Raw genomic sequence first — 144,179 nt, forward strand, 5'->3', positions numbered from 1 at the left:
TCAAAGTTCCTTCCTATTTTTTTTATTAAAAAATAGAAGAAAAGGAAATAAAACCTACCTAGTGTTTTCCTGTAAGATAAGCTCTTTCATGTTAGAAGAAATGGACACTAAAATTATAGTAAGAGAGGTTCATTTTAATGATTGACGTAAAAACATAAAATAATGGCCACAGTTCAAAGAGCATAGCTTCAATGAGAGCAGAGTCAAGGTTCCTATTTATCTGTAAGAAGAGAAAATAGATTTTTCTCTGGCTCCTGAGTTAGGCTATTTTCTTGGCCTAGGCATGCCTGCTTCCTTCTTTAATACTCTGCTGTTGTTAGTGGCTTGACTGTTTTCTATTTCTGTTTCTTAGTCTCCTGCTGCTGTTGACTCATTCTAGTTTGAACTCCCCACAAGACGGTGTGGTTGACTGTACTGGTGTTCTAAATATTCATTATCACAGGGGCGCCTGGGTGGCTCAGTGGGTTAAAGCCTCTGCCTTCTGCTCATGTCATGATCCCAGGGTCCTGGGATCAAGCCCCACATTGGGCTCCTTGCTTACTGGGGAGCCTGCTCTCCCTCTACCTGCCACTCATCCTGCTTGTGCTCTCTGTCAAAGAACTGAATAAAATCTTTAAAAATAATATTCATTGTCACAACCTACCATGTCCCTTCTGTGGGTTTCTCAGTAGGAAAATTGCACATACCAGCTCTCTTGACCACACTATGCCATACCACTTGTTTGGCCAACATAATGTTGGAAGTGCAGTGTATCAGTTCCTTCCAATCACTTTGAAGCAGATGCTGGTTTAAGTCAGAAAATTGCTCAATATATCTTTTCCCCCTCTACCAAGAGACTGGCATTGTTTGAATAGAGGCTTTATTCTATCAAGCTATCTCCCAAACTGAAGAAGAAATGGAGCAAATGAGTAGTCAACCACAATGGACATGTACTACAAGCAAAAAATTCCTCATTGTTATTTTATGACACTGAGATGTTGCAGTGATTAGGTATTATGGAATAGTACAATCTAGCATAATAAAGAAATCATGAGATCAGTTGCTTAGTCATTAATGTAAGGAATTTATCTTGGATGGAACTATTTTGCCATATGAATCCATAAGTTGATAGCTTATTTATAGATTGATTACATTTTAGTATCTTAGCTAACCTTAGTTAGTTACCTATGGCCATCAGAGAAGATTCAGGAAGCAACACACATGATGTAGTCATAGATAATATCTCAGAGGTGAGTTGTGGGCATGGCACACATGACTTTAAAAGTAAGTCGCTTAAATGGGAGGCCAACTTGCCTGTTCAAGTTAGATTCAGAAATACACGCAATGTTTTGAAACCATAGATTATCTTCTAGAGAAAAGTGAATTCAGATATTTAGATGTAGACACATTTCCAGAAAAAGATTTTTTAAAGTTTAGAATATAAATCCCTATTTAATTCCAACATGTCAATGTATTAAATATCATTATGACATAATTTTAAAAATCTGTGCAATAAATTTTAATCTACAGAGATTACATTTATAATGAAATCTTCTCTGTTCTCTTTTGTGAAATAAAATGTCATTGGAAATAGTTTCAATGTGACCTTTATTCAAAGTTGCTACTATTACATTACACTACAATATCTTTTAAAATGTACTACATTAAATAGAACTGTAGGAAAGAAAAATCACTAATTATACTTGAAAATATCCACTTAACATGCTTATAAATTTTCATTCACTTAGTCATTTGCTCATGCCTTTATTTGTTCAGTGAATGTTTACTGAGTGTTCATTATGCACCAAGGATCTATGCTAATTCTATGAAAAGTATCGGTAAAAAACACGCCTGTCCATATACAGCTCTCTCAGCATAGATGCCATTAAACTAAAAACATAAATATCAGTATTCCATAAGTCCTGAGTGAATTCCATCAGTCATCTTCATTTTAACTAAAATTTTCATAGGCCAAAATTAAAAAGCCGGAAACTAGATTTGGAACTATCCCAACCACAAAATGAAATGATAATTATGTGATGTGGTATAGCTATTAGCTATCACTACTACAAAAGCAATCATATTACATAAAATGTATTAAACAGCATGTTATACACCTAAAATTCCACAATGTTACACATCAAATACATTTTAACACAGAAAAGTCAAATCAAAAGAAAACAACCAGAAAGTGTGATAAACACAGATTTTGCACTAGAATGAATAACATTAGAATACTGAATAATATAAATTAAGGTCATGGAGGATCTTTAAGATTTAAAAGAGATAAAAAAAGGATATTAAATATAATGATGAACAAGTACAATAGATTAAGACAGTGTAAAGTCTGAGGGTCAGATTTTTGTCAGAAAAGGGTAACTCAAAGTACTAGATTTTATATATGGAACAGTTTTTTATTTTTTTTTCAATTTTTATTATGTTATGTTAGTCACCATACAGTACTTCATTAGTTTTTGATGTATGTTCTATGATTCATTGTTTGCATATAACAGGTATTTTTTTTTTTTTTAATGAGGAGTTCAAGAGGTAACTATACCTGAACCAGAATCAAAATAAGTCTTGACTTTGTGGGATAAAATTAATTATGCTAATTCCAAGTTTGATTTTTATAAATTAATTTTCTTTGATAATAGAACCTGGTTGGTGAATACCTGGAATGAAGAGAAAAGCTCAGCATTTTGTTCTATTAAAGCTATATCACAGGCTTTCCCAATATAAAACTAACAATGTATCAGATTTAACACTATAACTTGTCTATATTTGGCAGGCATATATGCACTCTATTATATTGTTTCCTCTCTGAACACTTAACTCTTGTTCTGAAGGAACAACTCAGCATATCTTTCCAGCCAACCTAATACAATTGGATTTTGATGAATATTTGAGTGGAAAAGATAACTTGGGACAACATTCTTATCTGACAAACCTTGTCATCAACTGTTTATAAGTGGCAAGGTTAAAAGTCCACTATTCCTACAGAGAGATGACACCAGTGCTATTTCATTAGTTCCCATTTTATTTTTTCTCCCACCTGATTGAGTATGGCGAATATATTTTGCAATAAACCCATAGTCTTGGGTCACCTTTATTATGAAAACTTGAGTATTTTGTCTAGAAAATGCACTCTAGTACAAAATAATGTGAAAAAATAATCTATGTAAATAATATTTTAAAGAAATATTTCTTTAGAAAAAAATGAAGTGTGAGTATCTGGATCATATTTAAAATAGCTAACATGGTAAAAAATTGAAGTGTTTGCTTAAAACTTTTTTTTTTAAAGATTTTATTTATTCATTTGACAGAGAGAGATCACAAGCAGGCAGAGAGGCAGGCAGAGAGAGAGAGGAGGAAGCAGGCTCCCCGCTGAGCAGAGAGCCCGATGCGGGACTCGATCCCAGGACCCCGAGACTATGACCTGAGCCGAAGGCAGTGGCTCAACCCTCTGAGCCACCCAGGGGCCCTAAAACTTTTTACATAATGATATGATTTTATTTTAGTCAGTTTGAATATAAAAATAAAAGTTCACATTGGATTTGATGTAAACTTAATTTAATTTAATTTTATATATCCAGTTATTTAAGAAAGCCTAAATTTAGCTAATGCTGCCAATAGTTAGGTACACTGTTTAAATACTTTTTTAAATGATTCTTTTATTTATGAGATTCAGGGAAATTATTTCTCCTTTGGAGGATATATTACAGTTATTATTTTCCTTATTTTATATTCGAATTAAAGTCAGTGGTTTAGAATATAAATATCTTTACTTTTTTATTTGTTTATTGTTTTTAAAGAGAGAGTTCAAGTGCGGGGAGGAGTGCCAGAGGGAGAAGGAGAGTGCCACCTGAAATGGGCAGATCTTATGACCCTGAGATCATGACCTGAGCCAAAATCAAGTGTAGGAAGCTTAACTGACTGCGCCACTCAGGGACCCCAGTCCTTTTTAATTATAGAAGTCTACATTTTAAGGGAGGTAAACTCTTGCCTGATTAACCTGAGATATTCCAAGTCTACCAACAGGGGTGCATAAACTTCAGGCTCCTGGCTACCCTTCCAACTTGGGAAATTGGTTTTTGCCTTCCTTAGTTCTCTTTGACATCTCAATTAACACTCCCTTTAAAGATTCTATTCTGCAGTGTTGTATAGCCTTTAGCATTGTCCTATAATGTTCCTTTGTTTCATCTTTAAAAATGTTTCATCTTTAAAACCTCAACAAATCATGTTAGAGGGAATATACTTCAACAATAATAAAGGCCATATATGAAAAATCCACAGGGAACATTATCCCAAGTGGGGAAAAACTGTCCACTCTCATCACTTTACTTAACACAGGACTGGAAGTCCTAGCCATAGCATTCAGACAGCTAAAAGAAATAAAAGACATCTAAATCAGCAAGGAAGAAGTCAAATTTTCAATATTTGCAGATGACATGATACTATACATAGAAAACCCAAAAAGACAATACCAAAAAAAAGAACTGATTAAAAAGAATTCAGTAAAGTCGTGCTCGCTTCGGCAGCACATATACTAAAAAAAAAAAAAAAAAAAGAATTCAGTAAAGTCACAGGATACAAAATTAGTGTACAGAAATCTGTTGCATTTCTATGCACCAATAATTTACCAGCAGAAAAAGAAATTGAGGAACCAATTCCATTTACAATTGCACCAAAAACAGTAAGACACTTAGGAATTAAACAAAGAAGTGAAAGATGTGTGCTCTAAAAATTAAAAAATACTGACAAAAGAAACTGAAGTGCCACAAAGAAGTTAGAAGACAGGAGTGCCTGGCTGGCTCAGTCAGTTAAGTGTCTGCTTTCGGCTCATGTCGTGATGTCAGGGTTCTAGGATCTGCATCAGTTTCCCTGCTTAGTGGGAAGTCTGCTTCTCCCTCTCCCATTCCGCCTGCTTGTGCTCTTTCTCTCTGTTATAATCTTAAAAAGATAGGAAGGAAGGAAGGATGAAGGAAGGAAGGAAGGAAGGAAGGAAGGAAGAAGAAAAAAGAAGGAAGGAAGGAAAGAAAGGAAGGAAGGAAGGGAGAGGAAGACATTTCATGCTCATGGATTGGAAGAATAAATGTTGTTCAAATTTCTGTATTACCCAAAGCACTCTACATATTTAATGCAGTCCCTATCAAAACATAAACAGCATTTCTCATAGAGCTAGAACAAACAACCCTAAAATTTGTACAGAAATGTAAAAGTCCCCAAGTACCCAAAGAAATCTTGAAAAAGAAAAACAATGCTGGAAGCATCACAATTCTGGACTTCAAATTATATTACAAAGTTGAAGTAGTCAATGCTGTACGGTACACAAAGGCATATAGATCAATGGAACAGAACAGACAACCCAGAAATAAAGTCACCATGACATGGTCAATTAATCTTGAACAAAGCAGAAAAGAATGTCCAGTGAAAAAAGTCTCTTCAACAAACGGTGTTGGGAAAACTAGACAGCAACATGCAAAACAATGAAACCGGGCCATTTTCTTACACCATACACACAAAAAAAATTCAAAATGGATGAAAGACCTAAATGTGATACCTGAAACCATAAAATCCTAGGGAACATAAGCAGCAACCTCTTTGACATCAGTCATAGCAGCTTCTTTCCAGATGTGTCTCTGGAGGCAAGGGAAACAAAAGCAAAACTAAACTATTGGGACCACACCAAAATAAAAAGCTTCTGTACAACAAAGGAAATAATCAACAAAAGTTAAAGGCAACGTACAGAATGGGAGAAGATGTTTGCAAGACGGCTACATATCCAATAAAGGGTTAGTATCCAAAATACATAAAGGACTTATAAAACTCAACACCCAAAAACAAATGGGCAGAAGACATGAATAGACATTTTTACAAAGATGACATATGGATAGCCAACAGCTATGGAAAGATGCTCAATATAACTTCTCATCAGGGAAATACAAATCGAAACTACAATGAGAAAACACCTCAAACCTGTCACAATGGCTAAACTAACAACACAAGAAACAACAAGTGTTGGCGAGGATGTGGAGAAAGGGGAACCCTCCCCCTGGTGGGAATGCAAACTGACATTGCCACTCTGGAAAGCAGTATGGAGGTTCCTTAAAAAGTTAAAAATAGAATTACCCTACAATCTAGCAATTGCACTACCAGGTATTTACCCGAAGTATACAAAAATAGCAATTCAAAGGAATATATGCACCCAGATGTTTGTTGTAGCATTATTTACCTGAGCTAAATTATAGAAATAGCCCAAGTGTCCACTAATAGATGAATGGAGAGAAAAGAATGATATCTATCTGTCTATCTGTATCTATATCTCCAATGGAATATTATTCAGCCATAAAAATGAAATACTGCCATTTATAATGACATGTACGAAGCTAGAGAGTATTATGCTAAGCAAAATAAGTCACTCAGAAAGAAAAATACCATATGATTTCACTAATATGTGGAATTTAAGAAACAAAACAAACTAGCAAGGAGAAAAAAAGAGAGAGGCAAACCAAGAGACAGACTCTTAACTGTGGAGGATAAACTGATGGTCACCAGGAGACAGTGGGTAGGGGATGGGTACAATAGGTGATGAGAATGAAAGAAGGCACTTGTTGTGATGAGCAGTGAGTGTTGTATGGAAGTGTTGAATCACTATATTGTGCACCTAAAACCAATATTACACTGTATGGTAACTAACTTGAATTTAAATAAAAATTTAATTCACCAGTTAATTTTTGTTTCCAGTCTTAAGGTATAAAGACATATTTTAAAGGTTTTCATTGCTGTGTATTTTAATATGATTTTGGAAACAGACTGTGCTAAACGACCTTGTGTCCCACTTCTAGCCTATCAATAAATGGAAGAGTACAAAGCCCATTTTAGAGACAATTCTGAATTAAATTTTTAATTTTCCTTTTCTATAACTAAATATTTCATGCTTTTATTAAATAAAAACATCTCTAAATAGGTCATTTCTCTGTAGATACTTTCAGAAACAAAAGTAATAAGATGCACTTGTGATAGTCATGCTGGAAATAGAAAAAAAAATGCCTAAATTATGAATACTTTTACAAAGAGGAATGGACAATTAAGGTGAAATTATTAGGGAGAACAGATGTCTGACATAATAAAAATCTGAATTATAAGGCTCTGAAAACCCTGTTCAATTACTTTGAAACACATATAATAATCTGAGTCAAAGACTGATTAAATGAATCCTGATTGGTTATACCAAAGCACTGAGGATCATTTACAATTTGGATAGGCAACGTTTCATAGTTAAAAACAGTAGGTAAATCTGTCTTCTTTATTTTGTTTATATTATGAATGCACAATACGCTTTGAAAGCTGTGTTGTTAAGGCAAATAATTCATTTGTGAATTAAGCTAGCAGAATAAATAACATGAGAGTCTAATATATGTATTTTAAGACACTGAGGTATTTGGGGGCAATTTTGTTTTTAAAGTAACTCAAAGAAAAGGCAAAGATACATTTAGGGATAATGTATCATTTTGCTTGCCTTCAGCTGTGTGAAACAATAAGCCTTTTAAAAAAGACTTGGAGGAGAAGGTGGAATTTGAAACAACTTAACCTGACTCCATTCTGCATGTGTGTCCTCTCCCTGCCAGTCCATACCATAGGCCACCAGAAACACTTTACAGGGAAACTGATAATAAATATATGAGTAAACAATGTAATTCAGAATGATAAGTGATGTGAAGGAAAATGGGAGAGGGGAGGGTGAGAGAGGGTAATAGGGTGGTCAGAGATATGTTCTTGGAAGAGTGTTCCTGGTGAAAGAAATGGCCAGTGGCAAAACCCTGTGACACAGGAATGGCTTAAGGAACTGCACAAAGGACTGCAGAAAGGAGAGGACAGGGGAGCAAGTTTGTTGATGAGTTTGGCAGGGTTCTCAGAGGCCAGATCATCGACAGTCCTGGATGACTGGTAAAGACTTATTCCAAATGTAATGAAAAGCCACTGAAAGGCTTTCAGTAGAAGAATGGCATGATCTGAGTCATGATCATGAATGATGTAGATGAATGGCATGATTCCGTAGATGAATGGCATGATTCTGAGACAGAAGTTCTGACTCCTTTACCAGGAATGAATTAGAAGGGGGCGTGGGGTGGTGGGTAACACTAGAAGCAGAGAAAACATTCTAGGGCTTATCCCTACAGTCCAGGGGAGAAATCAGGGTGGTATGGTGGTGGTCAAGATATCTGGCCAATTTCTGGCCAGCTGTCCTGGGATGTCTTCCCACCATCACTGATACTGGTTATACTCACTAGGTCTCTATGCCTTCACGTTACACTGAGTCTCTTAGAGCCTCACTATATACTTACACAGGGAGAGTACTGAATTTCCACCCTGTAGTTTTTTTTCCTAATCCAGATCATTTAATTAATTTTTTTCCTAATCCAGATCATTTAATTAACTTGTGAGTGTATCTAGGACAGATGATTATGCTCACAGCTGGGAATACCTGCTTAATTTATAGGTCCAGGGGAAAGGCACAGTTGGTGTGGGAATGAGTGTGCATGTATGTGTGTATAAGACCTATCTCAAACTGGCTTCCAAAGACTCAATTTCCTTTATTCCTTGATTGGGACATTAAACACGGGTAATGAGTGTGATGGAGACATTCAAATATTCTGGGAAAGTCTTTTTACACACTCCGCCTCAATTTCCTTATCTGTAAAATGACCTGTTACATCTAAAATACGCTTTCTAGGTTGAATGTGACCAAAGAACTCTGTTTCTGGACTTGAACACAGTATCTAATGATTCCGTTTGACCCAAAGAATTAGGACATTACTGGTGTGTATGTGAGTGCCTATTGCTTAATATTTAAATCAGCTTGGCTCTCCCACTATAGTATAATTCAAACAAACAAACAAAGACTTGGAGGAAAATGGAAACATTATCATGTATAGCAGGATATTCAAAAGAAAGGCAAGTACCAGATATGATAAAACTGGGTCCTGGCTCTGTTTCTTGGTGATTCTCTGGTTCACCTTGTTTATGATGCCTGTCTTGCCTCAAACTCAATGTTTTCGTGTTTATAAGATGACTACTATCAGAACCTAGGGCTATTGGCTCTCTTTTTCCTATCTAGCGTGAAAGAGAGGAGGCTTCTTTAATAACCATGAGAGGAAAATTTTTCCATTTGGATCAGAACAATACAGGATATGGACTTACCTATACCTAGTAACATTTATGTTGAAAACACTCTGTTCTATATCCTCATTCAACTTTGCCTATTTCTACATTATTTACAGACTAATGTGATTATTTATACTGATCAGGACCCACTGCTGGACTGGAAAATGCATTTGGTTTCCTCTGATTTATGAGATCTCTGTAGGGGAAGAATGGTTAACTGTCAACATTGGGTTTCTTTCAGAATGAAGGAGAAGAAATTAATTGCCAGGCTAGCAACCAATGCCATCTACTACAGAGGAAATTATATATATTTATATTAAAGAAAATACTGAATAAAGCAGCTCAGGTGGAAGTAAGCAGATTTCATAAGTTTCTGACATTTGCAATAATTACAATGTGTTGTCAGGGATATGTAAAATTTTATTATTTTTTCAATAAATGTATTTTTACTATTTAATATGTGTTGGATGATCATAGATAATAGCAATATAAAGATAAATAAGATGGGGTACCTGGGTATCTCAATTGGTTAAGTATCTGCCTTCTGCTCAGGTCACGATCTCCAAGTCTTCGGATTGCATCAGGGTCCCTGCTCAGCCTCTCTATTCATGTTCTGTCTCTCATTTTCTATCTCTCTCAAATTAATTAATTAATTAAAAAATAAAGACAAAGATAATTTAGCCCAAGTAGGTTAGAAGTATAAGTATTCACAACAGAGTAATATAGTATTTTCTATACCAACCTATGACACAAATTTCTTCTATAAACCACTGATTACCAATGTGAGTGTACTCATATTATTTTGTGACTCTGTTCCACTTGATCATCATTGGTGATGTACTTCTCTTGGATGTGTGCCTGGCCTGGATAAGCACATAAATTTACCTCATTTCTTCTCAGATTTGCCTGATAGCTTACACCTAGGAATCTACTTCAGGACATTAACTTAAGATAACTGGATTTGAAAGTATATTTGTGTGCTTAAACTTAAAAGAAAAAAAAAATGTGTCCAATCATGTTGACCAGAAAAGAAAAATAAGACTTTATGCAATTAGAGAGAAAAGAAGAATGAATTTGGAAAGGATATGCAAGGATGAACCACAAACCTAAGACCATAAGAACTTTGATGCCATCTGCTTTCTTAGCTCTAGCTTTTCCTGAACCCCAGCCTCATGGTGATCCTTAAGCCACACTAATATCATTTTAATACACCTTTTTGCTTAAACTATCTTCAGTCCCACTTCTCTAAATTGTGATGAATTGATTCCCAAATATTGTAGGCCATATGGACAAATAACTATTGTTATATTTGTGATGAATTTCAGGCATTGCACATAGACAATGAGAGACTATGTGGGCAAGTTTATTTAAGCTATATCTCAAGGACAACTGGTGTCCTAGTTGGATAGTCCCAATCCATATCTATTAATTAATCACAAAGGCTACACTTAGGTAAGAAACCACTACAAGTTCTTCAATTATATGTCCCACATAACTTTGCTAAAATCTAAAAGAAAATAATATAAATTTTAAAATACACCTAGCTCTAATAATGGTCAGGATAAATAAAAGTGAATCTATACTTAAATATGGTATGCATATTTGCATTTGACATGGCACTATACAACCTAAAGACTCCACTAAAAAAAATAAAAATGGGACATAATAAATGAATTCACTGAAGTTGCTGAATATAAAATTAATACCCACAAATCAGTGGCATTTCTATACATTAATAATGAAGTAGCTATAAGAGAAGTTAAGAAAACAATTCCATTTACAATTGCATCAAAAAGAATAAAATACCGTGGAACAAAGTTAACCAAAAAGAGGTGAAGCATCTGTACTCTGAAAACTATGAAACCTTGATGAAAGAAATTGACGATGACACAAATGAATGGAAAGATATTCCATGCTCATGAATTGGAAGAATTAATATTGTTAAAATATTCACACCATCTAAAGAAATCTACAGATTCAATATAGTCTCTACTTTCACAGAACTAGAACAAATAATACTAAGATTGTATAAAACTATAAAACACCCTGAATAGCCAAAGCAATCTTGAGAAAGAAGATCAAAGCTAAAGACATCAATCCCAGATTTCAAGATATACTATGAAACTATCAAAAATCAAAACAGTTTGGTACCCATGCAGAAACAGACATAGATATAACAGGATAGAGGGCCCAGAAATAAATCCACACTTACATGGTCAATTAATGTATGACAAAGTAAGGTTATACAATGGGGAAAAGGCAGTCTCTTGATAAATGAAGGGGAAAACAGGACAGCTACATATGAAACTGGACCACTTCCTAACACCAAACACAAAAATAAACTCAAAATGGATTAAAGATCTAATGGGAGACCCAAAACCATAAAAATCCTAGAAGGGAACACACGCAGTAATTTCTCTGGCATTGGCCATAGCAACATATTTCTGGGTGGATCTGAAAAGGCAGGGAAGCAAAAACAAAAACAAACTATTGGGCTTGCATCAAAATAAAATCTTTCTCACAGTGAAGGAAATCATCAACAAAACAAAGAGAAAGACTTCTGAATGGGAAAAGATATTTGTGAATGATATATGGGGTGATGTGCTAATATCCAAAATGTACCTAAAAACCTTATACAACTCCACACCAGAAAAACAAACAATCCAATTTAAAAAGGGGCTGAGGGACTGAATAGATATTTTTTCAAAGCAGACACAGACGGCCAACAGACATAAGAGAAGATGCTCAATATCACTAATCATCAGAGAAATGCAAACCAAAACCACAGAGAGATATCTCACCTTACACCCACTGGAATGGCTAGAATCAAAAAGACAAGATACAAGTATTGTAAAGTATGTACAGAAAAATGAACACTTGAGCACTGTTGATGAGAATGTAAATTGGTATAGCGGTATGAAAACAGTGTGGAGGGTCCTTAAAAAATTTAAAAAAAAGAAGAAATACCATATTATCCAATAATTCCACCACTGGGTATTTAACCAAAGTTAAGTAAATGAATCTTTCAGAACTTTATTGTGAACATTAGGGAATCTTTTTAATAACCAATAAGTCACAAATTCTACTACATGTTGCCGTAGTTTGAAAAGACAGAGTTTTCATTTTTATGTGACGACTTGCAACACAGGTGGACACATTAGTTTATACCTGTATAATGCTTAAAATCACTCTACTGGAAACATTCAGCCAAAAATCCCTACGTGTGTTTTGAAAAAGTTCCATCTCGGATTGATGTGTACAATTGATTTTTGTTTAAGTGCATTTAACATTTGAGAAACTATTCATCAATGAAACAAACAGCACAATGAAAGATCAGTCCTCTGAGTCTCCTGTAGCAAGGGGGAAAATAAACCCAATTGTGAAAATCTTCAGTGAAGCAGAATAAACTAAGTAAAGTTCATCTTCCATCTGGATCTATTATTCAATATTTTAAGCTATCTTCTGGATAGAAATAAGAGAAGGAAATTCACACTATTACACAGGTGTTATTTGTTAAATATTATCTGCACTAACACAATAAAGGTTTCCTACTCAAGAGGATTTGATACATTGTTAATTCAAAGAAAAACAGAATTAATTATATTAAATTTGCTGTAAGAATATGCTTACTGGCTTTTCAGATGTAGTCCAAAAATAATTTTAAAATTGGGGCAAACAAAACGGAGTTTGTCATTGGCTTTGACTAATTATTTGTGAAAAACACACATAAAATCACATTTCCTCATTTTTCAAACATTATCTTTTTTTCCCTATCTCTTATGTTCTGTGAAATTAAAGGCATCCTACTATGACCTTTTTAGTATTCCGTAATTTGATTCGCTTGCCATGCCCAACTTTCCCTGTTTACCACCCTAGGAACCTGTGATTAGAAGAGACAACCAGTCAAAATGGAGAATATTGAAAAGGTCAAAACAGTCGTATTCACTGTACAACTTTTCCAGGACAAAAAGGAATATTTACATTTTGAAATATGCTGCAGATGACAAAGTGTCAAAAGAAATAAAAGTGGGCAAGACTGCATTCAGCTTATGATAGCAAACATAAAAGTCAAAGAGACCCAGGAAGGTGTTAAAATTAGTAGTAATCCTTGTGTTTATTATTTTGGATTTTTTTTTTTTTTTTTTTTTAGGCCTTCAGTGGATGCCTGGATGGCTCAGACGGTGGAGCTCTGCCTTCAGTTCAGGTCATGATCCCAGGATCCCGGGATTGAGTCCCATATCAGCCTTCTTGCTTAGCAGGGAGCCTACTTCTCCTTCTGCCTGCCACTCCCCCTACTTGTGCACACTCTCTCTCCCTCTCTCTGACAATTAATTAATTAATTAAGCCTTTGTATTGATATACCCAAAGTTACTGACACTTGAAAGCAAGGCAAAAAACTGCCTTAATTTCATAATTTTCTGACAATTCATGGAGTAACTCATTTTTAAGTTTTACTAGAGTTAAAATGAGTATTCTCCAATTCAATTTAAAAAATAAATGAATAAGGGATGCCTGGGTGGCTCAGTGGGTTAAAGCCTCTGCCTTCGGCTCAGGTCATGATCCCAGGGTCCTGGGATCGAGCCCCGCATCGGGCTCTCTGCTCAGCAGGGAGCCTGCTTCCTCATCTCTCTCTGCCTGCCTCTCTGCCTCCTTGTGATTTCTGTCTGTCAAATAAATAAATAAAATCTTTAAAAAAATGAATAAGAGTGATGTGAGCAGTGCATTAATGCATGATATTTCCAGAGTGGGAAAGTCATTGGACAATTAATATATGTAGCCAGTTTTCTGATAAGGATTTACAACATTTTGGATTTCTGCTTGTTAAGTGAAGCTAACATGCTTTGTATGAATATCTTTTAAGAATATATTTAATTTCCCTGAGTGTACTTTATATGCTTTCAAATCATAGAAATCTAGAAACTCAAATCATAGAAACTCCGTATAGGCTATCACAGACTAATATTTAATGGAGGAAGTGCTTTCATCCTCTTAGTAAGTATGGTTTTAGTGTTTAATATGTTCCTATCACTATTTGACTGTTTTGCAAAATTGTGGTAACAACCAAGATGATGACTTTGGTCTTGATTAGATATAAGACAAGTTAAAGAGGTAAAATAGAGACATAAACTGATAAAAAGTAGCACAAAAAGAGATAAAAATAATAGATATCTTATCAGAGCATCAGTTTGCCTTTTGAAGGCTATGGAATTTTAGTTAGAACCTGAATAGAAGAAATAGCATTAAAAAGAGTTACAATAAAAAGAGTTACAATAAAAATATGTCAGGAGTTTCAAATTTGAATGGAAAGGAAAATTGAATGCAAGGACAACAATAATTGGAAATAGTGGAAATTAACTTCAGAAAGTAGCTTGGACTTGAACATAGACTGTTTTCAGTAATAATCTCTAAATTTAGAAAAATAGTCACTGGGGATGATTGTTAAAAATAAAATCCCATAATAGAGCATTATCAGGGAAGAAGATAGGATAGTTCATTACCTGAAACACATGAGTAGGATTAAATGTAGGTTATACTCTTGTGGTCCAAACTCAAGGGGGAAACCTAAATGCAAACCACAATCTGAGTTCTACTACTGAGACAAAACAGGATGACAAGAAGTTCATTGGAGGAATGTTGTCCTATAAATAGACAGTTGTGAGAAAATGACACATTTTATTCATTTTTACAAAATCTTTAAGAAAGCAATTGTCTATATTAAACATAAGGCTACTACATAAAGGCAAAGATTAGAGATGAGAATAAAATGCAACTGAACCAAAATTGCTATAGGCATAAAAATCTTCATTGTTTGTATAAAATAGGGACAAACAGTGAAGGTAATTGAATTTAATGCACAAGAAACAAATTAAGGAAAAGCCTCCAGAATGCATGGGAAATGCACAGATAAAAAAAAATAGAGACACAGTAACAAACAGAAGGTAATTCACCAGAAACCATCAGTAAATGATCAGTGTTCCAATAAAGAAAAGATGATAAGAATAAAGCAGTGATCAAAAGCAAAATAAACATATTTTAGAAAAAAGGGAAAAAGCAACACATATCAAACCAAACAACAGTGAAAAGCAAATCTGAAATTTCAGAATGCATTAGACAGCCAAAATAATTAATATAAAACTATTACTATGCTTTTGAAAAATATGTTAAAGGGTATCAAAGCAAGAAGAAGAGATATTCATATAAGACAAAAATGATTGACAGTTGAGAAATCTAAAGAGAAAATTTTCAAAATACTATTCCCACTTAAGTTTTTATAAATTATAAGGGTAATAAAGAAATACTGGCAGTAAATATATAACCAAGAACTTACTTCTTATTAAATATGAGTTTCTACAAATCACCAATAAGCTATTTAAATTAAAGGTATTGATATAGAAAAAGTTGGTAATTAAAGAAAAAAAACACCCTGCAGAAATAAAGCAACTACAATTGTTAATTGCAATTATGTTTTTGCATGGGGGGCTCCCATTACTGGAGTGCAAAGTTTTTATTATAGTAACTAAACTTTGCTTTTTATAATAGCAAATTTTAACAGAGTTTCCCTCAAAATATTTATAGATGCTTAAAAATGTATAGATAAGTGAAATGCAACAGAAAAATAAATGCTGATATTATACCCAAATAATTCTTAAACTATTTTGATTAAATGAATGAAAAGGACAAATGGGGAATAGGAAGAGCTCAGAAAATGTGGTTATGCCTCCCACCACAGACTAAAGGCAGAAGATTGAAAGTGCTGAATTCACATCTTCAAAGGGATACAAGGAACTACTTTTTATAGTTTGGTTCCAAATAATTTAAAATATTTTGTTAAAAACAACGAACTGAAAAAATTTGGCAAAGGTTACCAATACAGAGGTGCCTGGGTGGCTCTGTCCATTGAGTGGCCTTGCTTTTGGTTTTGACTAGGGTCATGATCTCTGGGACTCCAGCTCCTTACTCAGCATGGTGTCTCTTGTCAGCTTGTCACCTTACTCAGCTTGTCCCTCTCTGTCAGCTCCTCCCCCTGCTTGCACTCTCTCTCTCTCTCAATCAAATAAATAAATAAATAAAATCTAAAAAACAAAAAGCTTACCAATACATAGTTTATATAAGAGGAAGTACAAATGCTTAGTAAGGATATGGTATATTTAAACTTACTGGAAGATAAACAATTGCAGATTTTAAAAAGATACATAAAAACAATAACTCAAGTATGATGAGGTGTATGTCCTAGAAGCAATGGTGGAAAACAAAAATTGAGAAAAACAAACATCACAATAATTTCTAGGGAATCTTAGAAAATTACAAATTGGACCTCTTACACAGTTTAAATCTCTTGATTCAAAATCTGATTGTATCCTAAAGCATTTTAATTTTCTTAATTTTTAGTCCTACGATTAAAATTCATGCCAACCTGTAACCTTGTAATGCAACCTTCATAAACTAAGGAAACTCTAATTGGTTCTCAACTGTTTACAAACAAACTAAAAGACTTAAATAATGACCCATGCACTTGGGAAATTACCAGCTGCATTGATGTTAGTAATGCATACCAACCATTTTTGGGCATTAATCTTCTACTCTTTAATGCAAATATTTTCAGCCTTGAGATCATGCTGTTAACAGCAGGAAAGCACAGACACTTTGCCTCTGTGAAGATTCATGAAAAAGATAAGGTGAAAATGTGCCTGCCTTTGGGGAAGCAATTGTCCACCCTTACTCAGGCTAGCAATACCTTTTAAGGAAAACCTGCATCCAGTGCTGCTCTTCCCCTAGGTGCCGAAGCAGATGTCCCCAACTTGTGGAATTGCCCAATAAAATTTGAAGAAACACACATGCACAACAAAAATTAAAAAAATAAGGGTGCCTGGGTGCCTCAGTGAGTTAAGCCTCAGCCTTCAGCTCAGGTCATGGTCTCAGGGTCCTGGGATCAAGCCCCGCATCAAGCTCTCTGCTCAGCAGGGAGCCTGCTTCCCCCCCACCTTCTGCCTGTCTCTCTGCCTACTTGTGATTTTTCTCTCTCTCTCTCTCTCTCTGTGTCAAATAAATAAATAAATAACCTTTTTAAAAAGTAAAAAAACAAAAAACAAAAAAACAAAAAAACCAAACCTGTCTTTCTAGTTCCTGAAAATTTTTCCCCCTTAGAGGGAATCTCTACACTAATTGAAGTCATCTGGTCTGAGATAGACAAGAGTAGAGTTTAGCCATTTCTCTACACTGTTGTGAGAGTCAATACCTGCGAGGAGTGTGATTTCTCAGACTCAAAATAAGAACACCTCTGAGGAGTAAAAGATAATTCTTCAAAAGATAACAAGGAAATATTAAATTCAGATGTATCTAGGTCTACTTTACAATGAGAAAAATAATTTTTATTTCATGTTTTACAAAGACAAAAATGGAAATAAATTGCAAAAACATTAAAGAAGATCCAAATAAATGGACATATATGCCATGCTCATGAAAAGGAGAAATAATTGATTGCAACTACCTCCAAACTATCTGAAACTATCTGAAAATAATTTTAAAGTGTATATAAACTTAGGGTCAAAAATAGGGATAATCCCTCTGAATGAGAATAATAAAAGGTAAGAATTTTATCTCCAGGATGTCAGGTTCCATAATAACTGATACAGTATTTTTCCAAAATGATATAGACTAACTGATCAATGAAACAGTGAGCTCAGAAACAGGTACATGTATAGAAGAAATGTTGATACATAATAGACCTTGCAAGCCAGACCAGAGAGAAAAGGAACAGAATCACAGTAAGTAAAGGTGAAATATAATTATCCATATAAAAGAATGAAATGGATCCACTACTTTACATCATAAATAAAACAAATACATTCTAGATAAGTTAGGGAATTAAATTTTAATCACAAAAATTTTAAAAAATTGGTGAATGACTTTCTGACAGTACAAATAAGTTTTTAAAACAATATAGAAACACCATTTACTCTAAAAATTGGTAAATGTATTTACATAGAAAAGTTATCAAAGATACTTTAAAATAAGTAAAATGAAAATTTTTGACCTAAGAGAAAAATATAATTGAAATTAAAAATTCCGTGAATGGATTTAATAATGTATAAGACAATTGAAACAATAATTCATAATCTACAAGGTAAGTCTGATAAAATAAAATATTGACTTACGTCTGAACATAGGCAAAGAGTGTGAGACCAAAGTAATGTTTGAAGAGAAAAAAATGCTTACTATTATCCCATGAACTCATATAAGATAAATGCAAAGAGGGGCGCCTGGGTGGCTCTAGGGGTTCAGCTCAGGTTAGGACCTCAGGGTCCTCGGATGGCGCCCAGCTACGGAACCAATTTGTCCTTCTCTCTATGCCCCTCCCCCTGCTCATGCTCTCATTCTCTCTCACAAATAAATAAATAAATAAATTCTTAAAAAAAAAAGATAAGTGCAAAGAGAGCATATGAAAGAAAACATATCATAGTAAAATTACTTAAAACCAAAACTAAAGAGAAAACATATAAAGAAAAGTAGAAAGTTATTACTGGCAAAGGAAGTAAAATTTTTAACAGAATAAAAAAAAGGAGGCCAAAAGAAAATGAAAGAATATATCTTCAAATGCTAAAAGCAAATAATTGTCAACCATGAATTCTGTAGCTGTCATAAATATCTTTCAAGAATAAAAGTGAAGTCAAGACATTTGCAGAGGGGAAAAAAGGAGAGAGAATTCACAAATATTGACTGCATAAATCAAGAACAATAACAAGAACAATAACAATAACATCTTGTCAGACTTAGAAGCATATAGAATCAAAATGCATAGCAAAATACCAAATAATTTAAGAAAGTATTAATGGGAGCTAACAATGAATTATGATCCCTTTATTATCTGGAAAGAGATAAGAACTCCTATTCTATTAGATTTGATAGTTAAGAAAGGATTCATGTTGTTATCAGTAATCATTGATTGAATAATAATCTCATATGTGACAAATTATTCCCAAGCTTAACAAACATACAGTATCATACTCAGTTCCCGAGAGTTCATTATCCAGAAGTGGTCCATCTGGTCAGTTCTGGATCTGGATTTCTCGTGATGCTTTAGTCAAGGTAGGTGACTGGGCTGCACCACCTAGAAGATAACCAGGACTGGAATTTTCAGTTTCCAAGATGGCTTATTTATAAAGTTGTGCTGCAGACCACAGGACCTGTCATAGGTCTGCTTGGATGTCCTCAAGACCCATAAGCTATCTACCATAGGTAAAGAAATGCAATAGGAAGAGTAAGAAGGAAATGTGAAGCCTTTTATATCTGAATTTTAGGTATCAGTTACAATTAGTTCTACTACATTCTATTGGTTATATGCAACTAATGAACTGTTGAACACTATACCAAAAACTAATGCTGTACTATATGTTGGCTAACTGAACATAATTAAAAAAGTTCTACCCACACTGAAGGGGAGCAGTATGGCATTTCACCTTTTGAAGGGGAAGAATCATCAAAGAACTTGTGGACATATTTTAAAATATGTCCATCCTGATAGAAAGTCCAACTAAGGTTATCTACAGACATAGCTAACGTATTTTAAGCCCAAGAATGTCATTCAGTAAGCCATAGTGCACTCTGAATCATTGAGATGGTTCAAAACTTGCAATAAGATCAAGACACAAATAACTTGTCAATATCTGACATACATTACCCTTCCATGGAGCACACACAACCACTATCAAGACAAACGAAAATCATATCTTTCACCCATATAAGAAATTGTCTGGATTTTTTTTTAAACAAGGACAGATTGGATTGATTATTGATGAAAACAAGACCCATGTGAACAATACGGGTACCCATTCTCCATTCAAAGTTTCCTATAAGTCTTTCATCAGCTCTCTTTGTAAAACAAAGAATATCCATTTTAAAATTACATGTTCTTGGGAGCACCTCAATTGGGTAATCAGCTGACTCTTGATCTCAGCTCAGGTCTTGATCTCAGGTTCGTGAGTTCAAGACCTGCACTTGGCTCCATGTCCAGTGTGGAGCCTACTTTAAAAAAAAAAAAAAAAAGGAAAATTTAATGTTCTTCTATAGCAAAATGGTATTTTTATCACCATTACTACTGCAGATATGTAAATTTATAATGACATTCATAGTACATACTTTGTGCACTTATTCATGAACATTACATTGGACAAGAGAAGAAAAATGCAATGACTTTGTTAGGATTGTATTTTAATAACTTGAGCTAAAAGATTTTCTGTTTTGTGCACAGAACAGAATTGATTTATGAGTAAGGATGAAAGCATGTTCATCTTTTATTCCCCAAATACTCCTGTTCTAACAAAATGTCAATTTAAATTGATTGGTGAGCTAGAGCAGCACACTTGCATACAACTCAGGAATTGGCATGCTCAGCCTAAAGCTTAAAAAACTAACATTTTTGTAATTTCAAATACATGTGTTCAAGGTTTAAATGAGAAGGTTTTTTTTTTATATTTGACATGTATTTTTATTATACTGTTAGTTTAAATGACAATGTACGCTTCCTTGATTAAGCTACTAATAATCATTTTGTCTGAGATTGTTTTATAAGCAATTTTTATTTACAGATTGATGTTCATTGTTAGTTACAAAAGATCAAATGTTACTAAAATGGATTAGGTAAGTGTGTAATTAGAAATGCTTAGCGTTATTTTTAACACATTGTTAGGTTTCACAAAACACGTAAACTACATTTTTTCAATATTAAAATTCAAAATATTGGTTGAGTTTCAAAAAGAATGTATCAATATAATTTGTATGCACATGAATTTTAGTTTTTTAAAGTATAAATATAATTTAAAATACAGTTGCGTTTACATGAAAGAATCTGTAATCAAGTAAAAACAACAAACATGCTGACAGGTCCTAAAATTTTAGTAAAATAATGCTCATTTTAAGTTCCATAGACTCAAACAAGACTTCAGTTGCATACCCACGATGATCAATCATTCTTGCATCTCAGGAATGAGCAGCAATGATGACATCTATTTTTAATGCCATCATTTTCTTAATGTATCAAATTACTCATGAAGTTAAATGTACTTGTTTATATCATGTTACTGATTGAAAACTAGTAGCCCATGTTTGAATTGAATTTTTTAATTGCTATAAAAAGAGAATGTCAGTTACTTTATTAGTTATGGATGTTTTTCTACTTCTTTTACTGTTTTGCTCACCACTGATGTGTTAGTATCTGAACACTAGGCATCTGAATGACTTGTTTTCATTGAAGTTACCAACAGTAGAAAATGACCAACATATATCTTTCAAGGCTATGCACAGTACATATAATTCATATTCATATTAATGAATGTTATTCTGTCATAGCCAAGTTCAAGCCTAGCCTGCAGTGAAATAGGGACACTTGTTAAAAAAGCTAGTAAATAAGCACCCTATTGCTCATATAATATTGGGTAAAAACGTCTTTCTCTTCACAATGATAAAAATTAATACAAAATTGTATTAATCTAAGATAGTGTTGACCTTCAGTACTGAGAGGTCACAATTGGCCAAAAGACTTTAGTTTCTAAAAGGACCATTTCTGAGTTCTATTTCATCTAAAAAAATATCTTCAGACCCCTCTGTATTTCACTTCTGTCATTACTCAGTAGTCTGAAAGTAATGGGAGTTTTATGTCATTTTTTACAAATCATTCAATTATCAAATTACCCATGAGTCTACCAACTTCCCTAAACCATTTTAAATATTCTTAAATCTTGTACTGAAGTTTCGATGATTCTATTTAGTGTGTTGAAAGACTAACAGTTTCATTTGGAAGTATGCTACTCAGTTTTTCAGACATCTGACCACTGGATACTTTTCAGACTAGCTGAGATTTTTCCATTTTAAACTCCGAATGCTCTTGGAATTGAAAGGTAATCTTTTTTTGTGTATTAAACATACTATAATTTAGTATTTACTCTTCTTTATAAACAGGGTTTAATTTTATTTTGAAAGTCATAGTTTAGACTATATCAAGCTTGAAAACTAGAAAATCAGAATTCAAGTTGGGGTGTTCGGAGCATAATTGTTCAAAAGGCACACAAAGGAAGTCTTATCCGGTACCCAAATATCTTCTCTGGAGTCATACAGATTTAAATTATAACATAGTGTAGAAAATCCTTCTATTATTAAAATTTTGTTGTTACATAGTAAAATAGGAACAAATGCACTATTTGCTAAGGTTCATTATTTACCATTAAAATATACATAGGTGGTGCTGAAATGAAATGGTTTTGCTACCCACAACAGTTCATCTTGTTGGAGTGAATGACTTATGTAGTATTTAACATTGCCTCACTTAACTCTAACTGCTCAGTTCTGTCCAGGAGCTTGCTCTGTTCCTCTGTTCCACTCCTTAGGCATTTACTCTTTAGAACAAATTGTGTCTGCATTTTATCCATGATTTTTGTATTTGTTTGTTTGTATTTGGGGGGAGGGCATTCTTGTTTGTTTGTTGTTTAACTTGTATTTTCAGTTCCACTTTCTTCCTTTTCATGATCTGTTGAAGATACTGATATGGAAATTTGTAGTATTTGATAAGCTATGTATTGATAAGCTATCTATTTGATAAGCTATGTATTGTAATATTTGATAAGCTGAACCTCACCATACTAACACATTGAATGGAATTTCTTCCTATCTCTATTTTTATATTGCTCTTTTCTCCCTTTTATGGACAGATTTAAGAAAGCTAATCACTATTCATAAACTGTATGTTCACAAGATGATTTCACATTGCATTTTGGGTATAATTTATGTCATGATCTATTATAGATCTTTTTGTTACGCAAAGTAAAACTGAAGATGAAATATACAGGTAAGTATTAGCTGTCTTGCTTGAGATAGATGAAACAAAACTTTGTCTGAGGGAGGAAGACATTTTTATTATTTTGTAATTATTTTATTCTATCACTTTGGAACATGAACCTCTGCCAAAATTTTTCAAATGCTTGTTAGTGTCTGAAAACTACTGCCATGTCTACAGTCCCTAGATCTCTCAAACTCTTATTTTTACCTCTTATTTATTTATTTATTTATTTAAAAAAGATTATTCATTTATTTATTTGGCAGAGGTCACAAGTAGGCAGAGAGGCAGGTAGAGAGAGGGGGGAAGCAGGCTCCCCGCCGAGCAGAGAGCCCATTGCGAGGCTGGATGGCAGGACCCTGAGATCATGACCTGAGCTGAAAGCAGAGGCTTTAACCCACTGAGCCACCCAGGTGCTCCTTTACCTTTTATTCAATTTAAAGTTGTTTTGTCGTCAGATGCTCCTCCCCTTATTAACAGTTTAAGTTCTTACTACAGCCCTAACTTTTTGGGAACCTAAGTCCAAAGTGATACTCAGAGGAAAACACTGTCACCATCTGTTTTTAAGGGGAAATACTCTCTGCATGGTTTGTTCTTATCTACAAACATATAAAATGAAAAAAATTAAGCTCAGGAACTTTATATTTGTGGATATGACTTGTTACTGTGTCTTGCCTGTCTTTAAAGACCCATGTAGACACGAAAACATACAGGAAATTAGTATTTGTAAGAATTCACCTGTTTGCATTTTTGCTGCTGAAGCTGCTGAGGTTACCTTCCTAACAAGGATGTTTAAATTGATATACCCATGACCGATGTTTCTTAAATGAATATTAATCCCTTCGTAATAATTTTTTCCTATGTTCTTTTCATACCACTCAGTTGCCAAATTAAAATCTTAAATTTTCCCTTTATTGAATAATTGAATCAAATCACTATTTAAAAATTAATTCCACAAGCTTCCCTTAAACTACCACTTTATTATGTATGGTGTTCTGACAAACTGTCTTACTGATCTTTGTTTATTTCTTCGAAAGGTTACATACATTGCAGAAAATATTCTGACATAAACCTTTAAAAACATGTATTAAATTTTCTGTTGATGTCTACATGAATTACTGCCATCTATCTTAGAATGCTTAATCATCTTTGTTTCCATAACCCCATTTCCAAGTATAAGTTAACTCTTTCTCTTCACCTTTCCATCGGTATTTCCATCACCTATTTTCTTCTCTCAAATCTACAGCTGCTTTTTAACTCAAATGCTACTTATATATTTTTTAATTTTCTTTTTTTCCAAAGACACATGCAGAAAAAGGATTAAATACATTGTTTCTGAAATGTTTCTTCATATTTCTATGTAATTTCCTCAAATACTGTTTTTGTTTTAGATATTACAGATTGTGAGAATATGAAGAATCCGTGGGATCTTACATGCCCACATCGATTTTGCCTTCAGAGGAAATATATTCTCTAATATTCTTCTAATATTGACATTTCACAACTTTTATTTCAATCCATATATAATATCGTGGGAAGCAGAAACCTACATTGGTTCCCATAATCTTTAGCCACTGGTAATATGCCCTGTATAATCCCCTTCCTCTATGGGTGGGACCGGTGACTTGCTTCTAGTCCATGCAATATGGGAAAGGTGATGGGTTGCTCCTCTCCTGAATGGCTGCTCCGTTCTTATTATCTCGTTAGAGTCTATATTAGTAGAGTAGAGAGAGAAACCCTCGTGCTTGCCTCGAGGAAGCCAACGGCCGTCAGATGAACTCCTGTGGGGAGGGCCACATGGCAGAGAACTGCAGATGACTGCTAGAAGCTGAAGGTGTCCTCCAGCCAATGATCATTACGAAGTAAGTGTTGTGAGTCATATAACCACAAGGAACTGAATCCTGCCAACAACTGCATAAATTTGGAAAAGGACCCTGAGTTCCAGAAAGAAACATGGCCCAGCCCACATAATATTCGGAAACCTTGGGAGACCAAAAGCAGAAAACCCAGCTATACTTTCTTGTACTCCTGACCTACTAAACCGTGAAATAACTGTGTGTGCTTTTAAGCTGCTGAATTTGGTGATAATTTGTTATGTGGGAATAGGAAACTAATACAAATATTTACACTATTGTGACTGAACATAGCTAAGCATTGCATTATACTAAGTTTATATTTCCTTTTATATGTAACGTTTTGTTTCCTTGAAATTAACGAGTAAGGTTTTTTATTTTTTGCTTAGTTACACATGTGCCTATGACTAATTATCATAAAATTCTCTCTAGTTGCATAACCCTTCTCTCAGAATACTGACACAACTTTACCTTGCAGACACTGCCCTGTATGCTCCAAGGGGACTGGATTCTTCTCTTTATGCTCTGGATTCCCTCTAGACTGACCTAATGAACAAACGTGATTCTAACATCTCCCTTTCACATCAACCTGAAATGTCCTTTTCTTCTCTTTAGGGTGGCTTTTCTGTTTCTTGTATCTTAGGTTTTCCATTTCTTTGTTTTCTTTTTTGCTTGGAGGAACGAGATCCCCCAGTAGTTTCCCAAGGAAGCATACAAGGTGAATACATTTTGTAGTAGAACCCCAATCTCTTCAGATAATGCCTGTGAAATTCAGTTAGAATTGCTCTGATTCACTTTCTTCAGAATTCATCCTCTCTTTTCTTTAAAAAGATACAAGATTCAGTAATATGACATGATTGAAAAAAGAAATCTGGATCTTCCTATCTTCAGTGTACATTCACCTCCATTTTCAAAATTTCCTAAATGGCTACCAATTTCTGAGTCTTTCAAGAATTTGGTCTCAGTCAGGTTGTTTATGGCATTTTTATTGCTTTAGACTTGATCCTCCTTCAACATCAAGTTCTCTAAGTTGGTTACTCTAAGTTGGTTACTCTAAGTTATGATTTTCTTGGATATACTCTCCTTTGGTTTTCAAAGCCAGGTATTTTGGAAGGTTACCTCTACTGTGCAGGATCTAGGGGTTGGTGTGACTCATGTGAAGCACAGACCACTCCCTTTTCAAGAAAAAGTTCTGTATTTTTGAGACCCCTCCTGATTGTGGAGTGAGTTTGTTTTCTTGTGTTGTTGTTGTTGTTTGTTTTGTTTTGTTTGTTTGTGTTTCTGCTTCTCCTACCTATTTTCTTGCTGCCTTTAATCCTTTGATGGGAAGGCAGTGTTCATTCACTTTTCACACATTTTTCAGAGGCAATTACTCCACTTGTAATCATAAGTTTACTGTGTCCATGGGAGGAAGTAAGTTCAGGTTCTTATTATCTTGCCATCTCGAACTCATCCCTCCTATGTGGTGTGTTCTTATTTTGTTTTGTTATTAAAACAAGACTTTCAAGCTGCCCACGTCATATATTAGGCCGAATCGTGTGTGATATACATGTTTCTATTTTCTAGAAATATGTGTATACCAACAATGCCATTCATCAGGGAATTAATGGGAAGAAATAGCACAGTGCTTCATTTTGTTGTATTCATGTAGTGGTGATGGTATTGTCTTTGATGCAGTTCCTTATTTTAATGGAATTGTAGTTATTTATTCTCCAGGTTGAGGTTCCAAAACTCTCTTCATATTCACAATAACTCACTAGTTGATGATGCCAGCTACCTTTATTATACGATTCAGAATAAAATATTGCTACAAGAGCTGTTCTATTAATACAGAACACATTACCTAAAGCTTGGGTAATTTGGGCTCGGGAGTTCTTTGTCATCTTTACAGTGGAGTGTTGCATTCACTGAAATAACACATTAAATGTGTGTGTTCTTAAGCACCTGGCTTAATTGAAACTCATAGTGATGATAGCACAATAACTGGCCCGAATAATAAACTATAGACAATCACTGTGCAGTGAAAGGTGTCAAAGACGTGCTGTTATGGAGTCAAAGGCAGTAACAGGGCCTTTTATTTGATTCAAAGGTGGGGGCAGAAGTGGAACTTATTTCCCAATATACAGCTGCTGATTGATAGTGTGGTAGTCTGATGTTTAAACTTTCAATTAACATTGATGTGCTTTAATTACACATCAAAGAAAGCATGAAGAAGCTATTATCTTTTTGTTTCTTCATATGACACATCAACTTTGATTTAAAAAAACAAATAAACAAACAAAAAAACAAGGGGCCACAGAGACATATTTAAAATGGAAGAACTTGTAGAGATAGAACAAGTACAAATAACCCAAAGCACAAAGATGATTTGAATCTCTTAATGATGAGTTTATAACTGAAATTGGAAGCAAGAAGCAAATGATTTGGAGACCCTAATAAGAATCTAGGAACTGTAAGTCTTTTATTAAAAGGAAGATCTGCTCTTGGCAAAGATTCCCTGGATAGCTCTGAATTTACATTGAAAATAATTCCAAACACGGTGGTCACCCAGAATAATTGGTATTCGTGTGATTCTAGAAGTTTTCACCAAGCTCTAACTGGGGTCTAGTTTCAAATAGATGGCATTCCAGTGTAACTGAAATACAGACATGTGCTTTTCTTTTCTCACCAAACTGCAGTGTTTTTTTAAGGTAAGATTACACAATACCAGAATTATTGTCTATGCTGATGTGTCCATAATTTGTCTGACATGCTCAGATGGATGGCTGTTTTCATAGGAAGGAAATAATTTCAGCATTATGACAGAGTCTGCTATTAGGGATTATAAAAGAAAACGACACTTTGATACCATAAAGCATTGTATCACAAATTCTTATTAACAAAATTAAAATTTTAGATAAACAGAAAATATGTAATTGCATCTGAAAAATTTAGGCTTCTTATTACCTTTGCACTTTCAGCTAAAAATCTTTATTTTAAAATGTTACATTCTGTATTAGTCAGTATTCACCAAAGAAACAGAACCAATAGGGTATGCAGAGAGAGAGCTTTAGGGATAAGATGAGATTAAGAATTGGCTCACTTGGTTACGAAGACCAAGAATTCCCATGACCTGTCATCTGCAAGCTGAAAAACCAGGAAAGCTGGTAAAGTAATTCAGTCCAAGTTCTGAAGACCTAAGACTCTAGGGGCTGATGGTGTATGCCCCGGTTTGAGTCTGAAAGCCCAAGAACCAGGAGTGCCAATATCTGAATGCAAGAAAAGATCAATGTTTCAGCTAAGGCGAAGATCAAATTCACCCTACCTCTGCCTTTTTGTTCTAGTCTTTCAATGAATTGAATAGTGCCCACCTGCATTGGTAGGGTGACCTTCTTAGTCCACTTCAAATGCTAATCTCTTCCTGTGACATCTTTACAGACACACTCAAAAGTAATGTTTTACCAGTCATCCTGGAACCCCTTAGCCAGGCTAAACTGACACATAAAATTAACCATTATATACCTGATATTATAATCCTATAAAAAAAGATATTATAAATTTTGATACTATTGTTTTCGTGTTTTATTTTATTTAAATTCAATTAATTAACATTTAATATTTTGGTTTTAGAGGTATAGGTTTGTGATTCATCAGTCTTTTTTTTTTTTTTTTTGTGATTCATCAGTCTTATATAAAACTCATTATATCACATGCCCTCCTTAATATCCATCACCCTGTTACCCGATCTCTCCACTCTTCCTCCCCTCTAGCAACCCTCAGTTTGTTTCCCATCATTAAGAATCCCTTATGGTTTGTCTCCCTCTCTGATTTCATCTTGTTTTATGTCTTTGTTTTTGAAAGGTATCAAACAAAATACATTAAGGTGGTTTAAACATCTGCAGGGACAAGTGAGTAGATCTATAACAGTTAAATAGATAATAGAGAATGGAACAGAGAATAAGAAATTTGGAAATATGGGGGCACCTGGGTGGCTCAGTGGGTTAAAGCCTCTGCCTTCAACTCAGGTCATGATCCCAGGGTCCTGGGATCGAGTCCCGCATTGGGCTCTCTGCTCAGCAGGGAGCCTGCTTCCCGTTCTCGCTCTCTGCCTGCCTCTCTGCCTACTTGTGATCTCTGTCTGTCAAATAAATAAATAACATCTTTAAAAAAAAAAAGAAATTTGGAAAGATGAGTCTTACATCAGGTATTAGAATTTCAGATGCAAATAAAAGAAACCCAAATACAATTGGATTAAACTCCAATAAAATTATGGGTTCAGTAATAGTCAAGAGAAGTACAGTGAGTTTTTCTTTCCCTGTTTGTAAGATGAAAGATTAAAACTAATGATATCTAAGTTTTATTCTGACATTTAAATTTCATTTTATGAGCTGCTTTGGGGGACCAAAATATATAACTACTTCGAAATTTATTTATTTATTTTTTAAGATTTTATTTATTTATTTGAGAAAGAGAGAGAGAGATCACAAGTAGGCAGAGAGTTAGGCAGAGAGAGGGGGAGGCAGGGTACCTGCCGAGCAGAGAGCCCTGTGTGGGGCTTGATCCCAGGTCTCTGGGATCACGACCTGAGCTGAAGGCAGAGGCTTAACCCACTGAGACATCCAGGTGCCCCTGAAATTTATTTTTTAACTCTATTTTATTTTTAGAAAATAAACCACAAAGTTTAAAAGCAAATACTTAAATAATTTCAAGTAAACAAATCAAACAGAAAATTTAATTATAAGAAATCACATGTATTAAACACATATTCTACCATGAATTTGTTTGCTTATGAACGTTTCCAACTTTTACAAATTGAGAGACAATTAGGAAATCGGAAGGGCATACTTTAAAACTTATGATTCAATAGGTAAAATAAGGTAAAAATCATTGATTTTAGAATTAGATAAATAAAGGCATAAATCCCAATTCTGTCAGATTTTAGTTGAATTATTTAGGATTAATATGTTTATAATTGACAGAAATCCAATTAATCTATTTTAAGCAAGAATGCAAAATTAAAGAAAATCTGGAGTACATCTGGCTCTGAACACAGCCAGATCCCAGAAACACAAACAAAATATTTAGGAGAGTGAACATATAATCCATTATTAAGACCTGTTCCAGGGTGCAAAGAGGTTCCCAAAATTAATTTAAAAAGCATTAATTGATTTGCAACAAATGAAAAAGTCCCAGGCCAAATCAGGATATTAGGTCAATCCATTCTGAGGCACATGCGCTCTCTCTCTTTTTTCCTATCTGAGCAACTTGAGTGGTTGTGCTTTAATGTTTAAAGACACTTTTGGAATATTAGGTAAGATTGCTTCCAGCAGTCATGGATAGCTTCATAGTTTTTTTAATTTAGCAGTCCCTGAGGGAAGAAGGCTTTTCTCTTCTATTGTCTGCATATCAGTTCCAGAGAATACTTTATTCTTCTTAGTTTATATGCCCATGAAACCAATCTATGTTATCAGGTGGTAACGTAACATAACTACTTCATTTGAGGCATCTGATAATACCAGTGAAATGGGTAAACCCTATTAACAACCCTTTTAGGAATCACATGTAATAAGGAAAAGTAACTCCCTCTAAAAAAAGGTTGATGGCAGAAAAAGAAACAGATATGCTACAATAATTTCAGGCCTTACACTTATTAATTAACTCTCATAAGTCATGACGTTTAATTGGAAACTGAAAAATAACATATTACCAAATAATTGTTGTTAAGGTTGAAGTTGCCTCATATACTGCCTGGGAAATAGTGAATAGTTATTACATTTTAATTAATTTAACCCTTTCTGTATAGAATATAAATAACCACAAAGTGAAATAACCTGAAATGTCAGAAGAAAGCCACAAATTATTGGTATAATTAATGCCAAAGAAAAAAATGTCTAGAGAAAGACATGTAAATGAGTAGAGAAAACAAACATTTGTGTTGTATTTTGAAAGTTAATGAAGATTTACAAGTACAAAATGCACTCATGATTTTATTAGTGAATTCTATGAAACACAGAAGGAAGAAAAGAACACTACTAAATTCTAATTATTTGAGCGAATAAAGGAGTAAGAAGCACTTCCAAACTTATTCTATGAGGAAACCATAACCTGATACCCAAAACTTGACAAAGATATTATGAGAAAAGAAATTATAGACTAGTTTCAATAGAAGAAATTGAGGGAGGGCTAAAGAAGCTATTTTAGAATGGCCTAAAGCCCATGGCAATCAAGATTTATGCCTGTTGTCCTAGAATATGTATTAGTGGACCTCCTTTTACTGTAAAAAATGCTCCAATTTGGATAATAAATTACGTGTTCACACTAGTTATTCTCCACAACACTAATGATGTAGATAATTTCACAGTGGAATTATAGTGAAATTTTGATGAGGAGGCAATTCTAATGGCTTTGTAAATAATCAACGGCAGTACAGGATGTGATTAAATATTACATATATTTTACCTTAATGGTGTAAGGATGAAAATTTTAATAAAATTTGCTCATCCAGAAAAAAAAAAGTGTAGTTTGAGCCATATTTGACATTATAAACCAGGATCAAATCCTTGCATATAAAAAAAAATCCATAATAATACAAAAAAGGAGTACATTCTTTGATATAAGAATAAGAGCTCTCTTCAAATTGTTTCAAAATTCACAAAAACTATTGATAAACTTAATTTTATAAAAATAAATATATGTTAATATTTCAACATGTAAAGTAAAAACACAAATGGAAAAATTTAAAAAATATATATTACTTATCACAAAGTCTATCATCATTTGTATATTAAGAACTTGTAGAAATTTGTAAGAAAAAGACCAGAAACCAAAGAGTAGGTGAAATGGATGATTTCGCAGCAAAATAATTACAAATGAATCCAACTATTTCCAAAGATCCCTCAACCTCACTCACAGCAAATGTAATAAAACTAGACTGAAATGTGAATTTCAACTCATCTGACTTGCATAAAACTTGATTTAAAACAACTTTATTAACAAGATATAAGAGGAAAAAGGTATTCAGAGATTCTAGGTAGAAGCCTGAAAATTCCCTCTGCAATACCATTCTCCCCCCAACTCCACCCCTTTCATGGGGGATCCCAAGAGCAATCCCAATAAAAACCTGCTTTAAAAAAACATGATTTAAAAAATCCTACTTTTAACTCCATCTTGGTGTCTGCTTCCCAGGGAAGCCAACCTGAAATATCAAATTACTTATGGAATAATGTATGCATGTGGCTATTCAAGACCACTTTTTTTCCGCTTAGTAATAAATATTTGAAAACAGGTCAAATGTAATTATTGAGGATTTGGTTTAATTGAGTATAACACATCCATACAATTTTAATGTATACATCTTAAAAATAGGAAGTTTTCTACATACTGATGTGAAAATATTCCCATAATATAGATGTAAATGTATTTATGTATATATCAAAGTACAGTGTATACAGAACACTGTCTTTTGTGTGGAAAGGACTGTTTCTCTCTCCATAAAGAAGTATTACTAAAATATGCAAGAAACTACAAATAGTGGCTAATTTTGAAAAGTATTAGCAGAAATCTTTAAAATTAGAGACAGAGAAGGAAGAAAGAAATTCCAGTGTTTATGGTTTACATATACTAAGTTTTCAGACACAGTTATTCAAAGAAATTATCTATCTATCTACCTATCTTTATCATCTATAATTTGTGTATCTCTTTGCCTGATGACTCTTCTCAGAATTTACCTCTAAAAATTATGTTTAATGAAGTATTTTTTAACTTGGGTTCCTTAATTCTTTCTTAAAGCTTTCTGGAATAAAAGCCTTCAAGATGGTCTGTTATTTCTCATGTGTCAATTTTATCCATAAAAAATGAGCCCTTTATCTGTTGTAGTGGAAGTGCAGACAGCATATGACTACTCTGATTTCCCCATATACTGTCTTGAATCAGCCTCCTTACTTGCTTCAGATAAGTATCATGCACCAGTATCCATACTGAAGAATCATAAGTTAAACCTCCCCCAAGAAATCCCTTATTGAACTCTACATATCACACATGAGCCAGCAATTGCCCCATTTAATACACATCCAACCAAGGAATATGATGTAAGCCTTCCCTCCTGGCAAGAAGGAAACATGCACATTCTCCAAATATGGTTCTCTTAAAAAGTGCTCCCTGCTGAGTGGGGAGCCCGATGCAGGGCTCTATCCCTGACCCCTGAAATCACGACATGAACCAACATCAAGAATTGGGACACTCATCCAGCTGAGCCACCCAGGCACCTCAAGCATTGCTATTTTGAATTTGGTTCCTGATAAATCTATTTTCTGGATATCCTATGACTATTCTTACTGCCTATTTTCTGAGTTTGTTTTGTTTTAGTTCAGTTTGGTTTTGGTCAGTTTTTTTATTTCAAAAATTGCAGCAATATTTTGAGGCTCTCTGTAGGTTATATTTCCCTGGAGAAGATTTAATTTCACCTTTATTAAAAAACACTAATAATCCCAGATCATTTTTCCTGCACAGTGATGGAGGTTATTTGAAGCTGGCTTCAGTCCTGTAAGGCCCAGTGTGCCTGGTGCATCCAACCTTCAACTCCTACATGAAAGTGTGGCATTTTTACCAAGCCTTCTTTTTATTAGGATTTTAAAGGTTTTGTTGCTGTTCTGGTTTGTTTTGCTCCTTCCTTCCTCAAGTCTTAGATTATTTTGGATTGTCTTGATTTGTCTGTATCTGCCTCACAGTTTTGGAATGGGCATATTATTTGAAAAATGTAATAAAATATCAAATACTAGGCTTGCCCCTCTAGAATTTCTGTTTGATCTTCAATTCCAATCCTAAAATTATCACTGTCTTGGTAGTACTGATACCTTTAGAAATATTTTTAATTGATTCCTCAGATTCTCAAGTTGTTTTCCATCGAGGAATTGGCCCCAAACACCCTATTCTTACTTTATGAAGGGTGATTGCCCCACAGTGCTTACTCTTACACATCTTATCTAAACGATTTTCCTTTTGCTTTAAATACTCCTTAAAGTACTATTAAAATGTTAGAGCCAGAAGATGTGAAAGGTTGCATTTTTTCTCCACTCTTTAGCAAGAAGACATCTTTTTTCCTTTTTTTAAAAAGATTTATTTATTTTTACAGAGTGAGTGAGCGAGAATGCATGCATGCAAGCCAGGGGGAGGAGTGAGGAAGACAGAGAATCTCAAGCAGATTCCCCACTGAGCACAGGGTGGGCGTGAAGGGCTGGGGGGGGGGGGGCAGATGGTTGTGGGGGATGGGCCCTCCATCTCCAGACCCTGAGTTCATGACTTGAGCCAAAACCAAGAGTCAGACCCTCAACGGATTCAACCACCCAGGCACCCCAAGAAGAAATCTTTTGTTAAAAAGTGTATTTGCAACTTGCACTTTTCCCTCACATGTGTGGTCTCAAGCAAAACTTAAAATTAAGAAAAAAAATTATCATTCATGATTCTATTAAAATTCTAACAAAAAGTAGTTCCTATTTAGTGCTTGTTTCCACATAATTTTCCTCTCCATTTCTTTGATTACCCATTAATAATCTAAAGGATCTCAGGTTTGATGTAACGCATTGCATAAGAAATTATTTTCATCACAATAGACAGCATAACACTATTAAAAATACAAATGCATGTACGTTGTGTAACTACCTCTACACTCTTTTCCCTTAAGCAAGTATTAAAAATGATAAAAGAGAGCTTGCATCTCAGAAAATCAGAAATACTTAGTAACATTAGTAACATTTTGTAACATTTTTGTTCATAATTATTAAATAATTATAAATATTTTAAAGCACAGACTATTCTCAAGAGTAATGATTCTTTAATACACAATAAACAAACCAAAATTAAACAATCAAGAAAATTAATGCATAAATATAATGTTATCGAGTTTTTACTTGTGCTAGCCAAATGTTAAGCTCCTTGCATCCATTATCTGATATAACTCTCAGAACCATGAGTTTGGAGCAAAGATGAGGAAGCAGGTTCAGAGAGGTTAAGAGAGTTGGTTCTGGTTACAGAAATAGTTAAGTAACAGGGAAAATACTGGAATTCAAATATGACTAAGAAAGTTTCTTTTAAGCACTTTCTTTATTAACTCTCAATTGAACATCGTAACCTGAAAGTAAATGACCTAATAGGGAAGGGAAAATGGTTGCATCTGAATGAAGACTAAAAGGACCCAGTGTTGAGTGAGAGAGAGTAGTAGGAAGGGCTAAGGGGAAAAAATGAAAGTGTTTGGGTCCTGGGAGAAGTTCATATGCAGAATGGCTATAGTTTCTAATGAGTCACTGCTCCTATCCTGAAGCTTGCTTTTTTTTAAAGGATATACAGGCTTACAGGACTCTGAATACATTGTAGATCATACTCCCTCTTAAAATTGATGGACTGATACAGTGTAGTAAGGGCACTGTTTACATTGTTTGTGACATGCAGTGGCCTGGAGAATGAGAGGCAGTCATTTTACCTCAGATCGAAGATTACTTTTAAATAAAAATTAAAGACTCAGAATTATGTTGAATGACAACAACCATTAAAATAAATCACATGTGTGAAATGCTATCAGTGTCTGAAATTGCAAAAAATTAAATAGAGACAAAAGAAATCATTTAACATGGTAAGAATTCAGCAAAATTGCAAATGCATTTGCAATTCAAAAGTGCAATGAAACAAATATATTTGATTATGATGGAATATGTGATGAAATGTCTCATAATTTATATATATTGTTTCTTTTTGAATAGTCCAGAAATTCAGTAACATAAATTATAAACTTAATTATAAAAAAACTATTAGAAATTATAAGGGCTAGTTAACAGAGTAAAATATTGTATATAAATGTACATATATACATATAGTCATAAATACATGAATGTTTATAAAATGTGCACTTATGTACATACTTACACAATGTGTGATAATGAAGCATTATTTTTACACATAGATAATTTAGTTTAATGTACTTGATAATTCATTAAGTTTTGGTCTTCTATTTGATTCTCTTTGCCATTTCTATTGCTCTCAGATTATCCCTGATGTGATACAAATTAAATACATTATGCTTTACAATATATATTACGCTTTGCTTTCTGCTTTGTTATTTATATTCTCAAAGTCGGAAAATTTCAAATTAAGGCACAACAGAAAGTAAACCAATGCATTCGTGTTCAATGTTTTCCCACACTGATTCCTCAAGGAATAGTTACCAAAGCATGTTATAAAAACAATCTGCTAAGTAATGAACACTGTGTTCTTTGCCTATGATTTGGAATTACTACTTGTTTAAAATTATAATTAAGATCTTTTCATAATGCCAAAAAAGAAAAAAGAAGGAAAAGAGTCAGACACAGAAAGAAAAAGTAGGTGATTCAGGGATTTCTTGGATGTTATTTGATGCCTCTAATGACTAATAATGAGATTCTTTTCATATATTCACTTGTATTTTATATGCCATCTTTGATAAAATACCCATTCACATTCTTTTTTTTAATTAATTTATTTTTTTCAGTGTAACAGTATTCATTGTTTTTGCACCGTACCCAGTGCTCCATGCAATCCGTGCCCTCTCTAATACCCACCACCTGGTTCCCCCAAACTCCCATCTCCCGCCCCTTCAAAACCCTCAGATTGTTTTTCAGAGTCCATAGTCTCTCATGGTTCACATCCCCTTCCAATTTCCCTCAACTCCCTTCTCCTCTCCATCTCCCCTTTCACATTCTTGCCCAGTTTTTTCTCTTATAAATGAGCCTTGAAAATTCTTTATATTTTTTGGTATAAGTCCTTTACCAGATATGTGATTTACAAATACATCTTTTAGTCTATGGCTTGCCTCTTCATTCTATAAGGCGTGTCTTTGGCAAAACACACTTTTTTTATTTTGTTGAAGTGAATTTATTGATTCTTTTTCATTTAGGATTTCTATGTTTGGTGTCATGCTTAAAAACTCTTTGCCTAACCCAAAGTCACGCACAATTTCTTCTATATTTTCTCCTGTGCCTCTTGCAGTTCTATATTTTAGTCTATGATGTGTTGTGATTCATATACTTTTATGTAAGATCATCCATTTATTCCAGCACCATTACCTGAAAAAGGCTATTTATTCCACATTGAACTGCCTTTGTAACTTTATCTAAAGTCAATTGGCCATATTTGTCTGGGTCTATTTCTGGGCACCTAGTTTGCTATATTGTTTATGAGTCTAACTTTTCACCAACAGGACATGCTATACTTACTACTATAGCTTTTTACAAAAATTGTTTTGTGTCTTGCATATCCTTTTTATCTCCACATGTTTTAGAATAAGCTGTTGAAATCTCCAAGAAATTGACATTTTAACATATTGATTGTTCTAATCCACATATATATATAGACTATCTCTTCATTCACTTAGCTCCTCTTTGATTTCATTCATCAGGCTTTTTTTTTTTTTTTTTCTTTTTCTCGGTGTACCTTATCAAATCTAAGTGAATGCAATTTTTACTTAGATAAGATGCTAATTTTTACTGCAATAATTGTTAAGTTACACACATCTTCAAGAAGTAACACAGAGAGACCTCCATGTACACAATTTCTCCAACAGTAATATTTTGTTGAGTTATAATACAAAGTCACAATCAAGATATTGACAGTGTAAAAATCTACAGGTCTTATCCATATTTTCCCTGTTTTACTAGAACTCGTGTGTGTGTGTGTGTGTGTGTGTGTGTGTGTTGTTCTGTAATCACTCATGGATGTTTGTACAAGAACCAATGTGATCAAGATTCTCAGCTGTTCTCACCAAAGTCTTTGTGTTGCTCTTTTATAACCACATCTACCTCTCATTTGTTCTTCCTTTTAAATAAATGCTTTAAAATGTTGTGATTTCAAAATATTATAAAAATGGAATCACAGGGGCATCTGGGTGGCTCAGTCAGTTAAGCATCTGCCTTTGGCTCAGGTCATGATCCCAGGGTTCTGAGATCAAGCTCCATGACAGGCTCTCTGCTCAGTGTTGAGTCTGCTTGACCCTCTCCTTCTGCTCCTCTCCTCTGCTTTTGCTCCTCTCTACCGCACTCGATTTTTCTCTCTCTCAAATAATAAACAAAGTATTTTAAAAATGGACTCACAGAGTCTGTAAACTATTGGGATTTGTTCTTATTACCATGTATAATTTTTTGCAGATTTGTGCAAGTCTTGTAATAATCATTCATTCCTTTTCATTGCTGAAAAGTATTCAGCATTATATATGCACCACAGTTTGCTTATCCATTTACTCATTGACGGACATCTGGTCTATCTTTGCTGGGAGTGACCAGCAATCGCTGTGCTCACAGATGAAAGATGACTTCACACTTTACTGGAAGACCAGGGAGTCAGTGCTCAGAGACGAAGACCCTTTGTTCTTTGCTCCTGCTTTTATTGTCCTTCAGGATAATCACACATTCTTATCACTGTTTCTCAAGCACCTGATGTGTGACAGGGGATCTTACCGGAACTAGGAGGATCTGTTTATGGGAAAGATATGATATGCTAATCAGCACATTCCATGTCTTCTGCTAAACATAGCCTAAAGGGCAATACATACAGCTCTTAGATCACAGGGCAGCTGTTGGGGCTAAAACAGATTTGGGGAAGACAACTCCCCTGGGCATTCCAACAACAGAGTAGTCACAAAGACCTAGGCTTTCCAAAGGCCTACACCCTTCTCCCAAACCTTCCCTCTCCCCCAGCCACCTTTGTGTTACATTTTAACAAGTCAGGTATTATGGCTGATTTCATGCTCTACGTTAACCCCAACATGTCTTTAGTTTTTGGCTATCACAAAAGATTGCTATGAACATTCATTTACAAGTTTTTTATTTGAACACAAATTTTAATGTTTTTGGGAAAAAATGTCCAGGAGTGTAATTTCTGGGTAACAGGAAAGTTGCTTATTTATTTTTTAAGGCACTGCTACATGAAAATGGAGATTCTTTCTAGAATACTCTTATTAAAATTCCTTTACTGATTATAGAACCATTTTGATTCTCTAAATGTACTTAATTCTGGTAGTTTGACTTTTTTTTTTTTTAAAGATTTTCTTTATTTATACAGACAGAGATCACCAGTAGGCAGAGAGGCAGGCAGAGAGAGAGGTGGAAGTAGGCTCCCTGCTGAGCAGAGAGCCCGATGTGGGGCTCTATCTCAGGACCCTGAGATCATGACCTGAGCTGAAGGCAGAGTCCTAACCCACTGAGTCACCCAGGGGCTCAAAGTTTGAGCTTTTGAGTAATTGCATTACTTCTTATAAGCTGTCACATAAGCGTAAACTGTTTGTAGTATCTCTTATCATTTTAATGGCTGGAGGATCTGCAGTAATATCTTATTTCATTTGTGTTCTCTTTTTGTTTGTGAGTTTTGTTAGAGATTTATCTATCTCACAGATTATTTTTGAAGAATCAATTTTTTGTTTGCTTTTCTTCACTTTTCTGATTTCAATTTTATTTCTTCTTTTATTATTTTCTTCCTTCTATTTATTTTGGCTTTATATTACTCTTCTGGTCTAGAGGTAGGAGCTTAGATTATTGATTTGAAACCTTCCTCACTTCTAAGGTAAGCATTTTGTGCTACACCTTTTCTTTTCAGCACTATATTAACTGTATCCCACATTTTAAAATAGAACATATTTTCATTTTTGTTCATTACTTGTTAATTTATTTCAAGACTTCTTTGACCTGTCAGCTACATAGAACTGTGTTTTATTTCCAAGTGTTTAGAGATTTTCCTTTTATGTCTTTTGATTTTTACTTTGATTGCATTATTGTAAGAGAACACACTGTGATTTCAATTATCTTAAATTTGTTGAAGTTTGTTTTATGGCCTGGGATATGGCCTATCTTGGTGAATACAAACAATTGCTTGGAAAAAATAAAATGAGATTCTGCTACTTTCTCTGGATTATTATAAAACAATTAATCCTGTTGATTGAGTTGCCCAGATCTTCTGTATTTGTGTTGATTTTCAACGTAGTGATTCTGTGTTTTCCTGAGAGGAGATGTTGAAGTCTCTGAATATAATTGTAGATTCAGGTATTTCTTTGGCCAAATGAGGAAAAAATTCAGCCATCGTTTATTTGAATAAGTTTTTATTCCCAATATCTTTCCCTTCTTCTTTATGGAGCCCAACTATGTAAAGGTTAGATCATTTGTCAGAGTCCCAAAAGTCCTTTAAACTCTGTTCACATATGTTGTTCATTCAGTCTTGTCTTTGCCTTTCAGATCTGGTATATTTTATTCATCTGTCATTAAATTCATTAATTATATATTCTCTATCATCTCCACTGAATTCCTGGGATTTTATAGAAGTTTATTTTCCTTGTTCAGGATTTTTCAGTTCTATAATTTGTTTGGTTCTTCTATGTAAGTCTTAATTTCTTTGATGAGATTTAATTTTTTATATCTCAAAGAAAATTTGCTGCTGATTATTAAAGCATCTTTATGATGACTGCCTTAAAATCTTTGTCAGCTTATTCAACAGCTGATTTTTCTTAGTGTTATCAGTTGCTTATCTTTTCTCATTCAAGTTGTGGGTATCTTAGTTCTTCACATGGCGGGCTATTTTCAGTTATATTCTTGACACTATTTCTATTACTTTGGAGTCCAGGGTTCTATTTATGTCTTATTTTAGCAGATCATGACCCTGTTTACATTCAGTATGCAGGCCCAGAGCTGTTTTTATGGGCTGCTGTTTTGAAGGCAGTTTAATTTTGGAGCCTTTTCTGTATGATGTTAGTCTGCTTGGGTTGTCTAGTACTACTGAGGCTCCTACTGGTTCCTGCTTGTGCTACCTAAGAGGGCAAAAGAAGTACCTGCAAGATGAACTGGACTTCCAAGTGTTTCTTGGTGGTTCTTATTTTGGCAGCTGTCCACCTAGTAGTGGCCCCTGACCACCCAGATATCTTTGGGGAGGAGAATGACCACTATCTCTGTGGCACCCTTTCTCTTGGATGGGGAATGTAAGACATCCTGCCATTGTGTGGTTCCTCTATTTCCAGGAATCCAAATAAATTTATCTGCTCTTACTATCCTTTAGAGTTTTCTTTTGCTGTTTCTTTTTTTTTTTTTTTTAAAGATTTTATTTATTTATTTGACAGACAGAGATCACAAGCAGACAGAGAGGCAGGCAGAGAGAGGGAGAGGAGGAAGCAGGCTCCCTGCAGAGCAGAGAGCCCGATGCGGGACTCGATCCCAGGACCCTGAGATCATGACCTGAGCCGAAGGCAGCGGCTTAACCCACTGAGCCACCCAGGCGCCCTCTTTTGCTGTTTCTTATATTATTTCCAGGTTTTATACCAGGAATTAGGTCTCCATCATCTTATCCAGATGGTAATTATAGCATATATCTATTTATATTTATGCATAAAGAGTTCACTTTTTGTTGCTAATACAAATTATAAATTTTTACTTTGAAATTTAATTGCTAAACTCTAATATATATATATAAATTTGACAGACTTTTGTATCTTGCACTGGTATACTGAGACCTTGCAAAACACACTCACCAGTTCAGGGAGTTTTTAAAAATTTTTTTGCAATTTCTTCATAGGCTTTTTAGTCACCTATGAATAGAGGTTTTAATTTTCACATGTATATTAATTGTTTTTCTTGCCATATTTTCCTGTCTACAACTTTCAGAATTTTGTTGAACAGCAGTGGTGAGAGGAGTAGTCCTTTCCTTATTCCGTATTTTAGGGAAAAAACATTAAATATATCACAATTCATTGTGATGTTAGTTGTAGAGTTTTAAATGTTCTTTATCAATAAAGGTAGTTCCTTTCTGTTTCCAGTTTTCTGGGAATTTTTTTTTTTTAATTTTAAACAGAGCTGAAAATTTGGTAATTATTTTTTCAGTAAATGTTGAGTAGACCATAAAGTTTATCTTCTTTAGTTTATTATGGTGAAAAATATTAATTGACTGAGAACTTGGACATGCTCAGCATAAAAATGAATTCTATCTCCTAATATTTTAATAAGAATTTTTGCATCTATGTGCATGAGACATATTAGTCTGTAGTTTTCTGTTCCAGTCATGTCTTTTTCTGGTTTTGGAAATAGGGAAATTCTGGTCTCAGTGAATTGGAATCAGGGAAATTCTGGTCTCAGTGAATTGGGAAGTGGCTCCACCTCTCCTGTTTTCTGGAAGACATCTGTAGAAGTAATATTTCATTCCAAAATATTTGTTAGACATTTAAATCCAGATATTTCACCTGATTGGTTTTTTTTCCTGTTACAAGTTTTTAAACTTTAAATGAATTTACTTGAGAGATTGTTGTTACTTTCTGATAGGCTTATTATTATTATTACAAAGAAACAACTTCTGGCATTATTGATTCCTTCTATTTTGTTTTTCTGTTTTCAATGTTATTAATTTTTAGTCTATTTTTTTTAAATTAATAGACTTCATTTTAGAGTACAGTATTAAATTTACAAAATACAGTAGATTGCACAGAGTTTCCATATATCCTCCATGCACACAGTTATTCTACTATTATTAGCATCTTATATGTGGTAAACTTGTTACAGTTGATGGATCAATATTTATGCATTAATAACTAAAACCCATAGTTTACATTAGCTTACCTTTGTGTTATGAAATTCTGAAAAATGGATAATATCAAGTATCCATCATTAAAGTATCATACAGAATGTGTTCACCACCCTAAAAATTTCATGTGCTTCTCCTATGTTATGTTTCTTCCATTCCCTTCCCACACAACCCTGGCAACCACTGATATTTTTATGATTTCTGTGTTTTTTTGCCATTTTGGGAATGTCTTATAATTGGAATAATATAGTATATATAGCCCTTTCAGACTGGCTTCTTCCATTTAACAATAACCATTTAAGGTTTTTCCATGTCTTTTCATGGCTCATTTCTTTTTACTGCTGAAAATATTCTATTGTACGGACTTACTTCAGTTTGTTTATCCATTCACTTAATAAAGAACACTTTGATTGCTTTTAATTTTTAGCAATTATGAATAAAACTGCTACAAATATTAATGTGCAGTTTTTGTGTGGATATAAGTTTTCAACTGATCTGGGTAAATAATAGGAGTATAATCCGTGTAATCCATGAATGTACAGTAAGACTGTGGTTAGCTTTGTGAGAATATCAAACCATTTTCTGAAGTGGCTCTATCATTTTGAATTCTAACCAGAAATAAATGAAAATACCTGTTGCTTCATATCCTCACTGGTATTTGTTATTTTTAGCTCTTCTGAATTTTAGACATTTTACTGGTGTAGTGACTATCTCATTACTTTAATTTACAATTTCCTAATGACATATGATGTTTAGTATCATTTCAAATGCTTATTCTCTAGCTGCTGATCTTACTGAGTGACTTGTGATCTTTGGCCCTTTTTTAAATTAGACTGTTTTCTTCTTATTTATTTTTTATTTATTTTTTTTTACTATGTTCAGTTTGCCAACATATATATGATGCCAACATTAATTTTTGATGTAGTGTTCAATGACTCATTACTTGTGTATAACACCCAGTGTTCATCACAACACATGCCCTCCTTAATACTCTTTACCCAGCTACCCCATTCCCCTCCCCACTCCCTTCTGTAACCCTCAGTTTATTTGCCAGAGTCCAGAGTCTCTCATGGTTTGTCTCCCTCTCTAATTTCTTCCCATTTAGTTTTCCCTCCTTAAACCTATGGTCCTCTGTGCTATTCTTTATGTTCCAAATATGAGTGAAACCATATGATAATTGTCTTTTGATTGATTTATTTCACTTATTATTTATTTTTAGATGTTCCTTATATATTTTGGACATAGTCCTTTATCATATATGTGCATTACCCCAATCATTTTCTCCCAGTCTGTGGTTTGGCTTTTCATTCTCCTAATACATCTTTCATAGAACAGAGGTTTTAATGTTAATAAAGGACAAAATCATTTTTTTTCTTTTATGGATCATACTTGTGATATGTATCCAAAAACTTATCACCAACGTATTACTTAGATTTTCTCTTATGGTATCTTCTAGAAAGTTTTGTAGTTTTGTGTTTTACATTTAGGCCTATTATACATTTTGAGTTAATTTTTTGCGAAAGGTGTAAGGTCTACATTTACATGTATTTATTTATTTTTCATGTGGATATTCACTTTTGTTGAAATGATAACCATTTGCCCTTTGGAGTACTTTTGCTTTGTGAAAAATGAAATGAGTGTATTTCTGTCATCTATGTCTGGGCTCTGTATTCTGTACCACTGTTCTAATTTGTTTTATATGTCTTTTCTTTCACCATGAAGCCCACATTTATTGCTCTCTCCTTTTGCTTGTTTTGTTTGTAATCTTTTCTTCTTTCTCACAATTCTTAAGGTGAAATTTTATATTATGGACTTCATAACTGTTCACTTTAATACAAGTATTTTAAAGCTATAAATTTCATTTAAAATTGCTTTAGATACATCCCACCAGTTCTGATATGAGGTATTTTCACTTTTATTCAGATAAAAATCTTCTTAAATCTCACTTGAGATACCCTCAATGGCTCATGAGATTTTCAGATGTATGTATTTTAGTTTCCAAATATTTGGGGATTTTCCAGACATCTTTCTCTTGTTTATTTCTCATTCTATTATTCATGTGATTTATGTTGTACTTTTAAATATACTTGTCAAGGTTTATTTTATGGCAAGAACATAGTCTATCTTGGTGAATCTTTCATGGGTACTTGAGAAAAATGTGTATCCCTTTTTTTTGATACAGGTCCTATAAATATCAGTTGGATCAATGTTTATCAGATATTCTATATCTTTACTGATTTTCAAATATTTATTATGCTAATTACTGAGGGGGATAGTGAATATTCTGTTTGTTCATTGGTGTATGCATTTTATCTCTTCATCTATGTTGTTCTACTTTTTAGGGGAGAATTTACTTCTTGTTCATCTTTTTTCTTTGAAGCCTCAGCCATGTCTTCTACATTGGCACCAAGCACACCTTCCTTCAGTGGCTCAGCTTTGTATGAAAAATTCTACAATGCATTTATAGCTTACTCTGGAAAGCTCTTTGACAGCAAGATCCATGTTGGCGACGCTTCACTTTTTTCTAAGGACTTTACGGTTTTTGCACATTCATGTGAAATGGGTTAGAAAAAGCGGTAGAACAAAAATTTTAAATCAAAGATTATTTTTCAGAAATATGATAACATTCAGGAGACAAAATATTTTGTGCCTCACAGTAATTATGTATGTATGTGTGTGTGTGTTTGTATAGATATAGATATAGATATAGATATAGATATAGATATAGATATAAAATTACCTAAGACTGTCCAGAAAACTCAGGGGATTGGGTTTTCATTGAGGAGCAAAGGAGAATATTTTCACTAAATACATTTAAAGGGTGTAATGAAATGCAAATTTTTCTCCAACTCACCTACCTGAATTTTGCTTATTCAAAATAAGATAAATATGTATTTATTTTCATCCACTAAACCACTGGATATACTGAATTAGGAAGCATATATTTAAAAATATATATAGACTAATAGTTCTGGTTGGAAGCTAGTCATCATTTTGTCCAACCTCTTCTATGTGGCTGTATGGAAATACTTTGTAACTACAAAAACCGAAGTTTTAGTGGTATAAAGTAACCTAAAGACTATGGAGTCTGTATCTGGATTTTAGTTTTTCAAGTGCCCTAAGAATTCACATTGTGGTAACACCTGAATCAGCAGTGAGCTTTAACAGACTTACACATAAAATTGCTTTAATTTGCCACCTTACATATTAATAGAGGTCAAGTCACTGGTGTTATTTCATAGAGTTAAATATTTTGCAGTCAATTCATTATTAAGGATGTCTAATTTAAAATTCTTACAGTAGCCTGACTTTGTTCTAGACTGTTACTCCTTGCTCTTCCACTGTCTTTAATTATTCCTCCCCCTGCATGTATTGAAATGGAATGCCTCAAGGATACTGTGATGGCAACACAGAGCAGTATTGTTTTCCCTTATAATAGAACTTGGGAAGGATATTGTTAGACCACTAGGCAAAATAGAAAGGTGGATTTAATTTGCATCAAATAAATATATTAAAGTTAAATGAATCAAAAAAGATGCAAATGAATCAAAGATGCAAATTCATTATTAACATCTAGTTAAGAATGTTTAGAAACTTGTTTTACTTCTAAGTATTCAAACCCATCACTCCTACAGAAGGAAATGTGGCAGTCTCTTCTCCAGCAGGGCATGTGTCCTGTCAAAACATTGTTAGTTTGCATATAAGGTCAGAATGTAAAACACATGTCAAGGCCGTTGCCTCTTGATCCTCAGTGTAGTATAACAAACTTGTAAGCATTTCATTTTCCTACCTCATCTTTCCTAGGCGAAATAACAAAAGTATTCCTTGGTTTCTGTGATGTAAGTAAAGGGGAAGAATAAGAAAGATTATTGTTTTGAGGAAAAGTTCTTTAAAGAAACTAAGTAAAATATTCCCTTATAAATTTCAATGTGAGTTACTCATTTTTGTATTAGATATCAATGAGAAATCATTCATGTGTTGAATATTTACTACATTTGGAATCTTCTGAAGCATTTCTGCAAACATCATATCCATAGGCTAAAGATTCTGTCGTTTTCCAACAAAATGTGTTAGGTAATTTAAATTTCCAATTCTGCAACAATCAAAAACCATGGAATTAGCAATAGCACTACTTTGACTTATAGAATGTATGAGCTGAAACTAAATGATCTAGTACTGAATTTACAGATCTTAAAATTAACAACACAGGAAACAACAGATGTTGGTGAGGATGTGGAAAAAGGGGAACCCTCATACATTGCTGGTGGGAGTGTAAAGTGATGTAGCCACTCTTGAGAAGGGTATGCAGGTTCCTCAGAATTGTACTTTCATTTACCTCCAGTGTTAATTTATAGTTTGTTTGTGATATCACTTTGTAATAAAAATATATAAATTTACTTTCATGCATTTTTACTAAATAGATATATCAAACAAACAGATACCACTTTCTTTGTCATACTGAAAGAACCAGAAGTCAATTCTAAAGGATTATTTCTATTCTTAACTATGCTTGCAGCTGTCACTAGCATTAGTTTTCTTTTTTCTTTTTAAATCCTTTATTTATTTGAAAGAGAGAAAATGCATGTATGTACGTGCATGACTTGGGGGAGGGGAGGAGGGAGAGAATCTTCAGGCAGACGCCCCATTAGTGCAGAGTCCACTGTGGAGCTTGATCCCATGAGATCATGACCTGAGCTGAAACCAACAGTTGGATGTTTAACTGACTGAGCCATCCAGGCATCCCCCTAGCATTAGTTTTCTAAAATACATATTGAATTATCACTGTCCTGCTTAAAACAATAGAGAACAGAAACATATATTACTGACTTTGGCTTACTGCATCCTGATGATCCAGTTATTTGATTTTTTTAGTCATGATATGGGGTATAATATATACACACATATGTATGTACACATATGATCATTTACACATGTGGCCTTTATAATCTTTTATTATAAGTCATATCCCAAACTTTTTGTTTGATGCTCAGTGTGTTAAACACAGCTACTGGTCATATAATATTTATTTTCCTTTCCTTTTATAATAATAGAATGTTGACATTTATGTGGACCCAGAGACATCCTGAATAAAAATTTAATTTCCTTCATGATCTTGCACTTAAAGGTTTCAGATCTGATTTAGAGTCTACCAACTATGCACTGCCATGAATTTTGGAACACAGAAGGGAAGAAGCCCTTTACCTCTTCCTTTGGTATGCCTTTTTTGAGGTTTAACTTTTTTCTGTGGCAACACAAACAGAGGTCTTATTAGCTAGTCAGTGGTTTTATAAGCTTCATAGGAGTAAAATATACATGTAATTCCATCTCCCTCTTTTTTTTTTTAATTTAAATCCAGCAGGCTCAGAGAGCCAATATTCTTGGTTCTAGTGAGGCTTCCTGATTCCCCACCTTTATAGCTAACCATTATTTTAAATGTGTTCTTACCAAAAATAGTTAGACTGTTGTCTTACCTTCCATTGAAATCTGCCTGATTACATTCAGCTTTCTAAGTGCCTTGGGTTAATGGCAATCAATCTTCGTAACAAATCTTTTTAACATTCTTTTTATTACCTTCAGATGAATTTAATAGGTAATGTAACTTACATATACAATTCCAATAGGAATCAACATAATGGAATAAATATAATCTAAAGTAGATAAAATTAATTCACAATAGATACGTAATTGTCAGTATGTAAATACTCAGTACAACAAAACTGAAAGAGAAATTATAGGCATGGTAATAGAGAGTCATCCTGAATACCACAGCCATAAATTTAAACTGATATAAATTTGTTGTATTGGCTATTCAAATACTATGTGCTACCCTGACACCAGTGATGCAGTTTTCTAAAATACTAAAATGCTGAACATTTTTTGATCAAATTAGAAATTTAGACATTACAATTTCCCTTTGGTTTACATGTTACTTGCATTCCTGGAAAATTCAAACCATATAAAAAATTAAATCACATAAGAATTATTTGTATGGACATGTGGAAGACTAAACATATAGTCTTAGATAAACATAAATACATTTTCGTTTACCTGAATGTATAGCAAAATTTTCACAAATCACATGGGAACTGCCACAATTCTTTATGTGCAGAATATCTGTCACCTTAAGCTTCCAGTCAATAAACATCAATAATATCTCACAAGTTTTAATAAAATGGTACCAGCACACTTCTTAAATGCTGCATAGGAGGCGATTCTATACATATAAACAGAAACATGCACATGCACACACACTCCCTGCCTTTAAGAACCACTTCCCAAGATTCTTTCTTCTGCTCTTTCTTCACTCTAAATACTGTTTATCCACTTCTCTAAGAATAAACTACAGCATAGACTTCAAGGTCCAAGTGAAATATCCCCCTCTTACTGAAGACATAATTCAAGTTCTGAAAGTAAAATGGATCCCTCCTCTGATGTTCTACAAGTTTGTAACATATTGCATTACATTATTGTTATTTATCCACTGGTTTTCTCTCATTTCTTGCTGTATCTTCAGCTCTCCCAAAGATACAGCTTTGTCAAATGATTCATCTTCCTGATCTCTGCATCTTGAGCAACCTCATATGGAGAAAATGTTCCTTGCTGAATGAATGAATCTGAATCTCCTACATTTTTGCCCTTGTTTTCATTCTGCTCCTTTCTTTCCCATAGAGTCTAGTAAAATAACTGCAATTTCATAGAAGATAAATGTATCCCTTAAAGTTCATTATTTTATTTTATTTTTTTAAAGATTTTATTTATTCACTTGACCGAGAGAAAGATCACAAGCAGGCAGAGAGGCAGCAGAGAAAGAGGGAGAAGTAGGCTCCCCACCGAACAGAGAGCCTGATGTGGGGCTCGATCCCAGGACCCTGGGATCATGACCCGAGCTGAAGGCAGAGGCTCAACCCACTGAGCCACCCAGGTGCCCCTAAAGTTCATTATTTTAAATTTCTAAGTTAAACCACTTTGGAAAGGAAATTATTATTATTAGTTTACTAGAATAATAATCTAAATCTACTAATTTGTCTTCCTTGGGTAGGAAAAGTCAGTTATTGGACTTTTCTGTATTAGTTTCAATTATCAGAGCTTTCTTGTAAAAAAAAAAATCACTGTAGTATATTCTAAAATTTTAATTAGGAAAATTTATATGATTGTCCAAATACAGGAAAGAATGAATTTAATTCACATTAACATAATTGCTTTTTTATTATATGTTAATGACTTAAAAATCCTAACATATATAATAGCTGGCATTTACACTGAAAGAAATACTCTTTCAGTATTATTCCCAATTAAATATGTTAATTAATAAAAAATTGGTGACTAGAAGAACGTGAAATACTAGCTTAAGTTTTATTTGAATTATATTTCATCTGAGAGCCCCCAGACTTTATAAATCACAATTTTCTCATCTAGAAAGAAGAGTTCTATTGATACTACTATAATTTTTTATAATTAATTTCTCTACTTTAGTCTTTATGATCACTTTTGTTAAGTACTTAAAAATGAATCAGGCAGAAATACAGAGAAAGCATGTCCTTTTTTTGTATATTTACCAGGGGCAAGAGGGTAACTTGAGTTTCCCTAGAAATTTAGACAACATAATGGCCCACAACCATTTAGAATTTTGTCTGAGTGCTTTAGAAAATGGGAATCTCTGCAGCTTGCCTTGAGTTAGTGTTGTAAAGTATAAGGGACACTGTGTTGAGTTAGAGTTATCTTATTTTAAATTCTGGCTTGGCCATTTATTAAGTGTATAGCTTTAGACGGACAATTTAAATTCTTGGAAAGTTGGTTTTGTCATTTGTTAAAAAAAAAAAGGAAGGAAGAAGGGAAGGAAGGAAGGAAGAAGAAGAAAAGAAAAAAGAGAGATGATATAATTAAATTTTCCAAATTTAATTTGGAAAAGTGCTGGACTTGGCACTATATCCTATTTGGATTAGGCCTCCAGTTGAAAAGGGTTACTAATCTGATGTCAGAAACTCCTAAGTTTTAACTTGACATCTGCAGCTAGGATCCATGCTTTCCTTCGGAGCTGTGTGTTGTAATGGGACAACAGTGGTCTAGGCCTCAGCACGCCTCAGCATGCCTTGAGAAAGCATGTTCTGCTGCTTTCTCATCCTGGGGCCATCCATGGACCAGTCATTCATGCTGTATGGAATGCAATACCATTTTATGTATAATGTAATAAAAATTTCTCTTGGTCTCAAATTTTATAAACCATACCTGGAATTGGAATTATGAATATGAAGTACCAAAGAGAGAGACAATATTACTCATTTTAGAAAATATTTTGACAATTATGCTTCCATTGGTAAAATGAAAAAAACAAAACACTAAACAACAAAAGCCCTAAAATTCTACACATTTACTGAAACTGAATCAACTCTTATTCACTTACAGCTCTTGAAAACTTTCAAAAAGAAAATTAAATCATAATCATCTCATGAAAACGAATAGAGGTACACCTTGGAAATACTGGGGGTTTTGGTTCCAGACTGAAATAAAGTGAATATTGCAATAAAGCAAGTCAAATAAAGTTTTTGGTTTCCTGGACATATGAAAGCTATCTTAGTACTGTACTATAGTCTATTAAATATGCAATAGCATTATGTCTAAAAAATGTACATGCCTTAATTAAAAATACTTTATTGCTAAAAAAAATGCTAACCGTCATCTGAACTTTTAGCGAGTTATAATCAATGATCATGGATCACCATAACAAACATAATAAAATGAAAAAGTTCAAAATATTTTGAGAATTACCAAAATGTGACACAGAGACCCAAAGTTAGCAAATGTTGTTGGAAAAATAGTGCTGATAGACTTGTTTCATGCAAGGTTACCATAAACCTTCAATTTGTAAAAAAAACAAAAACAAAAGCAAACACAGTTATCTGCAAAGTGCAATAAAGTGAAGCACAATAAAATGAGATATGCTTGTACACTATATCTTTAACTCAATCATTCTTAATGGAAAGATTCCCTTCAGGTAACTGTCACGGTTTCATTTTCTTCTTTAGTCTGGTATTTCCTGATGTATACTTATAAAATACCTCCAAAATTTTCTTATGCAGACAAATATCATTTTGAAGTTAGGATACTATTAATTGCTAATTCTTCTTTAGTTTCCCTACCTTTCAATTGTATTTATAAATTGTTTACTGAGTACCTATTATGGGTTAAAAGGAGAGGTATCATATAGGAAAAAAAAAAAAAGGAATCTGGGGCACCTGGGTGGCTCAGTGGGTTAAGTTGCTCCCTTCGGCTCAGGTCATGATCTCAGGGTCCTAGGATCAAGCTCAGTGGGGAATCTGCTTCTCCCCTCTCTCTCTGCCTACTTGTGATTTCTTTCTCTCTCTCCGTCAGATAAATAAATAAATAAAATTTTGGGAAAAAAAATCTAATTTGGCTATGGCCCCAACACCATTTTAGTAGAATGGACTGAATGCTCACATATATTTAGAATACTGGCCTTTAATTGCTTCAATTAACACATTCATGAGCATATCGTATAATATTGTGTATCTTATGACCAATCTAGTGTTCACAATTACCCATTATTTATTCTTTGCTTTGTCTTGACCGGACTTTGGTCAAGCTTCTTCCCTCATCAGGTCCTTGGACTTTGTCTTGCCCAAAGCCTGAGCAATCTCTAATATGCAGACCTTAGCAGCTTATCGTGAGAATAAGCCGACGACAGCAAGAAACACTGCCTATCAAACTGCACTCATCTTTCTACTTACTCACTCTCTCGATTCCCCAACTTTTCTTGAAAACTTTTTGTTGAGCTTTGTTTATTCCACTTTATAAAATAACTATACCATCACAGATTCGTGATTTACAAGCAAATTTATTAATGCTGAATAAACTTTAGTTTTTAGAACTATCTAGACGTGGTGATTCCAAATTTAAAATATCTATTTGATAACAACATTTTAAGGTATGCATTAGGGGATGAGACTCTCAGTGACACAAGTTGTTCTTTATAGAAAATTTCACATTTAAAAAAATACTGTTGCTTGACACTTGCATATATTTACAGTCCTTCCTCAGCAATTGACTTTCAGAAAATTCTCTTGTAAAACAATTTAAATGTCACAAATTCTTGTTATAGACATTGTCAGGAGAAAATGTATGACAATGCAGTGTGGTCTGGAAAAATTTAAAGAAACAAAATCAATAGTAAATAAGGGGAGTGGGTACTTCCCTTGTATTTTTCACAAGCAAATCTGAACTTAAGGACATTTAGATCTACTGAACTTATTATCTGAGTCCTATCTCATTGCATTAGGTAATGAAAAGGCCAGCTGTAGAATAAAGAATCAGTAAATATGTCACAGAGCACAAAGCTTGACCTGAAAGGAGTGCTTTCTCTATTCAGCAAGTCTCAGTTTGAGAAAAAAACGTTTCAATCAAGTTTCCTATGGACAGGGTATAATTAGGAGAAAATGACCTTGAGGGTTATACTGCTTTTAAAAACAGCAACTTGGCAAATCATTGTGGGCATGAATGTCAGTTTAAGATTGATGTTTAGAAGAAAACTCTGAAATGCAATATATAAATGAGAATTTTGTCTTCTGGCATATATGGCAAATCTTAACCCTGAAATTCACTTTTTATCCCCTAATGCTGAGAAAGTACATAACAGATTTCACAAGAATGAGTATATGAGTCTACTGAAAGAACTAATATAAAAATCTCCATTTTGGGGCACCTGGGTGGCTCAGTGGGTTAAGGCCTCTGCCTTCGGCTCTGGTCATGATCCCCGGGTCCTGGGATTGAGTCTCGTGTTGTGCTCTCTGCTCAGCAGGGAGCCTGCTTCCCCCTCTCTCTCTGCCTGCCTCTCTGCCTACCTGTGATCTGTCAAATAAATAAATAAAATCGTTTAAAAAATCTCCATTTCAGAAGAGATCCTGCTTTTTTTTTAGAAAAGTGAATCTCCTTGATTATAAATTTTTTATCACAGAGATTAGTACTCTGAAAATTAATATGTATTTCACTTTTTACATTCATTGATATTTTGTAATGTGACTAAAACTTCACCCTTTCTAAACAGCATATCTTTTTCAAATGCCAACAATTTCAAAAACACATTTTCATTTTTAAACCACTATTTTTGAAGACTAAAAGTGGAGATTCCTGTCTAAAACTATAATGTTCTTTAAATATCATAGATTTCATCTTACATTATTGGTGTAACATATGCATCATAGGGAACCATGTTGAAAGTATTTCTCATGTCACATTTAACTTTCCCATTCAGTTAATGTCCAGAAATAATTTCTACTGACACTAAAATCTTCAAGCTCTGGTAATTAGATCAGGATCTCTATTATCCATAGAGAGAGTAACATAAATCTAAATAGGAATAATTTCACCTACATGAGAGTTTTTATTTGTGATTTAAAACAAATTTGATCCTGGAACATGGCAGATTTAATATATGCATTTGTATTATGAAGAAGTATGAGACACCTGTGATGGGTACATCCCAGAATATGATTAAGGAAATGGTCTGACAGTGTGGTAAAGTGGAAGTAAAGGAAAAAAAAAAACAACAAAAAAAAACTAATCTGGAAGTCAAAAAACATGAATTTTAATCTAACAAACCAATGACTAGTTGTATGACTGAGGAAGTTACCTACTTTCCATAGAAATGCTGTGAGGATCATTGAAAGCAATGAATGTGGACGTTATTTAAAAACAAAGATTTAAAAATAAATAAATAAATAAATAAATAAAACCAAAGATTTTAGAAAGGTAAAGCATTATGAATGTTTGACATTCTATAAAAATATGAATTATTCATTGATAAAATTTGTAAAGAAATTTATTTACATCATTCTGATAATTTTACTTCCATTACAAAGCTTGAAGTAGTCATTATGAAGGTAAAGAGGATTCTACGTATAATTTTCCATTGAATCTGATGTCAGAAGCTTTAGTCATGTCCGGATTTAGGAGTGAGAGATGGATAATTCATTTGCATTGGAAAATAGATCACAGACTTGAGATAAAATTTTATCTTATGAAATGGAGTCATAATATTAAATGACAAACAATACTTTTTAATGAAGTAATGAATAATGAACCAATAGTACCAAAATAAAAGTGAAGAATCATGTGTTTAGCTTGGTGAATATGAATAAAATGAACACAACAATGTAATCGCTGCCTACATCCAGAAACAAAACATTACCATCAAATCTAAAGGACCCTTTGTGACCTCTCACAGTCACTCCTGACTCCACTGCCTGAAGTTATTCACTATTTTTTGATTACTAAATTCGTGGATTAGCATCATGGATAATGTATTCTTTGAACTCTTTCACTCAACATTATACCTATGAGGTACATTCATGTGGAGAGTTTATTTATTTTAACTAATGAATAGTGGTCCACAATTATAGTATCATATAGTTCAACCACTTTTATTGGTGGATGCTTGAATGCAACACAATTTGTCTATCAGATAACCTGTTTGTGTCCAATTTGGAGTTATTATGAATAATGCTGCTATGAACATCCTTGTACCTACCTATATATTGGTATATAGGTATCTTTCAGAAAAATAACTAAAAGTACTAGAATATGCATAAATTAGGCTTTAACAGATAGATCCAGACATTTTTTCCAAATGACTCTACCGACTTACATTCTTACCATCATTTTTTTTATTATGTTATGTTAGTCACCATACAGTACATTATTAGTTTTTGATGTAGTGTTCCATGATTCATTGTTTGCATATAACACAGAGCTCCACGCAATCTGTGCCTTCCTTAATACCCATCACTGGACTAATCCACCCCCCCAACACCCTCCTCTCTAAAACCCTCAGTTAGTTTCTTGGAGCCCATAGTCTCTCCTGGTTCATCTCCCCCTCTGATTTCCACCCCTTCATTTTTCCTTCCTTCTCCTAATGTTCTCCATGGTATTCTTTATGATCCACAAATAAGTGAAACCATATGATAATTGAATTTCTCTGCTTATTTCACTTAGCATAATCTCCTCCAGTCCCATCCATGTTAATGCAAAAGTTGCATATTCATCCTTTCTGATGGCTGAGCAATATTCCATTGTATATATGGACCACATCTTTATCCATTCATCTGCTAAAGGACATCTCCACTCTTTACACAGTTTGGCTATTGTGGACATTTGCTGCTATGAACATTGGGGTGCATATGGCCCTTCTTTTCACTACATCTGTATCTTTGGGGTAAATACCAGTAGTGCAATTGCAGGGTCATAGGAAATTTTTTAATGAACCTTCACACTGTTTTCCAAAGTGGCTCTAGCAACTTGTATTATTAGCAAGCGTGTAAGAGGGTTGCCCTTTCTCCACAACCCCTCCAACATACTTGTTTCTTGCCTTGTTAATTTTTGCCATCTTAACTGGTGTGAGGTGATATCTCAGTGTGGTTTTGATTTGAATTTCCCTGATGGCTAATGATGATGAACATCTTTTCATGTGTCTGCTATGTCTGTTAGCCATTTATATGTCTTCTTTGGAGAAGTGTCTTTTCATGTCTTCTGCCCATTTTTTGACTTGATTATGTGTTTTTTGAGAAGTTCTTTATAGATCTTGGATATCAGTCCTTTGTCTGTAGTGTCATTTGCAAGTATCTTCTCCCATTCTGAGGGTTGTTTCTTCGTTTTATTGATGGTTTCCTTTGCTGTGCAGAAGGTTTTTATCTTAATGAAGTCCCAAAAGTTCATTTTCACTTTTGTTTTCCTTGCCTTTGAAGATGTATCTTGAAAGAAGTTGCTGTGGCTGATGTCGAATAGGTTACTGCTTATGTTCTCCTGTAGGATTTTGATGGATTTCTCTCTCACATTGAGGTCTTTCATGCATTTTGAGTTTTCTTTGTGTATGGTGTAAGAGAATGGCCAAGTTTCATTCTTCTATATAGAGCTGTCCAATTTTCCCAGCACCATTTATTGAAGAGACTTTCTTTTCTGCTGGATATTTTTTCCTGCATTGTCAAAGATTATTTGACCATAGATTTGAGGATCCCTACCTGGGCTCTTTATTCAAGTTCCATTGGTCTATGTGTCTGTTTTTGTGCCAGTACTATGCTGTCTTGGTGATTCCAGCTTTGTAATATAGCTTGAATTCAGGCAGCATGATGCCTCCAGCTTTATTTTCCTTTTTCAACATTTCATTGGCAATTCGGGTTTTTTTCTGATTCCATAAAAAGTTCAGGATTGTTTATTCCGGCATTTTGAAAAATGTTGGTATTCTGATCAGGATGGTGTTGAAAGTATAGACTGCTCTGGGTGCATACACATTTTAACAATGTTTATTCTTTCGATCCATGAGCATGGAATGTTTTTCCATTTTTGTGTGTCTTTTGTGATCTACTGCTGAGAGTGGAGTGTTGAGGTCTCTTATTGTTAATGTATTAATATCAATATGTCTCTATTTTGGTTAACAGTTGGCTTATGTATTTGGCTGCTCCCACATTGGCAGCATAGATATTTACAATTGTTAGATTTTTTTGTTGTTGTTGCATAGACTCTTTAGGATGATATAGTGTCCTTCTGTATCTCTAACTATAGTCTTTCTCTTAAAATCTAATTTTTCTGATGTTAGAATTTCTACCCCAGCTTTCTTTTGAGGACTGTTGGCATGAAAGATGATTCTCCATCCCTTCACTTTCAGTCTGGATGTACCTTTATGTTCAAAATGAATCTATTGTAGATAGCATACAGATGGGTCCTGTCTTTTTATCCAACCTGCAACCCTGCGCCATTTTATGGGAGAATTTAGGTCTTTCACGTTGAGAATGATTATTGAAAGATACAATTTTATTGTCATCACGTTGCCTGTGAAGTCCTTGTTTCTATAGGTTACTTCTGTAAATTTCTGTTCTATATCACTCCTGGGGTCTTTCTCCTTATATAGAACCCTTCTTAATATTTTTTGCAGGGCCAGCTTAGTGGCTCTTTCAGTTTCTGGAGGTCCTGGATGCTCTTTATCTCTCCATCTATTCTAAATGACAGCCTTGCTGGATAAAGTATTCTTGGTTACATGTTCTTCTCATTAAGTACCCTGAATATGTAATGATAGCACTTTTTTGCTTGCCTGGTCTCTGTGAACAGGTCTGACATTATTCTGCTGTTCCTCCCTCTGTAGGAAAAGAATCTCTTCCCCCTTACTGTCCTTAAGATGGTTTCTTTGGTTATACAACTTGCAAGTTTTCCCATTATATTCTGGGGCATTGGTCTGTTTTCCTTGATCTTGGCAGGGGTCCTCTCTGCCTCTAGGACATGAATGCTTGTATCATTCCCCAGATTAGGGAAGTTCTCAGCTATGATTTGCTCAAATATATCTCCTAGTCCTCTCTCTCTCTCTCTCTCTCTCCTCCCTCAGGGATCCCAAGAATTCTGACATTGGAACATTTCATGGCATCGTTTCTTTAGTTCTGTTTTCATGGATTTTTAAGCTGTTTGTTCCAGGCCTTCTCCTTTTCCTTCTTTTCTATCAGTTTGTCTTCTAGGTCACTAATTCGTTCTTCTGTCTCATTTACTCTAGCTATATCTAGATTAGATTGGATCTCACTGATAGCATTTTTAAGTTCTGTCAGATCGGCTCATTTCTGCCCTTAGAGAATCTATGTTGCCATTAGTGGTTTTCTCCATCCTAGTTATTGTCTTCATAACTTTACCCTGAAATCTATTTCTGACATCTTGCTTATATTCATATCCATTACTTCTGTGACAGAGGTCACAGTCTGAATCCCATGGTGGGGGCTCCTCCTCTTAGTTGTTTTGTTGAGGGTGGTTGAGGAAATGTATAGAGTTCAAATTATTGACCACAACCCAAGCAAGATGCACCTATGTTATAGGGACTTTAGGGTTGTTGACCTCTTGTTCTTCCAGCCTGTCTTCTGGGGGAGGGGCCTCCCCCCCTGTTACTCAGGCAACCCTCTTTGGGTAGGTTGCCTCGCCCCATGTGGGGTGGGGAATGGGCTCAGTAAAAATGGTTTTTTTTTGGGGGGGGTTGTTCTCTGGCAGCTTTTCCTGGTGGCTTTCTGCATCTCTTCTGAGAGTCAGAGCAGAAGTGACTGTATCCATATATACAATGGAATATTACACCTCCATCAGAAAGGATGAATACCCATATTTTCTATCAACTTGGATAGGACTAGGGGAGATTATGCTAAGTGAAATAAGCCAAGCAGAGAAAGTCAATTATCATATGGTTTCACTTACTTGTAGAGCATAAGGAATAACATGGAGGACATTAAGAGAAGCAAAGGAAAAGTGAATTGGGAGAAACTGGAGGAGGGGGGGTGATGAACCATGAGAGACTGTGGACTCTGAGAAACCAACTGAGGGTTGTGGAGGGGAGAGAGTGGGGAATTGGGTGAACCTGGTGGTAGTTATTAAGGAGGGCATGTATTGCATGGAGCTCTGGGTGTGGTACATAAAAAATGAATCCTGGAACATTTTAAAAATAAAGTTAAATTAAAAAAAAAAAGTGACTGCATCCAAACCTCTGTCTCAGAATAGAGAGATCAGTCTGTTCTTCAGTGAGCTCTCCAAGTCACAATGTCTTTGTTTCTGTCTGTGCTGCTAAAAGCCACAGCATCCTGGGTTGTGCACCCCACAGCAGAATTCCCAGTTCTCCCTTCCAGGTACAGTCATGTTGCTGCCCTTTGTGTTTCTAAAACCTCCAGCTGCCCCAGTTTGCACAGGTGCCCCTGCAGCTCCAGGTTTCAGTCTGGGGGGTTGCTATAAAGTCTTTTCCCTGCTGCTACCAGTCTGTGAGTCTGTGCCCATCCTAGAGTGGGAAGTTTTTGTGGTCTGGTGGTGTAGGATCCTGGAGGCTCCCTCCTCCTTCCATTTATCTTCCAATATCTGGCTGTAGAATCAAAGGTCCACACTTCACAACTTGAGACCAACCACCAGAGATATCCTTTTTCTAGAGATCAAGATATATATAGTCTTACACCTCAGGCTGATTTCATGGGTATTCATAGTGGTCTGGTAGATATCCAGCTCAATTCAGGAGACCAGTTGAAAAAGGGTCCCCTACTCCTTCACTCCATCTTTTCTGAATCTCTGTTGCCATGATTGTTATAATTATAGTTACTTTATGAAGACTAAAAAAAAGAAGAAAAAAATTGGAAGGAAGGAGATAGTAAAACTAAAAAATGAACTAGGAAAAATGACAAAATAATTATAAGCACAGCTGAGATAAAAAAAAAATTAAAAACCATGTAGAACAATTATATGCAAATAAGGTTGAAAACTTAGATGAAATAAACTCACTCAAATTGATAACTTCTGTGATTATATAAACAGATGTCTTTATTTTTAGGACATATACATTGATGTATTTAGAGGAATTGGAAAAGTATCTATTTAACTTAAGTTTCAAATACTTAATGATTAAGTAGTTTGGAAAAAAATATTAGCCACAGTGATGTGGGCAATGGCTAGATGAGTTTTTGTTTGTTTGTTTGTTTGTTTGTTTGCAGTATTCTTACAGGTTCACTATTTGCATCTAGAAATTTAGAAAAGTCTTCATATAATCTGTCACATTGGTAGATTAAACAGTTTCTAAGACAGCCAGAATAAAAGAATTTTATAAAATCCATTCATGGATTTTAAGACCCATCCATTAAATCATTCATGATTTAAAACCCTTAGCAAAATTAGAGTAAAAGGGAAGAACTTCAGCCTGAAAGAGAGCATCTTACAAAGAACCTTATTGTTTTAAATATTTATTTATTTATTTTAGAGAGAGGGAAAGAAAGAGAGCATGAGTAGGAGGAGCAGAGGAAGAGGGAACAAGAATCATAAGCAGATTCTGCACTGAGTGTGAAGCTTGCACAGGGCTTGATCTCAGGACCCTGAGAGATCACAACCTGAGCCAACACCAAGTTAGACACTTAACTGACTGAACCACATCTGGCACAAAAAATCTTCAATAGAGATTCTAAGTTTACATCAATTTTACTGTTTTAATTTACATAAAATGAAATGTTTTCTTTTAAAGAGAGTTTTTAATAGGTCTTAACAGGTGATTTTGTTCATGTAACCACAGCCACCATCAAGGTATAAAACATTTTCAGTACCTCAAATGATCCCCTTGACTGTTCCCAGTCAATTCCAATATTATCATCCAATTTCACATTATCACCAGCAGAGTTTAAGGTCTCCACACCCTAGCCAATACTTGAGAGGTGTTTATTAAAGAACTGCTGGAACTTAGGTAAGAATAGCTGAATCTGAGGCCTTCTTACCAGGGATATTCTTTAATCCTCTTCATGGTCAGCACAGTCATTTAACCAGGATATAACTGGTTTGATTAAAATAAGCACCCTTCCTGCCAGAATGAATGGAAGTGATTTGGAATGGAGGAGGCAAGCTCATGCCTGGTGGTGGTAGCCGCATAATTACTAAGTTCATAAAGAAATTAACAGAGAAAATCTGGGTCCCTTGACATAAATTAAGTTGGCATATATGCAGATCAGCCAGAAATCTGATGATGAGAATCTGTATATGAGAGAGATAAATGCTCCCAATCTCCCTGGATTACTAACAACCACACACATTCATAGGAGAAACAAAGAGGGCCCAGAAAAAAAGTAAAAGCTCAAGCTGACTTGAAGAATGGCTGCACTTTGCAATCCTGTCCCCAACACAGATCCACCTGTAGACAGTAAAGCCATACTAGGGTCAGATCTTGAAGCATTACCCATATGCAAATTATGGCTGACCACTAAGCCACATGGGTATGGGGGCGGTCCCTATGAAATTAGGGTAAAAAACAAGAACATGAACAAGAAAAACAAATCTGAACAGACACATCAGCTACTGCACATCCCAAAGGATAGAGAGATCCCAGAGAGTAAGTCTAGAATAGTCAAGAAAAATAAAAAAAATTAGGATCTGGAAAAATATTCCTATTGAATAAGAGATTACAAATTACCACACACACACACACACACACACACACACACACCCAGAAAAGTGAGACCCATGATTAGGACAAAAGAATTCATTACTAATTAATTCTGAGTGTGCCCCATGTTGTTTTTAGCCAACAATGACATCAAAGAAGACAGAGAAAAATAAATTTACATGGAAAAAAGAAGTACTAACACATGCCAACAATTAAAGAATTTCAATAAAGATACAGAAATTTTAAAAGGTGTATATTAGATGTGGAATTTAAGAAACACAACAGAAGAACATCGGAAAGGAAAGGAAAAATAAAATATGATGAAAACAGAGAGAGAGGAGAACCATAAGAGACTCTTAATTCTAGGAAACAAGCAGGGTGGCTGGAGGGCAATTGAGTGGGTGGATGGGATAACTGGGTGACGGACATTAAGAGGGGCACCTGAAGTAATGAGCACTAGGTGTTACATGTAACTGATGAATCACTAAATTCTACCTCTGAAACTAATAATACAGCATATGTCAAATAAAAAGAACTTTAAAAATTATCTCAAAAAATTCATAAATAGAAAATATTACACTGGGTAGTATAACAGATACCTATGCCCTACTAACCAAATAAACAAATATTAACATTTTGACACCATCTGCTCATGTCTGGTCTTTTAAATAAATAACACATCACAGTTTTAATTTTTAAAAAAATATACTTGGAAATTCTGTACTTGAAAATAATAATAAAATAAAAAATTTACTACTTAGGGTCAACTGCAGATATGATATGGCAAAAGAAGGAATTAGTGAATTTGAAGACAGGTCAATAGAAACCACCTGAACTAAGGAGTGTAAAGAAAAAAACAATAAAGAAAAGTAAAGGAAAATGTACCAACAGAAAAACCAGTCAATGAAGACTTTTATAAAAAGCAGCATAATGTTTTAAAATGATGACAGAATAGAAATCTCCTCAGGAAAAAAATAAAGAATTCATTGCAAGAAGACCTACTTAATGAGAAATACTAAATGCAGTCTTATAGACAGAAAGGTAAATAGGGAAGGTGCTAAATGATAAGCACTAAAAGAAATGAAAAACATCCGAAATAACATCTATTTGTGTAAATGTGAAAGACTGTATTTTTTTCTCCTTCTTGCTTCCCTTAAAAGCATAAGATTTTGTGAATTTCTAACTATAATACTGCATTTATATATACATGTATTTATATGCTTATATTTTACATGTAATTTATGATATATATATTGTCCAGGGGGTGGGGCAATATTGTAGTAAAGTTGTTTTGTTTTACTGGAATTAAACTAATACTACCTTGAACTTAATAATGATAAGATAAATATTTTAAGGTCTATAGTAACTACTAAAAATAAATTAACAGAAGAATTGAAATGGTGCTCTAAAATGTACTTTTAATACAAAAGAAGTCAGTGTCACAAGCATATTTAATTGACATGGCTGGGGGTTTGCTATTGGCTTATACTTGGAAGAGGCCAAGTATAATATTGCTAAACATCCTCCAACACATCCCAGCGTCCCACTTGGACAACAGTCTCACCCAAGATGGCAGTAATGCTGAGGTTGAGAAACCCTACCATGACTAAGTAATATTTATCCTAAGAAGTAATTTTAGTTTAACATCTTAAAACTAAACTCTAGTGTTGGCTAAGAGTGTTAGAGGTTTCACTTCCTCAAAATTAAAACTATTTATTGTGTCCATACACAGGAGTTTGAGTAACACAGATTAATGAGAGCTCAATGCAACTAGATCATTCCATGTCACATAGTTTATATGCAGATGAGAGTTTATCTTTGCCAAGTCCTTTTAATTAGATGTTTTTGCTTCCTAAAATGGGGCAGATCATTAAATTGGCTTTTGAAAAATGCAGAGGTTCTGGTACTTCAAAGAAATGAGCACTGTGACACCCAACATTATTTTTAATAATTTGTGACCTTTTGTCATTTCTGTTCTGTCTCCTTACAATGCTGGGAGATGGGCCTAGTTTTCATGGGTGCCAAGTACCTCATTTACCATGACAGAAAACTAGTAGGAAAGGAGTAAAAGTTCAAGCTAAAATGACTCATCTATGAACCCAAGTTTCTAAGGGAGACTCATCCACATGGCAACAAGAGAGATCACAGTACCCCATGTGTCTAGAAAGGAATGAGGTGTGTGAGAGCAAGCAAACTGAGAACAGAGTCCCAGAGTAGTGATCTTGCAGGAGAAAACAAGCTGCTCTACTCTCACCATAGCCCAGCCTCATCTGTTTACCTTATACCTGAAGAGAACTTCAGATATCAACTGTTATGACCATCAATGACTGGCTTCAACTTAGTCTTCAGCAGATTTTCTCAAACTCTTTATACATAGTGGTATTTCATACCAAATGCTATGGACTAAATGTTTAAGCTCCCTGCCCCATCTCCCCCAAATTCATATGTCTAAATCCTCATACATGCCTCCCCCCATGATGGTATTAAGATACAGTGCCCTGGGAGGTGATTAGTTCATGAAGGATAAAGCTCTCAGGAATAGGATTAGTGCCCTTATAAAAGAGACCCCACAGAACCCTCTTGCCCTTCCACTATGTGAAGACACATCCAGAAGATGGCCATCTGCAAACGAATGTTGGTCTTCACCAAGAACCTAGCTATGTTGGCACCCTGATCTTGCATTTCCAACCTCAGAACATAGGAAAATAACTTTTTGTTGTATAGAAGCTTCCTGGTCTTGGTATTCTGTTACAGCAGCCCAAACTGACTTAGACACTAGGTCAAAGGTGTCTAGCAGTTTTCAGAAAATATGAGAACCTCTCTTCACCATTAAGCATTTTCTCAGACCTCCACACAACAAGAGACATACTTCATTACCTGACAGTTGAGAAAACATGACAAATGGTAACTGAAACCCAGTTTCAGGGGTAGAGCTACCTATTGAGATGATGGTATGTTTGTTCTTTATTCTGCTAAAAGGAATATTAAGAGGATTACTCCTATTAATACTCACATATTTGATTTTCAATATTATACTATCCTTACAGTCCTATGATAAAGCTAACTTGGACCAATGGTAATTACTACTTAGTAAAAACAACAAAAAAATAGAAACACAAATGAAATATAAAATGGATTAAATGCTCTTAAAAATAAACTTAAAGGTACTAAAATTCAGTCAGAATGTTTCGTATGTTTTATATAGTGCTTGATTCTATTTGCTGAAGTTTTATGGAAATTTTTTGCATCTATGTTCATGAAGATAATTGGTCTGTAGTTTCATTTTCTTATAATATATTTGTCTGTTATTCGCATCAGGGTAATTCTGGCATCATAAAATGAACCACAGGGAATCATTTCAGATTTCTCAAAATGGCTTCCAACTCTCTGGTAATTTGTCCTGCAAATTACCTCTGGCGCCTGGGTGGCTCAGTGGGTTAAGCCGCTGCCTTCGGCTGAGGTCATAATCTCAGGGTCCTGGGATCCAGTCCCGCATCGGGCTCTCTGCTCAGCAGGGAGCCTGCTTCCCTCTCTCTCTCTCTCTCTCTGCCTGCCTCTCCGTCTACTTGTGATCTCGCTCTGTCAAATAAATAAATAAAATCTTAAAAAAAAAAAAAATTCAAGCCTCCTCAATCTCCCTACACTCCAATTTATTCAACTTCCTAAGACCATGGTAATACCTAGAATTTACCTTTCTGCACTGGGTCCTGCATTGTTTTGGGCCCATTTCTATTGATTCCCTTCTTTCAGAGATCATAGTTCAGGGTCTGGTGTGCAATGTCTTAAAACAACGGTTTCATATATTTTGTCCAGGGTCATAGTTGTTTAGAGAAGGAAAGTAAACCCAGTCACAGATATGGTATGGCCTGAAGTGAAAGTCTGGTAAAATAGTTGATACTGTTACAGTGTGAGATGTCTAGAAATGTATTTTTGTGCTTGTTTTTATTGTCTGGAAGTTTCGTATGATGACTGTAGCAAATGTCGATTCCCCTTGTTTTTTACATCATAGTGTATGTTAATCTGATCTCCAGCTTTCAACACCCACATTTCTTTATTTCAAGGTGTTCTCTCTCTACCTCTCAGGTGGCAATAAGTACTGACTCTATCCTCTTCAGACCTAAAGGAAAATTTCATGGGAGTTGGTATAAAAGTCTCTCAGCTCAATGGGCGCCTGGGTGGCTCAGTGGTTAAGCTGCTGCCTTCGGCTCAGGTCATGATCTCAGGGTCCTGGGATCGAGCCCCGCATCAGGCTTTCTGCTCGGCAGGGAGCCTGCTTCCTCCTCTCTCTCTCTGCCTGCCTCTCTGCCTGCTTGTGATCTCTCTCTGGCAAATAAATAAATAAAATCTTTAAAAAAAAAAAAAAAGTCTCTCAGCTCTATTGCCTCTCTGGTGGAAGACCTCTGAGTTAATGTGTTAATTTTCTCTTCTTTTCCTGCTTCACTTCTTCACTTCCTTACCACAGTTAACTAAAATCAGCTCCTAAATAGACTACTTATACAAATAAACATTCTACCCATCTCAGGGCCTGATTCTGAGTAATTCCAGATAAATCAATGAGAAATTAGAAAATGTTACTTGTTTTCCCAGAATGAAAACAAATCCAAGTTCAGAAAAAAAAAAAAAAAAACCACACACACACAAAACCAAAAACACCTGACATGACCTTTTGTCGTTTGTTATACTCATACTCAAAACTGGACTAATGGTAATTTGTTACTTACTAAAAATAAAAAAAAATAGAAAATCAATGATAGATAAAATGGATTAAATGCTCTTATAAACTTAAAGCTATTTAAAAGCAATCATATATCATCACTGAAAGTAAAAGATGAACAGACATATACAAATTTGTTAATTTTTTTTTCCTTTGTTGAAATTTAAGTGTGTGATGAGCTGATTTTTAAAGACTGAATTATCTGGCAAAACTTCATTCATGATGATACAAGGAAAAATTTGTATTAAGGAATAAATTATTTTAAAATTAGGAAACAAACAGTTGGGCATTTTTAATTTTTTAAAATTTTATTTATTTGAGACAGAGAAAGAGATAGACAAAGAAAGCACAAGTAGGTGGTGGGGCAGAGGGAGAAGGAGACGTAGACTCCCCACTGAGCATGGAGCCCAAGGCAGGGCTCAATCCCAGAAGCCAAGATCATGATCCAAGTGGAAGTTGGAAGCTCAACCAACTGAGCCGACCAAGCACCTCGGGCATGTGTAATTTTTAAATGGATCATAGAAAAGTGTTGACTATTTAGAATATGAATTTTCAATTTTCATATTATACCTTGATTTTGCAGGATGGCCCCCGACATTCATTCATTCATTCATTCATTCAGTTGCTTATATATTTATTTCATAACTACTTTTTGAAAGATTCCTATTATTCTTGTCCTGGAATAGACTTTGGTGATATAACCAGAAAGTAAGAAAGATATACGTTCCAACGTTCCACAGTTTAATTCAGGTAGGTTGAGATGGTTATAAGAGACACCATATGATCAGTGTGACAAATGATATTTTTAAAAAAAGGACAGGGGCACCTGGGACTCAGTCCTTAAGTGGTGCTTTGGCTCAGGTCACGATCCCAGTGTCCTGGGATTGAGCCCCAACATCAGGCTCCCTGCTTGGCAGGAAGCCTGCTTTCCCTCTCCCACTCCCCTTGCTTGTGTTCCCTCTTTTGCTGTGTCTCTCTCTCAAGTAAATCAATAAAACCTTTAAAAATTAAAAAAAATAATAATAAAGGACATATAGAAGCACATGGAGAGCATCTAATTCAGGTAGACAAAGCTTGATCAAGAAATAGCATTTTTTTCCTGAGATATGGGAGATTTCTCAAAGTAGCCTCATTTTTGAAGTTTGTACACATTGGAAGGAAGATTCAGACAGGGAAAACAGCAAGTTCAAAGTGAAACAGAGATTTGTGGAAATGGAAAAAAAAAGTTTCTGTGGCTGTAACATGGACTCCAAGTATATTCTTAGAGGAGTGTTGGAGGAAAGGGCTACAGAGTAAAGTAGTAGGAACTGGGATGGTAATATATGATAGATATTTTCAGAAAGTATGTTCAATTGCATAGGAGAGCATAAGGAAGGGTATCCTCAAGGATGACATCACTGTTCTAGCTTGGAAATTGTGTGAATTAGAGATATCACTGAAATTGAACTGTAAACTGAATTTATAAGAACAAAGTTTTATTTATAACACAGTGTCTTTCAGGAGCTTATCTTTAATTGATGGCAGGTAGTTGGACATATATAACTCTAAATGGAATAGGAGATACCTGAGTAAGACATTAAAAAAAAAAAAAACAAAAAACAAAAACAAAAACAAAAAAACTTGGGATCACAAATCATTTAGATAGGAAATACAACCATGTTCACTAGAAGAAAGGAAGAAGAAAAAGCCTTGAATATCTGCATTTTAGGGCAATATAAGTTGGTTATTGTTCCAAGGTATCATAATTATTAGCTGTGAGATATAAATCATGTGATTTGTTAGAGCCTCAAATTAATCATCTGTAAAATGTAATTTACATAACAGAACACATAGTTCCAAAATTCAGTGAAACCAAGACTCTTTCTTCTTGTTCGTTTTTAGTCATTGTCTCAGTTGACCAACACAAATGTTACACCTATATTCTTAATTGCTTGTCTTCATCTGAACTAGGAATTTTATATACCTAATGCCACATATATAAAATAATACTACAGTTATGCTGAGGGATACTGATATAAATTCATTACCATTCTTAATAACTGGTATTCAAATTTGTCTGATAATTTTTTTTTTCTTTTTAAATTTTATTTATTTATTTGACAGAGAGACAGTGAGAGAGGGAACACAAGCAGGGGGAGTGGAAGAGGGAGAAGCAGTCCTCCCACTGAGTGGGGAGCCCAATGAATCCCTGGGATCCCCTGGGATCATGACCCTAGCCGAAGGCAGATGCTTAATGACTGAGCCACCCAGGTGCCCCAGTCTGATAGTTTTCAAAAGTGTTAAAGGGAATGTGCATTTATCAATCACCTGCTTTATGCTGGACACTGTTAATGGAGCTTTGAAAACAATATTTTCTTACTGGAAGGATTGATCAGTTTTAGAGAGCTTCAAAGCTTTTCAATTTTTATCTTGATTTATTATTTGTCTTTTCTTAGCACTTGAAGTTTATAAAAATATTTACTTAAGTGATAAGCACATATAATACATTCCCCCAATGTATGCCAGATTATTCTCTCTAGAAATAATTCTTCTTGACTTCAGTTAGTTAGTTAGCAGTAGCAAGGGTTAAATTTTTGATCTGGTTCCATAGGGGTGAAGGCCCAGTAATCAACTTTCAGACCCACTGCTTTCTCGAGTGTTATGCTCTCTGAAGAGAACCAAAGAAAAACTCTGTACTATTCACAAAGTTTAGTTGCTTTTGTAAATGCCATCTGCTTCATCTGTTCAGAAAAATCACTTTCATTATATTTCAAGTCCAAAGTCTCTTTTCTTTGTCTGTGACACTTTTTTTTCCCACCCAGTGAAAGAATCCACGCCAATTTTATGGCATTTTCCCCCTCTCCTCCTTTATAGAATTTTTCATTTTGCCCTGTGGAAAGCAGCACAAGAATTACTGGTCAATTGACAATTCATTCAATTTTACAAGGCACATTTCATTTCTACTTTTACAATTTCAAAGAGTTTTTTGGGGGAGGGGGAACCTACTTCTATTCACAATCAGGATGGCTTTGTTTGAGTTAAAAATTCCACTCCATGAAATATCTTTACTGAGAGGTAATGAATAGTGTTAGCAATGTAGAAGAAGCTCGACAGGCTAGGAAATTATTAAAATTTCTAGTAATCAAGAGGCAAATTGTGCTGTAGCCGGAATGACTATTACTAAATTGGTGATTCACCATTTTTATTTCTGTTAGCATATTACAGATTTCGTAGGAAATTTAATTGCAAAAATCGATTTCTTTCATCTCAAACATCACAGTTGCCGATCTGTTTAATGGATGATTATGAATAATATTAAGGTGATAGAGACCACTGATATGTATATCAGTATAAATCAACATTTATATCTATATGGTATTTCGACAAAGGTAAGCATATTATAACTTCTGTAATTTCTATTTTAAGTAAAGTAATTCTAAAAACAAACACACACACACACAAATAAAATGATAGGGCATGACTTCCAAAGCAGTTAATTATCATTTATTTTGGTTTCCTCTTCCTACTTTGACCCGCCATTGTGAAGACATTAACTAGATGTGTAGTAAATATGTAATATTGACATAATGAAAAAAAAATTAGGGCTCTATAAATTGATCTACCACAAAAAAAGAAGGGACAAAAAACAAATTACTAAGAGAGCTAGCTGTTGCATGCCTATTAACAATTTATGCTTTGTGTGAATTCATAGATACATGTGTATATTGTTACTATAAATACTTAAAATATTGTCATTTTCAAATAGTCTCTGGACTAGAATTATAAACATGATTTTATAATTTATACAATACTTTTTTACTTTTTAAAAGATTTTAATTATTTATTTACTTATTGAGAGAGAGAGAGAGCATGGGGTGGGGGAGAGACAAGGGGAAAGGGAGAAAGAGAATCCAAGCCAGAGTCCCCCCACAAACCACAGAACCCAATGCGAGGCTCAATCCCATGACCCTGAGATTACCATCAGAGCTGAAATCGAAAGTCTGATGTCCATCCAACTAAGCCACCCAAATGCCCCAATTTACAAAATTTACAGATCATAAACAAAAGAAATATAAACTTAAACTTCAGACTAGGATGATCATAAGTAAGGCTGTATAAGTAATATTTTTATTTTGGCAGATAAAAAAGAATATTGGATTATACATTATCCAAATTACTAGGTATGAAATTTGCATATTACATACTCATTTGCATATTTTACTGTTTCAGAAATATTAATGGAGCTAAGCTTGGGAAAGGAGATTTAGTGTTGTTTTATGCTAAAACAGTCTGCATGCCACAGTCTTTTGATATAATAGTGATAAGAGCTATGTTGGTACACTGAAAGATACAGCAAAATGGGAAGGTCTTTAAAAACAAAGAAAAAAAAAGAACACTACATTTTGCAAGAGTTCTCATATCTCTTTAGGCAACTACTGTCACTTGACTTATTTTATTCTTACTGAATTTTTCTATTCTGGTGGTATCTTTTAAAAAAGGAAATTTATAAAACAAATTAAAAGAACCTTCCAGTCGAGAGATTCAACAAGTAAAAATAATTACTATAATAACCTTTTAAAGAATGTATTTCCTCAGAGAAGTCTTCCCCATCATAAAAATTTCAATATAAAGGAAATACAGATACAGAGCAGGAAAAAGTATACATTTGGAAAATTAGAGAAACAAATACTATTCAGGGAGAAGAGCTACATTGAAAAGAAAACTCATAAAATGCATGAAATGCAATCAAATATAAGGCGATGATCTGGATAGCAGAAATGTTTTGACAAGTTAGAGATGAACTATGAAAATCATTTTTCTCGCAACATTTTTTTTTTTCCATTTTACAGCACTGATAGACCCAGATTGGTATTTTTCCATCTACATTTGCTCTCTCCTGCTTAGACATTCTACTTTTTGACACTAATTACAAATGGAATTAAAAACCCCAAAGTGAAGACACCTAGGTGTCTCAGTCCTTAAGTGTTTGACTCTTGGTTTCAGCTCAGGTCATGATCTTAGGACCCTGGGATGGAGCCCTGCTTGCATGATGAATTCTCACCTTCTCCCTCTTTCTTTGCCCTAGCCCTCTCTCTCCTTCTCTTGCTCTCTAAAATAAATAAATGAATCATAAAAAAACAAAAACAAAACAAAACAACAACAACAACAGGGCACCAGGGTGGCTCAGTCAGTTAAGCATCTATCTTCAGCTCAGGTCATGATCCCAGGGTGCTGGAATGGAGCCCCACATTGGGCTCCCTGCTCAGTGGGGAGCCCTGCTTCTCGTTCTTCCTCTACCTGTTGCTCCCCCTGCTTGTACTCTCTCTTTCTGTCAAATAAATAAATAAAATCTTTAAAAAGAATAATAAAGAAAAAAAATTCTGAAACTGAAGAAGAAAAATCTATTGAATTAAAAACATATGCATTAATTATTTGCCATATGCAGAGAACTTTGACAATAACTCAACAAATACATATTAAATTTCAATGATCAACAAATCTGTTGATAGACACAAATTTAGGTAGAACCAGGATTAGGTGAGAGAAAGAGAAACAATGGCAGAATATACAGAGACTTCCTCTTACCTCCTCCTAAATTATGTTAACTCTCTTAAGGCTCTTGCACAGAAAGTCAGAAACTACTTTTGAGTAACTTGAATTCTTTCCTGACAATGCTTTTACTACCTTATGATTCTTTTACTTCAAATAAAATTTCTTATTTTAATGCAGTCTAATATTTTGGAAATAACTTAGGCATATATAAGAAATACCAGAAGAAGTCTATGAAGAAGAATATAAGAAATACTGCAGAATCACAGAATGGAAATGTTAAGCATCAAAAGAAAAACAGACTATAACTCACAAAAGGAAAAAGCTTAATTTACACAATTCATCCATCTAGCTTCAAAAGTGAATTTTAAGTTAAATGGAAATCTAATCTTAAGATACAATCAATATTCTACTTTGTAATCAAAAGATGCTGGTTTGAAGGCTCTATCCAATTTTATTGTGTAAAATTTTGCATAGTAGCAAGAGGAGTAATTCACTTTACAAGTTGGAAGTAGAATGTCAATATTGCTTTTCCCACATATAGTAGCTCTATTAATAATTGTACAGTGTAAATAGACTCCAAATGATCTTTTAGGCTAAACAAAGAGGCACTGTTCAACAAAATTTTTTCTCTCTTGGTTCTGAGATTGTTATTCGCTTTTAATTAACTCTTAGTTACTCTCTTGGTAACTGAGACTGGATGATTCATAAATTAAAGGAAAAATTATGAAGTTTCTCCAAATTTAACTTTCAACCTGAATATTTTGCAATTAGAAAAGAAAATTCTAATGTTGTAAGCCAAAAAATAATTGAACTTGTTCTCTGTGGTAGGCTAAATTAAGATCCTGGTTCTATTTGTGCATAGCCTATGTTATACCCTCCCTTTGAGTACAGCTGGGACTCATTACTATGACGAAATATCACCCCTATATTAAACTCCTCATCAGTTGAGTTTGAGTCAATCAAAAGGGAGATTACCACAGATGGGCCTGACCTAATTAGGTGAGCACTTCAAAAGCAGGTGAAGCAGTAGAGAGATACTGTCCTGATGGCCTGTAAGAAAGGAAAGGACTGTGTTTTGAACTTCCTATAGATGGGGTTGGCCTCTAAAAGTTGGGCTCTTTAGTCCTAAAACTACATGGAACAGAATTCTGCCAACAATCTGAATGAGCTTCAGATGAAACCCTAGCCTTCCTGACACCCTGAATGTAGACCTATGACAGTCTGAACAGAGGATCCAGTTAAGCCATGTCCATACTCTTAACCCGAAGACATTGTTAAATAATAAGTGCATGTTGTTATATGGTGCTAAGTTTGTAGTGACTTTTTATGTAGCAATAGAAAACGAAAACGGCCTCTTCCCTGCACCTGTATGAATTAAACCATGATTTGTTCTATAATACTGATAACCAGGGGTGACTGGGTGACTCAGTCTGTTAAAAGTGTCTGACTCTAGATTTTGGCTCTGGTCATGGTCTTTGGGTTGTCAGATCGCATCCCATGTCAGACTCTCTGCTCAGTTCAGACTGTGCTTGAGATCCTTTTCCTCTGCCCCTTCCCCAACCCGCATGTGTGTGTGTGCTCTCTCTCTCTTTCTCAAAATAAATAAATAAAATAAATCTTTAAATGGCTAAATAAAATACTGATAACCATATTTGAAAAATACCAAGCAACTGTCTAAATTTTTTTTAAAGATTTTATTTACTTGACAGGGATAGAAACAGAGATATAGCACAAGCAAGAAGAGCAGCAGAGGGAGAAGAAGCAAACATCCTGCTTAGCAGGGATCCCAGAGCCCTGGGATCATGACTTGAGTCAAAGGCAGACGCTTAACCCACTGAGCCACCCAGGTTCTCCACAACTATCTACATTTTAATTTTAGGTTCTCAACTAGTATTCGTTTCCTCTCACCTTGATTTCTTCTTTCCCAAGCTTAGAATTTTTGTAAGATGACTACTGCGGGTGAGAAGCCAGCAAGTCATAAACCTTTATGCAGGGTTCTTTAACCACTGGTTACAAAATGTTGCTGAAAGTTCTTTTCCAGAAGGCATAGAGAGAATCATCCAAATGTTAATATAGAGGTCATCTGGGATTATTATGGAATGAATTAAGTCTCACCAAAATTCATAATCCCCAGTATAGAATGTAACTGGTTTGAAGATAGACCTACAAAGAGGTAATTAAGATAACATGAGGTCATGGATGGCTCTAATTCATATGACAGTTGTAACTGTAAGAGGAGATCAGAAAACAATACACAGATAAAGGGACAACCATATAAGGACACAGTGAGGAGTGACCATCTGTAAGCCCAAGAGAGAGGTCTCAGAAGAAACTAAACCTGCTGACACTTTGATCTTGGACTTGTAGCTTCCAGAATTATGAGAAAATAGACTTCTGTTCTAGGGCCACATAGTCTGTGGTATTTTGTTATGGCCACCCTAGCAAACTAATATATGGTGTAATAAAATCGTACTTGACAAATGAATTGTCATTTGGAAATGGATTAAGTAATTATATCAATAAGTGTTGTCCCTTAGGGGAAAACCAAACACCCCTGACATACCAACACATGAGAAATATGCCTTGTCCCTGGCTCAGGTGCTTTAAACTGCACAATAAGCAAATTACAGAGGAAATCACCTGGCTTGCCAAAGGTCTTGATTCTCTTGCCTTAGATAAGGCTGTTAAAATCCTGATCTAGTAATGGAAATTTATACTAAAAACCTCTTATTGAAGATGTAAGAGAAATATCTCATTAGCAGTGTGGTGTACATCAAAGGGATCACAGGAAAATGCATTTACACATCTTTAGGGGGAAACATTAAAACTGGAATAGAGCTCTTTTTTTTTTTTTGAAGAATTCTAACACTCAAGAAAATTTGTGTGATATTTAATGTCCTAAACATTGAATAAGTTCAATTTTGAAAGAATGTCCCCAATTTTAAATTTTTAGGTATGTGTATTTAAATTATTTTTTATTTTAGTGGTACCTGGGTGGCTCAGATGGTTAAGTGTCTGCCTTTGGCTCAGGTCATGATCCCAGGGTCCTGGGATAGAGCCCTGCATCAGGCTCCCTGCTCAGTGGGGAGCCTGCTTCTCTCTCTCTACCTCTGCTTCTCCCCCTGCTCGTGCTCTCTCTCACTATCTCTCTCTCCCTGTCAAATAAATAAATAAAATCTTCTAAAAATTATTTTTATTTTATTTGGACTGGTTAATTTTTATTTTTTGTTAATGCCTGCTTTTAAAGGCATATATCTTTATCAGGCCTCTCATTTTAATAATTTCTATAGATTTCTATTCTTATTTAAGTTTTAATATTCCTGCTTTTTCTTAGGTGACTATTGATATTGTATTTATTTTTCTAACATTTTCACTGTACACAATTTATTTAACCAGTTTCTTATGAGTAGATATTGCTAATAGAGATTATGACTTAAGTAAATTAATCTGACCCTAACCTTATGATTAATGGAGGCAATATCAACTAATACATTTATGTATGTGGGGCTTTTTCCTTCTAGTTATTATGTATACTTTGGACATTTATGAATGAAAAGATACAGCTTTTGTAAATATCATGTAGGTATATTTACTCATATTTTCACGGCATGTTTAAAAATCCCCAATTTTAATTTACCTGCATTTTCTTCATATTATCTTCATGATTTTATACTTTACATCTTTGCAGCATTTTTCACAAACATTTTATTTTAATAATTTTGCAAAATTATTGCAAAAATAGAATAAAGAGTTCTCATATATCCCACTTAGTTTCCCTTTCCATTAATAACATTTTTCATTACGTTGGTGCATTTGTTAAAAGTAATGAAAAAATATTTATACTTAAGTCAATATTTTATTCAGATTACTTTATTTTTCCCCATATCATTTTATTTGTTCCAGAACTCCATCAAGTGTATCACAGTATATTTTATTATCATCTATCCTTGGGCTCCTCTTGGCTGTTTTAGTTTCTCACATTTTCCTCATTTTTGATATGACAGTTTTGAAGACTATTAGCCAGGTATTTTGTAGAATGACCCTGAATTTGCATTATAGCATTATCTATTACATATAGATGGATGGATAGACAGGTTATATATATATATATATATATATATATACACACACACACACACACACACATACACACATATATAGAGAGAGAGGGAGACAATTATAATAATAATATAATAATAAAATAATAATTATAAAATATAAATGTAATATACATTATATACAAATTAAATTTCTTTTTTTTCTACAAGGTATATTCTGAGCCAAGTTTATCCTTTTTTAAAAAGATTTTATTTATTTTTTGACAGAGAGAGACACAGTGAGAAAGGGAACACAAGCAGGGGGAATGGGAGAGGGAGAAGCAGGCTTTCCGCTGAGCAAGGAGCCCGTTGTGAGGCTCCATCCCAGGACCCTGGGGTCATAACCTGAACTGAAGGCAGATGCCTAATGACTGACCACACAGGCATCCTAAGTCTATCAATTTATGTTGGATAATTTTTGCATTATGGGTTTAATAGAGAAGGGAGAAGTCTAAATCATGTTATTAGAGAAAATGTTCTAATAAGGACACCATCAAATCTTTAAGAATGTTCATTCAACTGGATTAGATTTAATATTTCACATTTAGTGTTTTTAAGATGTTAACTGAGTCTTTAAAAGTTCTTAAGTCAGACCAATCTTCACTTCCTTACATTTTTCTATAGGCCCAGAACTTTGGTCTCTTTTAGGAGTCTATTTTAGGGAAATTAGCATTCATAAGGATTCAGCAAAGTTCTTGTAATGTATTGTTTATTTTTATTATTATTATTTTGTGTTACAATTGTTAAGTGACTCATAATTTCCCTCAAAATTTCCCAGTGTCTATGACTGATCACAAAGACTAATAGTGATTTTATTTGTGCTTAACTACTTTGCATGTTGCAGCCAAACCACACCCCTTGAAAACCTACACAAACATAGATTAAAATAGAGTATGAATAATAACTTCTATAACCTCTTTTTACCGATTGTGCATGAAACTCAATGTGTATGCTGATATTATAGTTCATTCTTTGTGGCTGAATATTAGTTTGAGCCTTCCTTAGAAAATGCATATAGAGTGGTCTTATCTTTTCAATAATTTCATAAATTCACACAGTAAGGGCCAATGTTTATTTTAAAAATTTTCAGCTTTCAAAAATTCCTTACACAGACCTCAGTGAAAAATAGTTCTTTAAGGATGTTTTCAATCTAAGGTTCTCAACATCACTAATCCATAGGGAAAGGTAAATTAAAACACACACACACACACACACACACACACACACAAGGAGATATCACCTCATACTTGTTAGTATGACACTTATTATCACAAAAGCAATGATACATGTTAGTGAGGATGTAGGAAAAAAAGGAACCCTTATGCACTATTGGTAGAAATGTAAGTTGGTACAGCAACTATGAAAAACAGTATGAAGTGTACTCAAAACTTAAAAATGACACTACTACATGATCCGGCAATCCCATTTCTGGGTATATATCCAAAGGAAGTGAAATTTGTACCTCAAAGAGATATCTATGCTCATTGCAGCATTATTTACAATAACCAAGATATGGTAACAGCGTAAATGTCCATCAGTGGATGAACAACTAAAAAATTTGTAGTATATAAATGCAACGGAATGTTATTCAGCCTTAAATAAGAATGTGATCCTACTACTTGTGACAACATGGAAGAAACTGGAGGCCATTATGCTAAGTGAAATCAGGAAGATACAGACAGCAAAATACTGAATGATCTCACATATATTGAGAAACAGTACTCAGAGAAACAGGGAGTAGAATGGCAGTTACAAGGGGCAAGGAGGTGGGGAACATTGGAGATGTTGGTCAAAGGCTACAAAGTTTCAGATGTGCAGAATGAATAGGTTCTAGAAATCTAATGTACAGCCTTGTGACTATAGTTAGTGATATTGTATTCTATACTGGAAAATTTCTGAGAGTTCCAGTGGTCTAACTATACAGAAAATAATGGTAACTTTGGATAATTACTTTGCAGTAATCATTTCACTTTGTGTATATGTTATATGATAGACCATACACACACACACACACACACGCGCGCGTGTGTGTGTGTGTGTGTGTATGGTTTAGTTAGCAGCCAGATGAGAAGAAAGATGTGATTACCATTAAGAATGTTTGTAATGGATGCTACCAGTAGGAGAAAGAAGTGTTGATCACCATTTGGATCACACATATTTCTTAGCTTTCTAAGGCATCTGGCCCAATATTTGGCTCTTGTATATCTTTATTCCAAGGCTGAAAAGCAAACTGAGAAGAAAAAATTTTTTTTAACATTGTACAACATTTCATAGGATTAGATATATAGAATTCAAACCTTTAAATATTAACATTAAACATTTAAAACACCATCTTTAGACGCTAAACAGAAAACTTTTTGAAAATTATTTTTGACTTCAAGCCGGAGTATAGGAAGTTTCCACTAAGGCACCACCAACCAGATGGTAGTATAAAGAATAACTAAGTTTTTGCATCAGGGAACTTCCACATAAAGAATAATGCACACCTAAAATAAACATTGAATGGTTATTATATAACACTCTGTTCTTTTGCAACACTAACAAATGAGTTGTGAAACTAAAAATGGAAACAGTTCTACATTTGCTTTGGTGTCCTGATTAAAGTGTTGTCAGATGTGTGAAGCCATAGTTTCTGTGAGGACCAAAATAATCTTGCACCTTTTCTCTCTGCATTTGATAGGGAAACTCACACATTGACATTTTAGCATTGTAGCTCAACAGTGAGATTTGCAGGCATTGTGAGATATCAGAAAACTTAACAATTATTTAGATGATTGTTTCCTGGTGTACTTTCCTTTACCCTGAACTTCATCTTCTCGTTGCAATCATATTAGCTATTTATACCCACAATACATTCAAAATGAATGTTTGAAATAACCTTCTTTATGATGGCATTAAAACAAATACAACAACAAATGTTTCCTCTTCATATTTTCTTTTCTTATTTTTTCAAGTTTTCTCTCAAATCTCAGTGTCGGCATTGGTTAATATAGGACACATTAATCGGGACAGATGAATGTTTATCTCAAGTCATAGTTGCATTTTATTTTATACAAATATATGGTATTTTCAGAGCCAAATTATAAATAGTATTAACAGTTTGGAGAATAATTGTACTTAAGGATGACTTACTTTTTTTCATCCATACCATTCAATTTACTCTGCCTCATGCTCTGATTTATTTGTTGTCCAAAAAAGCTCATCAACTATTTCCACAAAATGAATTACAGTATAGATGGAATTAAATAAAACTTTATACCTTGATATTTTTCTTATCTTGATTTAAGAAGGGCTTGTCATTGGCCCTTATAAGTCTAGTTTTGACTTTCTATAAAAAGTGTAAGAACTTTTATTAAAAACTTGAAACCTCTCTCTGTCTGCCTCTCTGCCTACTTGTGATCTCTTTCAAATATAAAAAAGAAAGAAAGAAAGAAAGAAAGAAAGAAAGAAAGAAAGAAAGAAAGAAAGAAAGAAAGAAAATCATCTTTAAAAACTCGAAACCTCAGGCCTCTGGGTGACTCAGTCAGTTAAGCACCTGACTCAATTTTGGCTCAGGTAATAATCTCAGGATCAAGAGATAAAGCTCTGAGTAGGGCTGGCCATGGAGCCTGCTTAAGATTCTCTCTCCCTCTCCCTCTACCCCTCCTCCCTACATGCAAGCTCTCTCTCCCTCTCTCTAAAAACAAACAAACAAAACCCCAAAACCTATATTTCTGACATACTAATATGTGACAATAGATTGGATGCAAATTTCTTTATTGAATGGTGACTGTGAAACAACTGTGCTGAATCCTCAACACATTTAACCCTGTGTGCTATTTTGGGAGTCCTGAATGTGTCTTCAATAACATCCAAAGAAAGTCAATTTAGAAAATGACTTCTGTGTAGGAAACCATCTCTTGATCTTAGGCCTCTCTTTCTCAATTGTAGCACAGGGTAAAACACCTGTAAACACTCCTTTCCTATAAGGATACTGATACCCCATCACAGAGACTTTACCTATGAATTAAAGTGTTCACATTTCTATGCACTTTTTTTTTTTTAAATATGTGGGAAGAGTGAGATCAGCTTTTTTTTTTTTTAAGATTATTTATTTATTTGACAGACATATCACAAGTAGGCAGAGAGGCAGGCAGAGAGAGAGGAGGAAGCAGGCTCCCCACTGAGCAGAGAGCCTGATGCGGGGCTTGATCCCAGGACCCTGGGATCATGACCTGAGCCGAAGGCAGAGGCTTTAACCCACTGAGCCACCCAGGTGCCCCTACATTTCTATGCACTTTAATGGAAGATGATATAAAAAAAGAGAGAAAAAAACTGCTACCTGGATGAAGGGAGGTAATATGATATAACTATTTGTGGTCAGATACATGGACTTAGATTTTTAACTTTGCAATCTCCTAGCCAGGTGGCATTAATATAGCCTTTATTTTAAAATGTGGGAATCACTACTTCCTGACACAAGGTTGTATGAGCATGATAAGAAATGACGATACACCATCCTAGTCAAGGGTCCAGAACTACAGATGTTAATTAGTTGAAACTATGAGAGTAGATGTAATTTCACAAGGAATTATCTTATAGTTTCACTTGAAACTATGAAAGTAGATGAAATTTTACAAGAAAAATACATAAAAGGGGTAAAATGGGCTCAGGTGAGATCTTGGGGGAGCACATGACTAACAATTAGGAGGATGGGAGTCAATGAGGATGCTGAGAAAGAACAATACAAGAGGTAGAAGAGGGATCAGAATAGAAATATATTTTATAGGTCAAGTATTTAAAAATCAAAAAGAAAAAAAGAACAAATTGTATAATTTTTCATGCAGAGTCAAAATGGCAGGGAACATGTGAAGAGGTTACTAGATTTGGAGATTAGGTAATTGATCATTTCTTAAACATTTTAGCAGAATGAAGGGAACAAGAAGAGGGTGATAACATGATACTGGAAAAGAGAAGAATGAGGAAAAGTTGAGACTGTATAGAGTACAAAAACTGAAAATTTCTATACTACAAAAGGAGAAGAGGAAAAGGGAAATATTTATAGAGCTAGTATTTATATATGTACCAATTAAGATATAGGCTCTGGGGAAGCAGCAGAGTAATCAAACAAAAAACAATGAGACACAAATCCTGATTTACTGTGAATTTTAAAAGAATTCAAGGAGAAATAAAGGAGTAGGGATAACAAAAAGAGATATTATCCTTGGACCAAGGACAGACTCTTCTGAATTTAAAGCAATGTAACAAAGGTAAGGGTGAATAAAAGCAGAGTTGAAGGTTGGAAGAGATAAACCTGAGGGAAATCATATTTTTCTTATTTCCTCCAGATGTGGACACCAAATTTTTGCTGATGTGTATGGGCTAGCTTTGAGAAAGGAATAAAGCTTGAAACTTCCATGACTAAAATACTCAAAAGAATAGAAAAAGATGTCTTCTAAATTAGCTTTTCTGCAATGCTATTCCTGTTAGGCAAGCTACTGAATCAGTGCAACTTTAGGACTCTCGGCAAAGGCTTCAGTTGGATTTTTCCCCACCTCTCCTACTCTCTGAAAGCTGTTAATTTGGAAAGAGATGAGAAATAGAAAACATATTTGGCGATAAAATGGCATAAGCCATGAGTTGGGGTTCATTTGAGAGAGAAGATGAGAAACTAATGATATATACTTTTAAATGCTTTATTTGACTGGTGCTTGCTTTAGATATTTTAAGTAATTGAACGTTGTTCCTCAAAATCAGGAGGTATCCAAAGAATGCAATCTTAAAAACTAAAAATGTAGAAGTGCTTCCATAGTTTATCTGCCTTTGAAAATGTTGTTTATCCAACTGAAATACAAGGTTCTGATTCATAGGAGTATGTATTATCTGAATTAAATGCTTTGGCAACGGAGCAGTTCTCTGAATCGATCTACACCTTTTCAAGAGCCTGCCTTTTCCACAGGTGAGATGGGTTGTATGCATCCCAGAGTACCATCACTATTTACCTGAAAGGTGTAGCATTTTAATAAAATTAAATCTTGTGCTGTGAAGCTCAATCTCTGTCTTCAACATGAAATTCTGCTTTATTCAAAATGGTTTCAGAAACTATAACATAATATCTAGGGGTTTATTTAAGCCTTTATTACAAATATAATTTTTCTTGTACTATAATCTTTATACAATTAATCATAACTGAAATTTCTGCATTGTATAATGCTCTTGAGGCCAATATTGTTTGTTGCTTTCTTATAATCCCTCTAGAAAAATCTGTATAATAAAAATCCACTTGTCCTCACAATAAAAAGTATTTTAAGATAGAGAAAATAATTAGAATTTGTGCAATAATTCAACACAGTAGTGTAAAAAAATGTATTGCTCTATTTCAGTAGCAGTTGGGTTATATTATTCTGAAACATCTGATGAGGAAGGGAAATGTATTTAAGTCAACATTTAAATGCAATAAATAAAACTAACTACAAAATCTTCTAAATATGCACGATGTGAGTGTACTTAATGCCATTGAACTGTATTATTAAAATGATTAAAATGGTAAATATGTACATATACATATTTGCATAATAAAAGTATTCTAAACACAGGAGCAATCCAAATGTACATTTAATTTATATTGATTTGTAGAGATGTAGCAGATGTTGTTGACAAGGTAAACTGGGCACTATTATAGTATCTAAGATCTTTTAAATGTAGTGCTGTTAATTATTCATTACTATTTGGCCTCTACTTTTCTAATGAAATATTATGCCCTTGCCATAAGAGTAGTTTTGTTACCTACATTGAATTAAAATATCACATTCAAGCTACATGTGACCAGAAATTATGATGAGTATAAATGCTGATGTCATAAACGGTCCAACAAATTTATTCAGAAATGTTTTGACAAATATAATGATACCAATCTTTTAACATCATGTGATCATCACTTAAGAAACATAAAACACTCAGAGTAAGAAAAATAAGAGAAATTAATTTAAATTGATACATAAATCTATGCACATTTGTGCTTAATTAAAATAAATGATTTAATGCCTATAATATCCAATAAATACATAAGAAATTAAAAATATGAGGTCGTAACTATGAAATTATCTGAGCATGACAAAATATAGATCTGGGGTAATCCTTTTCTGAATAAGCATTTTTTTATATATGTTATATACAGAAATAATGACATTCTTAACATATATGTTTTCTTAATTTTAACAGTACATATATGAATTTTACAAATATATAATACGTTTTAAATTTTTGGCTGAGATGGGAAATTAAATTTGGTGATTGGTTTATCTAAAATTTTCAAACACAGTATATACATAATATACTGAATGAATGAATAAAGAATAGAACTACTCAGGTTGATTTTTAAGTATAAGAATATTAAAATATTACCTTCTAATCTAAATTCTTCATACTAATTTTAAAAGCAGGAGGCTTTATTTTATCTTTGTATTGCAGATTTTTAAAAAATTGGATACATTTTACTTTTCCATTAAAGTGCATATTTAAGGCAAAATTTAACTTTGTAAAATAACTTTTCATTCAAACTTTTTAAAAAACCGAATATTTATAAACAGACAAACGAAAACTCTGATAAGAGTAGTAGTGGAATCATACCAAAAAAGAGAGTTTCCCCTGTATTTGTGAAGTGTGATTTAAGGGCAGGGATATATTAACACACATGTCTGTGGACATATGTGTGTGTATGTGTGTGTGGAGTTGACAGATTAAAGGATTACAGAGTACCAGAATCACAAATCACTCTCCCCATCCAGTGTGTCTGAGAATGCGGTGTGCTCCAGGCACTGGACATTCTCTTGCTGTGGGATTGGGTTTGTGCAGGCACAGCTTAATGTGGCCTCTTTGCCAGGATGTATGGGTTATGAGAAGGTAGGACTCGGGAGGTGGAGACATGCTCAGCAGTATCCTGCCTCTCCTCTAGTCCTAAATTTAAGGAAGGATTGTAAAATTTGTACTTTTGAACCAGGACTTGTCTGATTGGGGTAAAGTCGAGCTTTTAAATACAAAAGACTTTGCAATTATTATTTTTAAAATTATTTGCAACCTGTAGGCTTCTATGGAGCTTAATAAACATATTGGCATAGCCAGTCACCTGCTGGCCTTCAGACAGTCATGCTAAATATTTATATTATCTCTCTTTAGGTCTCATCAGAAAGTGGATAACCTAACCACACACACATACACACACCCATACACACAGAACAAATCCATTCATCCATTATATAAACATTTATTTTCTTCTTAATTTTTATATTTTTCATGTCTCCTACATTAAATTTCCTACATCTTTTTTTAAATATCAGAATGTTTGTAAGCTGAGGAAATAAGGGAAAGACTACAAAAGCAGTAGCACTGAATAAGAATCCTTTAAAAGGATTTACATGGCTTCTATATTTCCAATGCAAATCATATATTTTATATTACTTGTTGAATTAAATGCATTGTTCCATAAAATAGTAATTTCTTCCTCATTTTTCATTCAACTTGCTTTTATGTTTATTTTTTTCATTTTTAAAAAGGTTGTGGCAAGAACAAATTAATATGAGATTTACCCAATTAACAATGGTTAAGTATACAATGCAGCATTATTAAGTATTGGCACAATGTACAGCAGATCCTTGGAACTTACTCATCTTGTATAATTGAAACCTGAGACCTGTTCAGGAGCAACTCATATTTCACCCTCCCCCCAGCCTCTGGCAACTACTATTCTACTTTTTCCTCTATCAGTTTAGTTATTTTAGACTCCTCTTAAATAAAAGTGGAATCATGGGGCACCTGGGTGGCTCAGTGGATTAAAGCCTCTGCCTTCAGCTCAGGTCATGATCTCAGGGTCCTGGGATTGAGCCCCACATCGGATTCTCTGCTCAGCAGGGATCCTGCTTCCTCCTTTCTCTCTGCTTGTTTCTCTGTCTACTTGTGATCTCTGCCTCTCAAATAAATAAAATCTTAAAATAAAATTTAAAAAAATTAAAAAAAAAGTGGAATCACGAAGTATTTGTCCTTCTGTGACTGGCTCATTTCACTAAGCATAATAATCCCAGGTTCTTCTATTTTGTCACATATGGTAATACTTACTTCATTTTTAAGGATACATAGTCTTTCACTGTTTATATATTTTGCATTTTCTTTATCCACCCATTTGCTGATGGGCATTTAGTTGTTTCCATGTCTTGGTTATTGTGAATAATGCCTCAATGAAAATGGGAGTGCAAAGTTCTCTTTGAGATCCTAATTTCAACTCTTTAGGATAAATACCCAGAACTGGAGTGAGATTGCAGATCACATGGTAACTCTACTTTTAATTTTTTGAGGATCCCCCATACCATTTTATATACCTACTGACAGTAAAGGAGGGTTCCAATTTCTCCACAACTTCATCAACACTTGTCATCTCTTGTTTTTTGTTTTTTTTTGATAATATTATCCTAATAGTTATGAGGTGATATCTCATTACAGTTTAATTTGAATTTACCTAATGATTATTGATGTTGAATATCTTTTCAAATACCTGTAGACCAGAAAGTATAAAACTCCTAGAAGAGGGGCGCCTGGGTGGCTCAGTGGGTTAAGCCGTTGCCTTCGGCTCCAGTCATGATCTCAGGGTCTTGGGATAGAGTCCAGCGACGGACTCTCTGCTCAGCAGGGAGCCTGCTTCCCTCTCTCTCTCTCTGCCTGCCTCTCCATCTACTTGTGATTTCTCTCTGACAAATAAATACATTAAAAAAAAAAAAACTCCTAGAAGAAAACAGGGTAAAACTTTATGATGTTGCTCTTGGCAATGATTTCTTGGCTGTGACACAAAAAAAAAAAAACCACAGGTAACCAAACCAAACCAAACCCTCACTTAAAAAATGGGCAAAGGAGGATGCCTGGGTGGCTCAGTCAGTTAAGTGGTTGCCTTCAGCTCAGGTCATGATCCTAGTGTGCTGGGATCGAGTCCCACATAGGGCTCCTTTCTCGACAGGGAGCCTGCTTCTGCCTCTGCCTGCCTGTGCTCTCTCTCTCTCTCTCTGACAAATAAATAAAATATTTTTAAAAAGGGGGGGCAAAGGGCTTGAATAGACACTCTATAGAGAAAAAATGCAAATGGCCAACAAGTACGTTAAGCGTATTTTAGGAATAGTTTAATCCCATATGCTGGCCAACAAGTACGTTAAGTGTATTTTAGGAATAGTTTAATCCCATATGCTGTTGTCTCTCTTTCTTTTTCTCTCTTTTTCTGTGAGTGCGCATGTATGTGTGTTTATACATGTGTGTCTGTAAACACACATAGGACAAGAAGATCCTCACCTCTTCTACTTAACATTGTGCTAGATGTATTAACTAGTGCAAAAGAAAAGAAAAAGAAACAGAACACAAACATACAGATTTGACAGGAAAACAATAAAACTGTCCTTATCCAGAGATGACACAATTATCTATGTAGAAAATCCTAAAGAAAACAAAACAAAGTCAAAACAACACAAAAACAAACACCTTTTAGAACTAATGAATGAGTTCAGTATAATTGCAAGATACAAGGTTAATATGTGGAAAACTACAAAACACTGATGAAAGAAATTTAAAAATATATAGAAATAAGTAGGGATATGTACTGTACATATAAATTGGAAGATTCCATATTGTCAAGATGTCAATTATTTCAAATTTAGTCTATAGATTCAACATTATATCAGTCAAAATTGCAAGTTTTTGTTAGTATCAACAAGCTAATTCTAACATTTTCATGGAAAGGCAAAGGTATTAAACAGCTAAACAATCTTTTAATAAAAAGTCAGAGGAATCATATTACTCAGTTGGAACACTCACTATAAAGCTATAGTTCTCAAAACAATATGGTATTAGAATTAGACATTACAGTTACACTAGACAGCCCAGAAAGACAAATGTAGTGAACTGATTTTTGACAAGTTGGGAACCTATCCAGTGTAAAAGGATTATCTTTTTTTAACATATGGTGTTGTGGGTGCAACTGAGCATTCATATGCAAAAAAAAAAAAATAAAATTACTAAAAGAGAAAGGAAGAGAATAAAGTAAGGTAAAACAAAATTAAGGGTAAGCGGGATACATATACATATCTCATACCTTCCATAAAAATGAACTCAAAATATGTCATAGACCTCAATGTAGACTCTAAAATTATAAAACTTCTAGGGGAAAACACAGGAGAAAAATCTTCATGTCCTTTATTTTAGCAAGCTTTTAAATACAACACCAAAAGCTTAAGCCATGATGAAGAAAAATTAGAAATTGAACTTTATAAAAATTAAAAACATCTCCTCTGTGAAACATACCCTAAGGAATGAGGAGACATACCAAAGACTGAGAGGAAATACTTTAGTAGTCATACACATGTATGACATAACCTCACTGAAGGGGTGAAAGAAAAAAAAAAAGCTGATAGATAACTTTGGGAAACATTGTTTTGACTGGAAATCATAACTGTATATAACCTATTACTGCTCTATAATCTACCTAACTTAATTGATAGCTCACTGCCATTTCTGGAAATAAGAATTTCCCTTTCCCAATACATCATTACATTAAGCACATTAAGAGCATAATTAGTGATTTAATGACTAGCATATAGTCATGTTTTGACAGAAAGATAGTCTCATAATATATATCTGTAGTTCTACCTCCTTTATCTCTAATTATTTATCTATCATCTATATATCTGCTTAAACTTGTATCATTCATCAGTAGCCATTATAAATGGTAACACTCAATTTAATTAAATGCTCAAAGAAATATTTTCTTTCCGAAAATTTTGAAACCCATGGCTTTCCTGAACATTTTACTTGGGGATAACTTATAATTAAAATAAGCATGACCAAGTATAGGCTTCTGAATAAAAAAAAAGTATGTTTAGTATGGGTGGCTCAGTGAGTTAAGCCTCTGCCTTCTTCTCAGGTCATGATCCCAGGGTCCTGGGATCCAGCCCCACATTGGCTCTGCTCAGCGGGGAGCCTGCTTCCCCCTTCCCCTCTGTCTGTCTCTCTGCCTACTTGTGACTTCTCTTTCTGTCAAATAAATAAATAAAATATTAAAAAAAATTTTTGAGGTGCCTGGATGGCTCAGTGGGTTAAGCCTCTGCCTTAGGCTCAGGTCATGATCTCAGGGTCCTGGAATGGAGTCCTTCATTGGGTTGGGGGTGGGGTGGGCGTGGGGGCGGGGGGGGTGTCTCTGCTCAGCAGGGGGCCTGGTACCCTCTCTCTCTGCCTGCCTCTCTACCTACTTGTGATCTCTCTCTGTCAAATAAATAAATAAAATCTTTAAAAATAAGTATGTTTAAGGTTAAATTAATAATATACCTCTAAATTAAAAAACAACTCTAAAACTGAGAAAGTTTTCAGTTTTTTCAATAATAAGCTATCAAATTTCAACATTCTTTTTTTATTAATTTTTTATTTTTTATAAACTCAACATTCTTCTTAAAACATGGGCTATGAGTGTCAACTCTGGATACATAAATTATACATATTTAAATAAAATACTTGTTTGTTATTGATATAACTTATAAAGTGAGAAACTAATGTTTATCTACATATGTAATATTATCAGGGTGTTAGTATTATTTAATATTAAATATTTTCAAATATTTTTCTCCCATGCAGAAAGCTATAATGGAATATATCTGTCTGATATATTAATTTTTATATAATTTAGATAGTGAAAAATGTAAACTAATTATATTACTGTTGTTTCAGAAACTATTCTTGTTTTTCAAGGGAAAGCTCTAATTTGTGCTTTAGATCTTCCTTCCTTTTGTGTAAAGGATAGGCTTAAATTTATTTTTAAAATGTTTCTACAAATAAGTTAAAAAATTCATTAATTGGATTGAAATATTTTTGGGGAGGAGGGAATAGGCATTTTATTTTCTAGTTCAAACTGCTACCATAACTTCAATACACATTTTTTTTTTTTCAAAAAATCAGTTTCATTGGGGCACCTAGGTGGCTCAGTGGGTTAAGTCTCTGCCTTTGGCTCAGGTCATGATCACAGGGTCCTGGGTTTGAGCCCCGCATCGGGCTATCTGCTCAGTGGGGAGCCTGCTTCCTCCTCTCTCTCTGCCTGCCTACTTGTAATCTCTCTCTCTCTCTCTGCCAAATAAATAAATAAAAAGTCTTAAAAAAAAACGAGTTTCATTTATATGTAAAATAAGACAGCATTTCTCCTGTCTTTTGCCAATCAGTATTTTTTCCACTCAAGCAAACCTGTATTTATTCTGTAAGAAAATATCTATTCATGTGAAAAAAGTCTAGCTCTTCCAATTTTCTTTTAATTTGCATTGGTATCTTGGAGTTATTCTCAAATCTATTTTTCTTCCTCACTAAAAATGTCATTTTTTTTTCATGCTGCTTGAGTTGTAAGTAACTTTAGAAGCATGACGTACACACACCCAGAAGGTTAAAAAAATATTTCTTTTGTCTATAAATTTATGTTCAGAAGCAAAAGGACACATCAGCAAAGCAAACGGATAAGCCTTGGTAGGGAAAGAAAAATGGGAAGAAATGGAAGGGAAGAATATTCCTACATGTTCCATTAAAAGAAAAATTAAGATTATCTGAAGCCTGAAATTTTAATCTAGGTTCAGTTTTCTTGAAGCATTTCTCATTTCTAATTCATTGTGAGGGAACAAGCAACATAATATTAAACTCCAAGCTGGAAGTCATAATATACAATATTAGTATATCGAATATAATCATTCAAAATTGCATTAGTAGTTTTACCGCTTAGGAAACCCAGGCATATTTCTGCACTACTAACAGATGAGAATCAGGGGGTAACAGCGAATAAAACTTCATTATCATCTGCTTTCATTTAAAATCAAATTCATGTCTCATTCCTACTGGGAGGTTACTGTTAAAAAAGAAAACATCTGAAATATTTGTTTTGTAATTATGCTTCTATTCACATTCAAGGTTTACATATATAAGACTTATAACCACAGGTTATATTAACTTTGCACAATAATATGCACTATGAGTTTTCCTGTTCTGCAGTAGCAAAAGCTATAGTCAGATAGAAAGATGGAAGAAAGTAAGAAGATTGGGGGGAAAGGGAGGAGAGGGACAATCCAAAGATAAATCAGAAATATCAAAAGTTTTTTTTTAATTTCTTCTTCTTTTATTTTTTTTAAAGATTTCATTTATTTATTTGGCAGAGAGAGAGAGATCACAAGTAGGCAGAGAGGCAGGCAGAGAGAGAGGAGGAAACAGGCTCCCTGCTGAGCAGATCCCAAGATCTGGGCTCGATCCCAAAACCCTGAGACCATGACCTGAGCTGTAGGCAGAGGCTTAACCCACTGAGCCACCCAGGCGCCCCTCAGAATTTTTTATATATAAAATATTACTTAGTCATTCTGAATACGTATTACATTCAACAAACGTTTATTGGAAACCTTACCATGAAAGTATTATTCTGTGAAAAGTAATTCCCTTTCTCCCTCAACTCCCACCCCCACTTTCCCAGCTCCCTTCCCCAGCACAAAAATTGAGATAAAAATTCTTTTTTTTTTTAAATATTTGATTCATTTATTTGACAGAGAGAGATCACAAGTATGCAGAGGCATCCAGGGCGGGGGGGGAGCAGGCTCCCCACTGAGCAGAGAGCCTGATGCAGGGCTCGATCCCAGGACTCTGGGATCATGCCCTGAGCTGAAGGCAGAGGATTTAACCCACTGAGCCACCAGGTGCCCCTGAGATAAAATTCTAACAACAATGTGGTGGCTAATTTAGGTTTCCTTAAATGTCTGGGGCATAAGGACACAGTGCCAAAATAATTTTCTGCATTTAAAAGTAATAATATATTAAAAAGTTACTTTTGGCTATATTCTGAACAATTGGTTAAATTAGTAAATCTTTTCACTTTTTAATGAATCTGGGAATTATTTCATTTTTCATCTCTATTATGTATTTTTTTTAAATTCTGGTAAAATATACATAGCATATAGTTTACATTTTTAACTGTTTTTAAGTGTACAGTTCAGCAGAATGAAGTACATTCATACTATTGTGCAATCAATCTCTGTAATTCTTAACATCTTGAAAAACAGATCTGTAACCATCAATTTTATATTAACACCCCATTCCTCCACCCTCCCAGCCCGTGGCAACCACCATTATACTTTCTGTCTCCATAAACTTGACAATTTTAGGCACCTCGTATGGTAATGTTCCTTTTGTGACTGATGTATTTAACTTAGCCTAATATCCTGACTGTTGTAGCATGTGCCAATTTTCCTTCCTTTTTTAAGTCTAAATAGTAGTGCACTCTACAGATACTTCACTTTTTATTTGTCTATTTATCTACTGGTAGACATTTAGATTGCCTCCACCTTTTGGTTTCTGATTATAATACAATGAACATGGTGTATACATACCTGTCCAAGCCCCTACTTCAGTTCTTCTCCCAAAAGTAGAATTGCTGAATCTTTAGATAATTTACATTTAATTTTCTTAGAACCGCCATATTGCTTTCCATTAGCAATTGCACCATTTTCCATTTGTACCAGCAGTGTGCAAGGGTTCCAATCTTTCCATATCCTTGGCAACAATTGTTACTTTCTAACTTTTTAATAATAGCTATCCAAAGGTGTGAAGTGATATGCCATTGTGGTTTTGGTTTGTATTTCCCTAATGATTAAGGGATGTTGAACATCTTGTCATGTCTTTATTGCTTACTTGTGTATTTTCTTTGAAGAAAGTTCTATTCAAGATCCTTTTTATTTTTTATTATTTATTTATTTACATTTATTTTATTCATTTTTTTAAAGTAGGCTTCACACCCAGTGTGGAGCCCAACCCAGGGCATTCCAGACCTGAGCTTAAGATCAAATGTTGGATGCTTAACTAGCTAAGCCAAGAAGGTACCTGCAGACCTTTTCCATTTTTTAAATCCAGTAGTTTGTTTTGTTGTTGTTGAGTTGTAGTAGTTCTTTATATATTCTGGATATTAAATCATTCTCAGAAATGTGGTTTGCAAATATTTTCTCCTGCTTCATGTGTTGCTGTATCACTCTGCTGATTATGTCCTTTGATGCACAAAATATATTAATATTGATGTAGTTCAATTTTTATGTTTTTTCTTTTGCTGCCTGGGCTTTTGGTATCATACTCAGAAAATCATTATCAAATCTAAATGCAATGTTATGAGGGTTTTCTCCTATGTTTTCTTCTAAGAGTTTTACAGTTTTAGCTCTTATGTTTAGGTCTACGATCCATTTTGAATTGTCTTGTTTTAATATATGGTAATGGTAAGAGTCCAACTTCATTCTTTTACATGCAGATACTCAGTTTTTTCATCACCATTTGTTTAAAAGACTGTCCTGGTCATGACACCATTGTCAAAATCATCTGATGGTTTCTTTTTAGACTCTTTATTACATTCCACTAACCTACATGTTTTATTTATTACAGTATCTCACTATTTTGATTACTGTAGCTTTCTGGTAACTTTTGAAATCAGAAAGTATAGGACCTCCAACTTGGTTCTTCTTTTTCAAAAAAGTGTTTGCTATTTGGGATTCTAAAGGATTCATATAAACTTTACAATGAAGATCTTTTTGCAAAAAAAAAAATAATCATGGGGATTATAAGGGGATTATAGACATTACTACTTTACAGTTCTGCACCACCATTTATATTACTGACAACACAAACTACATTTTTATATATCTCATATTCTTTGACATAGATTTATATCTATTTTCTTGCTTTTGTCTCTTAAATCATGTAAGATATTCAAAAGTTAAGTTACCAACCAAAATTATAGTTGGTTTTTATATTTGTCTATATATTTACATTTACTTGAGAGCTTTGATATTTTTGTATGGCTTTGAATTATCATCTAGCATACTTTCATTTTAGCTTGAAAGACTCCCTTTGGGATCTCTTGAAGGGCAGATCCTGTGGTTAGGAACTTAGCTTTTAACTAGGAATGTTTTAATTTCTCCTACATTTTTGAAGGGTAGTTTTGTTAGATATAGAATTCTCAGAGGATAATTTGGGTTATTTTCCCCAGCATTTTAAATATATCATTATATTGCCTTTTGGCTTCCATGGTTTCTGTTAAACTTATAGAGGAACTCTGACGTGTGATGATTCAATTTACTATTACTTTCAAGATACTGTCTGTATTTGGCATTGTGCTAGTTTGATTATAATGTGTCTTGGTGTGAGTCTCTTTGAGTTTATCATATTTAAACATCATTGAGCTACTTATATTTGTTTATACATTTCTCTCCTCAAATTTGGGAAGCTTTTGGTAATTATTTTTCAAAGAAGCTTTTCTCCTTTTTCTTCTGGGATTCCCATACTATGCATTATGTTCCAACTGATGGCATCCCATAAATTCCTTGGGCTTTGATTTCTCTTCTTTGTTGTTTACTAAAAATTTTTGCTCCTCCAACTTGATAATTTCAAATTCCTTGTCTTCAAGTTTGTTTATTCATTCTTCTGCATGTTCAAGTCTGCCCTTTAACATATTTAATTGTTTTAAAGTCTTTCTTTAATAAGTCTAAAAAATGTTTCTTCAAGGATAGTTTCTAGATATTTATTTTATTCCTTTGCGTGGGCCACATTTTCCTGTTTCTTTGTATGCCTGTGATCCTTAATTTAAAACTGGATATTTGCAAAAAACAGCCACTTCTCCCAGTCTTTGTACACTGGGACATTGCAGGGGAAGATCTCCTTTACTCTGCCCACCATGAAGTATAAGGTGTCTGGCTTTTTCTAGGCACGTGTCTTCCCTAGGCCTACCTCTCTTTTCTCAGTTCCACCATCTGTATACATGCATGCTTTTAAATAATTTAATTTCCCTAAGAATCTTAACCCTGGTTTGTCCTGGGGCCTTTGCTGTTCTGTTGTATTACTCATTGAGAAATCTCTTGTCCCTGGTATCTGTGCATTTTTGTTGCCCACAGTTTTAATGAACTAGGCTTGGTTCACTTAGCCTGAGATCTGAGCTACTTTTAGCTATTTGAGCTCTGATTTAGTCTTTGCATGTCTGACCCATCTCTGTGGCAGTCTATAGACAGGTTAGAATAATGCAAACTCATCTCATTCTGCTGTCTCCAGTTTTCAGAAAAGAACTGAAGTTGGGTCACTGCATCCCCAAAATGGACCATACCACTCTCTGGAGAGGAGATGGGAAAATGTTAATAAAACACTACAAATTTTCTTAGTATTTCTTCATTGGCCATTCTCTTGATGGCATCAGATTTTTTACAGAGTTCCTATGAGTTCCTATGAGGTTATTTTCCAGAATTCCTATGAGGTTATTTTAGCCAGCTTCTAATTGTTTATTTAATATTTCTATTGGGAATGAAGTTCTGTAACTTCTTATACTGCCATCTATCTGATATCACTCCTATCACTCTTTAAGCACCGTCAATGCTAATCTTGTTTCATTTTCTGCCATAGCGTCTAAAGCATAACTCTATAATAGACACTTTTTACAGTACACTGTACTTGACTATTTTCATGTCCATATCTGCCACTTGATTGCAAAATACATTACTCTACATGCCTAGTGTCTTCCCTATGATAGCAAATATTAGAATCTCTAAAAGGATTTATAATATAAAAGAGGCTACATTTCTCAGTAGAGTAGCCACCAGACAAACGTGGTTACTGAACAGTTGTAATATGGTCAGTGCATATTATTAATTGTAATTAATTAAGATTTAAATACCAACTTTCAGATCTTTTTGTAAAATTTTAAGTATGTTGGAACAACTTGTATATAAGAATCTTTCTTACTGTAAATTTTATAAACATATCAAGTTTTCTGATGAAAATCTATTATTAAATTTGTTGTGTTTAAGTGTAAAGTAAACACAAATTTTGAGGAATTTTAGAGAAAAAATATAAAATTCTTAAAAAATATTTATATATGAACATGGTATTTTTATATGTTACATTAGATATTGAACACTACATCAAAAACTAATGATGTACTATATGCTGGCTAACTGAACATAATAAAAAAACTTCACATTTGCTGTTTGCTTTTTTAAAGCACGTATTAGAAATTTTTAAATTAGATCTGGATTTTACATTATATTTCTTTTGAATATCACTGATCTAAGCTTTCATTAAAATCCCAAATCTAGTACTTCTCCTTTATGAAGCTGTAAGTACCAGTATGTTGTATTTTTTTTAAAGATGTATTTATTTATTTTACAGAGGGAGAGGGTGGGGAGAAGGAGAGAGAGAATCTCAAGCAGACTTCTCACTAAGCGCAGAGCCCAACTCTGGGCTCGATTTAAGGATCCTAAGATCATGACCTGGATAGAAATCAAGAGTTGGATGCTTAACTGACTGAGCCATCATGTTGTCTGTTTAATATGTATTTAATTCCTTGCTGATTTCTAACTTAGTGGCTCAAAATATGAAATCAGTAAGTTTTTTAAAGCAAGAAACTAACTTGCCAAATGTGTAGGGAAAAGTAGAGTGCATATATAAATAACATGTAGATCATTTTCTAGGGAAAACAATTCCAAAAACCTTTTCTCTTCATTGTGGTAATATGGTTAAGATTTAAACTAATAGTGATTGAAAGAAAAGCCGAGTTAAGCATGGCCCAATTCTTTCCATGTACTTAATCATATATTGAAATTTCTTTTGCAATCATACTACTGATCAATTGTTCACTAATATGAAATGTTTTTTTTGTTTTATAATATCAAATTGTTAAAGACCTCTCATTTCAAAAATACAACTAAAACACTATAAAAGAATTATTCAAGCAATTCTAATTCTGATTTTTCTTATGTATGTTTGTATGTATATGCATATACGTGTGTGTGTGTGTGTGTGTGTGTGTGTGTGTGTGTGTGTTACTTCTTCTCTATGGGATTTTCAATTTAGGTTTTTATGTAAAAAATATTTTGAATGTTTCCCTTAGTTATTTCATTTTGCACAATGTAAAGAAAGTAATCAAAAGAGATTTTAAAGTGTAGCTTGAAATATTCAACTTTTCTAAGTTGGAGGAAACCACTGGTATTCAGCCTCTGAAGTTAGATGTTGGTATTTAGAAAGGATCATTGTGACTTTTCATGATGTTTTCTTTCTCACCATAGGCCCCATTTGATAAAAGATTCCTCACACTTATTTAATCAAGAGTGAGAAACAAACCCTATATTATATATGACATGTTGGATGTGCACACAAACATGATCACACATTTTCAATCAAGTTAAAATTTCTTAAAATACATAAGTTGTCAAATACACAGCATTCCAAAGGTAACAGATCAGAAATAGAATGCTTGATTTAGGTAAAAAGCAAGTTATAAAAAGAGCACAAGATAAAAATAATGAGCTGTTGGTACTAAGGATTTCTATTACTTATCATTCACTATCTGAGTTATTTTGTATTTAATTAATTGAATGTGAGCTTAATTTTGCTCTTCCAGACAAAATTAACTGCTAAATACAATAAGGTTTAGATAAATTTATTTGTAATAAGATGGGTATAAAACTTTATAAGATGGCGACTAAAGTCAACATGTGATCGTTTCACAATTCAAATTTGTTACTTCAGCTGAAAATTGTATGCAATATGTTCTTAATGAAGGGAGCAGTACTTTAAATTTCATTCTCAGATAAGTATAGCACTGATTTAGGGTAAGACATCCTATCAGAGACAGCTACAACTTCTGAGGGCTCAAAGATATAGTAAATGATTAAAATCCATGCAGAGAAATAAAATGAAGATTCCATTGGTATGTTTGGACCTCCCCAAATTCCTTACTGAAAAAGTTGGAGGTCAGTCAGTATTTCTCCTATTTTTTTTTTTTAAAGAACAACCAAACTATTTAAACCAAATTTAAACTAATATAAAAAGGTCTTTCTTTTGGTGTCAATAATCTTTAAAAAGAAATGAAATCTTATTTCTATTTTCTATTGTATCTCTTTTCCTCATACACTTTTGCAGGAGGTGTTAGTTTGAAAAATAAAACTTCAAATAGCAAGATGAGGGAATAAAGATATTTTTAAAGCACTCAGAAAATTACTAAATGTATGTAATTTAATTTTTAGGAGCAGCAAGGTAGAAAATGGGCCTTATAAAGTGTCATTATGGAAATATTACATTCTGATTAGTTAACAACCCTGATACTATTCTAGATTAGAACAAATTTAGGCAATTGAATCTTTTTGTATTATCAGAAAATTTTGCTAGGTTTACTAAGGGCAATTTTACTAAGCTTTTCTCAAGGGATTCTTTATCTCAAGGGACTTAAAAATCACTTCTTTATATTATTTATTTTCTGTACTATGTAGCAGGTACAGCCTTGACTAACACTAGCAGTGACCATTTTTGTCACCTTTCTCATCTCTCAGTGACTTTCACTTTCTGATGTGTATTTCTCTACACAGATTCTTTCTTTCTTTTCTTTTCTTTTCTTTTTTTTTTTTGTCCCTTAACCTCTCTTTTGGTTTATAATTTACTGTACCTGGCTCATCCAGCACATTCCAAATTTCTCTCCATGTTTGTTATTTACTCAACCCTCATCTTTTACTTTGTGAGCAATAAAAATTAAGTTTCAGCTGAGAAAATACATATGAAAGTGTTACACAAAATGTAAGAGGAAGGCAAAATACTCCTGATGATAGTGTTACGATAATATTTAGTAAGGTTCTAATTTGGAAAAAAAAAAAAGATTTTAAAAGAGTTAACAATAGAGATCTGAGACTATGTTTTGTTGTTGTTGTTCTTGTTTTGTTTAAATCTATGAGGGTTTATCCTATTACATTTCTGGGAAGTTAGGATGAATCCTCTAAAATTATCTTAATTCAGTGTAGTAGGGAGAGATAATCAGATCTCTTCCCTACTTTAGAGAGTCTTCAAAAGTTAGTGGTTTCTTTACTTCTCATAAGTGGTATTTTCCTTTTTTTTTTTTAAGTTATGCAAATTGCTTGATTTCTACTACCAGATGACTTATTTTGAAAGATTTTATAACTGGAAAAATATTTGGGTATTTTTAATAGATTGTTTAAGATGTATGACCAAGGGGCACCTGGGTGGCTCAGTGGGTTAAAGCCTCTGCCTTCAGCTCAGGTCATGATCCCAGGGTCCTGGGTCCTGGGATTGAGCCCCGCATTGGGCTCTCTGCTCAGCGGGGAGCCTGCTTCCTCCTTTCTCTCTGCCAGCCTCTCTGCCTACTTGTGATCTCTGTCTGTCAAATAAATGAATAAAATCTTAAAAAAAAAAAAAGATGTATGACCAAATCACATCATGCCAGATCATAGAAAAAGCCACTGATTCTTTTGCTTTTATGAATATCAAGGCTAGAAATGATATCAGGTAAATCAGTACTATTTATAATATCCACATCAACTTCCTTCTAAGTGAAAACCTGAGATATCATGGAAGCACCAACAAAATGTGGATAATAATAATAATAAACCTTCTTCATAAATGACAAAAATTTAAAAAAATCATATATGTAAACCATTATATGCACATTACCTATTTCTTGGCCATTTTTCAATCTTTGGACTGGCTACAATTAAACTACACATGGAAAGGATAAGATAGTCCTTTTTTTTTTTAAGATTTTATTTATTTATTTGACAGAGAGAGATCACAAGTAGACAGAAAGGCAGGCAGAAAGAGAGGGGGAAGCAGGCTCCCTGCTGAGCAGAGAGCCCGATGCGGGACTCGATGCGGGACTCGATGCGGGACTCGATCCCAGGGCACTGAGATCATGACCTGAGCCAAAGGCAGCGGCTTAACCCACTGAGCCACCCAGGCACCCCGGATAAGATAGTCCTTAATAATAAAGACAGTTACACTCAGACTTGAACTTATTTGTCCTTCATCCTTTATACCAGGTGGATCTTATCTTTGTTCTTTGGTATTCAACATATTCAAAAAACAACAAATGAAAGATTTTTTCATTTTCTTTGAAACAGTGCCAAGATTTTATCATCTCAGTCTCTGCTCACTGCAGAGAGTTTGCTATCACTGTTTATGTCATGTTAAAGAAGTGTCACTGTAGCACAGAAAAGCATCAGCTTTTCCTGGCCAAAATAACCAAATGGTGGGCCAAACTGAAAAGAGGCAATTGTGTGAGTGCCTACAGGACACTTACTGAAGGTGTTTAGGCACTCCATCTGTGGATGAGAGAAAATATGATTTTTGTCAATATACTCTGATCTCTTATAATATTGATTTTAGGAACCAAAAAAATTTGGACAGTAAAGTGACTAAATTTCCAAGGTATATGTTTTGTTCAACGGCCAAAGTAGGGTGGATTGATATCATTGACATACCATCTTCAAAAATGAACATATTTAAGCCAAAAAACTGAACAATCTTCCTCTAAACAAGTCATTTCCAGGAATTATAATATCTGTCACATTTTAGTAACAGATGGAATATTCCTTTTTGTAATTACTGATTCGTCTTTAAACTGATTTACTGATGATAAGATTCCATCTTTTATCAAAATAAATTCCTTTAAAAAGACTTGTCTTCCTTTGTGGCTGATGTTTAGTAGACATTATGAGTCAAATGCTCTTCTAAATATCTGATTGCCTTTCATTGTATTTGAATAAGACATGGGTGTCAGTGTCTTTGCTTACAGTTGCATTGTGCTTAGAAGTTATTTCAGGCCATGGCTTAAAGATTTTTAGTTACTATAGTGTAAAGCAGTGATCTTCCACAGGCACATTCTGCTAACCATCTGAGGTCCTCCTGTCTAAACATAAAGTGCAACATATATCCCGCAATTCCATATTGTGAGGTAACAACTTCCTCTAGGAACTGTAAACAGTATATTGTACTACCTACTAATTTATGTGATCAGGGAAAAATTTATTTTATGTCTCTTTACATAAATGTTAATTTGAATAATATATACAAATCAATTATTAATAAATGATTGTGTGCAGATATGTTGAGAATAATGTTTAACTATATGTTAGAAAATAATTAAAAAAACTGATATTTATATTACACTGCTTCTATTGATTACTAGAAAAGAATAAGATTTTTTTCTACCTTTTTTAAAGAGCTGTTCTCTTTTCTTTTTTCTTTTTTAAGATTTTATTTATTTATTTGAGAGAGAGAGAGAGAGAGCACACAAGCAAGGGTCAAGGCAGAGTGAGAACCAGAATGCTTGCTGAAGTCAGAGCTCCACGGGGGACTTGATACCAAGACCCCAAGATCATGACCTGAACGGAAATCAGACGCTTAACCGATTGAGCTACCCAGGAGTCCCAAGATTTTTTTTTTTCCTTTTGGAAAATTGGAGGATCAATTTGTATTCACACCACCGTACAAAAATAAAATGTTCTATAAACTTATTCTGGCTTTTTTCTAATTATGATCATATTCCTTGCTGAAGTCTGTAACTTTATTATTCAGTTTTGTAAGTTACTTGGTATAGAATCTAAAGAACTTTTTATAAAATTCAGTGGCCATGATATTGTAAAATTAAGGATGTATACAAACTGTTGGTCACCTCGAACAGTAAGAATGTGAAAAATGATGAAAATGCCAGGTTGGGACCATGCTGAGCCAGCTTATTTAGGTTTAGCTTGGGTAGTAAGCAGAACTAGAGCATTTAAGCATAAACTTCCTTTGACCACTTCCATAATATTAAAACAGACTTAATGATACCACAGAGTAATAAACCAAATAAAATGTTCTGAGTAGTTAAGGTTTATAACAGACACCATTATGAAAGGCTAAAATATACACATTAAGTTATTTTTACTGAGTTAAGTATGGGAAGAGTTCTGAAAACACTGTGTATAATGCATACAATTACGAATAAAGATTCGAAATCTTTATTTTTTTATACACCTCATGCCTTAAATCTAAAAAAGTTGAGCCTCAATTTATGATATTTTTAAAGAACTCAATAAGAATGTGTCTTATTTCTGATATCTTTTCACTCTGAGTAAATATCCAAAAAAACACTTTAAATGATATAAAAATTCTTTAAGTGTGGTTACAAAAAGTTATGACAACTATCTAGCCAATAAAATAACAGGTTTGCAGCCTTAAATCTTATGAAGAAATTATATTTATCTTTTTAATAATAAGCAAACTGTTGTTCATAAACAGTGAGTCAATCTCAATTCCAGTACTACACAAGTTTGTATTCTATCAGCATTTTCAAATATCATCCTGATTATCTACTTGTAAACCTGATTAACAACAAATCAAAATATGCTGAATGAATTGGATTCATTCACATATATATATATATACCAACTATATATAATATATATTATTTACATATATACACACTTTAAATATTAAATTAAATGGTTATTATAATATTAACATTAATAGTAGTAGGGATATTCTTAATAATAATAAATATCGAGGCCGAAGTTTAGGAAATTATGCTAGTGCAGCCATTACTCTAAAGAGTTGGCCTAACCTGAGTGATGCATTTAATCACTCTGGACATATTTAACTATTAATTGTTGAAATTGGACTAACTGTCTAAATTGCTTTGTAGCTTGGAGTTTGTATTAATCTCTCTTCAGTGTTTGATTACCTTAGTTTCAGTCTTGGCTCTACCATTATCATCTCAATGGGATTTAGTTGTCTTCTTTTCTTATGTACCTTTAAATAAATTATTCTACATACTCAAGTGTCTTATTGCCTAGGCTTGTATTTGTTATTTGATCCACATACTGATTTTTTTTTTTTTTTTTAAAGAATGAAGACTAGTGTTTGACCCATGGGATCTCACTGGCTCATGCTTTAGTTGAAGATACTTTTTAACTGCCATTCATATGAAAATATAGAAAAGGAAAAAATAATAATGACAGAACCTAGGTTTGTGATTGTTAGAGCTAGGGATAGAGAAGGGGACAGATCATGAAAAATACATGAGAGAATTTTTAGAGGGTGATAGGAAGCTATAGGAAGCTATAAATCATGATTGTGGTAGTATTTATATGATTGCATCTCATTTTGTCTTTAATTTGCATATTTAAAATTGCTGAATATTGTTGTATGCAAGTAATACCTCAATGGTCTAATTTTTAAAAACTGAAATATCACCTGAGAGGTAGAGTAAACTTCTTTTTTAGTTAATAGAAATGTATGTATGTATGTATGTATTATTTTTAGAGACAAAGAGAGTAAGAGAGGACAAGTGTTACTAAGGGGAAAAGGCAGAGGGAGAGGGAGAGAAAGACTCTTAAGCAGGCTCCAGGGCTCAGTGTGGAACCCAGTATAGGGCTTAATCTCAGGACTCTGAGACCTGAGCTGAAATCAAGGGTCAGATGCTTACCTGACTAAGCCACTCAGGCAACCCAGGAATCTTTATTCATAGGAAGGATTAATGTATACATATTATTTTAAAATAAACAATGAAACTGTATTTTATGTGTATTAAGCAACTTTGATAAGCCAAGCTCTTTCATAAAACAACTTGTCACAACCAAAGCAGATTTAGGAGGATATCATTAAAACAATCACTTTTTCATCAAATATCTTAAAACAATGTTTTCAAAATGTTCTGATGGATGTTTCTGATAGCATTAGTGGCCATCCTTTTATCTTTGTTTTTTCCCAATATTCTTAAAGATAAGAACTTACTTCATAAAAGAAAATAGGTGATAGTGCCTTCACAAACAAAATGTAATATAAAATATATTTATAATAATAAGTTAAAGTAACAATGATGACAGGGGTATGAATTTTTTCTCTTTTTATAGAAATAGAATTTTTAGAGCTGCTTTGATTTCACAGCAAAAGTGTGTGTGGACTCTCTTCCTCGGCGCTGCCTGCGGAGCTGGCAGCCATCTGTTACTGGGCATCACGGCTGCCCTCAGACCTTTGGTGAAGCCCAAGATCGTTAAAAAGAGGACCAAAAAGTTCATCCAGCACCAGTCAGACCGATATGTCAAAATTAAGCGCAACTGGCAGAAGCCAAGAGGCACTGACAATAGGGTGCGCAGAACATTCAAGGGCCAGATCTTGATGCCCAACATTGGTTACGGGAGCAACAAGAAGACAAAGCACATGTTGCCCAGTGGCTTCAGGAAGTTCCTAGTGCACAACGTCAAGGAGCTTGAAGTGCTGCTGATGTGCAACAAATCTTACTGTGCAGAGATTGCTCACAACGTCTCCTCCAAGAACCGCAATGCTATTATGGAAAGAGCAGCCCAGCTGGCAATCAGAGTCACCAATCCCAATGCCAGGCTCCACAGTGAAGAAAATGAATAGACAGCTTGTTGTGCACGTCATATTTGTGTTAATAAAACCATAAAACTACAAAAAAAAAGTGTGTGTGGAAGGTAAAGAGATTTCTCATACACCACCTATGTCTAAATATGCATACTCCCTCATTATTAGCATACCCCACCAGAGCGGTACATTAGTTAAAATGGATGAACCTATATTGACACATCACATTGACAGTTTACATTAGGGTTTACTGTATGGGTTTGGACAGCAGCTTGATGTCATGTATCCATCATTACAGTATCATGCAGAGTAGTTTCAATGCCTGAAAAAAAAGCTTTATGCTCCACCTAGTCATCTTTCTCACTGTACAACTCCTGGAAATTACTGTTCTTTTTGTTGTCTCCATAATTTTACCTTTTCCAGAATATCATATAGTTGGAATTATACAGTCGGATAGCCTTTTCAGATTGGCTTCCTCCTTATTTTTAAAATTTTTATTCATTTATTTTAAGGAATCTCTACACCCAGCATGGCGCTTGATCTCATGAACTGGAGATCATGAGTCACACCCTCTTCTAACAGAGCCAGCCAGAAACCCCTGGATTGGCTTCTTTCAATTAGTAATATGCATTTAAGGTTCCTCAGTGCCTTTTTATAGCCTGATAGCTCATTTCCCTTTATTTATATGCTTACTCACTCACTCATTTATTTATTCAAGTTTTTATTTAAATTCCAATTAATTAACTTACTGTTCAATATTAGTTTCAGGTGTAGAATTTAATGATTAATCACTTACATACAACACCAATCACAAGTGCCCTCCTTCATCCCTCTTACCCATTTAACCCATCCCCTCTCCCACCTCTCCAGTAACTCTCAGTTTTTTCTCTTAAGAATCTGTTTTCTGATTCCCCCTCTTTCTTCCTCTATTCATCTGATTTGTTCCTTAAATTTCACATATGAGTTAAATCACATGGTATCTTTCTCTGACATACTTTGCTTAGTATAATACTCTCTAGGCCACCCACATTGTTGCAAATGGCAAGGGGTCATCCTTTTTGATGGCTGAGTAACATTTCATTGTAAACATATACCACTTCTTTATTCATTCATCAGTTGATGACATTTGGGCTCTTTCCATAATTTGCCTATTATTGATAATGCTGCTATTAATATTGGGGTGTATGTGCCCCTTTGAATCAGTATTTTTGTATCCTTTGAGTAAATATTTAGTAACATAAATGGCTCAGTGGGTAGTTCTATTTTTAACTTTTTGAGGAACCTCCCTATTGTTTTCCAGAGTGGCTACACCAGTTTGCATTCCCACCAATACTGTAAGAGGGTTTCCCTTTGTCCACATCCCTGCCAACAATTGTTTCTTGTGTCATTAATTTTAGCCATTCTGACAGATGGTGGGGATATCTCATTGTAGTTTTGACTTGTATTTCTGGCATGGTAATTGTTATTGAATATCTTTTTACATCTCTTAGCCATCTGTATGTCTTCTTTGCGAAAGTATCTTTTCATGTCTTCTGCTCATTCTTTAATAGGATTACTGTCGAGTTTTATAAGGTCTTTATATATTTTGAATACTAATCTTTTATCACATATGTTATTTGCAAATATCTTCTTCCATTCAATAGGTTGTCTTTTAGTTTTGCTGTTTCCTTTGCTGTGCAGAAGCTTTTATATTTTGATGTAGTCCCAATAGTTTCTTTTTGTTTTTATTTCCCTTGCCTCAGGAGACATACCTAGTAAGAAGCTGTTATGGCCAATGTCGAAGAGGTTGCTGTCTGTGTTCTCTTGCAGGATTTTGAGTGGTTTCCTATCTCACATTTAGATCTTTCATCCATTCTGAATTTATTTTTCTGTGTCATGTGAAAAGTGGCCCAGTTTCTTTTCTTTCCTTCTTTCTTTTTCTTTTCTTTTTTTTTTTTTTTTTTGCACGTTGCTGTCCAATTTTCCCAATACTGTTAAAGAGACTGTCCTTTTCCCGTTGGATATAATTTTTTGCTTTGTCAAAGATCAGTTGACCATATTATTATGGACCCATCTCTGGGCTTTCTATTCTCTTCCAATGGTCTATGTGTCTGTTTTTGTGCTATTACCATACTGTCTTGATCACTACAGCTTTGCAATATAATTTGAAGTCTGGAATTGAGATGCCTTTGGCTTTGCTTTTCTTTTTCAAGACTGCTTTGACTATTCAGTGTTTTTTTGTTTTTTTGTTTGTTTGTTTTTGTTTTTTTCTTGGTTCTATACAAATTTAGGATTGTTCTAACTCTGAAAATTGCTGTTGGTATTTTGATAGGGATTGCATTAAATGTGTAGATTGCTTTGGGTAGCATAGTCATTTTAACAATATTTTTTTTTTCCAACCCACTGTCATGGAATGTCTTCCTTTTTTTTGTCAGGTTTAATTTCTTTCATAAGTGTTTTATATTTTTTAAAGTACAGATCTTTCACCTCTTTGGTTAGCTTTATTCCTAGGTATTTTATGGTTTTGATGCAGCTGTAAATGGGATTGATTCCTTGATTTCCTTTTCTGCTGTTTCATTATTGGTATATAAAAATGCAACAGATTGCTGTATGTTGATTTTGTATCCTGTGACTTTATTGAATTTGTGTGTCAGTTCTAGAATTTTTTTTTACTGGATTCTTCTGGGTTTTCTACATATGTTTCTATGTAACATCATGTTAACTGCAAATAAGTTTTACTTCTTCCTTGCTGATTTGGATGCCTTTTATTTCTTTTTGTTGTCTGACTGCTGTGGCTAGGACTATTACCACATTTACTATGTGGTAAATAACAGTGCTGAGAGGGGCTATCCATGTTTTGTTACTGACTATAGAAAAAAAGCTCTGTTTTTCCCCATTGAGCATGGTATTAGCTGTGACTTTTTTGTATATGGCCTTTATTATTTTGAGGTATGTTCCCTCTATCTTTACTTTGTTAAGGGTTTCTATCATGAATGGATGTTGTACTTTGTCAAATGTTTTCTCTACATCTATTAGGAGGATCATATGGTTTTTAGTCTTTCTTTTATTAATGTGGTATATCACAATGATTTGCAAATATTAAACCACCCTTGCAATCCAAGAATAAATCTCACTTGATTGTGGTGAATGATTCTTTCAAAGGACTAATGGATTCTATTTGCTAGTATTTTGTTGAGAATCTTTGCCTTCATGTTCATTAGGGATATTAGCCTATGTTTCTGTTTTTAGTGGGGTCTTTGTCTGGTTTTGGAATCAAGGTAAGGCTGCCCTCATAGAATGAGTCTGTAAGTTTTCCTGCCATTTCTATTTTTTTGGAATAGTTTGCAAAGAATGGTAATAAACTCTTCTTGAAATGTTCGGTATAATTCCCCTGGGAAGATCTGGGCCTAGGTATTTTTGTTAGGAAATTTTTTTTTTAAAGATTTTATTTATTTATTTGACAGAAAGATATCACAAGTAGGCAGAGGGGCAGGTAGAGAGAGGGGAAGCAGGTTCCCCGCAGAGCAGAGAACCCGATCTGGGGCTCGATCCCAGGACCCTGGGATCATGATCTGAGCCAAAGGCAAAGGTTTTAACCCACTGAGCCACCCAGGTGACCTGTTGGGAAATTTTTGATTACTGATTTAATTTCTTCGCTGGCTATTGGTGTTCAAGTTTTCTGTTTCTTCCTGTTTCAGTTTTGGTAGTTTATCTTTCTAGGAACTTGTCCATTTCTTCCAGACTATCTGATGTGGTGGCATATGATTCTCTTATAACTGTTTGTATTTCTGTGGTGTTAGCTTTGATTTCTCCTTTCATTTGTGATGTGATTTATTTTAGTCCTTTCTTTTTCCTTTGTGGTATGTCTGGTTAGGGTTTCATCAATCTTTTTCATCAATCTTCTTTTCCAAGAGCTAGCTCCTGATTTCATTGATCTGTTCTACTGATTTTTGTTTTTGTTGTTTATTTGCTTCTATGTTATTTATTTATGCTCTAATATTTATTATTTCTCTTCTGCTGCTGTCTTTAGCCTTTATTTGTTGTTGTTTTCTAGCTCCTTTAGGTGTAACTGACTGGATGTAATGATTACAAGGATGGAAGAAGGAGAAAAACAAATAAGTGATATAGAAGATATAATTATGGAAAATAATTAAGCTGAACAAAAGAGGGAAAGAAAAGTCTTGGATCATGAAAGTAGACCTAGGGAGTTCAATGACTCCATCAAATGGAATAACATTTGTATTCCAGGAGTCCAGAAGAAGTGAGAAGAGGGGGCAGAGGTTTTATTTGAGGAAATTGCAGCTGAAAACTTCCCTAATCTGAGGAAGGAAATGAACATCCAAATCTAGGAGGCACAAGATTTCCTATCAAAATGAACAAAAGCAGGTCAACACCAAAAAATTTTGTAGTTAAATTTGCAAAATAAACTGATAAAGAAAAATCTGAAATGGCATGATTAGCAGCAGATCCATCCATAGAAATGTGGCAAGCCAGAAGAAAGTAACATGATATATTCAATGTGCTGAATGGGAAAAAATCCGCAGCCAAGAATATTCTATCTGGTAAGGCTATCATTCAGATAGAAGGAGAGATAGTTTCCCAGACACACATAAATGAAAGGAGTTCATGACCACTAACCTCATCTTGCAAAATATATTAAAGGGGACTCTGAGTAGGAAGGAACAATCCAAAGAAACAAAAACTAGGGATGCCTGGGTGTCTCAGTTGGTAAAGCAGCTGCCTTAGTCTCAGGTCATGATCTCAGTGTCCTGGGATCGAGTCCCACATCAGGCTCCTAGCTTGGCAGGAAGCCTGCTTCTCCCTCTGCCTCTGCCTGCCGCTCTGTCTGCCTGTGCTTGCTCATGCTATCTCTCTCTCTCTCTGACAAATAAATAAATAAATAAAATCCTAAAAAAAAAAAGAAAAACTAGAAAGAAACAAACAAAATCTCCAAAAACAATGACAAAACAAGTAATAAAATGGCACTTAAATTCATATCTATTAATACCTACTCTGAATGTAAATGGTCAAAATGTTCCAATAAAAAAGACACAGGGTATCAGGTTGGATTAAAAAAAATCTATATGCTGCCTACAAGTTTTGTGTTTTACATTTAAGACTGTGATTGACTTCAATATAATTTTTTGTGAAAGGTACAACAACTAAGCCTACAGTTTTTTGGGGTTTTTTTTGGTTTGAGATGTCTAGTTGTTCCAGGTCACTTGTTAGAAAGACTATCTTTGCCTCATTGCTCCTTTGTCAAAAATCAGTTAACTATATTTATGTAGGTCTTTTCCAGGCTTTCTTGTTCTGTTCCATTGATCTATTTGTTTATTCTTTAACCAATACCACACTGTCTTAATTACTACAGCTTCATAATGACTCTTGAAGTCAAGTATTGGCAGGCCTTTGATTTGTCCTTCTTCAATATTGTCCTGCTTATTTTATGTACTTTGTCTTTCTACATAATGGAATCATTTTGCTAATATACACTAAATGTGTAGGCTAATGCTGGTATTTTGATTAGGATTGCACTGAATCTATTTTAATTTTGGAAGAAGTAATATAGAAGTAATATCTTGACAATATTGAGTCTTCCTATCATGAAGATTAAATGTCTCTCCTTTCATTCAATTTTTCCTTGATTTTATTCACTGGGGTTTTGCAGTTTTCTTCATACAGATCTTGTGTAACATTTTGTTATATTTATGCCTACGTTTTCAATTTTTTTAATGCTAATATAAATTATATTTTGTTTTTAATTTCAAATTCCACTTTTTCTTGCTGGTGTATAGGTAGATGATTGACTTTTATATATTAACATTCTGTCATAAAACCTCACTAAATCTCTTATTAGGTTCAGGATTTTATTTTTGTCAATTGTTTCAGGTTTTCTTTGTAGACAAGAGCATCATCTGTGAACAAAGACAGTTTTATATCTTCTTCCCTAACTGTATGTCTTTTATTTCTTTTTCTTGTCTTATTTCATCAGCTTTCCAGTAGGATGTTGAAAAGCATTGATGAGAGAATACAACCATGTCTTGTTTCTGATCTTACTGGGAAAATTTTGAGTTTCTTACCATTAAGTATGATGTTAACTGCAGGTTTTTGTAGATACTCTTTGATCAAGCTAGGGAAGCTCTCCTCTATTCCTGGTTTACTGAGAACTTTCTTTCTTTCTTTCTTTCTTTCTTTTTCTCTCATGAATGGTGGTAGATTTTGTCAAATCCTTTTTATGCATCTATTGCTATGGTACTGTGAATTTTCTTTTTAAGCCTGTTCAAGTGATGACTCATATTAATTCATTTTCATATGTTAAGCCAGTCCTGTATACTTAGGATAAGTTCTACATACCCATAGTTTTATAAAAATAAACAAGTAACAATATAACAAATCAAGGACATAGAGAAAGACAATATGAAAGGAAGAAATTATTGAAGAAATTATGTAGTACAGTAAGAATTCTGATGAGGTTAGTCAGCCTAGATTCACAGTTTGAACTGACTAGTGAAGTGGTATGGTATGATAAGAATTTTGATGAAGCTAGTCAGCCTAGATTCACAGTGAAATAAATTTTAGCTAGATATAAAACATCTGTGTAAAACTATTACAGGATATTAGAAATAAAGGGAAATTCACTGAGTTACATATATTATTTGTAAAATGCTATAAAATGATGAAAGTTATCTCTCATCAAATACAAAATGACCTTTCACACAGACCTTTCCATATTAATTTATTTGTAGGGTTTCTTCCTTTTTCACCTTTTTTTCAATTTGCTCTTTGATCCTACCACAAAAAGGCCTTCCCACAGTGCTTCAATTCATAGGGGTTCTAATCAGCATAGATTCTCTGATACTAAGACAGTTGAAAGCTATCCCCAATGACCTTAAAACCATAGCATTCACTTACATTATTTCCTCACTGGGATGAATTATTTGGTGAAGAATAAATCTTGAGATATAACAGAACTTTTCCAGTTTGATCCTTAACATCCATAAAATGTCCCTCCATATTACTCATAGTGCTCACGTTTGAAAAGTTTCTTACCAGTACTACTTCTGGTATGGTCAGTAAGATATTAACCTTTCACAATGCCTTTACACACTCTTTATATAGTTTCTTAACCCAAGTAACATTTGTGATGTTGAGGAAGTTATAGGTTCTGTGGAAAGATCTTCCCACCTTTCTAACATTCATCAGATTTTTCATCTTATGAATCATCTTTTCTTTGATTGAAAAAATCATTTATGAAGAAAATGTGATCCACTATTTTTTTAAATGACCCAGTATTAAAGGCCTTCACACATTAGTTGAATTTTAGGGTTTACCATCCAAGTCACTATATCAATATAAATAAGTTACTTATTTGACTATAAATATGCCTAGCTTCCCTCCATTCATAGAGTTGTTCATGAAATTACTCTGATTTTGAGTAAATCTGAGTTACCAATTAAAATTATTTCTACATTTCTTAACAATGAGAGCATTTTCTTCATCATTTATACTTGGATATAAAATAAGGTATGTGTGCTGAAAGAAAGCATGTATTATTAGGTGAACATTATATGCCTGAAATGTCCTCCTAAGATCTGTTTTTGTTTTTTCAAATTAGATATTCTATTTCTAATATCTTCAGAAGAATTCAGATCTATGCATTGTAATTTTTCCATTCTTTCATCCTTTTCCATTTGAATGTTCTTATTTTATCTATTTCAGTTTTGCAAGATAATGTCTTGGCCTTATTTCTTGACTCCTAATCTGAATATAGGCTTCTTGCCTTCTATCCAAGATTCCTTCTTTTCCTCCAATAAAGAGGGCAATAATGGATTAGAAATTTAAAGTTTTATTAAAACTAAGCTTCTGAAGTATACAGCCCTCTATGGTCACATTACAGAAAATCTATTCTCTTATATTTAATCTCTAAGTTTAAGGATAAAATTAAAAGTTCGTTGGGGTTTTTTTGTTTGTTTGTTTTGTTTTTGTGTTTGGTTAATTTTAAATCATGTATTTGGCAAAAGTTCATTTTCTTTATTTCAAAATGTGTTTTCTTAAAATTTTTTTATCTATTTTCTTGTATTTTTATAAAATGTTGAGAATAGAAATGCTAAAGATATAAAAAAGGTACGATTTTAAAATGTCACTCACAATACATGATAATATTCCATAACTTCTACCACTTGAAGTTAATTTAACCTGCTCATGAATAATTATGCTTTCTTTAAAAGAATGCAGACATGTAACTGGGGACCAACAACAGACTCCTCCTAAACCGTGTTTATCTGAGAAATTATCATTAATAGCATGCAGTCCAACAATCTTCCATTCCCTCCAGTTCTCTCCTCCTAATTTTACTAATTTTGAGGGGCAAGAGGAAACTTTAAAACTTGACCATTCATTTGAAGTAATTAGCCTTTGAATTCACTGCCTGAAAAATTAAGGTTGATAATACACCATAGCATGTCAGATGGGTTACCAAACTTATATACATGGCCAACTCATAACTAAAAACACTGATAATTTCTATTTTGTTGGAAAAGATAAAGTCCCTCAGAAGAATAACATCACTTTTGAAATGCACTGTGACATTATAAGGTGTTAGTTTAAAATAACCTCAAAATAATTGTTCGTGAATAATAGCTGATTGCTACACCTAATGCTATGGAAAGATACCTTCCACCTTTAGTGTTGTCTTTGCAGATCAAACCTTCCCTGAAACTATATTATTTTAATAAGTAATACCCTCCATCTACAATTTTTTTCTCTTAAATAGAATTTTAATGAATTCATCCTTTCTGACATTTGCATTTGTCTTTAAATGCCACAAGATAACAGGATTTTAATCATTCCAAATAGCTTTTTAATTATAGAACTAATTACTTTTGCAGAAGGTTAAGCTCCACAAACAGGAATAAAACTGTTTGCTTGCACTATGTGTGAAGAATGCTGTTGTGCTCCTCATTTAGGTATTTGGTAAATTTATTTGGTCAGTTTTATCTGACTTTTTAGTATAAGAAGAAAAAGTTCAGTTTTAAGAGAATTTGACATTATGCAGTGTGAATCAACTAATGTACTTTATGTAATTATAGAATCAGAGAGGAAATAAGAGACACTCTGCACAAGAAATGGCAGATAAGTAACTGCCAGTGCCAGAGACCAAGGCTGTTCCAAAAGCATATTATATCAGTCTTCAGGAAATACATTGTTGTTGTCTTTAGTGCTCATGAAAGAATTTACTGTAAAGTTCTTTGCCAAAAAAAGGATTACTATATTAGAGCTGTGTTCTGAGTAAGGACTCAACTAATAATTTGCAGAGAAATAAATCTACCAAATTATTTCTTTTTTGGGTGGATGCTGAATATTTTCTCCCATATGCTTCCAATTGCAAGGCTCAACTGAGTGGTATTTTAGTGTATAGTATTAGATAAATAAGAAATTTGTTATATTCAGCTGTCCTAGTTAACTTTTTCAAAAGCTTATATGCGAACACTGAAAATGTGCCCCAAATAGGATAATCTTTGTATGTTATGCATTCTTTTCTATTAAAAAATGCCATAATTATTTATATATTTTTATTTTCTGTATGTAAAAATGGTCAAAATTCATGACAATTTGTTTATGTCACTATGGAAAAGTTTTTACATTTCTCACACTCATTGTATCTGCAACGGACAAAAAAAAACTCCCACAATATCATATTGAGACTAAAACCCACTGAGAAACCATCACGAATCTCTTAATTGGGCACCTAAGTTTAACAAAGTATCTGTTTGACTCCCCAGCCACATTGAATACCACAAACCAAATACAATTCCTGATCTGTGAGGAACTTGTAGTTACAGGAGATGCTCCATTCATAGTACTTGACCTTGAGTCACCGTTTCAAGGTTGGAGAAAATGAAGTTTCCATTGCTACAATCCCATTGCACATTACGAAAGTGAGTCTCTTCAAGATGGAGACAAATGAACAATGATTGTAAACACCAGTAGTTGTTTTTTTGCCTTTTGCCATAAAGATTTCTATGTTCAGCTTAGTTGAACCAGCTTTTATTGGAGTTCCCACCTTATATCAGACCCTGTACCACATCCATGGGAGAGAGCAAGAATAAGTAGCTTATCTGCTTGGTGCTTCTTGTAGTCTCTTTTGCTAGTATGTAAAGCTAATATGTAAGATGAGGTGCAAACTGTTATGATAGACTATGTACAGAAGCACAGAGTATGGGGATGGTACAAACTGGGGATCTGGAAAAGGCTTATCAGAAGAGCTGAGGTTTCCTGACAGATAGACAGGAAGCATTAGCAAAAATAGAAAAGCCTTAACTATTAGTGTCATGTGAAAGCAAAATTCTGTTGCATGTGGCAGAGTAAGAGGTGGGAAACAGGAGGAATAAGAAGATGGATTTGTAAAGTAGGGTGTGGTTAGATGTGGAAAGTTTTCTAAATCATGCCAAGGTTTGTTTGCTTTCTCTAATAAAGATGGAGAGATAATGAAGACGTATATAACAAGGACACCATGGGATAAAGATTTTTATTTTAGATATATTTTCCTATAAGAAGCATTGGGTTGTGTTCACTTATTTGAGATGTCACATTGTTCAATTCCTACTTAATTGTGTAATATGGGGTACAATAATTAATTTCTCAAAGGATGCTGTTTACTCATCAGCAAAATGAAAAATAACTTCCTATCTCAAACTTGTAAGGATTAAATGCTATAATCCTCATTTAGTAGTTGGCACATGGTAATTGATAATAACAACTAACAAGTTTTTTTTTTTCTTTATTTGTATAATGATTGGGTTGGCATCATTAATCTGTGAAGAAATTGTTTTTTAAATTGAGGAAAATTTCACTATGCTATTTGAGAAAAATAGGGCTTACTTCACACAGGACACAACAGATAAACCCAGAGGTATTAAAGATTTACTGTGAAAGTAAAAAACAAAACAAAAGAAAACAAAAAAACCTCTAAAGCTATCAGAAAAAAAAAAAAAAAAAGATAGGAGAATCATACCATGACGCTGCAATGGAAAATAATTTTCCTTAAGTAAATCACTGAACCAAAAGTGGGAGAACAAATCTGTAATATCAAAATTAGAGGATGGTATGAAATTTAACCAGCAAATAAACAGCAAGTGAAAATATCTGCAACATGAATAATTATGAAAATATTATTATCTGAAGTATAGGAAATTCCTGAGAAGTAACAAGAAAGTTCAGGAAACATCATAAGGAAATTGGCAAATAAAATTAATAAATTACTAATCAGAAGAGACTCTCATAGGCTGAGAAGCCTATGAAATGATGTTTAAGTTCTTAAAAGAAAAGGAAAAAAGTTACTATTTTTTTCTCATCAAATGGAAAAAATAACATCAAACAGAGGATGATAATGAAGGGAAACTTGATGAGCTATTGGTAAGAATGTAATGTTGGAAGAAAATAGATGTATTTTATCATTTATTGTGCTTATATCACTCAAAAATTCTTTTTCCAAATACATACCCAGAGAAACTTAAGTATAAATACCCAAAGAAATCTGTACAAAGAAGTTTGATATTGGAAAAATTGTCAAAGAAAAGTAGCATATACTACCCAAATGCATACCAATTAAAAATAACCACATAAATAAAATGTAACATACTATGAAAACTTGTAGCAGTTACAAACAAGTATCTAGATAAGTGTGTAACAATATTGAAATATTTAAAATATAATTCTGTGAAAAAAGTATAAGATACAGGATGCCAATAATACAAATTTAATATAAAAGAGAAGAGACTCATGACAAAGGATAATGAGATTATAGATAAAATATAAATACAAAATAATATAAAATAAAAACAAAAGCCAGATATCCTATAGAACAATGATGGAAGTTGACAACTACCTCAATATTATGATACAACTTTGTGACTCTGAAGTGCAAAATGAAGTGGGGAAGTAAGATTAAGTAAAATATATGTTGAATTTATTTTAAAAAATAAACAAATGAAGGAGTTAGAAAATATTACAAGAAAAACAAATTTTATACCACATGTAAAAAGATTTAAGAAGAATCAAAGAGAATATTATTTTAATAATATGCTAGAAAAATTAAAGCTAGATTTATATGAATAGCTAGATAAAAGCATTTGGTTAATACCTAGTGTCACTTGTCCAAAAGCAGACAAGTAATCTAATCAGCACCGCTTCTGGAACTAGAAAGATACAGTGTTGTGCCTATCTATACCCTAGATAAAATTGGGATAGATTTGGTCAGGCCACTGACAATCATACTTGTAGACTTAGAGGATTAGACAGTGAATCTCTCAGAAGTTAAACATGGCTATTATCTTGATGGCCTTTAATTTAATCTCTTCATTGTATAAATAGAAATAACTCATGCAAAAATACCAATGATGGAATAATAATTTGGTTAAAGACAAAAATGGAACCATTCAACCCAATGATTACACTACTATATATTTACCCAAAGGACACAAAAATACTGATTTGTAGGGACCCATTTACTCCAATGTTTACAGCAGCACTATCAACAATAGCCAAATTATGGAAAGAGACTTAATATCCATTGAATGATGAATATTACTCGGTCATCAAAAGAATGAAATTTTGCCATTTGCAACAACATGGATGGCACTAGAGCATATAATGCTGTGAAATATGTCAGTCAGAGAAAGACAAATACCCTATGATTTCACTCATATGTGGAATTTAAGAAAGAAAACAGGTGAACATAGGGGAAGGGGTTAAAAAGAGAGGGAAGCAAACCATAAGAGAGACTCTTAACTATAGAGAACAAACAAAGTGTTGCTGGAGGAAAGGTGGGCAGGGGAATGAGTTAAATGGGTGATGGATATGAATGAGGACACTTGTTATGCGGAGTACCGGGTGTTATACGTAAGTGATGAATCACTAAATTCTACTTCTGAAACCAATATTACACTACATTTTTTTTAAATTTTTTTTTTTTAAGATTTTAAAATTTGAGAGAGAGAGACAGTGAGAGAGAGCATGAGTGAGGAGAAGGTCAGAGAGCGAAGCAGACTTCCCATGGAGCTGGGAGCCTGATGTGGGACTCGATCCCGGGACTCCAGGATCACGACCTGAGCGGAAGGCAGTCGTCCAACCAACTGAGCCACCCAGGCGTCCCTACACTACATTTTAAATAACTAGAACTTAAATAAAATTTTGAAAAAAAAGAAAAAGACAAAAATGGAGTTTCTTAATTCAACTTTTAAAAAAATTTTAAGAGTAGATTAGATGTAGCACCAGAAACATATCCAGAGTGTTTTAATGATTCAAAGCACGTTCATGACCAGCACTCACAGAATGGCAGAAGAGGCAGAGGGAGCAAATTTAGTGTATCATAATCCAAAGCAAAGTAGGTAGATGAATCCTTGCTCATACTAACTGTAGGAATATAAAAAAAGTCATTGTTACAGAGGATAAAAATAATCAATTCAAAGCAGTGAATGGATAAAATCAGGTGGCTTGTGGGTTAAATATATATTTAATCAAAATACTTGATTTGTTAAACTAGTAAATATAATTATTTAATTAATACACTGTGAAGAAGGGAATGGAAATTCTGCTTTTTTTTAACGGAGGTATAAGTGTCTGGTAAATAATGAGAGATTTTCTGTGAGCATAGACATGTGGCCACATTAAGTTATTGTCCAATTAAATTCATATACCTTAAAAACCATTAAAATGATGACAATCTTAAAAGATTATAAAAAACTGTACATTTGAATTTTTAAGCATAATTTGGCATGCAGTATTTTATAGGGAGAAATTTAGATAATTTATAAATTATTTATAGATTATCTAAATTATTAGATAAATGGTTTTACAGCATATGTTTAATAAAAATCCATCCTACAGTTAGAACACATGGCATGTAATATAACATTGCTTTTCCCATTTCATACTTCAGAATAAACTAACTCAGTTTTATAAAGATCTCTCCTTTTTTGTAAGCAGCATGTGCCAGCACTGATTCTTCATGTTCAATTTTATGAAAGCTAACTTATTAGTTTTATGACTAAAATTTTAGGTTACTTACATCTTAAGAAATAGTTATATAATCCATGAGAGATGGATATTGTAAACTGTATATAGGTCAATAGCCAGGTTTCTGCACAGAATATCATTTTAGTGACTATTTTTGATAGATATTTGGAAATAATCCAATACCTCTATGTATATGTTTTGCTTACTTGAAGGAAAGTATTTATAGAAATTGTGAAGTATGGTTCTAATCATGTTGCCATATATAGAAAGCGGTTTAGTTTTTCTTCAGGATGATCCCTACAGAAATCTAACAGTATGTACAAGAAATTATAAAATCTTATCATCAAATGGGCAAAGTTTAACATTTCATTTTATTATTTGAAAAAAAACCAGATTTATATTTTGCTAAACATTTACACTGAAGCAATGAAAAATATAAATTTAAATTAGATAAAAATAAATTACCTTAATATTTTCTTTTCTTTTCTTTTCTTTTTTTTTTCTTTAGAATTTAAGTGTAGAGGGGCACCTGGGTGGCTCAGTCATTTAAACATCTACCTTTGACTTGGGTCATGATCCCAGGGTCCTGGTCGTGATTCCAGGGTCCTGGATTGAGCCCCACATTGTGCTCCTTGCTCTGCAGAAAGGCTGCTTCTCCCTCTCCACTTGCTCATGCTCTCTCTCACTCTCTCTCAAATAAATAAATAAATATTTATTTATTTATTAAAAAAAAAAAAAAACAATCTCATCAGATCAAAACCCCACCTTTGTGACCTCATTTAACCATAATTACTTCCTCAGAGAATCCAGATCCATATATAGCATATGGGTAGCTGGGGCTTCACCATATGAATTTTAGGGGGATATAAATATTCAATCCCAGAATTCATGCCCTTCTCATATGCAAATATATTCATTCTATCCCAGCAGCTCCAAAAGGTTTAAGTCATTCCATCAACATTAAAGTCTAAAGTCCAAAGCTTCATTCAAATATTGTCTAAATCAGACAGTGAGAATAGTTAGTTGTACAATTCATCCTGAACTTAAATTCCTTTCCACGTGCAAATCTGTGAAACCAGACAGATGTGCTTTCAAAATACAATGGTGGTACAGACATAAGATACACATTTCTATTTCAAAATGGAGAAATCAGAAAGTAAAGACAACAGTAACAAGTCCCAAGCAAGTCTGATACCTAGCAAGGCAAAGTCCAATAGATCTTCTTTTTTTTTCCCTACTTTTTTTTTTAATTTTTTTTATAATTTAAAAAAATTTTTTTTATAAACATATAATGTATTATTAGCCCCAGAGGTACAGGTCTGTGAATCGCCAGGTTTACACACTTTACAGCACTCACCATAACACATACCCTCCCCAATGTCTATAACCCAACCACCCTCTCCCTACTCCCCTCCCCCCAGCAATCCTCAGTTTGTTTTGTGAGATTAAGAGTCTCTTATGGTTTGTCTCTCTCCCGATCCCATCTTGTTTCATTTATTCTTTTCCTATCCCTCAAAACCCCCACATTTCATCTCCACTTCCTCATATCAGGGATATCATATGATAGTTCTCTTTCTCCAATTGACTTATTTCGCTAAGCATAATACCCCCTAGTTCCATCCATGTTGTCGCAAATGGCAAGATTTCCTTTCTTTTGATGGCTGCATAGTATTCCATTGTGTATATCTACCACATCTTCTTTATCCATTCATCTGTTGATGGACATCTAGGTTCTTTCCATAGTGTGGCTATTTGTGGACATTGCTTCTATAAACATTCAGGTGCATGTGCTCCTTCCGATCACTACATTTGTATCTTTAGGGTAAATACCCAGTAGTGCAATTGCTGGGTCATAGGGTAGCTCTATTTTTAACTTTTTGAGGAACCACCATGCTGTTTTCCAGAGTGGTTGCACCAGCTTGCATTTCTCACCAATAGTTAACTTTATAATTTTATGTTGACTTTTTTTCTCTATCAAACATTTGTCAGTCGTGGATGAGGAGAAAGAGGAACCCTCCTACACTGTTGGTAAAAACATTTGTTTGCACATGCCCCTTTGGATGACTACGTTTGTATCTTTAGGGTAAATACCCTATTTTCAACTTTTTGAGGAACCTCCATGCTGTTTTCCAGAATGGTTGCACCAGCTTGGATTCCTATCCAATAGATCTTAAGGCTAGAGAAAACCCGTCCTGATTCAATGCTCTGCCTTCTGAACTTCGTTGGGCTACAGTACTGCACTGGGATGAAGGGCCTGCCTCTGAGCCTCTGGGCAGAAGCTGACTGATAGGAACTGAGTCAGTGTCCCTGATGATCTCTGAATCATGCTTGGGGTCATTCTTCCCCTTTCTTAAAGAAAGGAACTTAAGGATGGCACTTGTGTGAGAAGTACTGGGTGTTGTATGTAAGTGATTAGTCATTAAATTCCACTCTTGACACTAATATTACACTGTATGTTAACTAAACAGAATTGAATTAAAAACTTGGAAAAAAAAATCTCAGCATATTAAAAAAAAAAAATAGTGCCTGTCTGCAGCCAAGTACTCCATGGTCCCACCGTTAAAGCCAAGAAATCTGAGGCTTCCTTCAACTTGTACAGTCCCCATCACATTCAGTTCAAACTAGCAGTGTGCCTGCTCTTATAACCCCATAATCTATTTATTTAGTGATAGTCCAGCCACATTTGTGGTGTTCTCTTCAGAAGACACTTTCCTATTTTTTGAAAATACGGACAGATTGAGAATTTTCCAAAATTAAATTAAATTTCCATTTAAAAATTAAAATTCCATTTAAATCCATTTAAAAATTTTCCAAAATTAAATTAAATTTCCATTAAAATTCTCTCTCCAGCTCTACTTTTTTCTCTGGGGGACCAGAGCAGAATCACCCTTTACACCCATGTTTCCACCAACTGTCCTTTCATGGCAGTTTGGCTTTCTCTGGCATGCACCTTAAAACTCCTCCAGCTTTACCTGTTACCCAGTGCCAAAGTGCTTCCACATGTTTAGACATTGGTTACAGCAGTACCTACTTCTTAGTACCAAAATCTTATTGGTCTACAAGGACTGCCATCACAAAACACCTTACACAACCCCTTGTTCTGTTTCTTTCTCACAGTCTGGAAGCTGGAAAGTCCAAGATCAAGGTGCTGGCAAGTGGGTCATTCTAAGGCCTCTTTTCTTTGCTTATAGGTAACTGCTAGCCATCTCTCTAAATGCTCGCATAATATCTTGTTTGTGCACATAAAGAAAGAGAGAGAGACAAAAAGAGAGAGAATATGCTCTGGTGCCTTTTCTAATCCTACTGTGTCAGGGTCCCACTCTAATGACCTCATTTAACCTTAATTACTTCCTTAGAGGCACTATTTCCAAAGATAGCTGCACTGGGGATTAGAACTCCACTATATGCATTTTGGGGGAACAAAGCATTCAGTCCACAAAACAGTGCTTTAATAGGAAAGAGGACACAGGAAAAGTGAGCCCTCAAAACGACAGAAGTAAGAGGGTAATATACATAATTAGAGAAAAGGAGATTGGTTCCTTAGATACCAAAAATGGGAAACATGCCCTCATAATTGACCTATTTATAAATTCAATTTGCTGCATAATTCAACCACAGAAAAACTAGTTCATTATTTTGCTTAAAATTAAAATATCTGGGCAATATATTTTAATTTTTATTAGCTGGGCAAACACCTTCAAGATACAATTGCCATCCTAAGAAGTATTTCTTAAGTGGAAATAAATTGTGCAACTTAATTGTTCATACATCTTGGCAACTTTGTGCATAGAATATCTACAAGAAAATTAATTTTGAATTGTCTGTAAGAAGCATGAGTGTGACAACCTAGATGGGTGAGTCTAAGGCCTTATTCCTTAAGCTCTTATTCACATATCATTTACAACAATATCATTTAGTGATATATATTAAAGGACAGACTCCTGGGCTCCACAAAACTCACTGGATAAGAATTGCTAGGTGCAGGAATTTATAATTGTTAATTAAACAGTCTGAAATATTATCTGTAAGTGATGTCCCCAGTTAAGAACCATTGGTCTAAAATGCTTTTGTCTTATGACACATCATCTTTCTGAAAAACAGAATTACAGAATACTTTAAAAAAATCCTTTTTGGGGCGCCTGGGTGGCTCAGTGGGTTAAGCCGCTGCCTTCAGCTCAGGTCATGATCTCAGGGTCCTGGGATCGAGTCCCACATCGGGCTCTCTGCTCAGCAGGGAGCCTGCTTCCTCCTCTCTCTCTCTGCCTGCTTCTCTGCCTACTTGAGATCTCTCTCTGTCAAATAAATAAATAAAATATTAAAAAAAAAATCCTTTTTGGGGGTGCCTGGGTGGCTTAGTGGGTTAAGCCGCTGCCTTCGCTCAGGTCATAATCTCAAGGTCCTGGGATCAAGTCCCGCATCAGGCTCTCTGCTCAGCGGGGAGCCTGCTTCCCCCCTCTCTCTCTTTGCCTGCCTCTCCATCTACTTGTGATTTCTCTCTGTCAAATAAATAAATATAATCTTTTTTAAAAAGTCCTTTTTGGTATTACTTATGGAAAATCTGTTAGTAATTCACATCTGCTCTTTTTCTAGGAATAGGTCTTAATGTTCTTGTACGCTCTGTGGCCCAAGCCACTTTCAGAAATGTGTGTTAAGGTAAGAAAATAGGTGGATTAATCAACTGCTTCCAGAATATGTTGATTGAACGTCTCACTGTAATTTCATTTGGATGCATCTAGTATGTTAGACTGTATCCTGTGAACAGGATTCCAGTCAGGATTATGTCTGTACAAAGGACAAATAACTTTCTGGGAGAAAAGAGAAGAAGGGACATATAATAATTACTTTTTTTTTTTAAACATAGACAGACATACAGATTCCAGTGTCTAGGAACATCAAGTCAAATCAACTGATATGTATTTCTCATATCATATTGACTTTATTTCTCATGGTTGGAAACTGACAGGTTCTATGGTCCTTTGGTAAGAACATTCCACGCTCCAATATTAAGTAATCAGTGAATCTGTAGCCAGGTCACTACAACCCAAAAGGAAGAGAAGATCCCACCATTCTCTGGAGAAATTCTGCTGTGTAAATTAGCAAATCCACAAAAATAAGTCACTTTGCATGGGATCTTATGTAGTCATGTCCACTGTGAATATTTTCATGCCACCTTTGATTTGTGAACAAAGAAAAAGTTAACAAAGAAAGAGCACATTAGTGCAATAAATATATATATATATATATATATATATATTTTCACATAATGAAATGTGACTTTTTAGTAACATAATAACTAGTAAGAGGGATATCAGTCAAAAGAGCAATTTTGTTCAAGGGACTCTAAAGATTTTATTAGATTCTCTTTTTTCCCAATATATTTGGAATGGCAAGAAAAAGTTCAGTATTTAGTAAATCAGCATATTTACTGGCTAGAAATCACAAAATATCAGAGTATTAGAGAGAGAGAGCAGACATTTTGCTGTAATTTATTAATCTACTATGCAGAAAAGTGAGACTCAAGTATATTAAGTGGTTTATCTAAGGTCACAAAGATAATTAGTAAAAAGTGAACAAAACTTCTGATTCACTGCTTTTTGTGTACTGTTGCTTTTTGGTTTTCCAGAATTTGAAATACTGAAAATATAGTTAAAAGTGACAGTGAATGATCCACATTTGAAAAAATCTTTCTGTTGAAGTAGGAATCCAGGTCTGAAATTTTGCAGAGGAAATGTCATTTCCCTAAGTGAGAGGAGAAAGAAGTCTTGGCATGTTGATTACCTGGGACAGAGCACTGGACAACATCTGCAGTTACAGAATCAAATAAAATGTAAGCAGAGAAAAGAGGAAAGAGTCTATTTTAGGTAGATTATCCCCTAAAGATTGTCAGAGTCAGAAAGGTTGTTTCTTTCACCACAGTAGCCTATAGCTTCATATAGACAATAAATCATATTTCTAATTTCGCACTGTATATAGTATTCATTGTTCTTTCTCCTTGTATCTATGAAAAATTCTCTTTTCTACATTAATGACAAAATATGATTAACTATATGTAATTATGTAGTGAAATAAAGTGATACTTCTTTATATAAGTTATTACCATTAGTGCACTTGTGTTTATTAACTATTTATAAGTATTTAGTTAACCCTTGGAATGTATACCCATAGATGAATACTTAATACTAAATTATATAAATATAGTAACAAATCTCATTCCTGTTATAATTGATGAAAAGCACTAAATCATTATCAAGAAATACTAAGTCAGGCACCTGGGTGGCTCAATGGGTTAAGCCTCTGCCTTCAGCTCGGGTCATGATCTTGGGGTCCTGGGATAGAGCCCCATATCGGGCTCTCTGGCTCTGTGAGGAGCCTCCTTCCCCCGCCCCTGCCTGCCTCTCTGCCTACTTGTGACCTCTCTCTGTCAAATAAATAAATAAAATCTTAAAAAAAAAAAAAGAAATACTAAGTCAACAATTTCTTGCTTTTTTTTTTCTTCCTGAACATTTTCAAAGTTGGAAAATAAAAAGTCTTGCTTTTTATTTTTAGGATTTCTTTATTAAGTGTTTCAAGTTGTGGTATGTCAGCTTATAAGGAAATGAGAAGCATTTTAGATGCAATATTTACTTTCTCATTTTTATTGCTCATCAACATAAAATTCAGATAAATCCAAGTAAAAAAATCAAGTTGAAAATATTGAAAAAAAAAACTATGCATTTTGATCAGAAATATATACATGTTAGAAAAGTCTCTGGAAATAAGCCAATTCAGTATGTGTTTCTTATGATAAAGAGATATCAATGATAGGACCTCTAACAGTTCAAATTTGAGATTTGTGAAAAATGCTGAATTTATTTTTTAAATATTACTTTGTTAACAGTACAGTTGACAAGAGTATCTGAATGATAATGTACATGATATTAAGTGTATTAGTTAAGCACATTAATTTGAGTTTAATAATGCTTGAAAAATGCTGTGAGGTCATTTTAGATCATATTTTAAACACCAAAGGCTGTGCCTATGTGAGACTGAGTTGGATAATAGACAGCTCTAGAAGAAACTGGAATAACGGAATCAAGATACATTAAAAGAATGGAAAATTGCATTTTTTAACTGTGCAATCTAAAATACAGTTGAAAGAAATAAAACAATCAGATGGCACAGAAACATCACAAAGAGATTGTTCTGAAGAGTAAATGAGCTATTATTGTTTTGAATATTAAATGGGTTTTCATAAAACCTTAGGAATATAGACAATTATTTTCACTATCACAACTCACAAGTTATGAATGCATTTTTTACACTGAAATCAAATTTATACTTCATTACTTAACTATCATGAGAGAGAATTCATTCTTTTTTTTTTTTTAAATATTTTATTTATTTATTTGACAGAGAGAGATCACAAGTAGACAGAGAGGCAGGCAGAGAGAGAGAGGAGGAAGCAGGCTCCCTGCTGAGCAGAGAGCCCGATGCAGGACTCGATCCCAGGACCCTGAGATCATGACCTGAGCCGAAGGCAGCTTAACCCACTGAGCCACCCGGGCACCCCGAGAGAATTCATTCTTAAAATTAAGTATCCATGATATGCATATATTTGATGGGGATATATGTTGTATTTTAATAGAATCTTACTCTAAAACTTAAAATTAGCTTGATATCAACTTATTTTCATAAAGATTCAATCAAAATTTTAGTAATCCAAAGAAGATTCCCTCTCTTGAATACTTTAGAAATGTAATGTTGCTGAGGAATTATATGTTCCTTGTAGATCTTAACAAGGAGCCTCAAAAGATTAATTGCAGTAATAGTCCAAATTGAGTAATTCTCCAGTTATTTTCTTTAGTAATCTGAATTAAAAATAAACTTAAATTGAAGAAATCCAATCTACTGTGACTCTGAGAAGTCTGAATTCAATCAAATTAATCATAATTTCATATATCCCATTGACATTTACACTAAGATCATCCTAAATATTATGGACTCATTGAAACTGGCAAGAATTAATCAGAGAAACCAAAATCCACAAAAAGAATTTTTTTTTTTTGATCATGAGGCTAGAGCATATATGAAATAGGGCTCATGGTTAGGTGCAAACTAATTTTTTCCCTGTCTTGTTATTTAGTATCCTTCCTCTACTGTTCCTATAATTGCACTCCTCTTCATCCTTCCTGGGGATCTTGTATTTTCTCCACCTCATTCATTTGTTTTCACTGGGAATGCCTATGTTTTTACCTGACTCCACTCTCAGCCATAGCTGACTAGTTCAAGAGTCAGTTCAAGTCAAGCAGAGATTTTCCCTAAGAATTTTCAAATATTCAGGCTTTATGGTTGTAGATACTAAAAAGTGAGGGACTTGAGATTCGTGAGTAGTCAAGTATTCCCTTATGAGAAGTGAGTTTTCAGCGAGAGAGGATGAAATATACCTGTGTAGAAAAACGTAATTCACATCTGGTCTGGTGTGAATTTAGTTTGTTTGCTTATTTTTAAGTTAGAAATTTCACTCTCTATCTCTCTTTCTTTCTTTCTTTTTTTTAATTTTGATCATTTAATCTATTCATTTTTGGAATTTCCTGTTTTTCTACATGAGTTCAAGTTCAATTTCCAGAATTTCTAATCAGAATAGAAATGAACAGTAGAATGGGCCTGAATAGGATTTCATGTTTACAAATATTTTAGGAAGATGGATACAAAACAAAAATTTCTGCTGAATGGGTCAGTAGATTTAACTATTTTGTTAACATCTATCTGCTAGTTATCATGTTTTCTCTCTATAGTGGCAGAATTGACTGATGGGACAGTACTCTCTCAGTTCATGTTCTACCTCACTACAAACACCTTCTCAGCTTCCACTGCTGATTTCTCCTCTCTTTGTCTTTGACCTCTAAATATTTCAGGAATCCAGAGTTCAGTCTCAAAAAACACTGCTCTATACCATCTATACTCACTTCCCAGCATTCTCTGGGCTTTAAATAATATCCATATGCTCACTATCCTAAATTTAATTCAAAGCCAAGGCCAGGCATATCTATCCTCTGCATGTAAGACATGTATACCACATGACCTACTAGAACTCACTAAAGATGTCTAGTAATCATTCCAAGATTAACATCCACATTTAGCTTCAGCATTCGCATATCCTAAACTTACTGTTCCTACAATCCTCATTTCAAAAAATGTCACTGCAGCCTTCTACATGTGCAAGAAAAAGGGATGGAGAGTAATTTCAAAGTATACATATATATACACAAATCAATAGGCATACCTCAAAGATACTGTGTTTGATTTCAGACCACTGAAATGAAGCAAGAATCAACAAAGTGAGTAAAAAAAATTTTTTCATTTTCAGTGCATACAAAAGTAATGTTTATTTTACTTTACCAGGGTGCCTGGGGCAGTTAAGTGTCTGCTTCTCAATTTCGACTCGGGTCATGATCTCAGGGTCATGAGATGGGGCCTCATGTCAGGGTCCGTACTCAGCAGGGAGTCTGCTGGAGAATCTCTCTCTCCCTCTTCCTCTGCCCCTCCTCTGGCTCTCTCCCTGATAAAAAAAAATCTTTAAAAAAAGGAATATTTACACTATACTCTATTAATTGTGCAATAATGTTATGTCTAAAAAATGTACATCCCTTAATTAAAAAATACTGTATTGCTAAAAAAATGTTATCATCTGAGCTTTTAGTGAGACATAATCACTTATCACACCTCACCATAACAACAAAAACAATAACAAAATAATGATGATGATATAAAAGCCTGAAATACTGCAAGAATCACCAAAATGTGACACAGTGATCAAACACTGTTTCCTATCTTTCCAGTGGTGCAACAGATTCTATCACCTCTCAATTAAAATCCTTTCCCATAAACTTGAATCTTTTTAATGTGTGTGAACTGACAACTTAATTTCTCTGGTCCTCAACAATTATGTCACTAGTGAATTTTGTATACATGAAAGTGTGTGATGCCCACTGTATATATGGAATATTGAACTGCATTTGTTAATCATGTATTTCTCAGAGCAAACTTTACAAAGCAACACTTAAAACTTTTTATCTCATCAGAGATGTTGAATTTAAGACCTGATTGTTTTCCCCCTTGACTATAATGTTTTTGAGGATAAAAACTTTGGCTCTATTTTAATGCAAGTTGTTGCTCTTTATTTAATACAAACAACATGGAAAATAATGCCATGCATAATCTCTATCTCCATCACCACCCAACACACAATCAATGCAATCTGGTTTAAGCACTTTAAAATGTTTTAAAATTTAGCAACAATTGAATGAATGTATCATATCAGATAACTTAATTGGAAGGAGAAATGTTTTAATTTGGTGACTGTTAGTGAAAATGTTTAAGTTGAAACATTGTTAATCTCAAATGATTTCTATTGCTCATTTACTTTAGTTAAAGTATTCACCCTGGCTATAGCTGAATATTTTTCATTTTAGTAATCATGTCAACTTGTTAAATTTTTACAATATTCTATTTTGTTTGATTTACTGTCTTAATTCTATGACATGGATAGATTAAATATTAACCTCATTTTATAGATTAATAAAATATTCCATATAGGGACACCTGGGTGTCTCAGTTGATTAAGGTTTTGCCTTTGGCTCAGGTCATGATCCTGGGGTCCTGGAACTGAGTCCTGCATGGAGTTCCCTGCTGAACAGGGAGCCTACTTCTCCCTCTGCCTGTAACTGCCTCTGCTTGTGCTCTCTTGTGCTTGTTCTCTCTCTTGCTCTGACAAATAAATAAAATCTTGAAAGAAAAAGAAAGAAAGAAAGAATAAAGAAAGAAAGAAGGAAAGAGGGAGAGAGAGAGAAAGAAAACATCCCATATAAAGTAGGATGTATGGACGAGCAAATAGCCAGTGATTGAATAATCAAAATTGGAAAAAGTTTATTTGGACTTTTAGTCTATTGCAACTGAATATACTATATATAAGTCACCCGGTACCTAAATGGTTGTTTTTAGAAGCAAAAATTCAGAGTTTAGATTTCTATTTATTTTCCCCAAGGAAATAATTCTATAAATGATGTATACACTAGTTGTATCTATAAGGTACATTTAAAATTTTTCTATGTTAAGATAATGTTCTATAAAGGCCTTTGAATTGATAAAATAATCAATGAGCACTTGTATCAAGAAGTAGCTAATATACCTAACATTTTCAATATTTATATGGCTGTTCTGGAAAACTTTAAAAGTATTATTAACTAAAGTAGCCATTGATGGCTTTATTATAACTATTCTTCTGGACCCAGACACTGCTTCTTCAAACAGAGTGAGAAGAGATAAATGATAAGGAGCAGAAAGTAATCATAATTCCTTCTTTTAAGACATGATTAAAAGGGCAATTTAGAATGTAATAATTAATGTCAGTGATAATTGCATTACTGTATGACATGGTGAGACATTCTGTGTCATTTAATAGGTTTGGATTTGCAAGGCAAACTTCTGAAAGCTGGTTAATTCCTCACAGGCAGTATGTCTACAATTTAGATAAGAGCCACCAGACTCATTATTTTTTATCCAATGAGGTGGACATAAATGAATATTTAGAATTATACCAGGCAGCACTCTGAGGATATTCTCCACGTCATTCAGTAAATATTACTTTTTTATAGGAAGACTTTGATTAAATGATGTTATAACTGCAACCACCAATTTAAAGTTATAATAAGGTAGATACTACACTAAATAAGCATTAAAACACTGGTGTACATGCATACATACTGGCAAAAGGTAAGTATTTATATTTATTTATTGATTTACATGTCATTTTTGAATACCTAATAACTGATCTAAAAATAAACTCACTATTCAGTGACTTACAAGTCAAAACTAAACCACTCCATTCTGTAGACTGATAAATGCTACAACTGAGATTCTCATGGGTACAATGAGAGTAAGATCAAGTAATGATAGGAAACCTAATTTTATGGTTCAGAAAAAACTTCTTAAAAAAGGTGTTTTTGGGGTGCCTGGGTGGCTCAGTGGGTTAAAGCCTCTGCCTTCAGCTCAGGTCATGATCTCGGGGTCCTGGGATCGAGTCCCACATCGGGCTCCCCGCTCAGTGGGGAGACTGCTTCCTCCTCTCTCTCTCTCTCTCTCTGCCTTCCTGCTTGTGATCTCTCTCTGTCAAATAAATACATTTAAAAAAAAAGGTGTTATTTATCTTGATAGGTAAAGAATAAATGTGTGTTAACTAGGTAGAGATGATAATGTAAGTGAAAATTCTTACATTCTAAGGGCAAGAGAAATAGGGTGTTTTTCAGTAAGTTAATGTATATTTGGATCATAAATCATTGGAGGATAAATGGAGAGAGATCAGGAAGTAGATCACCAAAGGGCTGGTAGAAACATACAAGAAAAATGGACTTTTCCTGAGTGTAAAAGGAATGACTGATGGGATTTATTAGTAATTTATACTCAGATTCTTCTCTTAGTATGGCAATTCTGACTGCATTGTGGAAAATGAATTACAGCAAAGTGACTTTAGAAATAAAAAAGAAGTATTTACAAATTTATTGCTATGATCTAAAAATGTAATGAATCATAAAACAAGGTAGTAAAGGTATAAATGGGGAAAAGTAAATAGATTTGAAAGATAAGGAGGTAGCTACCATAAAGTCATATGAGAAAGGAAAACGTATTAGTTTCCTATTGCTGCTATAATAACATATCAGAAAATATTTGTTTAAAACAACCAAAACTATTATTCTGCAGTTCTGTAGACTAGAGTCTGACACCGTCTCACTGAACTAAAATCTAAGTGTTAGAGCTGTGCTCTTTTGTGAATGGTTTCAGGGAAGATTTCTTTCTTTTCATTTTCTGGCTTATAGAGGTAATCTTTATTCCTTGGCTCTTGACCCCTTTTTTCATCTTCAAACCTAGCGATGTTGCATCTTTCTGACCCTGCTTCCATAGTTTCCATCTCTTACCAAGTATGGAATGGTTACTGGATTTTAACAACTTGGTTATACTGGGTCCACCCAAATAGTCTAGGAAAACCTGCTCTTTTCAAGGTCTTTAACTTACTTAATCATGTTTTCATAGTCTCTTATGATACATACACTAATAGTCACAGGTTCTGGAGATTAGGACACAGACATTTTTGATGACCTTTATTCTATATATCACAGAACAGGAAGGGCCAAAGGTGAAACACTTGTTTCTGATCTTGGAAATTTAGAGGTGAAGATTGTAAAAATGTCACCTACTTAGATAGATAAAAAGAAGAATTAGGTGCAAAAAGACATTATAAATAATGTAATGGGACAAAAACCCAAAAATTATGAGAGAGGAATTAACTGGTGACTGATAATGGTAATATCAGTACTTGGAAAAGGAAATAAAGAAATGTATGATTCTTAAAAAAAAAAAAAACAACAAAAAAAAAAGAAATGTATGATTCTGACCAGGTTTGAACAAGAAGCTATTGAACCCTAATAATGGATCCTCTCAAATTGACACATATGTGGATCATTTGTTATAAAACTCTTGAAAGTTTTGATGTAGTTTTTTTTCTTTTTATTGAGGTAAAATTAACATAACATAAATTGTCTATTTTAAAGTATATGATTCAGTGGCACTTAGTACATTCACAATGATTTGCAACCATCACCTTTATCTAGTTATGAAATATTTTTATCACCTGAAATAAAATCCAACACCCATTAAAGAGGCGCCCACCATTTCTTCTGACCCCACATCTCTGACAGCCACTACTCAGCTTTCTATCTTTATGAACCATAACACAGTTTTAAACTTTGAGAACATAGATTTTTTTCTTTTTTGTTCAAAACTAGATGTAGTAGCATAGCAGATGTACACAAACGATGGTGGACCAGGGTAGATTTCATGAATTTTATCCCAAGGCTAGTTATGACACAGATGGTGACATCAATTCTGTGTAACCTAGATCCCAGAGACATAACATGTTATAGATTTATTGGGAAACATGCCTTGTCTCTGTAGTATATTTTCATAAGCAACTGCTAAGATGACAAAGGTGGAGGAAAACAGGTTTATCTCTGTGCTGTATATAACAAAGTAAGATTTCTGTTACATTTTAGAATCAAATATGAAGAAAATTTCATTATTAGAAGGAAACTGTCAACTGTACCAAGTGATATAGAAGCTCAATCAGTAAGTTAATACACATGACAAACTACCTCATTTGTAAGTAAAGAAAACACAGTTTAGGGGTGCCGGGGTGGCTCAGAGGGTTAAGCCTCTGCCTTCGGCTCAGGTCAGGGTCTCAGGGTCCTGGGATTGAGCCCCCGCATTGGGCTCTCTGCTCAGCGGGAAGCCTGCTTCCCCCTTTCTCTCTGCCTGCCTCTTTGCCTCATTCTCTCTCTCTGTCAAATAAATAAATAAAATCTTAAAAAAAAAAAAAAAAAGGAAAGAAACCACAGTTTATATTAAAAGAGAAGTCACTTGGGTGCCTGGGTGGCTCAGTGGGTTAAGCCGCTGCCTTCGGCTCAGGTCATGATCTCAGGGTCCTGGGATCGAGTCCCTCATCGGGCTCTCTGCTCAGCAGGGAGCCTGCTTCCCTCTCTCTCTCTCTGCCTGCCTCTCTGTCTACTTGTGATCTCTCTCTGTCAAATAAATAAATAAAATCTTAAAAAAAAAAAAAGAGAAGTCACTTGCAAATATTTCAACAGTAGATTAAAGTTCATACTTCATTATTTAAAGTGTGAAAATTATTTACCCTTTCAACGTTAGAGAAAACAACCTTCTTAAAAATTTTTAAAAAATAAAATGTCCATGTTTCTTTATATTTTTTTCTCCCAGATACAGATTCATGTTAAATATTTAGGATTAAAAGTTATGTGTGGTATAGAGAAAGAAAAGCAAACTCTAAATATTTATATTGAAAGAATAATCTTTGAAAGTAAAGCCAAAGTTTAGCCTTACCTCTTTCAATATCCACTTTATATGAAGTTTTTCTGTACTTCTCTGGATCCTAATATATTTTCTCATATATATATGAGAAATATATTATATCTCCCTAATATATTTTCTCATTCTTTGTAACAAACTTTGCTCTCAGAAATGCCCCCAAATTTATTATTGGTAATGGCCTAAAAGCTAGTAAGAGTTCAAGGTGAAATTAATTATAATTTCACATGAATTAAAACCTTAAAATAATTGGGTAAAGTTTTAATTGTGAAATTGTTCCGGGAAAACAGCAGACATATTGAGCGTCTCGGGGAAAAGTTCTGAGGCATCGACTAGACTACTTGTAAGGCGTTTGTTGATACAGATGATGGTGATCCACCTCAGCAGTTAGTTAAGTATAGATGACAAAAAGAGCATGCCACAATTTGGTTGTTGTATAATGCTGCCTAACAGGGGGAGAAAATAAACTATGTTTTGTAAATCAGTGAACATTTATTGAATAACTAATGCATACAGAAAATATGTTAGAGGAAAATCTATAGGTCAAAGACTATACTAAAGGGTGCCGGGTGGCTCGGTGGGTTAAGTCACTGCCTTCGGCTCAGGTCATGATCTAAGGGTCTTGGGATCGAGCCCCGCATCAGGCTCTCTGCTCAGCGGGGAGCCTGTTTCCCCCACTCTCTCTGCCTGCCTCTCTGCCTACTTGCGATTTCTCTCTCTGTCAAATAAATAAATCAAATCTTAAAAAAAAAGACTATACTAAAAATTACTAAAATACCTAATAAGGGAAAGTATCTTGATAAAGTACTACAATCAAGGAAGTATATAACAGATATTTAAAATATGGTCCAGGGACGCCTGGGTGGCTCAGTTGGTTGGACGACTGCCTTCGGCTCAGGTGTTGATACTGGAGTCCCGGAATCGAGTCCCACATCCGGCTCCCAGCTCCATGGGGAGTCTGCTTTGCTCTCTGACCTTCTCCTCGCTCATGCTCTCTCTCAGTCTCTCTCTCTCAAATAAATAAATAAAATCTTAAAAAAATAAAATAAAATAAAATAAAATAAAATATGGTCCAAGAATGTTATTGGAATTCATAAGAAGGAGGAAAAAAAAAGTTCTCACTTGGCTATTGAGGAAGCTAAATAGATGCAGTGACTGGAAGCTGGAATTGGAAGAAAATTCTATTTCTGCTTTTTTTTTTTAAGATTTTATTTATTTATTTGAGAGAGAGAATGAGCATGGGAGAGGCAGAGTCCCCACTGAGCAGGGAGCCCCTTGTGGAGATTAATCCTAGGACCCCAGGATCATGATCTGAGCCAAAGGCAGACACTTACCTGATTGAGCCACCCAGGTACCCTGAAAATTCTATTTCTAAACAGCAACAGCCCTAATCAGAATTCTACAACATGACCAAGAAACAAATCATCCTTCACATTTTCTACATGCTCAAAGTACATTGCATTTGTGTTTATCAAGAACTGTGACATTCTCTGATAGAGTCTTTAAAAGCCAGGATGCATGGGTGGTTTGGTGGATCACATAGAATCATTAAAATTCATGTAACGCAAATTAAACAAATAGTATTAGGAAACTAGAGAGGCAAGAGGATCTATATTGTTTTAATATAAACATGCTCCTAAGACTTATGGCACTGTCTACCAAAGAGAATTAAATAAATCATATATGATAAAACCCACACCTCAATATAAACTTTTCTAAAAAGAATTCATCAACTTTTATGCAGAAGGATAAAACTGATCATGGGAAGAACATTAACTGGCAAGTCACCAAATCAATGGTTAAAAAGCATTTCAGAATAAAATCTAAAGTAAATATTCACTATTAATATATATTTTATTTAATATTGTGTACTTGATAGTTTCTTAGCATTTACCTTCAAATTTGCCATAGAATTTGGCAAATGTAGAACAACTACATGGTTACTTTTGAGAAAACAATGTGCAACCACAAAAGAGAAAAATGGGAAAATCTGTTATTTACTGACAAATGACTTTAAAAATCTAAACAGTTTAACTTTTAGAATTTCCTGCAGGCTTTGCTTTGGTTGCACACTGAATTTTCTCAACAAAGAGCATCTGAATTGAAACCTCAATATCTAATATTATACTTAAATTTAAAGAAAGTAAAATAGCCTTAATTTCCACAATGAGTGTCATATCACAAACTCTAAATAACAATGGATGTTATATTTCACTTGCATTCTGAAATTTTTACTAACGCTTCATTTAAAAATTATAAATAAGCACCTTGATAAAGCTCAACTCAAGAAAGAGTGGGCTTAGACTGAAGAAAAGAGTAACACTATGACAGGATGTATTAATCACCTTCTCCACCTGTGCCATTTTTTGTTTTCGTAGGAGTACTTTGTAGACTCACTATTGCATTATTGTTCAGGTTTGCAAATATAGTTCAGGTGCACCTGAAAATGTAACATTTTGGTACATTCTCTTTTCTGTTATTTAACCATTTTTGCTTGGTCTAAGTTAGATCCACCAAATAACAACTATCATTTTGGCAAATGTTATTCATATAAAGGACAGACTCCTTCACTTCTCTTTGAATTTCCTCATTCTGGCCATGGCTCATCACTAATGTATGATGAGCACTGCTAATGTTTCCACTACTACCACCAATGCCATTTTCACTGAATGATTAATATCCATTTGTAAAGTGTATCACATACATTACGGTATTTAGTCATCACAACATCCCAGTGTAATAGGCAAAAAATTATTACTCTCTCTCTACCGAAGAAGAAAAGTTGAGGCAGAAACAAAAGGCAATTTTCTCACTCAGGATCATATAGTTTATCTCAACTAAAATACACGGATGTTTCAGAAACTGTTTTAATCACTGACAAGGGAATAATTTCTATGCAATGTGGTCTTCTTCTATTTTAGACTTTCTTGAAATATACAATGTACCTCTCTACCCATAAAGATATTTATAAGCTGATTAGGAGCCAGGGCTTTTTTAAGGAGAGAGAGCACATCAATGCATTAGTAGACTTCTAGTCTGGTCTAACTCTGCACTGTGTTCCTATGTTTCTTTGGAATCATTTCCTCATTTGTAATGCCAAGGCTCTGACTGAGATAATTTCTTGCACTTTAAAAATCTGATCATTTAGGGGCACCCGGGTGGCCCAGTTGGTTACATGTCTGACTCTTGGTTTTGGCTTAGGTCATGATTTCAGGGTTGTGAGATCAAGCCTGATGTCAGGGTTCTGCACTCAGTGGGGCATTTGCTTAAAGATTGTCTCCCTTTGTCTCTCTCCCCACTTGTGTATGTGCACTCTCTCTCCCCCTCTAGAAGAAATAAATATAAAAAAAATTAAAATAAATAAAAATCTGATAATTTAATCTCTAGACCTAATCACTGTTATCCCCACTTTATATCCCATTCCTGATACTGAGGCTGGAACTTACACTGTGGGTGTACAGTAAATAAGGAAGCCAATCACCCCAATTCTCTATCAAGGCTTGGTTCAACATGCCAGATCTTTTTTTTTTTTTTTTTAATTTCTTTTCAGTGTAACAGTATTCATTGTTTTTGCACCACACCCAGTGCTCCATGCAATCCATGCCCTCTCTAATACCCACCACCTGGTTCCCCCAACCTCCTACCCCCTTCCCCTTCAAAACCCTCAGATTGTTTTTCAGAGTCCATAGTCTCTCATGGTTCACCTTCCCTTCCAATTTCCCTCAACTCCCTTCTCCTCTCTTGATGCTTATTCTTGGAAACTTTTCCATGGTCCTCCCCTCACCCTGCGGCCTCCTCTCCCATATTTATCTAGCAGAACAAGAATATTGTTCTGCTTGACACAGAACAATAGAATATTGTTCTATTGACACAGAACAAGAATAAGGGGATCCATTGCCAATGCAGATGCAGGCAGTAGTTTTGGCAGATAAACTTAGTAACTGATGGACCCACAGATTCCTTGCCCTAGGACACCTTTGTGATTGAAGTTTTACAGATTGCTCTGAGGAGAGCACTTGACCGGGGGAAAAGGGTTGGTTTCTACACACATAAAGGTAATGAATTTGTCACCTAACTATAAAACTGCCCTTCTACCACCAGGAACCAGATCTTGTGCTCTACTCCACTCTCTTACATTAGGTTAAGCTGTATCTATAGGGAGAATATATTTTCAAGTTCTCTATTTGTGTCCTTATGTAAAAAATAGATTAGGCTGAGTTCATGCTAATATTTCTTTCTAGATATTTATTTGGTATAAGAGCACTCCTTATACTATATGAAATCAGAAGTTACGTTATGTGTATAGTGATGTTTCCTTTATACCTCCATTTAGACAGCCATTCATTTTATTTACTTTTCATGTTTTTACTGCTGCACATTTTATTTTGGTGCCAGGCTCCAGCCTATTGAAATGATATTTGCTCATATTCATCTAAGTTTTTCCTCTTCATCTTTTTTCTCCCTTGGGGCCAGCTAAAAAAAAATCTCAATCTATAGACATTCCCTGAATCATCTAACATTTCTGCCTCATCTTCTAAAACATGGCTGTTATTACCCCCTCTGCTCTGTGTTTTGTTTCTACTTTAAAATTGGATTGGTGAGAGCATGCCTGAGGCACCAAAAGACAATTATTTCTCTTATGTTCTGTTCACGGTGATTTTTTTTTTTTCCAGAAACTCTTTTTACGAAGACATCAACTCCTAGCATTTTAAGTGCTGCAAAAGCCACTGTGAAATTGTCACTGATGTGATTTCAACACAGGGACTACCAAACATCTTTATGAGAAACGCTGACAATCATCATTATGGGCCAGAACCTGTAACTGGAATACATGTTTCTAATGCTACAACCACAGGAGGCAGGTATTAGCCAAGAGATCTGAAGTGCCTGAAAGAATAAGGAGGCCAGGACTTTCACTTTTACTGGCACAAGTCAGTAAAACTTCTCATGTTTTCTCTGTCTTTTCATGACTCCCTTAGGCCCCATTTATTTGGGGACACCTTGACCATTAGGCTTAGATGCCTATGTCAGTGTTTTGCTGGAGAATATATGGATGCTCCTCCTTAAGTTAAAGAAAAAAATCAGACTCCAGGGCTGATTTGGCATAAGTGGTTCACAAGTACTTGATATAAATTGAAGCCATCTTTTCTAGTCTTAATAAGAGAAACAGATTTCATGTAACTGAGGTCTCAAAGCTAGTGAATGGGATATCGTGATTCAAATCCAGGCAATAGGGTCCAGAATTCATACATCCTGACCTCTACTTTCAATAATGTATGATTTCTGCCTATCATTTTGGATCATTTCCTCCTCTTGACAGAAACCAAAGGCTTCCAATCACATACAGTCCTCATGAAAAATTTACTATAAACCATGAACACTTGGCTACTACTACCCAAGTTCTTCTATGGTAATACATAACTCCCAAAAGATTTCGGGAATGCTAATTTCCTCTCATTCTTCTTTGAAACAGCCTAAGCAGTTTAATAGTTGTCCAAGTGCCCATAAGATTTTTTCCTTTGGCACTGAGAATGGCTTCAATTTGATATCAAGTACCTGTGAACCACTTATGCCATTTCAGAACAACCACGAAGGACCTTGGAAGAACTGATTAGGTCAAAACCCATTAACCTCTCTTTGGATGAGTTTTGGCGGTTCACAGAATTTATGAGGCCAGGATTGTCTAACAGGCTTTACTTGTACCTCTGAGAACATTCAATAACTCTGAAAGCATCCGTTTATAGAGTTTTGCTGTTGTTTTTCTCTCCAAGGGAAGGAAAATAAAAGACAGGGAGAAGAATGGTCAAAAGGATGTTTGATTAATGAGCATTAAGTGATGGAAGAGAGAAAGGTAGGGACATGTAGTCCTTACATTTTATTTTAAAATTTACACAAATTGGTACTTTTGTAAATATTAGGAGACCCTCAAGCCTACTTTATTCTTTCTGATTAACACTAAAGCTTATGCTTTGGCATTGTAAGACATCATAACATACCTTTAATGATTACCAGAGAACTGTAATCTCAAAAGTATTTAGACAGTTGATCTCTACCAAAACTCCCCAAAGAGGCAAAAATTAGTTTATGTATTCTTTTACAGAAGCTATGGTAACTCTCTAGATTTAAAATGTTCACTGGAATATTTGGAAGACATTCTGTTCTTTGAAATTTTCCCTCCAAACCCAATCATTTTCTTTTACAAAATTGCAGTCTACCTTGTAGCCCTCAGCCATCGGCAAGTGGTATTACTGTAATAAGTCCTCTAACACTTGTCACTGGCTTTATTTGTAAGAATGCATAAGAGAATATTATTTCATTGAATAGAGTTGCATTTCATCAAAGCTATGGTTTTGTTTAATTTGATGTAAGAGAAATACAACTATTTTAAAGTGTTTGCCACAGTAAAACTTAAATACCAAAACCACTATGAAATGTATGATATATCATCATCAAGAGCATATTTGGTATTTATTGAACATTTTCCATGTGATAGATACAGATGTAAATGCTTTTTGTCATTTTATAATTTGTTTTTTAAACCATCTCTGGGAGGCCAGTACTAATATATTAACATACATGTGAGACTACTGAAGCTTAGAGAGTCAGAGACATCTGCCCAAAGTCAGGTTAAATTTGCAAGCAGAAATTCAAACCTAATTTAGTCTAACTCCAAATTTGTGCTCTTACCCACAATGCTATAATATGCTGTCTTACAACCATTTTTTCTAGTACATTCACTTATACTTTCCCACCTTTGTTTTTAAATTGATTCCATTTATCCCCTAATTCAAATAGTCTATCTTGCTGAATTATGTTTTTCTCTATATGTTTATATATCTGAATAGCAGTAAATCTAAGTGGATACAATGAAGAATATAAATTTAAAAATGTACAGGACATGGGAAAATGTGATTAATAGGGGTTGGTGGGTATAGAAGTTACAAGCCTATAAATAAGATGAAACAAAACAAAAACAACTAATGGCAAAGAAACACAATCTCTAAATATACTTTGCAATCCAGAACAACAAAAGTGCAACTTAAATTGCGAGATTTTATTTCCAAACAGTACTATTCAACTTTTTAAAATGATAAGATACTGAAACCAATCAGGTATTTATATGGTTACTAGACTATTTCCTGGTCAGTTACATCATGGGTTTTGGCCAGTCACAGGGCCTTAATTATAGAATTTCACAAAGTCTATTTCTAGTTTCCTTATCATTTTTGTAAGAATTAAATATTTCAGTTTTCATATAGGAATCAACATGTAATTAATTAGAATGTTGAATGTTTAGCAATTGCACTTCTATTTTTAAAAAAGCTCTAAAATCCTTGTTACTGAGACAACAGATCAAATATCACTTTTGTTTAAGGTCTTGTCCTTAAAATATGCTTCTTTACAAAGCTTTCCCAACTAATTTTTTTCTACTAATGAAGAAGAAAAAAAGCCTTCATCCTGATTACAAGCATACTAGTTTTTAAATTCCCACAGCTTCTTATAAAATTATGTGAACAGATATATGTAGTTGCCCATAATTCTGTACTGTTTTCTCTGAACACATTTTACTCATGAGCGATAAGACATGAGATATCTGAACTAAATTCATAGCTAGAGGTAGCAAATTTCATCTAATTAAGAGCAGAAGTGATATTAACCTTTGCTACTAAGATTTTGCTTATATATTAAAAATGTTTGAAGATAAATGAAGCAGGGATAGAGGGGGGATGAGATACATGAATTTACAAATGGCTGGTAATGGTTTGCCTTTCTGGAGCACATTATTCAGTTAACTTTTAAGATAGCATCCGTTGTCCTGGTAACCTTTGAAAGCATCTAATCAGAACATCTCACAAATGTAGGGAGGATGCTGACAGAACTGGTTTTTGGCTTCTCAGTTCATGTCCTGTTGTGAGCTTTGTTCATCTGAGCTATGAAAGACAGAATATGTACGTTGCCAAATGGCCCGAGGAGTCTGATACGAATGTCTGGAGTTCATCTGCATGAAATTTATTTCCCTTCATTAATATTTAACTTACTTAATAATATGTGGTAAGTAAAACTGTCTGTACAAAATTGAAGAAATCTATAATTATTAATGGAAAATTGACAGACAAAAGTTCTTAAAACACTCATCTATTGAATGCTTATGAGGACTGGGCTTTGTTTTTTAGTCTCTTTTGTATATTATTTAATTTAATCTCCCAGGAACTCTAGGAAGTGAGTACTAAGTTGATGCCTACTTTTCAAATGAGAAAATACTGCCACAATGTTCAAAGATGATTTAGCTGGTAAGGCACAGAATAGGGTTCCTAACTCCAGCAGTGTGACTCAACTACTAGACAAAGCATCCTCTTTGGCTCTGCACTGTTTTAAATAACAATGCTCTCCTTGGTATTCACATTCCTTCAACCTTCCCTTAGAATTATCATTAATGCTTCTTAATACCAAGCTATTCTTAGTTCAGTGTAAAATCTGTCAATTAGGTGATTTACTAAAGAATAAAACCCCAAAGTTAACTAGCATATGAAGGGACAATCAGACTTATTAGTAATCAGAAAAACAAAGTGAATTGATAGAAGAGGAGAAAAAAACTTTCCACCTTTTCCACCTATTTGGAAAAAAAAAACAACAGAGAACTGAATACGGCTATTTGTCTGTGGGACTGTTGATGTATATGAACATTCATTTACCTTTCAGGAATGTCAACAGTTGGAGTCATTTTAGCAAACAATATGACAATAGTCAACTAAAAATAAGATAATCTCATATCCTATAAATATGCAATTCAATCTTATAGATATATATATATTTTTATCTCTCACATATATATCTATGAAGGGCTAAGCACAAGAATGTTTCTTGCAGCAATGTTTGTGGTAGAACTTTAGAGTATGATAAGAATCTAGGTATCCATCACTGGGAAGGACAAAATGTAAAGGGTGGACATCACAGTATAAGTGAATTTACAACTAACTGTTTAGACAAAAGTTTAGTCATATGGATTAAACTTAAAAAAATGTTAAGTCTCAGTGATACACAAACAAGAACTACAAGATGTTATAAATGACCTTATTGAGTGTTAATAAAACATTTGTTACCAAACACCTTCTACATAAAGTCTAACTTAATGATTATCAGTAAAATGAGGATGAAGGGGAAAATTAAATGAGAATAAAATCAAATTAATTGTTAAGATAGGGTCCATGTGGGTTCTTATGATGATACTGTGCCAAGAACTATGCTTAACTTAATCCTCAGTACTGTCGTCCAATCGGACTGGGCAGTTAGAGGGGAAGGGTGGGAATATTTAATTTCCTATTCAGCAATCTCCCTTATTTTCACACATTCTAACATGCTGTGTAGCCTACTCATTCTGGGTGAGTCTACATTCATCATAACTAATTGCTCCGAGGAAAATATCTTTTTTCTCTTTAGAGTTTGTAAGAGAAGATGCTCATATACATTCACGTGAATTTGGATTGTTGTAGTCTATATTATTTGAAACCCAAAGTTTGTTTTACTTTCCTGGGCAGATGGTATCTTTGTATGGGACTACCTGTTGGGCTGAACACAAGTGAATTTCTGAGCCAAGATGCATAAATATTTCATCTCCTTAGGGGATCCATCTATTTCCTACTCTGTTTATCCAATGTGTTAATGATCTTCCTACTAACTGGTTTGGCATGAACATATGTCTTCACACAGGTAACCATAGTGTTTCATAACAGTTTGCCTGACATCTTAAGATAAATTCCAACAGGCACTTTTGGATCTTTGGACTGAGCCTTTATATTCTAAATAGAAGTTACTATAATTATGCTTTCTTTCTAATGAGTTTTGAAAAGGGCTTCCCTCTACTTAGTCTGCTCTTTGGGAAGACAGCCTATTAAGCCCATCACAAATGGCAGTTAGAAACATTTAACTTTTGGGGCGCTTGGGTGGCTCCGTTGAGTGTACGACTCTTGGTTTCGGCTCAGGTCATGATCTCCAGCATCTGGGATCAAGCCTCTTGAACTCCGCCTTGGTCAGTGTGGAGTCTGGGATTCTTTCCCCTTCCCTCTCCCTCCTTCTCAGCTCCTCCCCCCTGTTGGTGCTCTCTCTCTCTCTCTCTCTTTCTCTAAAACAAATAAGTAAATAAAATCTTAAAAAACAAAATAAAACAAAACCATTTAACTTCTTACTTCTGGTGCATGACCATGATTCTAAAGAATCACACACTTTTGGAATATAAGCAGGTATCACTTAAACACAAAAAATACATTGCCACATATTCTAATTCAACTGTCCTTGTTACTCTGACTATCCAGAGCCAAATATCTAGCTTGACATAAAAGATGAATCAGTATGTATTAGTCTGAAAATTACTTAATCTTTATAGTCAACTCAGAAATGTAAGAAAAAAAAATTTCTCATCATTTTCTTCCCTATCTACCCTAACTGCTGTTTCTAATCCCTGTGCTTTTGCACACATAATAGACAATCTATCTAGAATGGCATAGCTTTGCATTCCTTTAGGTTTTTTTTTCCCCCCCATCTCTACACCAGCTACGAATGAGGTGAGTTTCAATCTGATCAATATCATAATGGCACAATTTTGAACAGGTTTCCTCCTCCTAGAATCACAAACCTCTAATTTACCTTCTCCTGGTCCCTTCCATACTTATTTAAATGGTTGCTGAATCATTCCTTGTTATCCTATTAGCCCACTTTTGACTAAATTTCATGTATCATCCAGATTGGGATCACATCATTGTACATTAAAAATGTGGGAACTCTTGGTTGGGAGAAGGGGGGTAGGACTATGGACATTGGGGAGGGTATGTGCTTTTGGGTAAATTGGAAGGGGAGGTGAACCATGAGAGACTATGGACTCTGAAAAACAATCTGAGGGGTTTGAAGTGGCGGGGGGGTGGGAGGTTGGGGTACCAGGTGGTGGGTATTATAGAGGGCACGGCTTGCATGGCGCACTGGGTGTGGTGAAAAAATAATGAATACTGTTTTTTCTGAAAATAAATAAATTGGAAAAAAAAATCCCCCCCCCAAAAAATGTGGGAACTCTTGTCCTTTTTGTCATGTTCTTCTGAACTAGTTTCCAACATAGATTATATTTATCATTCACATTCCTATTCACATACATATACACAGAACGTTATATACATATGTTAAAATATTCATTTTTAACAAGTATGTATGTTCAAAGAATAACTTAGAAAATATACCTAGCACAAAGTTTTTTTAAATCTCAAATACAACCACACACATATAACAACTATTAACGTTTTTAATGATTTCATTTTTGAAAGTAGAGCCTTTTTTCCCCCAGAGCGTATAGAAAAGACATAAAAAGGTACTACTAGACAATTATAGTTTAAAAAGAAAATTTAAAGGTAAATGAATCTAATAGACACAACCTGTATGTATTGGGAATGTTCTTGATCCTGAAAATATCTGAGCTAACTAATTTATCAAGATCATTTTTCTTTATAAAAGTTGATAGGGATATCCTAAAATTCCTATCAACTTTGTTACATTCTATCAGACCCAATGCTTACTTAAAGAAATCTATGAGTTCATTGTGAAATTAAGTCATAATAAATTCATTGAATGAAATGGGGCAAAATATCAAGTAACCAGAATATTTTCATGTTGCCTTGGAATATGTTCTGCTACTTTTTTTTTCCCAATTTATTTATTTTCAGAAAAACAATATTCATTATTTTTTCACCACACCCAGTGCTCCATGCAAGCTGTGCCCTCTATAATACCCACCACCTGGTACCCCAACCTCCCACCCCCCCCGCCACTTCAAACCCCTCAGATTGTTTTTCAGAGTCCATAGTCTTTCATGGTTCATCTCCCCTTCCAATTTACCCAAAAGCACATACCCTCCCCAATGTCCATAACCCTACCCCCCTTCTCCCAACCCCCCTCCCCCCAGCAACCCACAGTTTGTTTCATGAGATTAAGAGTCACTTATGGCTTGTCTCCCTCCCTATCCCATCTTGTTTCATGGATTCTTCTCCGACCCACTTAAGCCCCCATGTTGCATCACTACTCCCTCATATCAGGGAGATCATATGATAGTTGTCTTTCTCCGCTTGACTTATTTCGCTAAGCATGATACGCTCTAGTTCCATCCATGTTGTTGCAAATGGCAAGATTTTGTTTCTTTTGATGGCTGCATAGTATTCCATTGTGTATATATACCACACTTTCTTGATCCATTCATCTGTTGATGGACATCTAGGTTCTTTCCATAGTTTGGCTATTGTGGACATTGCTGCTATAAACATTCGGGTGCACGTGCCCCTTTGGATCACTACGTTTGTATCTTTAGGGTAAATTCCCAGTAGTGCAATTGCTGGGTCATAGGGCAGTTCTATTTTCAACATTTTGAGGAACCTCCATGCTGTTTTCCAGAGTGGTTGCACCAGCTTGCATTCCC

The 144,179-nt window shown here is 34.2% G+C and overlaps 1 protein-coding gene across 1 annotated transcript; it reads left to right on the plus strand.

The window, feature by feature from the left end:
• Positions 1-61,002: 61,002 nt before the first annotated feature.
• Positions 61,003-102,920, plus strand: LOC122903584 (60S ribosomal protein L32-like). The gene is made up of 2 exons (XM_044244394.1): positions 61,003-61,124; positions 102,352-102,920. Exons 1-2 carry the CDS (start codon positions 61,003-61,005, stop codon positions 102,860-102,862), a joined length of 633 nt encoding a protein of 210 aa, XP_044100329.1. The 3' UTR covers positions 102,863-102,920.
• Positions 102,921-144,179: the final 41,259 nt, after the last annotated feature.

This window comes from Neovison vison, chromosome 3 (assembly GCF_020171115.1).
Source record: "Neovison vison isolate M4711 chromosome 3, ASM_NN_V1, whole genome shotgun sequence".
Lineage (NCBI taxonomy): Eukaryota > Metazoa > Chordata > Mammalia > Carnivora > Mustelidae > Neogale > Neogale vison.

Coding starts and splice junctions, on each gene's coding strand:
- LOC122903584 (XM_044244394.1), top strand. CDS start 61,003: ATGGCTGCACTTTGCAATCCTGTCCCCAACACAGATCCACCTGTAGAC. Junction 61,125..102,351: donor CTGACCACTAAGCCACATGG/GTATGGGGGCGG, acceptor CTCTTTTTATAG/AAATAGAATTTTTAGAGCTG.